Source organism: Alnus glutinosa, chromosome 3, assembly GCF_958979055.1.
Source record: "Alnus glutinosa chromosome 3, dhAlnGlut1.1, whole genome shotgun sequence".
Classification (NCBI taxonomy): Eukaryota; Viridiplantae; Streptophyta; class Magnoliopsida; order Fagales; family Betulaceae; genus Alnus; species Alnus glutinosa.
This window is the reverse complement of record NC_084888.1, coordinates 7,021,632-7,142,353: the sequence shown is the minus strand read 5'-3', so window position 1 is coordinate 7,142,353 and position 120,722 is coordinate 7,021,632. Positions and strand designations below refer to the sequence as shown.

Sequence of the window (120,722 nt, the reverse complement as noted above, 5' to 3'; positions counted from 1 at the left end):
AAATGCATAATACACAACCTCTAATGTAACATTACAGGTTTCAAGAACCTTAACCTTGGAATGTTCAAATACTTTAAAAAATTAAAATTTATGGTGCTTGATATCACGACATATAGTGTGTTTTAGCTTATTAAACTCAATATATTGATATTTGAAGGGTTGAGTTGAGTTTCTGCCATTAGTGATCATTCTCTAAATGCTCTAATCCTATATCCTTTGAGGATTTCCACACCAAGTCCCTTGCAAGTCATTTAACCAATGAAAATCATATAAATTTTGAATAGATATTACAAAATCATTTATAATTACTCCATTAGTGAGTAATTCCCTAACATAATTATGCCTTAAACCAATGTGGTTTGACTTTCCATTGTAAATGTGGCTATAAGATCGTGAGAATGTTGCCTGACTATCACATTGTAAAGGTACAAGAGCCATAGGTTTATGCCAAATAGGAATTTCCAATAATAAATTATTTAACCATTTTGCTTTTTTGCTATAATTAGCCAATGCTACAAACTTAGTTGCCATGGTAGAGTCTGCAACAACGGGTTGCGTTTTAGAATCCCAGGAGATAGCTCATCTATCAAAGGTGAATATCCTTCTATTGGTTGATTTATGATCATTATTTTTTGTGATCCAACTACCATCTGTGTATCCTCTCAAGATTGTAGGTTATCCGTTGTACTGTATATCGTAATTATAATTTTCTTTAAATATTTTAGAATTATGTGTATAACATTCCAATGATATGACTAAGATTACTAGTATATCTATTAGTTTTAACTAACTACAAAAACAATATCAGGTCTTGTGCATATCATTACATACATTAAATAAGCAATAACTCAAGCATATTCTAATTGATCGAGCATCAAAAGGTAGTTTACGTTTACAATTAAAATGATTAAACATTTTAAGAACCTTTTCAACATAATGCGACTGAGTAGTAAAAATTAAGCCTTCATTATTTATAATAATTATAATACAAAGAATCACATCAGCAACACTTAGGAATGTACAAGCGGTTACGGTTAGTAGTTACTGTCTCTAACCATTATCTGCACTGCCTCAGGTGGTTAGCGGTTATTGACGCCCAAACCTCACTGCGTGACCAGCTTTCAAAATTGGTCTTTGGAGCATATTTTGTTGTATTTGGCATTTTTTGTGCCTCTTTTTAAGGCCTATTTTAGATATATAGTTTTTGGCCTATTTTTAGATTATTATTATTTTTTTTTCCTTTGTTTTGTTTTTTAAGCATCAGTGTTGTAGATGAAAAAAAAAATCAATTAATAAATTTGTATTGGAGCACGACCATTATTTTCTATACAATTCTGCATATTTTGCAAGCTAGATATAAGCTGCATGCAAATTCTATAAGTACATTAGAAAATCACATTTCTATACAAAATCTACAAGCTGGCTAGAACAACACAATTGTAACCATATTGGCCCCGTTTAATAACCCTTTCCCCTCTCTCTTCCCTTATTTTTACGTATCCCAAAAAAATATCAACTCAAAACATTCTTAACCTTTTTTACTTTTTATATCACATTAACAATTTTTTATTATCATTTAAATAAAAAAATTCACTACAATACAAAATTTTTCTACTTTTTCATATAAATTCTTTTTACTTTATATCACATCAATCATCTTTTACTCACACTTCAAAAAAAATTCTTTCATAAGAGAAGGGGAGGGGAGGGGAAGGGGGTTACTAAACAGGGCCATAATCTACCATTTTGTCTTGGAAAGTTAGTCAATAACACACCAAATGTAACATAAATTAAAGTAATAAATTAAGTAGCTAGCTAGTGAAACATATTATCTACCGTTTTGGTATATACATATATAGTTAGTTAGGCGGTTAGTGGTTATTAACCGCATCTGCCTACATTAAAATCATTAACCGCACCGCTCTAAGCAGTTACCGGTTTTTGCCAACCACCCACCAGAACGATTATGCGGTTTGCGTTTAGCAATTTTTATTTGGATGCGAGCTCATCAAAAGAATTTGGAGGGATGCGTTGAGAAAATGTTAAATTAACGATCCAATACAGAATGGGAGGAAGTGTAGGAATGGGGCATAACAGAGTTGTAAACTATCATTAGGGACGGTTGTGTATTATATTTGGAAGCAAATGTGTTAGGACAGTTTTCAGATTGGTAGCGTACGCCTTTTGGTAATTCTTCATCTGATTGCTACAAGACAAAGAAATCAAACAAAGGAGCTTGCCGATTGTGCCAATGGGGTCTCACTTCGATGTCTAAGTCAATTTTTTTAGACAATTTGTATGGAGCAGAAAAAACACATTAATCAGAGTGCTTTCATACATGGGATGTGAGCTTATTTATAGGCATGGAGTATTGTTAAGCAATAAGTCATGTTCAAGCTGGAGTCCTACTCAACTTGGAGTGTTTCCAATTCGATTTGGGATAGGGCTTTTATCTCGGATCGTGTGGGATAAAAGCCCTAAGAATCCGAGAATGAGACATTATCTCAAATTGTGTGGGATAAGAGTCAATTCCGAAGAATTCGAGATTGAGACTTCACAACAACCTTCCCTAGGATCTTGGGGTGGATTCTTCCCGTGAATCCTTCCTAGCATATCGGGTCAAAGACATTGCATATCTTCTGGCCCGGTCTCTTCTGATAGTCCAGGGAAGCATCTATCTCGGGACCAATCTGAACCAAGCTATATTGAACTAGTTCTTTCCGTTGTCCAGAGACGTTGTTATCCCGAGACTGACTCGTGACATACTTATCGCTCATGGTAGCCCAGGGTGTACCTGCCTCTGGAGTGTCCCGGTACGAGTATTCTTCATGACGTTATCGGAATATGCTTTATCTGAGACTAGTGAGTACTAAGCTAAAGACGTATGTAGATCAACCGTATCTTTTTGAGCTTCTGGTGATAAAAGAGCCTTTGTAGGTTTGTGCAAACCTTTCAAGCCCATAACTTCAACATAAACAGTTCTCGGTATGATTATTTCCCAACAAAATGAATGATATTAAGCAATGGGAATATATTGGGAAGAAGTCGAGTGATGGCAATTGGCTTTGGGGAGATTCAAAAAATTAGAGGAAACCAAGGTGAAACACTCCGGTCTCATATTGAGAAAAAAATGAATAGCTCATATAAAGTGAGTGGTTTATAAAGATACTCATGGGTGCTAAGTCCCACATTTCCTAGTTCTTAGGTGAAATTAGACTTTATAAGGGATGATAAGAAAGTTCCAAATTGACTTGTCCTTTTAGGATGATAGTGCAGATGTGACTAACGCTTTTCTTTGGTTCATTACACAAGGTGTCATGCTTTTGATGGGGAAAACCAGATAGGATTCTATGTTAAATAGAAAGTTGTAGTTGGCTGCATGTAGATTGTTGTTTTCGAAAGGTAGTATTTGTATCTCTGTCATTGTTGTCTATGTTTAGCTGTTTTGCTAGTTGAAAGCAGCTGCTGTGTATTTTTTTTCTTCATTTAGTAATTAGTAGCTGTTGTTGTGTTCCAGACTTGGCTTGGAGTGTATGGGTTGTAAAGTGTTCTTTTGGTAGTAAAAATTTGCTTATTCATTTAAAAAAAAATAATAATAATAAAAAAATCCTTGAAATCCAAGAGAGTACAAGCCAACCAACAAACAATGGAATGGACAGGCGGAGCCACCTTGAGTCTTGGGGGCCCTTCCTTGGATTTTAAGAAAGTTTTTTTTTAATTTTTTTTTTTTTTGCCCTCCCAAGGCCCAAGATTTTTTTTAAAAAAAAAATTTAAAATTAAATTTTATCCCTTTTTTTTTTTTTTTTTTTTTTAGTTTTATTCCTCCAATTTTGTTTATGAATTTAACTCCCCAAATTGCAAATACCGGCTCCGCCCCTAGAAAGTGGACTAGCTTTTGCATGTGCCAGCAGGGAAGCAGGAGCCGGATGGTCTCGACCGTGGTGATTGTTGAAGAGGCATGAATATTCCTTGAGATGTGGCGGTTTGAGGTGTCTACTGTTAGCTGTTAGGGTAGTTAGTTAGAAAATAAATAAATTGATCAAGATTGAAAATACTTAATATTTTTCAGAGATTGCGATAGGACTGTTTATATATATATTTTGAAATGTACGATGGAACTTGATTGAATGCTATTTAAAAAGAAAGAGATTAATTGATTTGATTTTGAGGATTTTCACTCTTTGTTCGTTGCAGGTGCAGCTAAATTACCGATTATCTTAAGGGCTTAAATTGATAAAAAAAAATTATGAATTTAATCATTTAATTAGTATCTTAACATTCTTCATCTCTCTCAAGAAGTAAATGTAATCGTTTAATTAATATATTAATATTTTTCTTCATCGTGTGGATTTAAACTATCCCTCAACAAGTAAGGTCAAATACGTGAAATATTTTATTAAAATAAGAATAAATTGTGCAGTTAAGATTTGAATTCAAGACTTCTATTTTGATACCATGCTAAATTATTAATTATTCTTAAAAAGTTTATTAATACTTTAACACAAATTTTGGAATATAGGAGATGAAAGAAGGGAATTGACTCATAAGGTGAGATAAGATATAATTTAATGTAAAGATTACGTGTTTTATGCCTAAAGTTGGGCGATGTCAAGGAAGAGAAACATAATGAAAATAAAGAGAAATAGAGTTGTGGTATAAACCTTAGAGAGTAATTTATTATTATAAAAAAAGTTTCATATGTTAATTGTGGACACATGAAAAAAAGGGGGGTCAATAACTTTTTCTATAGATTATTAATATTATTTAAAAATTGAAAAGCACTAAAACTTTTTAAAATAAAAACTTAAAAAGAACAAAAAAATATGGGCAGTTCGAGCTACTCTTAGCCACCCCCAATTTTTTTCAAAGGAGCCACCCATATTTTTTTTTTCTTTTGTTTTCTTTTTTACTTTTTTTATAATATTAACAGGGCATATGAGATATGTGTCTGTCAATAATTAGTTTGACGTGATGTGTCGTTAAAATATTAGATGAAATATAAATAAAAATACCATCTCTGTTTATTTGATGTATACATGTACAAATTAAGATATATTTTTGAAAACGGTTCGATATCAAAAGTGCTTGAAAATAAATAAATATAAGGGTGGAAAGCCTACATTTACGGCTGTCAAAAACTTGCACTGGTAAATACGCCAGGAGCCTGAGGCATGGCATAGGCCAGCTTTGACGCAGGGGTTATGACTCTCTAGTCATTGGCTCCTTGGGGGGCATCATTTTGTACGAGTTTGAATCCGCAATCCTCCGCACAAAATTGGCACACGGGAACAGCGCGTTCATACGGAAAAGAAGCCGCATTCATACTCAAAAAACCCTTCTCCACGAGTGTCAATTTCTCTCATAGCACCTAAATATTATTTCAAATTTACTACATGCACCATACTTCTCAATGTTTGGCACAAGTCCGAATTTTGTAGTTGTTGGGGATTATACTTTTTCAAGCTGAAAATGGGTCCACGAAGTAGTTCAGCCCAACGAGGCCTTGTAGGTTGGCTCCATTCACTGATCAGATGTTTCTCGGAAGGTGAAATCTTGCTAGGATAGTGAATCGGCTCATCGAAGAGAAGCTGACACCAAACGATTAGAATTGTTTTAGTGGTCGGAACTCTAAATTATGTCGAGAGCACTTCGGCATAGAACCGCGTAAGAATATATATATATATATCTCATTAACGGTCATGGAGAGTCTGAGATAGAAGATTCTCGCATTTATTAAGATTTTTGAGCATTTATTAGACAAGAGATTAGAATGTCAAATCAGGGCAGGAGACAAGATGGATGACAGTATCATGTGCCGTTCTTTAGGCCGATTCATCATGTTATTTATGTCATGTTTGAACTACTGTTTATTCATGCTGAGCGAACAGTAGACTGGAGATTGAGAAAACTCACACGTACAAATTAATAAAAGATGGATGATATAAATATAAGTCATAAATTTGATATCACTCAAGTTATATGATAGCATTTACTCATCTTCTTAAGAAATTTCCATTAACTTTACAAAGAAATTTCCATTAACTTTACCATAGAAGAAGGCGTTGCCGCCCAACTTCTTGCAAGTTTTTATTGTTTTGCAAGTCATAACAAACAAAGCTTAGAAGCTCTGCTCAAACACCCGACCAGACAAAGACCATTCGTAAGTTAACATGTCAACTTTTGAAAACTGTGGCAACAATAACAAGTTAGTTTGTTCTGTGACCTTTCAATTGCTCCTAGTTTAACAAAAAATATTCCCAAGTTGAAAGGCAAACTATCTGACAAATTTCAAAGAAATAAAAAATTAAAAGAATTGTTCTACGTGGATTCAACTCCGCTGACAAGACCTTATTGCCACATTAGCAGGAAGCCCTCCAATGGGAGCAAGCTTTTATTTCTTTTTTAATTGATTAACCTAATAAAACTACAAAGCTGTTCGTGCCCCTTAATTACCATGACCTCAAAGCGTATATTCATAGTTTAAGGGCACAGTAATCTTGTCCTTAACTGAAATGAAAGGAATGGAGGCAAGCAGGAAATGAAAGGGCTTGCAAGGCAATTTAAGAAAGTGCAGGGCAAATCAAGTAATTTCGTCAAATGGTGGCACCTCTCTTTCCGACGAGGAGAGCACTCCATGTCCCATGTCTGACGCACCTTGTTTTGACTCGAACATCCCGCGATCTCCAATCCTGACCGTCCGTTCCGATGCTGAATCTCAGAACACTTTAACGAGTCACCTCAAAGAAGGCCCACGTGTACGTACAGAGCTCACCGGCCAAATTTTTTTAAAAAATATAAAAATACCCTCAGATAAAACGGTGGGACCCAACTCTGACCTCAACGTGCTCTCCGTGGGTATGATTGTTTGAATCGGACGGACAGCAATAAGCCACGCCACCTTGGAATGAGGGAGTGGTTCTGCCAACGAGGCCTGCCTTGGCACCAAAAGGAGCATCTAAAACACGTGTGGTCCCCACTAGCTTTCGCGTATGTCGGTGTCGCGTGGTCCGGACACTGACGTGTTCCACGCAGGTGGACTCAGAACCACGTGGGCCCCGCAGGCAAGCAGAGGTTGCGTAGCCAGCTCATATATCACGTCCCCGAGACTCTCTAGATATCTTAAAACTGGCCCACGTTTCACCACCGAATCTCCACGTGGGAGGATCCACGTGGTATTTGATTATTGGAAGATACCGTCATATTGCTCCGTCTTAGCAAATAAATTATGCAAAATGATGCTGCAACCTACTTTTCATAGAAATAGTTAAACAGTAATGCTAAAAGCAATTTTAAAAACAGTGGATCCGAACAAATGACAAATTAATAAATGTTATTTTTTTAAAATAAATAAATAAATGGTTTAATTGAAATATTATACAATGATTTTTTATAAAAAAAAGTGATATATATATATATATCTCTTTTGGAAAAAGATATATATTCTAATCATCAATCATTTTAAACAATATGATGGAGTAATAAACATTTAACTGGGTGTTTCCAAGAGGTGAATAGACATATTTTTTAGTAAATGACATTATGAGAGTTATATCACATTTATTATTTTTAACTTTTTATATGACTATAAAACCGGTAAATGTTAAATTTGTTTTTTTGTTTCTTGTTTTAAAGTGAGAAACAAGTTGGAGGGTACATTTAAGGTTTATGATTTTAAAAAGTCTAATTTAAAAATATGGGATTTAAAAATGTGATTTTTAAAAACGTTATTAAGCGTTTGTCAAAATTGCAGTTTGGCTTTTGGCATCGTAATTTAACCTTTAAAATTGTACGTTTTGTTTTGTTTTCCATTGCATGTGATTTGAAAATACTTTTTTTACGTTATCGAATTGCAAATTTTTAAAAACGTAATTTTAAACAATTTATTTTCTATGATTTGATTTAAAACCACAGTTTTTATTTACAAAATCGCAATGTCAAAATGCACCCGGAATCTCCTTATCTAAACTTCGCAACTCAAAATTATGTGATTTTAGGCACCCAAAAAAAAAAAAAAAAAAAAACCTTTTCGTCGATTGTTTATTTCTTTTAGCGCTAAAGTAATAAAACTATTAAATTTTCACTCTTAAAGTAATATGAAAATGTTTTTGTAGCTACTATTCATCTTAGTATATCAGTTGATTTTTAAGTTTAGGCTAATTGCTTTTCAAACTAATTGATTGATAACTTAAACTGTAATTAATCACATTAACAAATTGAACAATATTATTTGTCCCTCAGTTTTCTTTCCTTTTCATTAACTTGCGGTTTCCCTATTCAAAAAATTTCTCAACATAATTACTTATGGAATTTTTTTTTTTGTAATATTCGCATTAAGCTAGTAATTTAATGGGAATCCAGTGAAGAAATTTTCTATTTAATATCTCTCTTGAATCTTGATGTAGCAAATGCAAATCATTTTTTTTTTTTAGCAAATGCAAATGCAAATTGTAATAAGAAAGAAGGAAAGAAAAATAAGTAAGCGTGCAAAATCAAGTGGTTGGAGATATAAAAAGCACGCCCGTGAGTGGACCTAATGGGGTGTGACGCCAGAGTCAGAAAGGCCACGTCTGCGGGAATCTCGGGCCGTTGATTAGTTGGCGAGATTAACGGTGATGCGCCTTATGCGGTGGTCTGAGATAGCGACATCATGTGATTGGAGGGGTCTGACGTGGTGGCCGCTTCTGGATAATTCTTTTTTTAAATGGTGGGGGTGAATCAGGACGAGGCATCGTTACCGACAACGTGACGTGTCTCGCAGGCACATGGGTTATACGCAACACTGGTGAGGTGGGGGACCAGTTGACGTGGACCGGAAGCAAAATTTGAGATCGGATCTGATTTTGCTTAATCTCTTTCTTCTTTTTTTTTACCTGAAATAGCCATTGGATAGTCTCAAAATTAACGACGTGCCCCCTCCCGCCGTTTTCTTTGAACTTTGATCGTCGTACAAAATCTTTGTTCACATTGAGCTATTAGACTATTACCAAATTACCAATGGGCCATTAGCGGCTATGGAGAGAAGAACGTTCTTCTACACATTGAACTTTTCATGGGAAGAAGAACGTTAGCTAAGGGCTTACCTAAGTGATTTTGATCCATATGATATTTTCAGAGCATTAAACAGCTGAATTTCACCGTAAGGTAAGGTATTAATTATGTTTTCACAAACTGGGTTGTAAAAAAAAAAAATTCAATTTAATTTATAAAAGTGTCATATATCATTTAATATGAAAAAAAAAATACATTTTTTTAATAGCATGTTAATAAAAAGAAGATGTGTTTTTTACATATTCAAAATTCAAACAATATATGACATTTTTAAAGACCAAATTAAAAGAAATCGGACATTCCAATTAGGAAGAATTTTATATCTAAAGAGGAATCTAAGGAGATAAATCGTAATCTATATAACTCGTCAAACCTTCTAGTGCTATTCTCGGGAGGAAATGCATGTTAGTTAGAAGAATAATGATTCAATGCCACCTAAATATACAACTTTTCACCACCTTGTCTATATGGCAAGGTGGTCCCCCACTACTTTTTGAGTTTTTTTTTTTTTTTTTTTAAAAATAAATTAAAGTAGGGGACCACCTTGCCACATAGATAAGGTGGTGAAAAGTTGTATATTTAGGTGGTAGTGAATCATTACTCTAGTTAGAATGGTGTGTAATGGAGTATAATGTTTTGTTTGGGCGTAAAATAATTTTTGTATTTTTTTGGTGCAGCTTAAAATAATGGTTAATATAAATTATTTTCAATTTGATTGAATTTTTTTTTTAATTTTTTAAAAATGATTTACGGATTTAAAATTGTAAATCGTCTTTTAAATTTAAACTCTTCATTTTTTAACACACATTTCTAGTAGTCTGTCACCCTCAAGCATTGGAGTTTGTTGATAGCACGAATCTGCCGTCGAAGGTCTCCGGATTTTGAGATCTGGTCGCGGGAATCCGGCTACCGTGGTTGGATTCCGACGAACTGGAGAGGATTCGGCATTTCCGACCGAATTCCTTCCACTGGTTGGAAATCTGGTCAGTGCCGCTGGATTCCGATAAAAATGGCATGAACCCAACACAATTTCTAGATTCCGATGTAACTGGCCGGAATCCTGTAGGCTGTGGTGGATTTCAGCCACCATCGCTAGAATCTTGTTGCCGATCATTTTATTGTTGTTGGTGATTTTTTTTCGTGCGAGTTAAATGCCGAAAAATAATTTCAAATAAATAGTTTTTTTTTTTAAATAATTTTTCAAAAAATATTTTACGTTGAAACAAACAAATGGAGCATAAAATGTAGAATAATCAAAACTACAATTATGCCTAATAAGGACAATGTATTTGTTGCTTAAACTTCGGCCCACAGATACCTAAAGAAGTAGCCCAACCCGTATGCCCACAAGTCTCAAGTTTACCCTTTTCAGTCCCAGTGAAATTCTCCTTGTTTTTCATCACTGGACCGGCAATGACTCATTCTTCTCTTTTTATGGTGGGCTTATGGGTGTTGGAACTGAGAATTTTTCATTATCCCCTTAAACCTTTCTATAATAATAATAATAATAATAATATTAAGGAGGAGGAGGAGGAGGCTAATCTTGATCTCTTAAAGAAAATATGAATGGAAGGATTTATTCGTTAGGGTGAAAATTCAAGAGGAAAACAAGGAGAAGATGGGCAGAACAAAAATGTGTTATACATATGTTATAAAATGTCCTTAAAAATGTAAATTATAATTGTATGATAAAGGCGTTTTAGAAAATTTGATTACAATATGATTTTATTACCAGAGTATTGCACTGTACCAAAGAAATAAATATATATTCAGTGTCTATTCTAGTGAACTAAACTAATAAATATGAATATTTATTATATTCTAATATCTTCAATTCTTAGTAATATTTATTCATTTTCTTAATGAAATAGTCATTTCGCGTGCCAAACACGTTCTTAATGTTGCTGATTAATTCATTAAACTAACCCTATCATTCGAGATAAAACCTTAAAATTAAATTATTCATTTTAAGAATATAAAAAGAAAATAAAGCACATAGAAAGATGAATAAGAAGGTGAAAATAAAAGACAAAATAGGAAATTCCCAAAACTGATAGAAAAGGATGGGCCACATTTTTGGAACGGGCTGGCCCATTCTTTCAGTTTCTGCCCAAGATTTTTTTGTTTTTTAAATGAAAAAAAAAAAAAAAAAAAAAACCCCACGTGTCAGTTGCTCGCCACCAACAGTATATGACCAGGATTTACACACTACTTCCGGTCTTCCATAGTTCCATTTCACAGCACCACGAAAACATGCTGCTGAAATGGCATGCGTCTTGACTTTCTATGTGTAGAACCATAATGAGGCTCTGGTTACCAAAATGTTTGGTCATATTTCGGGAATACGTGGTTGTTGGGGTGGTGATGGTGGCAATGTTCGGTTGCTTAAGCCGTTCGAAATGCGATTTCGAGGCAATTTTCAACTTTGGCGACTCGAATTCAGACACAGGCGGGTTTTGGGCAGCTTTTCCGGCACAGTCTGGGCCCTTCGGCATGACCTATTTCAAGAGACCGGCTGGCCGGGCTTCCGACGGAAGGCTCATTATTGATTTCTTAGGTAATCTTCACTAACTTTTAATTTCTCATGTTAATGCTTTTGAGTCATGATCTATATTCTATATATTGCCCTAGCCTTCAAATTTCAAAAAATATGACTTGCAAAATTCAAGATTAAGCTCACTGTTCTTCCCATTTTCATTCATGGTAAGGTGCAGTTGGGCCAATAATAAAAGACCGGTTAAGAATTTCTTTTTCTTCTCGTAAAGAAAAGAAAAGAAAAAAAACAGCTTTTGTTTGCTTGCTTTATTATTATTATTTTTTCCACTCCTTAAAGATATGGTAGGCCCAAAGTTTGGGTAGATAATGAGCCACTTTTCCACGTGTAGACAAAAAAGGCCAGGCTGGGTCGGACAATCTTGTCATAGAGGATAGACACAAGTTTTTGACGGTGCTGGATAAAGAAAAATAAAATTATGCTGTAATTTTTTTGATGACCTAAGTTTAATTTAATTTTTATTAAAAATTAAATCTGAATTATTTTAACACTTTCTGTCAGGATTAGACAACACATAAAATATTTTTTGAAATATTTTTCTTGGAAGTTAACAATAATTAGGATTCAAATTCATGACCTTTATTCTAATATCATATTAAATTACTATTTAATCTCAAAAATTTAAGCTAATAAAAATAGATAACTTTAATAATTTAATTAATATTTTGATGCGCTTAAACTTTCTTACTATTACCATTTGTATTGATCTTGTTAGGTTATAAGGGGTACGTGGACAATCTTTGTAGAAAAATGTGAAAGGCCTGTTGTGACTCTAAATGGAATCCAACGAAAGATGGTCCTCTGAATCATAAATTTTGTGGTCATCATGAACTGTTGATAATGTAAACTAAATTTTTGTTCCTTTAAAAAAAACATACAATTTCTTTTTATTGAAGAAAATAAACCAAAATGTTGATACTTATCTACCCATTAAATAGACTAAAATAGAGTGAATTGATCCTACTTCATGTGTGCATGGTTTTGCAATTTGGCAGCTGAAGCTCTAGGATTGCCGTTTATAAGCCCATATTTGCAATCAATTGGATCAGATTATAGACATGGGGCCAACTATGCAACATTGGCCTCAACAGTGCTCCTCCCAAACACTTCGTTATTTGTTACGGGAATCAGCCCCTTTTCTCTGGCCATTCAGCTCAACCAAATGAAGGAATTCAAGATCAAAGTTGATGAACTTCATGGCTCCTCAGACAAAACTGGTAAACCATGATGACTTCAGTTTTCAGCTAGCTGTTTTGCTTCATTCTTTTTCCTTATTAATTAGTACTCCTCAAATGCTTGAATGTTGTTTCTTAGGATCGACAAAACTTCCTTCACCGGCCATTTTCGGGAAATCGCTCTACACATTTTATATTGGTCAAAATGATTTCACTTCCAACTTAGCAGCTATTGGAATAGGTGGTGTCAAGCAGTATCTCCCTCAAGTGGTATCCCAAATCGCTGGCACCATCAAGGTCAGTACTTCCATAACATGTTCGGACTGGCAACCATGATGACCCAAACCCAACTCTAATTGGGTTGGGCCTCGGGCTCACTACCCGACTATGTAACCTTGGTCCGGCCCCATCCCACTTCCATTATTTTGTTTGATAGAAAGGAAGACCATTATTTTCAGTTTCAAGTAAAATGCAGAAAGAGGGTCTATATCATAGTCAATGTAAAAGTAGATTTTGCACGGTCGGACTCGTCGACAGGCTACCTACAAGACAAGAAAACGGCCACCGGAGTGGCGCCAATATAATAGAGAGATTTTAGGGTGAAAATGACTCTTATCTTATTTGGGAATGGTCCATTTCGTTTATGTTGAGTTCTTATTTAACCACGACCTGGTGGGCTTGTGATTGTGAAGGCTCTTAGGCTTTTTAGCCTTTCTAATGAGTAGGCCTTTGGGTATCCATTGGGTTTAAGTCTTTGGCCTCTAGCTTATTTATGGTACTACCAATTGTCCCTCATTCCCATGGTCGACTAATATAATTGGTCGAACATTGGAAATTTTGTTGTTTTTAACTTGCTCCCATTTTTTAGTGATTCCGCTGACCTTTTTTGGGTTGCCCCCCTATTGTTGTAGGGAGTAAGTTATTTTATTGTTGCGTTTCTTTGTAGTATTTTAGCCCCAACTCCTAATCTCATGTCTCTTATCTTTGGGGTGGCTTAAGTGGGACAATATTAAAAAACTTCTTTTTAATAATTGATTAGTTGAAGGTGTTAACCTTATTGTAGGCCTTGAAGTTGTCTCCTAATGTCTTTTCCCTAGGGTCATTGTTGGTCTTCGGTCTTCATATGGAAGTTAGTCGCTGCAGGGTCTTATCAGTCCAAATTTTATTTTGTTCAATCTAACGGTGTACATGGTGTTATGTTATTTAAAATTTTTAAAGGACGTGCTAAACATATGAAACATAAAAGAAATGTGGAGATGATAATTGCATTATGCATTTGCTAGCATTTATGACAATTTTTGTTCCTCGTCAAAATTTGAAGGAGCTATATGGCTTAGGAGGGCGTGCATTTCTGGTGCTCAATCTTGCACCTGTGGGTTGTTATCCGTCATTCTTGGCGGAGATTTCTCGTAGCAGTTCGGACCTTGACGCGTTTGGATGCATGGTCCCTTACAACAATGCAGTGGAGGAGTACAACAACATGTTAAAGGAGACACTAGGACAAACTAGGGAAGCTCTCCCAGACGCTTCCCTCGTATATGTGGACACTCATTCTGTGTTGCTAAAGCTCTTCCGCCATCCCACATCTCACGGTACGATTAAGACCCAAGGTTTAATATTCTTATTTGCATTTCATGAGAAATCTGTCGAAAAATTATGTGAAAAAGAAAAAGAATAAAAAATAAACATTGAAATTGTTAGGAAAATATTATGTGAGAAAGAACAAAAGAATCTCAAACAAAAAGATAACTTTGAGGCTCGTTGAATTGATATCTTTAAGATGTTGAAGGGGCATGTGTGAAAAGGGGCATGTAAGGCGCCACTCTTTCATCCATCATATGCTAGTTTGAGCCCCAACAACTGCACTTATACAACCGAGTGCACACCAAGGCCCAATTTGTGGGCTCGTAGAGTGCCCAAGAAATAGAAATGGGCAAGTGTGGGTAAGGGGTTTCGAACCCCTTCTCCTTGTTTCAATAAAAGGTGTAAACCGCTTAACCGTACTTTTAATATTACAATCTACAAAATAGATAACAAAATTCGTAAGTTCAATCACATCATATGTTACATTTGCTTTGCAAAATGATTTTAATAGATTTGCTTTATTTTGTATTGGGGCAGGGCTCCAATATGGTACAAAAGCATGTTGTGGGCATGGTGGCGGCGCCTACAATTTTGACCCAAGACTGTACTGTGGAAACAGCAAAGTGATCAATGGGAACACTGTGACAGCAGCAGCTTGTAATGACCCTAGCAACTATGTTAGCTGGGATGGAATCCATGCTACAGAAGCAGCAAACAAGATTGTTACCTGGGCCATTCTCAATGGCTCTTATTTTGATCCCCCTTTTCCACTGCACCAACTCTGTGACCTCCACCCAATAGCTTGATCCAATCCTTCTCATTAAGTCACATTTCAAGCCAATAAATTGTCAAATAATCTCACTCAAAAAGAGACATCTTGCTCAGCATAAAACCAGGACTATTCTGCCTCCACACTTTGTCCAAAGATTGTTGGAGAGCGGATTTGGCCAAAGAATGATTTGCTTCCCTTCCAATTTGCCCTATAAACCATGATTGGAAGCCATTTAACAAATTTCTAATATCTTCCATCAGTTGGTCATATATACCGACTCCAACGAAACTCTATGAACTAATTAAATTAAGCGCCGCAAATTGGATGCTGAACTTTTGGCGCGTCGATAGGAGCATTATAGAAGCATTTTTATTATACACAAATACATTAGCGAATGTGGATTATTAGGCTCAATTCAAAAGATGAACCAGTCATATTAAGAGGAACTAGCAAATTTTATAAATGTAAAAGGCTTGTGGATGGACATCTCGTCAATACCCATTAAACATCGTGGATTCTTAGTTTTGAATGGTGCATAAGTTAATTAATTATTTATGGAGGCAGACTAAAAAAAGAGTATTTATTGCTTGCTTATACGCAAGAATAGAATAAGTTAAATTTGAAAATAGTAATCAAATTGCTCGTAGGGTCTAAAACATTTAATAATTAAACTTGAAAGGCTGTTCATATTCTTCTACATCCTTACATTTGTCTTGTACATTTTAATATTTTATACCCGAAGAATGTTTCAGGCACAAGAGCCAAGTTGCCGCTCTTCACTACCTTTAACTCCAGCTAAGTAAATATACTCCAACTAGATAAGACACAAATTTTAGGAACCATTGATCTCTGGTCAAATTCATCATCAGAATAGATTTCCTTGTAGCAAAAGAGAAAGCGAATAAGCAACGGACCCTGTTAGGAGTACCAGCTAAAATAACTTCGATGCTAAAGTCAGCAAAATATTCAAGAAAGTAAGTGATAAATTAATTATGTAGAGAGTTTTGAACATAGACCAAAAGTCTCATACTTTTTATAATTACTTGTTTGCAATTGCTTCCCAGTTTATGTAACACAATCCATCTTAATTAAAGCACAGCTTACCCTTGAAGTTTGGAGTACATGGTTTAATTATAAATCGAAACCCAGGTGGCAGCGATGCCATCGATGTGATTATATAGTATGATAATGGTTTGGGAATTGATTTCTTGTTACACATCCCCAAGGCCTAATACTCTCGGATTAATGGGTTGACATTTGAATTAGATGGGCTTGATATCTGGATCACGTAGACTTGTCCGCCCATAACCCAACACTCATTGTATTAAAATACTAATTAAAAATGATTAAATCAACAATTTTTTATAAGCTTTAAGTTTTTGATACAATTGGTGATTTAATATTGTATACTAACAAGTAGCAAATTGCTTTTCATTTTCAGTTTATAACTCAGAAAAGGTACAACGGTATCTTCACTTCCAAAAAGTGGAAATAAATTTTTGAAAAAGAAAAAAGCTAGAAAATGTTCAAAGAAACAAAATTGTGAGTCAAGGAACATAACGATTTTCGAGGGCTGGCTGAGTTCTAACCATTGATGCGGAAGGGATTTTACTTCCTCCAACCCAAAATGTATCAAAAGCCACCCCTCTTTCAGCTTGCTCCTCCATTTTTCTCATCTTCTTCTTCCTTCTCAAAAGTATGGCAATGGCCGCCATAACCAAAAGCAGCAAAACCAGCCCAACAAATCCGAACGCCCAAAATTTCTCAAGCCCATCTTGTTTATCTGGAACAACAACAGAAAAACGACCTTCACCTTGTGTGATACAAACGTAAGACTCGTTCATGTCCTGTAATTTAAATGACCCATCAGCACCAAATTTGACACACTGTGGCGTCACGTCATTTTCCCCTTCTGCAGGCACATTACTATGCAAAAAATGAACTGAAATGGGATCCCCCATGATGCTGAAATCGACCGTTCGATTACCTACGGTGCTTGAGTTGGAAGAATCGTAAGCCATGAAACCAACAACAGGCGCAACCAATCTGTAACCTGGCACATTGTAGTAATAAGAAGACCAATTGCCCAGGTTTTGATATAGTATGGATAGTCTTCTCACAGGAGGCATTGGTTGAATCCTTGGCGGGATATGGAAGAAGGAAAAATTCGCTCCTTTAGCCCAAAATTCCCCAGTTCTGAGCCGAACAACGGAAACTTCCATGCCGGAGAAGTTAGCAGGGAGGGAAATATTGTACAGAGTGCCTGTACGTGGCTTTAACAGTGCTTTATCTGCGTGATCATGAATGAAAGCATTCAAAGACTCAATGTCATAGTCATTGGAGCCTCGAGCAAATGATGGTAACGAGAAAGCAAACATCACCCATACGATCGTGTACCAGCTGTTGTAGAAGCCCATCAATCTTTCATGTCGAATTCTTGAATTGCTGTCGCTACAAATAGGAAAAGTATATTGAGGCTTTGTTCGAGAAGGTACACCAAAAACACCTCAAGAAACAAATGGGTTTTTCAAAATGAGTAGATCAAAACATTGAATTCTTCAAATCTTTTAATTGTTGATTTGTCGGATGTTCTTGGAATTGGCTGGGAAGAGAAGTGGGTTGTGTTGATGGGAAATGGGATTATGGGACAGGGGAGGGATCTGGTGGTTGTATTCTATGAGTACGAAAAGCCATGTTAGACTGGCATGCACCCAAAAAAGATGGGGGTTACTGGGTACTCTTCGTTGTCTATTTATATTTTAGTATACTTTTTCTGCTTGGGTTAGTTGGTCAGAGGAGGGAAAGAGAGTTGGGTATGACAGGTGGGACTGTCCCATTGGACAGGACGGAAGCTCTGCCTCTCCAGAAACAAGCGCTTGTTTTTAGGCAAGTGATTTGCAAGCCCCATGGTTAACAAAAAAGCAACCAAATAAAATAATAATAATAAAAATCCGCGTGATAATTTTATTGGATCAATCCTCTTAATTTATTTAGTCGAATTATCTCTTATTCGAACAGGTAATTGTGATAAATTATTTATGGAACTTACGTAGCCAAACAAAAATTAGGCTGACTAACCACTTATTCGGTTAGGTATGTCTCATAAGTGGTTTCTTATAATCACCTATCTAAATTCTCTTAAATTTAGACATAATTTAAGAGGATCATAAACTAATTTTATAGGGCACTAACTTGATTACACGTTGCAAAATCCATGTAAAGGTGGTAATTGGTGTTTTTAGTATAACTAAAGATTATTATCCTTTACAATTATTTACTTAAATTTGAGACGAATCATGATTTTTTATAATTATTTGTTTGAATTTGAAAGAATTCGGGTAGGTGATTATGAGAGACTACTTATAGGGCTTACCTGACCAAATAAAAATTGGACTGCTTAACCACTTATCCGGTCAAGTGAATCTCATAACTAATTTCTCATAATCACGTGCCTAAATTCTTTTAAATTCGAATAAATAATTATAGAAAACCTTCCTTCGACAACTAGTGTCGTATATTGTGCCTTTTTAATAATGCGTTAAAAAATGTCCATAATTAATGAATTTTTGGAGAGTCCAAATTTCCTATTCATTTTCTCTCCCAAATATCAACAGTCGGGTAGTATGTCATTATCTGGCCGGCTTTCATAGACGTCATGGCGTTGTACTGGGTCAAGTTAGCATTATTAGTTTACTAGGGATAGAACCTCGGACCCAGATAAAAGTTTTAGGCCAAGATCATTTTGTTGGTCCAGTGGAGTAAAACCCACAACACTGTCCTGCCCAGTATGGGCTGAAAAGCTCCAACTCGAAGCTGAACTTAGCTTTAAAAAAAAAAAATGCCCTTATTCCATATCAATTTAGCATGGCTCGTGTTGGGACAAAGATTTATGTCAAACTCGCATTTTTATAGATTAATTTGGAAGAACTTCTTTTAACTAAGTTCTTCCAATTTATTGAATTTAGCTCGGAGGAGAACTCTTTCCCTCTTGCAGCAGGTAGCTTAATAAGCTTTAAATACGGTTGTACACCGACTCTATTAGAGTTGAAAACAACTCTTTCGAATTCAGCTACCTTAAAGTTAAAAAAAAGGGAAAGGAAAATCATTAACTCTACCTTCGATGGAGGAGATTTTAGGTTTGACTCCGTCTTCGAAATGTTTGATTCCGGCCCAAAAGGAAACCACCTCTCATATCAGTTTATTTCTTCTTTTGTTTCCTTGCCACACCATTAAAGCTTTGCATTTTTGGTGATACAACTTGTTAGCCACCGGATAAATTTCTGTTAACAAATTGTGTTTAATCTGATGCCTTTTGATCTTTATTTTATCATATTGAGTTGTTATGCACTTGGTTATTGTTATTTTATTTAATTAGTATTGTTTTATATATTAATTTGCTAAAATCACAATATAGTCATAAATATTATCAAAATTAGGCTTCATAACAAAATTGATGATAAGTTTCAGATTGATTCTTTGTTGTTATATATAGAAAGAAAAATTGCTGCAAAATTTTGAACAAATTCAATCATGAACGATTTTTGGGATCTAAAAGAACGCCGGATTCTATTTTGAAAGATAATTGAGTTGAAAATTGAAATATATCTAGAAACAATTATTTTGTGTCTTTTCTTTTATTTATATATTTTTAACATAGAATAAACTCTAGTTTATTTTTATATATTAATTTAACCAGATGACAAGTTTTCTGTTAAAAGCTGGATGAATTATATGATTAAAAAATGTATGTAGTACAAGGTCAAAACTCAAATTTTTAGTTATCAAAATTAGAAATTTAGGTTTTTACGCAAAACTTAATAATTTTTGGGACAATCTCCCAAATATTTAATTATATCTAGTCATATGTGACATGGCAATTAATTAACCTTTAATTTTAATTTTATTTTTTAATGTATGGCTTTTATCTACTTAAAAATAAGGTAAAACTGTAAGCTTTAAACCGGAGGGAAGCCACTCCTTTTTGAGCGCCAGTGGCCCAGTAACAGTGGAGAGGAATGTGAACAGGTACAGACCAACAGCCAACCGAAAAAAAGAGAAATAAAACAGAAAAGGAAAAGAAGAAGAAGAAGAAAAGAGAGAGAGAGAGGAACCACAAGCGTGGATATCAGATAGGGAAGCAGCCAATCAGAAACCAGTGTTTCTCCACGTGTCGCATTCGGGAATCAGGATCCGAAACTATCACCAAGGATAACCAAACGAATACCGAACATAAAAAAGATTAAAAAAACAAGAAAAAAAAACCTCGAGCAACAAAGACCCAGCAATCAAAGTCAGCACCGCACTGTCAAATAACCCAACATTTGAGATAAACATATCGTTTGGCTGTCCAATCATCATCCATGGCAGCAGCGGCGGCATATGCGACGCCCTATCCCAGCACGGCCGTCTTAGTCCCACGCCTCCCCACCGCTCGCTTCTCTGCCTTGCCTTTCCTTCCACCTCGCTTGTCTTCCACATCTTTTCGAGCTTCTACTGCTAAGCTTTCAGGTATTTCTTTCTTATTTTCTTTGAGGCATTTGGTCGAGCATATACCTAGAATTCAATGACTGAAGTGATTATTATTATTATTATTATTATTTTGTATATTTAATATGTGTGATATGGGTTTTTTCATGTGTCACTCAAGGTAAATTATGAGCTAACTGGGTGTGATAAGTGATAACAATTAGTTGGCTCTGCTGAAGTTCTTCTAAAAATTTTGGGAAGCAAAATAATGTGGAAAGGATTTGAAAGAAATATGGAAGTTTGTTTTGCATTTCATGAACAAAAAGTAGTGCAAGTCATATAAGCTATGGAGAACTATATATTGACTCATGAAGCACTTTACAGTTTTTTTAACTTCATGATTTGCTACTTGGAAGTAGCCTGGTGGTTTGTGTAGATATATATGTGTTTTTACTTTACTGATAGCCAAAATGTTTGTTGAAGTTAGTTGTTTGAAGGAAATGTGGTGGGATCATTTATTGATGCAATACGCATCAGCGAGTTACGATAAGGAACAGAGCTAAAACACCAATTCAAGTTAACATACTTCTAATTGCAAAGGATAATGGAACCTAATGTTCAGACTGAGGCCAACCTACTTAGTTTCTGGTACATTGATAGTAGGTGATGAGGGATTGGAACCTAAGTGCCCGAGTTGTAAATTGTAATCAAAGGTGGGGAGGTGGGGAATTGAATGAGAGCATTGAAATTCTAAATGTGTCTTTTATGACTTACTCCACCTTTGGAGCGTGGGTACGAAATTATGTGCAATACATGTGCAGCCAGTGCAGCCAAACAATGTTGTTGATGTGTTTTAGAGGGTGACTTTGCATATGGGTCAAAACTGATTTTTGCTGCACCAGCTAGTAATAGCGATGTTGCTTTTGCCCTTGTCATGTCTAGCTTTTAAACAAGAGTAATGGGTATTTTTTCTTTTCTTTTTTCTGTAACTGTTTCTCACTATTTATTGGTTTGTGATTAAGCTGAGTTTTCATTTCTCTAGTTGTTTCTATTTGTAAAGCTTCTTGAAAGTGCACTTATCAAATGATGACAAGAAGGAAAAAAAGAAAAAGAAAAAAAGATCCATTGAAAATGCCTAAATGTATACTGAAGTTTCTTGTTTCAAACAGAAACCCGCAGGTCTTCTCTGCTTCATATCAGAGCCTCATCTTCAGAAGAGACATCCACTTCTATTGACACTAGTGAGCTTTTTTCAGACTTGAAGGAGAAGGTGAGAAGGAAAGCTTGCTTAATAATATTGAAGAAATTTTACCATTTTTCTCCAGCTTGTGTCTTTTAAATTTCCTGACTTTTGTTCTGACCCTTTGCCGCTTACGAATAGTACTTTTTTGATTGAGTAAAAAATTCTGTGGTTTTCAATGGTTTCCTTCTTTTGTAATAATTAGTGGGATGCAGTTGAAAACAAGTCCACAGTACTTCTCTATGGAGGTGGGGCAGTAGTTGCTGTTTGGCTTTCTTCAATTCTAGTTGGTGCTGTCAACTCAGTCCCTTTGGTAGGTGATTTCTTTTAAAATAAAACATGCTTCTATCTAGTTAAAGTGGATTATATCAAGGAATGTATGCTATTCAGGTCCTTAGTTGGCTGATTAATTTTCTGCAAATAAGAAATGCTTTTACTTTCTCTCTCTCTCTCTCCCAAAATTTTCTTTCTCCTTTTAAATCTTTATTCAAGAAACCTGACATGATTTTCTCCTTTTACCAGCTTCCAAAGATTCTGGAGTTGGTAGGGCTAGGATATACAGGATGGTTTGTCTACCGTTATCTTCTCTTCAAGGTAAATCTGCGACACTACTATTTTTTTTCTTGCTTTAAAATTATAATTACAATATTTTATGAGTACGGATTGTTCTTGTATAGAATTGGGTCTCAGGGAAATTAGATAGTTTTTGTTGCATTTCATTTTCTCATTCCATCTGCAACCCCCAAATTAATTTGGTGGCCCATTTTCTATCGCTCATAATTTGTTTTCCCTTTGAAAATTAGATTTTTAGTCTTTTTATTGTTAGTTTGGAAAGCTTTGGAATTTCCTTCGCCACCCCCAAATTGGTGTGAATTAGATCTCATTGTTAAGTCTTAACTTCTAATTCTCTGAAAAGGGGGAAAAAAAAATCCAGTGACTGTCAAACCTGACAGAGGGACAGATGTTTGCAACCTCATTATCTTCACATCTTATGTATTCCATATCTAAGATAAGCCAGTGATTATCATGATCTTGGTGGACCACATGTATTTTTCATTTGCAAATAAATCACCTCTTGCTAACGAATGATATGGTTCCTTTTCTTCAGTCAAGCAGAAAAGAACTAGCTACAGATATTGAAGCATTGAAGAAGAAGATTGCTGGAACTGAATAAGTTCATATGATTTGGCGTCAAGTGTAGCTTTATATATTCGTCTGCAATCATCATGTTGTCTTGGTTCTCTGTATTTCCTGTATAAGAGGCATTTGTATCCTGTGATGTAGAATAGGTTTTGAATCAATTGTCATTACTCTTGTATTTTCTCATTTGGTTCTTCAAGTAAGACTTGGGCGGCTTTCTGTTTACACCTCTAAATCGATGCAGTTATTAATTATACTCCTGTGATTGTGATTATGAAGCAGCTCTTATAAGCTCTTGTTGCTCCATGCATATGGTCTAAATCTGGGGCTGATAAGCCCTACGTGGATTCTACATTTTGTTGGTGGTTTGAAGTTCCATTTGAAGACGCGGACCAACATAACCTTTTGAATGTGATATAACACCTGTGATACATAGGAAAAATAAGGTGGAATTATCAATTATGTCTGATTGCAGCAGCGAAAAAATGTATGATCTTTTGTCTGAAGGCCTAAGAAGGACCTTTCATGACAATAAAATGAGGAAGCATTCAAGCTGTTAAGCTTCAGAGGATTCTATTTAGAATCCATGGTCATAAGATCAATGATTCTTAACATGAAACCTCTGGTGGTGATGAAAGGAAAACGCTCTGTAACTGAGAAGACAAATGCTTCCATGGCTAAAAGAACTGATATAAAAGCTAGAAAGTAAAATACTCAATGGGAGTGTTTTTTATTTGAGGGAACAAACAAAAGGCCTGAACACTTTGTAATTTGTCGTCCTTATAATTTAAAACGACACAACAAAACGGGTCGTTTTTATCTAAAACCCATTGAAGCCCTTGAAGCCCCAAAACCCTCCCTCGTCCGGGTTCAGCGGCATTTGTCGTCCAGAAAATGCTCCTCCGAATCGCAAAGCTAAAGCCCCTGGCGTCGTCGGTGGAGTCCTCCTGGAGCCACCAATTCCTCCAGCAACGGCCGGTTAGCGGAACCGCCAAGGGCAAGGCCAAAATCAAAGCAGGCCAAACCATAAAGCGGTCCAAAATGAACACCAAAAAAGGCCAGCCTGAATCCAAGAGCAGCGGAGTGGGAGCCAAAAAACCGTTCGAGCGAGAAGACAGGCTCGAGAATCTGTGCCTAAATGCTCCCACGCCCGTCCGATACCTGACCCCTAGAGAAAGAGCACGCGAAGCCAAGAGAGAGAAGCTCGGCCTCCTCAGCAAAGACCGGCAGCGAGAGCTGGAGATGATGAAGAAGAAGGACTACAAGGAGAAGATGGGACTCTCGGAGGAGCCGGTGATTATTGGGACCCCGGGCTTGGATCTGATATCTCTGGGACTCGTCGACGCCGACAAGATCCCCAAGTACGAGCTCACGGTGGAGGATGGGCGCCGATTGGCGAAGGAGCACAGTAGGGTTCTGATGCGGCGGCACCGTGCAAGGCAGGCCGCGGAGTCGACGTTCTTGAGGCTGAAGAAGGAGGCCATCGAGGCGCTGCCGGAGGATTTGAGAGCGGCGGCTTTGGTGCCGGATTTGACTCCTTTCCCAGCGAACCGGTTCATGGCGACTTTGACTCCGCCGATTGAGGGTTACATTGATAAGGTCAAGGAAGCGGCGAAGAAGAGCAGTGGGAGGGAGAAGCTCAGATGATCCAAGCAGAGGTTAAAGTTTGTGTTTTTTATCTTTTGAGTGCTTAATTTGTTTGTGTTCCTGCTGAATTTGGTCATGGGTAGTGGTATAGAAATTGGGTATAGCTGAATTCAACGATTGCCTATTCTTTAGTGGAAATTGGCCATTGATATGCACCAGTGTGATTCACCTGCTTAACTTAGCCTCTAAGGGGCGCCTTACGCTTTCAATAAATCTATTTACTTATCAAAAAAAACGTAGCCTCTAAAGAAATCTGTCTTTTTAAATGATATATGAATTTTTATTCATCGAGTGCTTTCTCTTATGAACTAACTACTTGGCTATGCGATTTCCGAGCTTTGGATTAGCAAATATAGGGATCACTCTTCCTATTTAGATTAGAAGGTTGGGAATTGTGAATATCATAGCTTTGGTGCTTCTCTTAACTCTGTAGGGTTTTACATAATACCAGCAGGTTTGTACAGTCTGACTTGTTATGAATTTCTATATAGAGTGAACAATGCCACTGAATGACTGAAATGTCAGAAAAGGCATAGGATCTTCTCCCCATTGCTGCTCTGCAAGACCTTGTAGAGAATCGTAAGAGCATTCACAGTAGGTTATGTAAAACCCACTTTTTGCTAGAATAGATAGCAAAAGCATGAAAACGCTCCTCCAACAGATTATCCAAAGCAATGCTAGAATACGTTTTCACTGGATTTGTGAACAGTGTCACGCCTCATGTGGTGTGACACTGTTCACAAACGTATTGTTATTTTATTAATTTTTCTCTTCTTCTCTCTTATTCGATCTCTCACTCTCTCGAAACTTCCGGCTTTCCCTTCTCTGCCTTTCTCCTGCCTTTTCTCTCTTCTCTCGCAGACTTTCCCAAACAAACCTCCTCCCTACCTATCCACCTTCCTCTTCTCCCTAGTTGGCAGAACCAGTTTCCATTTTTGAAGGAGAAGGGGGAACAGAGAGAGAGAGAGACGGAAGTTGAGAGAGATGGAGAAGTCGAGATAAGAGAGAGGGCGAAACCGAAACAGAGAGAGGAGAGATTCTGATTGGAGGGAGAGGAAGATTGGATCCATGGTCGCTGGTGAGACCTGGAGCTGATTTCCAGTGGGTATCGTCCGGCAGTGTGTTTGATAGTGAAACTGCGGTTTGACTCTTCGAAGTTTACTGAAACTGCTTGCCATATGCTGCTATGATAGTGCATCTATTAATCCATCACATTGCTATTCTTTTCCAACTCGTGATCTGATTTCTTGAGTGGAACAATATTTATCATGAGACAAATATATGATGATCAGCCTGGGAAATCTCTTTAGAAATTTATTTACGTTGAATCGTTCAGTGAACCTACATGCCATCGGCCGTGTAGAGGCTGACTTCTGGTGGACTAGAAGATGATTCCGGCAGCCCAGAAGCAGAGGTGGGGCGGTTCCCAGCATTGAAGGACGCCAAGCTCCTTATTGTTGAACCAGCAAGGAATGTGAGCGAAGCTGAACGAGTGGAAGTCTGTCTCCCTTCTCCACATGAAACCCAAGGTGACGACGACGATAACACTGTCAGCAAGCCATTCTTCAATTCTCTCTTTCTGTTTGTTTGGAGATGAGATCGCCTTATTGAGTACCCGTACAACCCGGTTGAGTTTCTGCAATATGAAGAGTCTGGAAAACTCAAGAAGAACTGAAATGAAAAAGTGAAAAGTCAGAATTTTCTAGTAGAGGTCACATGTCAATAAAAAAGAATAAAGAAAGAATATAGAGATAAGAATAGATATTTGGATGTATGGTGTCTTTTAAAACTAATTAACTAAACTAGATAAAGTGGGTTTTAGTTAGCTATTTTAGATTGAAATTTACACGATTCGCTGTGAATGCTCCAAGGGATTCAAGCTTATGCTGAAGCAAAAATGTTTGAAATGACTAGTCGGATTTACACAGTCAGTGACTAGACGTTAGATCATGCTCCAAGAGTGGGTGACTTGTTGATTGCTATCGAGTGAGATTTTTAAGAATGTCTCTCTTCTCAGAATTGAATGTAAAGGATAGCTGAAGATAAACCATAATGGCCATGTTGGAATGTTTTGTTAAAATTGTCAGACCAGTGGGAGATTAAGTATGAAATATTCTCTTGTGAAAATTAACATTGACATCGAATGAGCTGCAAAATTCACATTGCCTTGACTTCATTTGTATATCAAAGAGAAGTTCGCTAGTAGAACCTTAGTTATAACGACAATGGAGCACGTCAGTAGTTATCTGTTCTGTACCATAATATATTTTTGTATAGTATCCAAATAATTTAGTGATCAGTTAGGGATAATTTCAGCTGAGGGCAGACTCATGATGTGATTACTAGTTAGTTTTTTGTAATACAATTGCCTTTGTTTCTGGTGACATGTTGTAAGAAAAAGGTTTTTGTTTCTTTTTTTGGAGCCTCATTTGTGTATTTTCTAAACAGTTCTTGTGGTTTAGTTGTTGATATGCTGTTCAACTGAGATGGTCCCATGTTAGTTGAAAAGCAAAAAGTTTCGTGTAATTGTGATTCTGTGGTATTTAAGAATATTCAAGAGTCTTGCTCTTGACAGAATGAATACCCGTGTCATCGGGCATGTCATGTTGCCTGTAAAACTATTCCCTTTTACCAAAGAAAAACAGAAAAAGAATATTTATGTGAGAATGCATGCATATATTTTATTGAGTAATGCTATATGTAAGACTCCTATCCCCCAAGTGTTACATGACTTTTAAAATCATCATTGAATATAGGATGAAACAATATTGAATTTTGATCGAATGGTAATTATAAAAGTCAAGTCACGTTTGGGGAGTAGGAGTCTTACATATATCGTTACTCTATTTTATTTGGCGTATCATAATCTTAAGTCATTTGGTATGGTTTTATATGCTATCCTTTATCCGGCAGATGGAGCTATGTTTGCAAGCCTGAAAAACTTGAGTCGTTTCACAATTGGGAACTACCACTCATAAAGCTGTGTTTATGGATTCGGGCGGCAGCAAAGCACCGGTGAACAGATGCAATAATCTTGATGAATTTAGGATTACATCTTTGGTAATGAGAACTTGTTTGTTTGTCTTGCTTTTGGCAGTCAATTCTTTTGTATGGTTTTTGGTAGTGATTATCTTGTTTAACTGAGATATTTTTACTAAATCCATCATGCATGTTAACTCAATCCAGCAGCATTAGTGAAAAGTGGTACCTTCGTAAACTAGATGTCTATGGTTTTTAATGTTCTTGTAACTGCTGTAATTGCAGACATTTTTGTTAAACCATTCTCCTTCCCGCTTTGGTTTTATGTTTTTCAAAGCGAAAACTTAACCAAACAACTTAAAACACAATTCTTGCAAAATATTCAAAAATGTTTTATCTTTGTCACCTAAGAACATTTTTTTTCAAACAAAAAGCATTAACAAATGCAGCTTATACTTTTGCTGAGCATATTATAAGTCACAGGTCCTCTGGAAGGTGTTGCGCTCTGCTAATCCCCTTTGTAAATGGCCACTAATCCAACTACACTGGCACATTATTTCTAGGTCTTTAAACTTAGCCTTTTCGCATATGGTTTCGAGACGTGAGTTTCATCGGTTGTAATTAGGGTTGGTAATTTTTAACTAGACCTACGAACTTGACATGAAATTGGCTGGATGTGATTGAGGGTTTGAGTTGATTCATATAATTTTATATTTGTGTCTAACACAACTCGAACTCAATATCCAACGTGCGAATAAAATCACTGCCCCTAATTGCATTGTAAAATAAGAAAGCAGAATTCCAAAATAATTGTATTTTATACATATTGTTCTCAAAACTCAATACAATTATTTGCATCATAAACCAAAACAACGAATTAAGACCCTTCTAAAGAGAAACTGTTAAAATATATCGAACGCAAGCCGCTCAATATTAATAGAAAACAGAAAATCAAAGCAAAAAACCAGACCCCATCTATCTTTGTTTCTCTTAAATCTTGTCAATATCCTCGTCCTCAAACACAACATAATTACTCCCAACTCCTTCATCCTCCTCGACCAACCCAGCAGCAATCCCCTCGTTCAACCTGGTGGTCTCCGGCAACTCCCCGTAGGCCTTCAAGAGCCTGGCCTCGTCGGGCATGTACTTGAGGATGACGTCGGCCTTGTCGTCCTGGTAGTCCCTGAGGCCAACGAGTACAATGTCCCCTGCGGCGATCCACACCTTCTTGTGCATCTTGCCGCGGATGTGGCAGAGCCGCTTGGTGCCGTCGACGCACGTGGCCTCGCACCGACCGTTCCCCAGCATTCGGCTCACCTGGGCGTACTCTTGCCCGTCTTCTTTGAACAACAGCTCGCGTTTCTCGTCGTCCGCCTCGTTCTTTCCTCGCTTCCGGTTCTTCCCTCCCTTTCCCTTGTTCTTCGGCATCTTGCTTTTTGTCTAACCTCGATCGATCACTCTCCGCCAACCCTTGGAATTTGGATTGCTTGCTTGCTTTGTGAAAAACCGTTTATGGATCAACGGATTCTCGCTGTGTGTGTGACTGTGAGAGAGCTATCTATTTTTATATATATATATATATATATGATTCGCTTTGTTCTAGCGTCGGTGCTAAGCAGAGCTTTCGTGTGCGGAACTGGATTATGCTGCGTGGAGTTGCGGTTGGCTACGATGCTTTTATTTATTTCTTTTTCGTTTCCTGTACTAATTAGAAATTTGGAAGTTCACTTGCGGGATGGAATCCTACTCCTTTTCAGACTATGACTCTTTATTCTTTTTCTTTTGTAAATTTCTTTAACTTAAAAGGGGATTAGTTTTTGCCTACAAATAAAAACACATGTTAATAAGCTTTATTTTATTTATATACACAGCTTATCTAAAGAATCATGAGCCTTTGGGTCAGTACCGACCTAAGGAGAAGACTACTTAGTCAACCATAGGCCCGGGACAAGTATGTTCCAAGAACTCGGGTATCATTCATTCCAAGAAATCCGAAAAATCACTCTACTCCAAGTTAAATTGAAGTAGGAGTCATAATTCGAGTCCAAATCTAATCCAATTAGATCTTGTGTCTTCTAAGAGATCAGAATCCAAGTAGAACTCTGACAGCACTCTTAAATCAAGAAGAAACAGAAAACCTAATTCAAGTTGACCTATAACTCTTTGCCTATAAATAGACCCATACCCAAGTATAAATTCAGATTAAATTCATGTATATTGAGCATAATTTTCTCTTTTAGTTGTTTTGCAGGTAGTTTGAAATTTCATTAGAAGTCGGAGCATTATATTTTTCTTCTTCAATACTAACAAGGAAGAATCATCGGCAACCTAACCGAAACACGGTAACGACTCTGTTTTTCAATGTGTTTTGGGCAGTGTTTTTTGCATTTTGTTTGAAAAGCCCTTATTCTCCTTCATCAAATGAAATCCATCATTCTTCTATCAACTGTATTGAAATGAAATCCATCATTCTTCTATCAACTGTATTGACTATGTACCTCAACAATCGACAATCAACAATCAAGAAACAACATGGATGGACGAATACACGATGCAATGATCCGATGATATATTGCTAAATGAAGCTAACTGTTGGAGCACCAGAAAGATTTCATGAGCTCAACCAACATACAAAGTGGTAATTTCAATGAAACTATCACGCTATCTCATACAGTTGTACAACAAAAACTAGCCAAACCCATTTACATTTTCCCCTGTTCCTTGTGAACGAACACAACTAGGCCCAGTACAAGAAATATTTGAAAGCATCACTCAACCTGCTACCGAAAAGTATATCTAAGTGCATAACAGTGGTTATTACAAGTTTTGTCTTCATAAAGTTAGGGCCACCAACTAAATTAGGGGCAAAATCAGCTAAAGCTTTGAGAAACGGGATGGGGGGAGATGAGTCAGTGCCTGATGGTAAGCTCAGCTCTAAGATGGAGGACGCCATTTATGAAGTAGAGACTATCCTCAGCCATGAAGGAAGTCCATGGTATGGCAAATAAGTTTCGGTACCCAACTGCCTTGCCCCCAGTGAATGTGTAGTTGCCTTTGTATTTGCTAACAAACTCCTCTGTTGGCTTCGATCTTGCTGCAAATTCATAGTCTACCGCAAAAGTCACTGACCCCTTTTCCTGCATCCCTAGAAACAGCCCAAAACAGTGGAAAGAGCTCTGCTGATCCATGTTGCAGTGGGCTGACAGGAAGAACCCCTGCCCACCCAAATGGAATGCCTGAGAATACACTCGTCCAGAAGGGAACAAAGTTGCACACTCCTCCCGCTTTAGGTCCAGGAATACCACGCACTGCTGACGTGGAAGTTCAAATTCTACCACCTTTACAGGGCGATACTTGTACGCCCGCTCTACAGTGTGACGATTCGAAGTGGCAGCCTCTTCTGAAGCTAGAATCCGTTGGCGGTGTGGGGCCTCAGCCTTAAAAAATAGGGCCTCTAACACAAGCTTGGATGCAACCTCGTGATCAAAGTCATTACAGATTAAGATCTTCCTAAGCTTCCGGGGGGTCAAGTAAGGGAAGCGAATGAAGCGTGAAAGACGCATACCCAGGACTTCTCGCCGCTCCTCCAGTTTTGGATACTGAGCCCTAGCCCACTTCAACACAAAGTCATATACAGCATCCTCTGATGGAACCTGGAGATCATCACTGGACAATATTGCCTCCATTCCAGCAAGGGGCAAAGCCATCACCTCTTCTTGGAACCTGGTCAAAGGTACCCATACATGAGCTCTACCTCCCAGAAGGCAAATCGCAGACGAAGAAAACGACAACAGGAACAATAATAGCAAATGCAGTAATTAATAAAGAATTAGCAAGAAATTGCTTTGAGAACAATTGTGCTTTGCTAATGATGGTGTTACTTGCACCATGCTGATGGTTGTGCTTATAAACTTTGCTATAATGCCATATAAACCGCTTTTCATGTTAGATGGACAACTGATGAGAAGAATGTTTAAAACCTCCTTGACAGGTATCGCTAACATGACTCTTCCTTTGAAAAGCCAGTCCAACAATCCACCATAATCATAATTCATATGATTCAATTTTGAATAAAGAAGGTTAAGCAGAAAAGACCATGTAAGTTGTGGTCTAGTTTAATTCTTCATGTTAAACCCCAACCCCCCCCACCCACATACACACACCAAGGAAGGGCAGTTAATGTTCAGAACTTACTTGGTCATGTCCTTATAGCGGGCAGCAAGATACTGCTTTGCAGTGTCTGTCAAAGGCTGGACTGCCTCACCCATTAAAACACTAGAAGGAAGCTCCAGGTAAAGCAAAGCAGACTCGGGCGTCATGGGCATATTCCGCAATAGTCGACTGCAGTACCTCATGCAAGAAGCAACCTCAAATTTGTCGGCAGCCATAAGAACATCCAGCAAAGCGGGTGCTGTAGTTACGGATAAGGTATTACTGTACATAAAATTCAGGAGCTCCATGAGAGCAGCTTCCTCTGTACCACGGGAAAAGTACATGAATTTTAAGTTGAACTTGCCAAGGAAAAAACCAATATAAAGGATTATAGGAGGGAAAAAAAAATAAAAATAAAGTTTTGATATTTGTTTATACCAGAGGCATTGATCCGAAGGGTTACATGTCGCTGCTCCGACTCCCTCATCCCATTTGAGAATAACTACAATAAAACCAAAAAAATAAAAAGACCATCTGGAGACTATCTTCAGTAAACTATGTAAAACCACCTTACGGTAATATGTCACTTATACCTTATAGAAGAATGGGCTTTTGGCAGCCAAAATAGGAGAGCTGATATGTAATGTTTTAACTCTTACAACCGTAGAAAAATCCATACTCCAGCTTGAATCATTGCTATTTCCAGCTTCATCACCTACCAGGAACAATAAGCATGTTTAAAATACATACACAAGTTAAACAGTCTTAAAAGAACAATTTTCTTTAGCTGCTAGAAGAACAAGAACATTTTATACATGTCTAAGTTCTTTGCCTCTCCCTTTTAGGTTATTTTTTGGATGTTATTGTACTCCCTGAAGTTCTAAGTAGATAGGTATCACTAATTTTGAAAGACTGATCAAGCAATTTTTTCTTTTGACAAAATCAGATCAAACATATTCTTATTCTAGAAAACAAGATTAAAAGGGAACAATACTATCTAAGATTGCTTCATACCTGAGGGTGATTCTTCACTCATTGCAACTACTTCCTCATCAGGGTTTTCACAGACTACACAATCATCCATATCAGGCTGGTTACAGTTCAAAATTTGCTCCTCCGGGCATGCAGTGAGATCTAGAACTGAAAACAAAAGGTAAACATTAATTAACATGGCTAGGGCAAGACAGCACGCCATATCCACAAACATAGACCTTAATTCTAATGCAATAAACCATTTATAAACGAAAGGATAATCATGCATGCTAACAGACAATCCCACCAATTAATACATCACAATGCTTAACTACCAAAGATTAAAAGCTATTTATAAGCAGCATTTATTTTTTATTATTATTATTATTATAAGTAATCAAAATATCATTAAAAGTGTATGGCACCCCAAGTACACAGAAAGTATACAAGAGAAGCCATCTAACTATGAAGGACAAAAAGAACAAGAAAATCATGATAACTAATCACCAAAAGAGAAACAAAAACAACTGTCCAAAGATACAGTGTTGAAAAATAGACTTAAATCTCCTTCAAAGTCTTCTCACGGTCCTCAAAATTTCTATCATTCATTTCCTTCTATAGATAGTACAAAAGGCACAAATGCATCATCTTCCACACAACAACACTTCAAATATCCACCAACAAACATAAAAATCAACTACTCGTCTAGGCATGACCAAAGACGACCCCAATTGACTGAAGAAACATTCTAAATGGCGCAAACAACCTCATAGTGAAGCAGAAAATGGTCTACAGTCTCCTCATTCCTTTTAAATAAACACCACCAATCAACCACAATGACATGTCGTAAAAACTTTCCTAGTAGCCTTACCAAATTTTACTAGCCAAAATAGCTAAAAACTATTTTTCTCTATTCTAATGAGCCACTTTTTTAATGCACCCCCAACAACATCATCATTTTAACTATTCGCTATCACTATTCCATTTAAATTATATTTTTTCAGATTTCTTTATTCTTTCTCTATTTAATCTTTTTTGAATGTTTGTCTTTTCCTAACGGTCATATTTTTGAATATTTGTCTTATTTTAATGGTCATATTTTTAAAAATTTGTATTATATTATATTATACTTTACTATATTTAAAATTGCAAATACCGATAATTATAATTATTTTTTAATTATGTTTAGATAGTTTAGAGAACCCGAGACAAAATTGAAAAACGTTTGATAAAATTTGAGTAGAATTTGAATTTAAAAAACCTACCCAAACATGTTTTTAAAAAATAATCAAAAATAAAATGCTACCAAACATGCCCCTTCAATTCTACAAAACTTGTTGGAATATGTGAACAATAAATTTGTACGGCACTGGATGTCTAAAGTGTGGAAATATTGTAGTTTAAGAGAAAAAAAAATTACACTTTTAGCCTAAAACATTGCAGAAAGAAACAGAGTTGTACGTGAGAAAGAAAGAAAAGAAAAGAAAAGGAAAAAAAAAGAAGAGAAAAGAACCAAATTTAGAGAAATGACCAAAGAACCAACTCATTATTGTTGGTGAGTACTGTTCACTAACCAAATTTTTTTTTTTTTGTTATAGTAGTGAGTCTGTTGGGAGTGGTTTTTATGTGTTTTCACCAAATTGTCTCACCAAAATAGCTAAAAGGCTGCTAGGAATGCTCTAAAGATCTTTTCTAGGGCCGCCGACCAACTAAAAAATGCCACCCTCAACGAAACCTTAGTTTGCCAAATACTTTTCCAAGGAAAAGGGTCACAATCATGACAACCCAATACACTGTAGAAAGATTTAACACCAAACAAACCCTTTTAGGAAGGGACCCACCACAGCTTGTCCTCCCATTCCCGTCTCACTCTTGCTAAATACAGCACCCTGAAAATGAAGGCAAAGACTTTCACCTCCCAATCATAAGCCTCTCCAGTAAAGCTCACGTTTCACTAAATGGCACTTACAGAAAATTCCACAAGAGTCGCAATAGAAGCATCATTTATGCTATTATTACAAAATTAAATAATCATGTGCCACTCTAGGATTTTGAAACCCACACACTACAATAAAATCTCACCACCAAGGCAATCAAATACTTTCCTGTCTATTTTCCCAACCAACTTGAGGAATGTCAAGAAACGACATGAGATGTCACCATACATTGGGAATGAGAATCAAAACTCTAGAAATGAATAAGACAACTTACCATCAGCATGTAGACTTTGCTTATCATATTTCCCAAATCAAATAAACACAATCAAATAATCCATTATTCAAGTTCAAGCAGAACCATTTTTTGTTTATAAGTTCTAGCACAACAATATCAAAATACATATGGCACTAAAACAAAAATGAAGCAACAACAATGACAAAGTGGATGATATGAAAAGAATATAATAGTAAAAAGCCATCTCTCCCATACGGCTCAGAAAGTGAGGCTCAAACGAGTCAACTTTATTATTTTCTCAGTTGTCCTGAAACAAATCTCTATATGTTTTTGTCATGGCTGCAAAACTCTGAACAGCTAGGCTTGGTAGTCGCTTTTACCCATTTACTCAAGTTTTGATTTCAATCAGTAAACTACGAGTGGTTGTGTTGAAAGTGATGGAAACGAAAATCATTAATTTTTCTTTGGTTTCGTATTATCTTTAGCGTTATAAGACTTCTAGGTCGGCCAGTTGACTTGAGTTTTTGTTCATCTCTACCCAAACACGGTTTTCATTTTCAAAAACCAAAACAGCATTACCTAAAAGATTTTTTAAAACCTCAATAGCTTTTCTTGTGCTCAAGTTTTTCGCAAAGCCAGATACCTAGCAAATCAAATGGAAAAATTGGTTTTATAACATTATCTAAGCTTTAAAACCATATATTACCTTCGTTTCTTTTATTTTCCTTGATTTTCTCGTAAAGAAAGCATAGGCCGAGAAAAGCAAATGAAAAATTTGAACTTCGTGACAACTAAGACTATTTTTTTTTTTTTTCGCATAAACGAAACAATAATCCTGGAAAATAGAACCAAAATCCTTTATAGCTTAGTAACAATGTCCAAATTTTCAATTATTTACCCCACTTCCTCAGAAACCAAACAGAACCCTAGAAAATCAAATGGAAATGAGATGAAAATCTTTAAGCTCACTAGCGTCTAGGACTTCAGTTTCTAATCTTTTCCTAACCCAACCAGATACATAGGAAATCAGCAACTTTGAAACCAAACACAGTTTCATAGAAGCAACTAAACTAAGTTTCCAATTTCCCCTCATAAAAACAAGGATAAAACTCAAAAACGCAGTTTTCCTCGAATATTCCCAAATTTTATCAGCAACCAAGCAGAACCACAGAAACAAAAACCATAATATCTTACCGTTTTCTTTCTTGATATCCTCTCGCCTCCGCTTCCGGTGCCGAGCCCAATCGGCAATACTGATGCACGCCTCCGAATCGGGCATGTTCTCGGGAGGGTCGCCCAGGATCTCGATCCGGAGCATCCGGTCCGAGAAGTTGCTGTCGTTGAAAGCGAAGGCGAAATCGGCGTCCGCAGCCGATACACCACTCGAGAAATCCGACTCCATCACCGTCCTCGGGTCGAACAGATCCGTACTCGTATTCAAAGTCCTCATTTCTCCAAAATCCCCCCCAACCCAGAAATCACGAAGACGGCGTGGGCTGGGCGTCTGAGGTGGCGAAATTCCAGCAACGCAGTTTAGAGTTCGCGTGATATGCTTGGTGGCTACGATTACCGCAATAAATATATAAGGAAAGAGGAAGGTCTATCTTATTAATTCCGATGGTTTTCAATTTGGTTCTTTTTTTCTTTTTCTTTTTTTGTTATTATTATTATTAGGGCCTAGGGGGTTGGTATATCTGATTCGGATCATGCGTCTGATTTTAATCCACACCGTTGGTCAATAGTCGTGGCCTTGATAGTTGGATGGGGTCAATTTTCTTTCCAATTTTATGATTTGGAATTTTTTTTTTTTTTTGTATTTGAAAGATTCTTGTAATTTTGTTAAGGGAAAAAGTAGATATACCTCTTCAAATTATCATTTAATTATTAAGGTCTTTCAAACTTTCAATTATATTAACATTTTTCTTCAAACTAATAAAAAATGCAATGTCTCCTTTAAGATCAACATAAGACCAACAAAAAGATAAAAATGATCGTAATTTTTTTTAATAAGCAAAAAAAAAAATAGAAAAAACAAACGATTTTTTTATTTTTTATTTTTTTGTATAATTTTTTGTTATTTTTTTCATATATATTTTTTTTTAAATTTAATAATTTTATGAATCGTATTTTTGTCATTAGGGGGAGTATGTATAGTTTTTGATAGTTTGAGGGGAGACATTGACACAATTGGTAGTTTGATAATTGAATGGTAATTTGAGGAGATATGTGTATTTTTTCCTTTTTTTTTTTTTTTTTTTAACGATAAAAATTACATTAATAAGGGGATTGGATTTTTTGGAATTTTTTTTGGAGGGACAGGATCGACTCTATTTACTAAAATTTTCTTCTTTTTAAAATAAAAAGATTGACAGATGATTCAAAATACAAATTACTTACAAAATATTTAACATTTTTCCAAACCAAACCACGTCAACAAACAAAATACACTTACTTTAATAAGGGAATTGGATTGATTAAAAAAAAAAAAAAGGAATTGGATTTTCTTAGAATATTTTTTGGTTGGGAGGGATCATAGTCTCGTAGTTTTGTTATTTACTTGAATAAGGGAATTGGAATTTCTAAAAACGTCAGTAAAGTTAAACAAGGAAAAAAAAAATGTTAAAAACTGAAATAAATGTGGCAGGATAAGGTAACTTTAAATAGTAAAACAAATAAGCTAAAGAAGAAAAGATAATTCTCTCAGTAACTATAGATGTCATTATTCAGTTTCAACTGAAGTGGATAATAATAGTCCGATTTATGTGGGGTTTTATTTTATATGTAAAATCTTAACCCAGGAAAAAAAAAATATTACTTTCTGTTTTTCTTTTCTTTTTTCTTTTTTTCATTTTTGTAAAAAAAATTAAACGTTTTTTTTTGTGGGATTAGATCATTTACAATTTCAAAGAAAGTTAAAGATTCTCAACTTGTGAATTCAAGCCTTTTTTTTTTTTTTTATATTGAATGACGTAAAAAATTAAACATCTTTTTGTGAGATTAGATCATTTACAATTTCAAAAAAAGTTAAGATTCTCAACTTGTGAATTCAAGCCTTTTTTATATCGAATGACGTGAAAAATGTTACATATTAAATATATGACATGTTATTGAGACCCAAAAAAAAAAAAAAACCTTTCAAAATACTTTTTTTTTTTTTTTCACTTTTGGAGATACGTTTCTTTTTTACTAAATAAAAAGACAATTTATTTTTTATATCGAATGACGTGAAAAATGCTACATATTAAAATTATGGCATGTTTTTAAGATAAAAAAAAAACATTTTAAAATGTTTTTTTTTTTTTTACTTTGGAGATACGCTTCTTTTTTACTAAATAAAAAGACAATTTTTTACTCAAAATTTTTATACAACATAAAGTGTAAGAACTTGATAAAAATGTATTCAATTTTCATTATTAACCTGTTATATTTTTAATATGTAATATTTTTTTTATAACATTCGATACATAAAATAACTTAAATTCACGTAATTTAAAAATTTTAATTTTTTTTTGAAATTGTAAATATCCTCAACCCTTTTTGTGGGGCGTACTGGTATTGCTATTGGCCTAAGGTCAACCGGGCTAGGCTGAAGTCACTGAAGTCGTGCTTGACCCAGCCTTTAAGGATATAACCCATATAGTTGCGCCCGTAGACGTACACGTTGGGGAACAACCTTGGACCCACCCGAACGAACAAAAAAAAAATGAAAAAGAAACTTCGTATTTTGGAGAAAAATGCTTTGGGTTTGTTTAATTTGGTTATTTAGATTATTAAAAAAAAAAATCATTTTTAAATATTCTTTATACTTTCTGAGAGCTCAAACCAAGAGAAAACATCAAGCATTAGCATCTGCTTTAATTAAATAGTTAAAATTGGTACTAGTTCCTGCATTTACTTTTTCAAGTGTAAACGTGAATCTAGGGTTTCTAGATAGATCACACGGTTTTGATTTTGACTTGGCATTGGATGAATAACGGATGGCATTCTTCTCAAAATAATTTTTTTTAAAAAAATATATAAATAATCCTTTTTAAGAAAAAAAAAAGCAAAACTCAAGACTGCATTGAGTTTTCCCATACGCTAGCCAATTTTAATTAGTTAATTAAGACTGGCTTAAACCCATACCAGTCCATCACAATCAGTGAATCATTGTCACAGCCACGCACATATATATATATATATATATATATATAAAATCGATTTAAAATAAATAAATATATTCTAAGAGTAGTAATTATTTTTTTTTTTTCATGTAATAATTATTCCCTTTATTTTCTTGTTAGTCGTTATTTCCAAATTAAGTAGTATAAGTCAATTTTAATCATATTAAATATGTCATATTATGTTTGCATTTCTATAAGAGTCATTTGATTGACGACTCCACTCTAATTTTCCTTAGTGACATTATAATAGTTTTTCTATTTAAAGGTTGCTCTGTAATGAATAAAGGAATAGAATAATTAATCAAAATGAGAAATGCTACATCTCTTTTTAGTGTTCTTAATTATGAACTCCTTCTGGATGACATAAATTTTATAAAAAAAATTATCTTAAAATATTACCTACGAAATGCATTTTTTTAAACAAAAAAAATTAAATCCACATAATTCAAAAAAACACCGATAAAACACTAAAAAAAAACTTTAGCATTTCTCAACAAAAAATCAGAACTTTTACCGATGAAGACAACCCATGAGAAGAAGCTTTCTTAATCCTCTTCCCCACACTTATCTAATTGTCCTGTTATTCTTTGTTAGGCGGATTTAATGTGGACTACATAAATTCATAATTAGGTTGCGGTACACCAAACATCCTCAACCACAATTACACCAAAATTTATATGAAACCGACATCATTCTACCACTAATTTGGATATATTGAAAATAAACACGTGGATTGGCGTGTGCCCCCACATGCTGATATGGAGGCGCGTAAGCCACATGTGCTAGATGCCGGGGGGACGGGGGAGGGACGGAGGGTTAATTGCATACTTCACGTGGATATGGAACTTCATTTCTTGGGCTGCGAGGCCCTCGAGTACATACAAAAGTATAGGCGCGTGCAATGCGCCAAAGCCCATAAATGAAATAGGGCAAGGGATACAGCCAAGACTCTGAACGGCATGAAAAGGAACGCGAATATAAAACAGCCAATGGAATTGCATCCCAACTTTTATTTCTATATATAAAAAGAAGGAAACTTAAAGGCACAATTTTTCGTCACTTTGTCGCAAATTGTCTTTACCTTAATTTATTTTTTAAAAATAAAAAAATTTAAAAAATAGTGGGAGACCACTTTGCTACATTGACAAGGTGATAAAAAATTATGTTTTTAAGGTGATGTTCAATCATTACTCTAAAAAGAATTTAAAATGTCACGGATTGGGCGACCAAATCATGGGCCGGAATTGACAATATCGAATTAGTAAAATTCAAAACGGCTACAAAATATGAATATTCTACTAGAACTGTAAATTCTAATAATGGGGTCAAATTAAAAAAAAAAAAAACGAAACGAATATCTTTAAATCGAAACACTTAAGAAATATTGCCAAGCTTATAGCTTTCGGTTAAGGGGGAGATTTAATGCATTAATCACTCCGTTGCCAAAAGAGAAACTAAGTTAGTTGATGCCAGAAGAGAGACCAAGGCCTTGTTTGAAATTCCCATTCCCCTTCCCTTCACTTCTCCCAAAAAATATCAATTTCAAAATATTCTTACTTTTTTTACTTTTTATATCACATCAACACTTTTTTTATTACTTTTTAAATAAAAAACTCACTACAATACAAATTTTTCTCACTTTTTCATATAAATTATTTCAACTTTATATCACATCAATCATATTTTTTAATCATTAAAAAAAAATTCCAAAGGAAAGGGAAAGGGAAAGGGGATTTCAAACGGGGTCCAAGTAGCGTTTTATGGATTTGGGCCCCATTTGAAATTCCCTTTCCCTTTCCCTTTCATTTGGAATTTTTTTTTAATGATTAAAAAATATGATTGATGTGATATAAAGTTGAAATAATTTATATGAAAAAGTGAGAAAAATTTGTATTGTAGTGAGTTTTTTATTTAAAAAGTAATAAAAAAAGTGTTGATGTGATATAAAAAGTGAAAAAAGTAAGAATATTTTGAAATTGATATTTTTTGGGAGAAGTGAAGGGAAGGGGAATGGGGATTTCAAAGAAGGGCCCCGTTTACTAACTCCCTCCCCTTCCCCTTCCCCTTCCCTTCCCTCCCCTTACTTTTACCTTTCCCAAAAAACATCAAATTCAAAACATTCTTTTCTTTTTTACTTTTTATATCACATCAATAATTTTTTATTATTATTTAATTAAAAAAATCCACTACAATATAAATTTTTTCCACTTTTCCATATAAATTCTTTCTACTTTATATCACATCAATCACTTTCTAGTTTTACACAACAAAAATATTCTCACAAAGGGAATGAGAGGGGAAGGGGAGGGGATTACTAAACGGGGCCCTTGGCCTTGGTATAGATTTGGTAGCAAAGATATGCGCAACCATTGATGTTGTCGCTACAAGCTTAATTGGGCCTAAAACAAAACCTATTATATGTATAATATATGATATCCAACCCATTAATTGCTAGCATTTATCCAAACGTACAAAATGCAAAAGAAGAAGATAGTTGTACGTAGATCCTGTATAAAGCTGAAATACAAAAAGAAAAAAAAAAAAAACGATGATTAGTTTCCTTTGTTTTGCAGAGCGAAAAAGGCCTCCATGGTCCTGGATCGCGTGATGTGGCAAGCTCTGATTTGCAGACAATCAGCCCGACAGAAAGTTTGCTGAGTTGGAAGCTGGAACTGTTGGCTTCCTCTACCACGAAAGTAGTTTCTAGGGCTTCAACTTTCGAAACCCAATATCATAACCTATGCAAAAATAAGTAAACATGAGAATATTCATGATTAGGGTGTTCAAATTATTCACGTATACAAGTATGCATGCACATACAAAGTTCACGGACCAAATTAAACATCAAAGAGAGAGAGAGAGAGAGAGAGCAATGGAGCTCCCTTCAATCCAAGAAAGGAAAGGAGAAGGAAAAAACGTCTCCTGGTTCATGCAGACCCTTAAGCTGCGCACCCTATTTCTTATTCAGCGCAATCCAGAGGTATCCATGAACCAGCAGCCGGCTACACCCTCTCTCCTTCCTGGTATTGGACCAAAGGGAGCTCCCCTCCACCTCACTAACCCTATACCCACCACCAGCAAATTACCCACTACCGGTTTTCCTTGCACACTCCAAGCCTACAAAACCAGTACTTTGGGAGCACTAAGATTTAAAAATGACCTAATTCATAATAATAAAAAACATATATGGTTTTATCCACACAGCACCAGCGCCATAAGAGATCAGACTAGCTGTGACAAGTGAAGGCGGCCATAAGTGGGATTTATAGTGAAGGGAGAGGGGTTAAACCCTAGTAGGTAGGTGAAGCAGGACCATCGAATACGACGGATAGGAATGGGAAATAAATAAACACATTAATGGGACAGTAAGGAAATCCGTGGGATAGATTTGCTCTTTCAACGGGAGAGAGAGAGAGAGATAGAGAGAGACTTATCTCTGGCAGGCATGGGAGAGAGATGATGGGTGTTGGGTTTGGGAAACAGAGACCGATGATGGCGGGCAGGGGCATCTTTAGTCAATCTCTACTATTGAGAAAGGGAATCTAAGAAAGAGACAAGGTAGGTTATTTTAAAAATAAAGCTGACCTATTGATTATATGTAAGTGACGCTGCAACGGTCAGATTTTGATTTTTATCGAGATTCGTGTAGTGTTTTTTTACATCGAGTTTTGTTGGGGAGGAAGGAAACTGAGGGCTCGGCGGCTCGCCCGGGGTCAGGATTAAAGGCCTAGGGCCCAGCCGAGGGCTAGTAAGTCCTAAGCCTAAGGCCCGATCAGCTCACCAACCAGCATACGCACATCGATACATTCAAATTATCCTCCTTGCATTCGCTCCAAATGATAACAAATCTTATAAGGAATGGCACGTTAATTGGCACCACCTATCTATTGCATGACTTACATATCTAAGATTTGCACGATAAGGTTAAGGAGTCGTTGGTGATAGGGATGCTTAGGTGGTTGATTAAACGTTCTACATCTTTTATTTGCCCATCCATATTGGTAATAGGCGGATTTTCAGCCACTAATTCTAGTGCTGCAGACAATATTTATATATATTGAGACTTTATTTCGGTGTGCTTCATGCATTTAGTGTTGGCTAATTTAGTTTGAAATGTGACTAAAACAATAAATTGACAGTGTCTATTATCCAGTTATGAACATAATTTCAAGGCAATTAATTAAAATCAATTCATTTGTTTTTTTTTTTGTTCCAGAAAATATATATAATTCAATTCAATATTGTTTTGTAGTTTATTTATTTTTTAATTTTTTTCAATATACTTGCATTGTCCATAGTTTATTAATAGATCTATTTTTTCATATTAGAATTCAATTTAGAAATATTTGTATTGCTCAATGTTTACAATTCAATTTGTATTTTCATAATATTTACACGTATATGTAGTTCAAAAATTGGATCAAACATTTTTAAGCCCATATAATAATAATAATTTAAAAAAAAAAAAAAAAAAAAGACCCTCATAAAAAGCTTTTTTTTCTTAAAAAAAAAAATGCTCATATAAATTAAGCCCATATTTTAAAAAAAAACCCAAAAAAGAAAAAGAAGAGAGCCCAAATACAAATTAAAGCGAATGTGACGGGCGGTTAGTACAAAAAAATTGTCAGCCCATGTGTGGTTATGGCCCTATGGGCGGATTCTATAGATGGGTGAGCGATTATTTAAATCCAGACCATATGAAAAAATGCCGGATATAAATGTAAGAATAAAAATATTATTCGCCCATGTAGTGTAGGTTACACCCCTAATTGATGGTACTCCTTCAAAGTAAAGCAAGTTTTGAGCTTTAAATGCCCTGCCATTTTGAACCCAGTCAATAAAGGAGAAGAGCCATAGGAGTTGGGAGCCAAAAAGAAATAAAATCTTGAGGATGCATGCACCACATTTCATATGGGTGAGTCCCTTTGACCTTCAATACTTGTCGACTAATGACGAAAAGCCTCTATAAAAGGTGAAGCAGTGTATATATATAAAAACAGGAGTGGATATAATGTTGTTGGACGGGGAAAATCCATAGAAATGGTTCTAATAATTAAAATAAATCATAGCAACGTTAGACAGATAAGGAAGGGGTCAGAAGCAGTTTCTCCTATCCACAATTTCCACATGACATTTGAGCTATAGGAAATAGTCAATCCCAAGTCTTTTCTAACCCAGAGGATGCTCTATCTCGGCGAGCTTGTTGAAAATTATTTCATAAAATTAGTTTATTTTTAATTTGAATATATGAAAATTTAAGTTTATCTTAAATTTGAATATTTAAACTTTTCTCTAATTTTTTTTATTACTCTTTGTCCCACATTGAAAAGCTGTGTATTTTTTGTGCTTTATAAGCATTTATCAAACTCTTATATTAGATAAGATTTTGCGAAGCACTGATCGTCGCACAAACGCACGCGTGTCGCTTTGATGCTTTAGACGCACTTAGCACTTTCGCACACGAGATTATTAATTACGTGTGTATTTCTTCTAATGTGTACAACTACAATAATATTTACTATATTTTCTAATTGCTTTTTCAACCGTCAGAAACTGTGTTTTTAATAGTTAGAAACTGTATTAAAATTTCTGTAAACTGATTCTGAGTTTTAGATAAAAACTATATTTTTTCAGCATATTTTCTATATCTTTTTTCTTTTTTTCTTTTTCATCTTTTTTGCTGTTACAAAATTTTTGAATTCAGAATTTGCGATCTACACACTACATTCGGGCAATATTGTATCCTGAAAACAAAATTGTTGTATTCCCTTTTGCAAAACTTATTTTTTAAGTGGGAGAAAATATTTGTATAAAAAACAGATTTACATTCACCTTAATGTTCAATGTTCTTTCTAATACGGTTCTATTTTTCTGCTTTCTTCAATTTTCTGTAATTTCCCAACTTTATATTTCCAACCGGGCTAGCGCGCGGCTTTCCATAAAACTTTTACTATATCATCGGCCAAAACACTTGAAACGTACTGGAGAAGATCTGTCCATTTCAAGAGATTGAAATGAATATACAAGAGCCATTCGAAATCTAATATTTTATTTTATCGTATATATAATATTGCATCATTTAAATTTTTTAAAATGATATGACAATATAAATCTTCATCCACATGACATGCATTACATGATTTTTATTATAAAAATCACATGGTGAATATACTATCGTGATCATTTCATAGGAGTTCATAGAACAAAACTCATCTATTATTAATGTAGCATATCCCTAGCTGTATTAGTTATCAAAATATTTCTGTGTTTGAAATTTTCCTTTTTTCGCCCATAGATTCGGGTCCCATCTGTATATCATTTTTTCATCTATAAACCTTGAGTGATTTTTAAATAAAATGGACATGTGGTCAAACTTTTCTTCTTCTTTTTTTGGTCGGGTTTTTTATAAAGAAAAGAAAAGCTGCTTGCATATATGATATATATCAAAGTGAAACCTAAAACAACAAAGGAACGAGGCTTTTCCATTTTGTCCTCTCTTTCACACTACGTCATGCCACACGTTCCAAAAAATAAAAAATATTGATCATCTGATTCATCTTAGACCTATTATTAACAAAATATTGCACGTTCTTTTTTAATTTCTTTCTCTTCTACAAACATTGTCCTTTCTTACAAACTTATTCTCAAAGCATCTTCTTTTTTTATATAGATCATTCTCAAAGCATCTTCAATAAAACAGGCAAATTGCTCATAATAGCTGAATATAATTTTTTTTTTTAGTGTGAAAAGTAAATAAGTAAAATAGCATATTCACTATTTACACTATAAATAATTTTTATTGTTTTCTCTCTCTTCTTTTCATTCTTTCACTCTCTCTCTTTCATATAAAATAATATTTACAAAAAATAAGGAGTAGAATAAAAAATAGATTGAAGAGAGTTTAGAAAAAATAATAATTAAAATAAAGAGTTGTTTAATATCTACTTTAATTATTATTGCAAAGATATATGCTCTTACATCCTATAAAAAAGAATCATTACAAAGCACCAGCAAGTACACATTGCCAGCTTAATTGGAGACACCTTTAAGTGGAATTAAACTCAAACTATTTTTATATTGATTGGATATAGATTGACGGAGAAGCATCTAGTTACAGTCTTACAAAGGACCGGTAAAGAAAAACTAGCAATTTTCACTTTTTTTAAAAAAAAATCAACTATTAAATGTGTCGATTAACCGACAAGAATACAAAAAGGGCGAATCCAGAGATGCTTTTGATGATTAATCACAATGAACTCGTAGTTTTCACAAGCAGAGGAGCACAACCGGCGGATATCAGAGCCTGAAACCATGAAAGAATACCATTAATCAACAACTCTGAAGTATTTTCTGGATAACTTGAGAATAGAGGGAAAAACAATTCATTGAGAATATATATGTTCATATCATGCTCGTACGTACGTAGTTGCAATATTTCAAAGGCTTCAATCAAGACGCTAGCCGCAGTTCTACAAGGAAACCATGCATGCAATATATATAAAGCCTAATAATACCAAGAATAAAAACAAAAACAAAAGAAAAGACAAAATAAGTTAATGATTATAGTAACTAGAAACAATGACATTCTCTTAGATCTAAACCCTTAAGAACAACAAGGCATTTTGATTCAAAAAAAAACAACAACAAGGCATTTGGTCGAGGACAAGAAGTGTTACAGGGACAGAGCTCCCTTCACTCCAATACCAAAAAGATCAAGGTAACCTCGTCTCCAAGCTCATGCAAACCCTTAGACTGCGCATGGGAAATTATCAGATGCCGTCCTGCGCACCCAGGGGTACTCATGAACTAGCAGCCGTGCCTACCGTCATCTCCTTTCAGAGATGGAGTAAAGAGAGCTCCGTTCGGCCCCACTCTAAACCCTAAAACCACTAGCTAAATATATATATTATATATATGTGAGTAATAGTAATACTCTTAAGGGAAAGAAGAGATCGAGGTTGTGGCCTGTCTGTGGGAAAACTTGGGGTTCTTTATATAGGCTAAGACAACGGTACGGGATGTAATCTGGGCCGTTGAATTGGAGAGATTGTAATATTTGTATAAAATCTGGAGGATCATTATTAGCGAAATTGGAGCTGATTGAGCATCTTTTCCTTGTAGCTTTTTATAAATGGGATATTATTGGTTGCTCTATTATACAAACATATATAGATATAATGGTAGTATCTCTTTAAGATCACGGGCGTAGAATTTCCGGGTCCCATTTTAATTAAAGAGATACTATAAAGGATGCTTGTGTATGTGGCCCTTCACCGTTTGATTGGTACGTTCATTAATTTTCTGTGGTCAAAAAATCAATTTAATGTGCCAATTAGTGGAATTGTTGATGTCATATATATTGTCCGCATCATATTTTCCAATCAACGAGAAAGTTCCTTAATTTACAACTATTGGTTGCTGAAGATTTGAGATTACCCTTGATTTTTACTTCTTCTTTTTTACCGTGTACAAACCAAGGTTGGTCAAGATTTGAAGGTTTAATGTTAATTTTATACGCATTTATTGGCTGAGAATTTGTTTGCATTTTCCATTTCTTTCCTTCTCTGTTATATATATATATATATATATATATATATATATATATATATATATATATATATATTTTAAACGTTCTCTAATTTCAAATAAGATCAGTTCACGATGTTGGAGATCATCAGAACCATATATAGCGTGTTTGAGATCGATTTTCCATGAAAGGCGAAGGATAAATATTTCTTTGTTTCACATTTAATTTGCATTAATGTCCGTCACTCTCTCCATTAATTCATGAAAATAAAATATAAAGAAGACTACTGTTTTCACCAGCACCTTTACGCACACGGCAGAACATGCATGAACTGATGCATACAACCTAGAAAATGACAGTTTTAAGCGACTTTATGACCACCATTAAGGGCGAAAGAACTTAAATGTTTATAGATTAATTTATTCTTATGCTACTTGCTTTTCATAGTGGTCCACTACGTACCTACATATATTAATTTATATATACCCCTCTAACTGATCATAAACGTCTCCTAAAATGTTGTCACCTTAATACCTAACCTGTTCTTCAATCTTCATATATATTGCAAAAATAAAATAAAATAAAATAAAAAAAATAAAAAATAAAAACATTTTGGAAGACAACTATTAAGTAATATGTCTCATTCTTGCCTACGTACGTGAGCCAGTAATCTGCGACAAAAAAGAAGAAAAAGGAGTCCTGTCATAGACACTACTATCAAGTATCAAGATCGAATGGATGGCAAAAGATAAGGGTTAAGACTCACAAGTAGAAAAAAATCTGTGTTGATTAAACACTTTTTTCCAACCTTATTTGCTGATGGTGGGTGGTGGGACATTTGCCACATGAAGTCTGAATTAAATATAATGTGATTCTACTTCTTTGAATAAAAATGTTTTCATTATCTAATGAATAAGCAACGTCCAAAGTTCAAATTCTTGTCTGCTTTTGAATTTTCTATTAGCGGAAGTACAGTTTACGAGTCAAATTACATTTCTTTACATCGTCAAAAGCTATTGAACATCGATCCACATAAATCGTTTTCCTCGAATGCTGTTTAATTGGAATCAGAATATGTTCAGAAGTATACCAAGTCAGGCCCTGTCGCGCATTTGTTATTCACAGCTAACATGCTATCCGCTATCCGCTATCTACCATCTATATATATATATATATGAGATTTTTATATGCGGATGCATGTTGTTATTAATTTATTTGTATTTTCTTCGTATATTATATATATTTAATTAAATTCATTAAAACGACGTTGTTTTAAATTTGGTAAGTTTATGGCATTTAGGTTATGTTATAATTTTTTCACTATTATCTCAAAACTATAACTCACAACATTTAGGGGTAATTACCTTTTCTCCCCATGAACTATCAACTTTTACACAAACTCCCATGAACTACCAACTTGACCAAAATAGAGCATCTAACTACCAAAGTTACATGTTTTTCCCCCTTCCGTCAGTGAGAAGGGTTAAATCTAACGGTCAACCTATCACGTGACTGTCACATGCGTTTTTATTATTTTTTCTTCCTATTTTGCCCTCACGTATATAGTCTATCATTTTTTATTTTATATATTTCTTCATGTACTTTGAATCGTGGACCCCATCTCCAACCCCTTTTACCTTTTTGACTCCCATTGTCAGATTCGTCAACCACTCATCCCCACCGTCCAACCTGCGTAAATGCATGGATATAAATGGTAGAGCAGCTCAAAGTACCAGCTCCACTCTTCGCCACCTTCATTTTCTTAATCCTTCACCTACACAAATGGCAGAGAAGCTCAAAGTCACTTTGGCCTCTTGTTTTCACGGTGCTCTTCCCATTGCTCTCATTACTCTCCATTTTTTTTTTTTTGCAAAACCGACGTCGATTCACAATCTCTTTTACCATGTCGTTTTTAATTATTAGGTGGACGGAAGAAAACTTGAGACGAAAGCTCTCTATATACGTATGAACAAAAGGTGGCCGGCCATCTAGCTAGACCAGAGCCTTGTGTTATTTCTCTTGTCTATTACACAAAGTAGTTATCCATCAACAAATTAAGACACTTTTTGAAGCTAAGCTACTGGTTGAGATCAAGATTTTGACGGTGCTGATTTTTCAAATGGACTAGGTGGTTAGCCCCATGGATTTTTCGCATGTCTATTTGTTTGATTGCATGCGGGTAAGAAGGGAGAAGATCAGAGTTTATGACACCACTTAGAGTTGGCTCAAGAGAATCCTCAACAGCCATCTCAGACATGCCACATGGCCATGGGCCATGGCCACCATCAACCGTGTAGCTTTAAATTAAGAGGGAGAATCGCCAGGTGGCTTGTTGTTGTGTAAATGGCTGTAGCTTGTTGCTGTAGCTGGACAAGTGTCATCTGTTGAATAATACTTTGACTGCATTGATATCTATAAACAGTCGATCTTTGATCATCCTTTGCTTAAAAATCATAGCATTCACGTAAAACCTCATATATATAAAACATCAAAAAATTTATCAGTTGTTAATAAAGATTAAGGAAAATACAATATTAACATTCTCGTTCGGAGCCAATTGATGCTAAAATAGCAGTGTTTTCAGGTTGCTCTGTTTGCCCCTGTTTTGGTATTCAGTTCGTCCAGTTGCTATTTTCTTGTTTAGTGTCTGTCGTATGTATCCCAATCTGGTGATTTTCGGTGGATAAACCACAACTTGGCTGAAAAACTGGGTTATTCTCCTTGTTGATTAAAAAAATGAATTGTTAAGCTCTGCTCAAACCAAGTTCTGGCACTCAAAGAGCAAAATTCCATGACTATGCTCATTGTTTCATTTATTAAATAGAGGGACTGACATATTGTTTGATGAGAGAAGTCAATTGATTCTTGTTTTTTAATATCTTGTTTCTCTCTGCAAGTCTGTGATTTCGGTTTGTCATGCACGAAGCACCGCACTTTTCTGTCTTCTAAGTCTACTACTGGAACGGTAATTCTTGTTAACCGTGGAAATTTTCTATGATGTCCCTCCTGTAGCACTTTCTTTCATAGTTTTTCCTCAAACAGTGCTGCGGTTGTAAGTTTGAATGAATGATTATTGCAATCTTAAACCAATATGTATCCCGAAACTACACTTAAAGCTTCATTCAGGTCATTCTGGGTCGGCGGAGATCGAACACGGTTGGTTCGCCGAAAACGTTGAAGATGGGTCCGAACCAGCTCACCCTCTCATCGATGAAGGGTTTAGGATTCTCAGTCTTGTAAGTGGAAATGAGTTGCAGAGACTAAACGTTTGATGGAGAAGCTTTACGTGTAAGCAGAAATGAGTTGCAGAAACTAAACGTTTGATGGAGAAGCTTTACGTGTGCTTGTGGAAATGAGTTTTCCATAATATTTTTTCTGAGGTTGTTTGTTGTCAAGTGTTTAAATCTGATTATCTTTTAAAATTTTGTAGGGATTTTCTTCGAATTCTTCTTCTTCTTTGGCGAAAAATCTGATGAGAGAGAAAGAGAGAGAGAGAGAGAGAGAGAGAGAGCGCACAGACGAAGAAACAAAGAGAGTGAGAGGACCGAGGAAGATGAGGGCAAAAGAGGAAAAAATTATAATAAAAACGCATGTGATGGTCACGTGATAGGTTGACTGTTGGATTTAACCCCTTTGACTGACGGAAGGGGGGAAACCGTGTAACTTTGGTAGTTGAATGCTCTATTTTGGTCAAGTTAGTAGTTCATGAGAGATTTGTGCAAAAGTTAGTAGTTCATGGGGGAAAAAGGTAATTACCTCCAACATTTATTTTTTTTCTTTTCTGTGAGTAATCCAAATCTTGATTACTCCATAAGACAATCATGACTCTCTATGATTGATATTTGATAACGTGTAAATTGTGTAACAAGTGAAATCTTAATTTATTTAAGGTTTCAAATAGTAATAAACGCATTATTTAATATTTTTGCATATAAATTTAGACAGTAATACAAAACGTTCATTATTTCATATGCGGATAACGGATAATACTCGCAATAACCGTGCAGATACGGATAGTAATTATATTATGCAAATACTTAAAAATGATAACCATATAATGCGGATGCAGGTATTGCTAATAACCACATTCATATTTTCACCCTTAGATTTAGATAGTAACCCAAAACGCTCATTACCTCATATGCGGATAGTGGATAATACTCGCAATAACCATGGGGAAATTGATAGTAATTATATGATACAGATACTTAAAAATGATAACCACATTATATGTATGTATGTATATGGGTTTCATAGTTCATATCGATCATGACAATTGACAAAGATAATTAGAGAGCTATGAATAATTTGGGAATTGAATGGACAAAAGCACGATAAATTAATTCATTCTCAAGTTAAACAAAAAACAATCAAAGCCAAGTATGAAATGAGCTAAGTTCTTTCTAATATTGTCCGACTCAGACAGCTTACTTTTAGAATAATTTTTTCGCACCAAGAAATAAAAGGAAGCAAAATATTTGCCATATTATTTATAGATGAGGTGTATTGATGAGCCACCTTAATACTTGCACCTGGTTCCCCAGTGAATCCCCACGCGAACAAGCATCATCTCTATTTATTTGAAGTCACTACAAAAAATCAGGAGAGTCGCCAAGTGGCTACGGTAGCTGTTACTATAGCCACGTGGCCAGATAGTCAAGTGTCTTCATGACCACACGGCGAGATATAGCAGAAAAGACGACATAGCTATCTGGCCATGTGTAACTAGTATACGTGGCAATATGGCCGTGTGTAATGGAGCCGTGCCAGGTTGCAACGTGAATTAATTACATGCGGCCACATGGCAACGTGGATTAATACATGTTGCGACATGGCCATGTGGATTAATTAATGCATGTGGCCATGTGGCCACATGTAAATATGGGACGCGACCATGTGGTCGCATGTCTAAAAGCCACGTGGATTAGGACACGTGGCCACATGGCCACTTGATTTAGTGCACGTGGCCGCATGGCCATGTGGAATTTGGACACATGACCATATGGACACGTGTAATTGTCCACATGGCAGACTCACCACGTTTACTGGTACAATGTGGGCAGTCCGCCACGTGGCCCACTGTTGGTTTTTTTAACTTTTATATACTACATACATTAACAATTTAGTATTACTTTATTTCAACTCTCCTCATTTAGTCAAACCTCGTATAAGTCCTTGTATATATATATATATATATAAGTGTTAATGGTGTATTTTATTTATTGATCCTTAACCCTAATTATGGTTTAGTTTTGTATGCTATGCATATAAATCCTTGTATTACAAAAAATAAAAAATTTTAAATTTTTTTTAAAAAAACTTATAATTAATACTATATACATGCATATTGCACTTAAGCGGTTTAGAAACTATATACATGCATAATGACTCATATATATCCTAACCTTAGATTTGTACTATATATATATATATATATCACCAAATTAAGGTTTAGTTTTGTACACTATGCATATAAATCCTTGTATTAAAAAAAAAAAATTATAATTTATACTATATACATGCATAATGCACGTAAGTGGTTTAGAAACTATATACATGCATAATGACTCGTATATACTATAACCTTAGATTTGTAATATATATATATATATATATATATATATATATATATATATAGTTAAGATTTATGGCTATATATAGTATATACAATTAGGGTTAGTTTTTAAGATTCAGTGCTATATATAAATAGTATACTTAAAGTTTAAGGGTTTAATGCCTTATATAGTATACTTATAAGTAAACCCTAACCCTAATTAGGAATGGGGTTTACATTTGTGGACGTACTATAAATAAATTTTTTTATTTTATATTTTAACAATTTAGTACTACGTTATTTCAGCTCTCCTCATTTAGTCAAATCTCGTATAAGTCATTGTATATTATATATATATACAAGTGTCAACGGTATATTTTATTTATTGAACCCTAACCCTAGTTTAGTGCTATATATATATAGTACCAAATTAAGGTTTAGTTTTGTAAACTATGCATATAAATCCTTGTATTATATATATATTTAAGGTTTATGGCTATATATAGTATATACACTTAGGGTTAGGTTTTAGGGTTCAGTGCTATATATAAATAGTATACTTAGGGTTTAAGGGTTTAGTGTCTTATATAGTATACTTAGAAGTAAATCCTAACCCTAATTAGGGTTAGGGTTTATATTTATGGATATACTATAATAAATTTTTATATTTTATACTTTAACAATACGTTATTTTAAATCTCCTCATTTACTCAAATCCTGTATAAGTCATTGTATATTATATATGTATACACAAGTGTTAACGGTATATTTTATTTATTGAACTCTAACTATAGTTTAGTGCTATATATATAGCACCAAATTAGGGTTTAGTTTTGTACACTATGCATATAAATCCTTGTATTAAAAAAAAAAAAAATCTTATAACTAATACTATATACATGCATAATGACTCGTATATACCCTAACTTTAGATTTGTGCTATATATATATATATATATATATATATATATATATATATATATATATATATATATAATTAGTTAGGGTTTATGGCTATATATAGTATATACACTTAGGTTTAGTATTTAGGGTTCAGTGCTATATATAAATAGTATACTTAGGGTTTAAAGGTTTAGTACCTTATATAGTATACTTATAAGTAAACCCTATAAATAAATTTTTATATTTTATACTTTAACAATTTAGTACTACGTTATTTCAACTCTTCTCATTTAGTCAAATTTCATATAAGTCCTTGTATATTATATGTGTACATAATATATATATATAGACACACACACACACACAAGTGTTAACGGTATATTTATTTATTGAACCATAACCCTAGTTTAATGTTATATATATATAGAGTACCAAATTAGGGTTTAGTTTTGTACACTATGCATATAAGTCCTTATATATATATATATATATATATATATATATACTTAGGGTTTATGGCTATATATAATATATACACTTAGGGTTTAAGGGTTTAGTGTCTTATATAGTATATTTATAAGTAAATCCTAAACCTAATTAGGGTTAGGGTATACATTTATGGACATACTATAAATAAATTTTTATATTTCATACTTTAACAATTTAGCACTACGTTATTTTAACTCTCCTCATTTAGTCAAATCCTTTATAAGTCATTGTATATTATATATGTATACACAAGTGTTAACAACATATTTTATTTATTGAACTCTAACCATAGTTTAATGCTATATATATAACATCAAATTAGGGTTTAGTTTTGTACACTATGCATATAAATCCTTGTATTAAAAAAAAAAAAAACTTATAATTAATACTATATACATGCATAATGACTCGTATATACCATAACCTTAGATTTGTGCTATATATATATAGTTAGTTAGGGTTTATGACTATATATAGTATATACACTTAGGGTTAGTATTTAGGGTTCAGTACTATATATAAATAGTATACTTAGGGTTTAAAGGTTTAGTACCTTATATAGTATACTTATAAGTAAACCCTATAAAGAAATTTTTATATTTTATACTTTAACAATTTAGTACTATGTTATTTCAACTCTTCTCATTTAGTCAAATTTCATATAAGTCCTTGTATATTATATGTGTACATAATATATATATATATATATATATATATATATATATATATATATATATATATATATATATATATATATATAGACACACACACACACACACACACACACAAGTGTTAACGGCATATTTATTTATTGAACCATAACTCTAGTTTAATGTTATATATATATAGAGTACTAAATTGGGGTTTAGTTTTGTACACTATACATATAAGTCCTTGTATTAAAATAAAATAAAATAAAATAAACTTATAATTAATACTATATACATGCATAATGACTCGTATATACCTTAACTTTAGATTTATGCTATATATATATATATATAGTTTATGGCTATATATAGTATATATGTGAAGACCCATTTATTTTTTTATTTTTTTTTAAACATACATAAATGGATCTTCACAATGGCATGACTGCGTGTCGCTCAGCCGACATATATACATGCTCCATATCATATACCTAATATTCAGAGTAATATCTAACAGCAGAATAATCATAATACTACAACTCATAACGGGAAGCACATCTAAAAATACATGTGGTCTATACAAAAGAGCCAGATATCTGTCTAACTGTTTAAGGCTTACAATTACCCACTAATACAAAAGAATGGCTACACAAAAGAATATGTGACACCTACGTCACTAGTTATTTACAAAATACCCCAAAAGAGTGAACTCCGTTGTCCAACTCAATATGACTGTCGCAGAGTGCTTCAATCGTAGTATCCTAAATACATAGCTACGGGGTCCTCCTCTAAGTTAGGTGTACCTGCAGTTAAAGAGACATCATCTATACGATTGTGAGGGTTTGCCACATCCGTATAGGTGAAATGATGAGTTCACCGCCTCAGTAAATGATACCGAGACCTCAGTGATATTAAATTAACTGAGTTTTCGCAAAGAACCAACTTTTTACTTTTTAGTCTCGCGTACACTATAACAGCTACCAATTTATAAAATTTTGTTTAAAAAACCCCATAGCTAATATAGCAAACACCGACTATCAGAAAACATTTAAAATATACTATGTAGTTGGACTCATACGTAGAAGTTCCAATGGCTTGGAAGCAACTACGTATACGCCCACCTACAATAATACTTTTATGTTGGTAGCTTAAATGCACAAAGAGCTAACGTTACTAACTGTGATATCACCGTGCCTCAGGGCATTACAACTTCATGTTTATGGCACATAATTGTCCATGCGGTTACTAGAGTAAAACTCTGATATCCAAGCACTTCTGACTGATGTACCACGACAATCTCTCTACCTACTCCCAAGTCACACTGATATCATAACCAATAGCGTCACAACCAAGTACACTAAGCTTAAAACATGTCATCTTGCTCTTTAGTACTAGCTTATTATCATTTTCCGAATATGGTTAACACCGAATCTTAAGGCATTACAACTTCATGCTTATGACAATCCATCTACCGACTCCCAGGATACTGTATTACTCATACTGAACAATGACAATACTCTTGTACGTCCAAGCTCAATGTTCTTGAATCATGCAACTAGACAATAGTAATATACATAAGCTCTTTGCCATTAAAACTCTTAGGCATATTAATACGTCTAGCATAAAAACTACAATATTCTATATTATGAAAACATCACACAATTTAAATCATGCTATATATGCTATGCATGCTGATATGCTGCTATTAAACTGCTAAATTGAATTGTTACTAGGCTGCTACTGGGTTACTGTATGCTTTATGCTCTATGCTACATGTTCTATGCTCTGTGCTTGACTAGTAAATATTGTTTTACTGTATCATGCTGATAAATCATATTCTTCTAAACATTTCAATACTTCATCCAAATCATGCAACACACAATACTAGATTCTGAAACTATTGTTGATATATTTGAACATACTCTAAAATACTCAAATCAACCAAAATAGATATATTCAACATATAGTTGGTTCGGATTTATAAAACAACATATATATTTTGCAATTCTATAATATATAAAAATAACAGTTTCTCAGTGAGTAAAATATCATATTTCTGCTTGCACACCAACACTAACAAGTCTTAGGCTCAATCCACAAAGTGCCGCTGTACATAACATATTGCATTCATTTAGTTTCCATCCAATAATTACACTAATTTTCACTTTGAATTGCCCAATGACTATTTTATCCATCAATTGCTTAAACTCATACTTAACAATATTCCTAGGTTTATAAATAAAACTCTCAATTTATTCGAATTACCAACATTAAAACCTAACCCCACAAATATTTATTTTTACAATACCCATGATTAATTTGGGGTTAATCTTTACTATCACCACCATTAGCCCACAACTTAACAATCTAATTTTGAATAATTAAAAACCTCAAATTAATTTAATCCATCAAATTAGGGTTTCCCCAAACTTAACTCCAATAACAATATTATTAACTCAATGGCATTTGCTAAGGGTTAATCTTATAAAATCCCACAAAAATCAAATACCCAAAAATTAAGGCTTGAGGAAAAGCTTACCCAAATTCACCAAACTTCAACTCAAAGCTTGGGTAGCCTCAAGTAAGCTCCAACAAGCCCAAATACCTAAAGAATATAGAGGATTAAACTCATATTTAGGGATTTATTCAAAAATCAAAAAATCATGAGTTTAGTGTTTTACCTAAAAACAATCGGTAAGAACGTAGATCCTAGTGCAAGGATCACGTTTCCGAAGACGGATTGAAGATCCAACCATTGGATCTTTGTAGATCATTGGATCTTTGTAGATCGCAATTTTTCTATGAAGATCCTTGAGAGAACTCTCCTTCCCTATTTTCTTTTTCTCGTCACTGTCCAAAAGGAATGAGGCACGCTGCCTCATTCTTGTTTCCCTTTAAGTGAGGCGCATGTGAACCTCACTTTATTCTCTTTTTTTATTATTATTATTATTATTGTTATTATTATTATCAAAAGAGGCGCTGCCTCTTTGGTTGAAGGGTCGTATGGCCCTTCAATGTTTAAAATGGTGAGGCACACTGTGTGCCTCATCATTTTATTTATTTTTCTTTTTTTATTTCTTTTGTAATTCCTAATTCTTTTTAGACTTTAAAAATGTTCTCTTACATTTTATTTTCTTGGCTACAATTTACAAGTCTATAAGATCAAAATATTTTACCACACCAAGTAGACCTATTTTTATTTTTATCCTAATAAACCCATTAAATATTTTCTAAAACATTACATCCTCCTCTCCTTATAAAAATTTCGTCTTCGAAATTTGGTTATTAGGCCGCTATATGATCATGCAAACATGCACCTCTATAGAGAACCTAACACTCAATCGATATGAATCGAAGAATCATACCTGGGTTTACTCAAACAAGTGGGGATATTTATCCCGCATCTGTTGTTTAAGTTCCCATGAAGCTTCCTTAACTCTGTGATTCCGCCATAACACTTTCATGAGCAGGATTGTCTTGGTCCTCAACTGTTGTTCCTTGCAATCTAAAATTTGTACGGGCAACTCCTCATATGTACCACCCCGGTCCCATATTGGGAAGAGATGAATAGTTCACAGAGTGAGTAGTTTATAAAGATACTCATGGGTGTTAAGTCCCACATTGCCTAGTTACTAGATGAAACTGAGCTTTATAATGGATTCTTGGAAAAGCTTCAAATTGACTAGTCCTTTTGAAGTGATAGCGCAGATGTGGCTAGCGCTTTTCCTTGGGTCGTTACAAATGGTATCAGAGCCACCTAGCAACGCCAAGTCATGTGGTACTGGAGCACCGCATGACATGATCCCTGACGGGGACATCAGGGGTTTAAGGAGGGGAGTTTGTAACACCCCGGTCCCATATTGGGAAGAGATGAATAGTTCACAGAGTGAGTAGTTTATAAAGATACTCATGGGTGTTAAGTCCCACATTGCCTAGTTACTACGTGAAACTGGGCTTTATAATGGATTCTTGGAAAAGCTTCAAATTGACTAGTCCTTTTGAAGTGATAGCGCAGATGTGGCTAGCGCTTTTCCTTGGGTCATTACATCATATGTCAAGTTAGGCTGAATATCAAGAAGCTCACGATTTATCACCTAAGATGGATCGTGAATGCACTTCAGCAGCTGAGAGACGTGAAAAACATCGTGAATGCCCACCAAATTAGGGGGCATTTCGATCTTTTATGCCGAGGAACTTATTTGTTTCGACACCTTGAATGGTCTAACATACCTTGGACTAAGTTTGCCCTTATTGCCAAAACGGAATCCATTCCACATTGGTGACACCTTGAGATACACAAGGTCACCAACTGCAAATTTTAACTCACGACATCACTTATCCGCATAGCTTTTCTATCGACTTTGCGCGGTAAGCATGCGCTTCTGGATCAGTGCTATCTTTTCTTTCATCACTTGCACTAATTCTGGCCCCAATAACTATCTCTCACCACATCATCCCAATATAGAGGCGATCGACATTTGCGCCCATACAACGCCTCATAAGGTGCCATGCCAATAGTTGCCTAAAAAATATTATTATAGGCAAATTCAACTAAAGGCAAATGACGTATCCAACTCTCCTTGAAATCCAACACGCACAACCTAAGCATATCCCCAAAAGTTTGAATGGGTCTCTCCGATTGGCCGTCAGTTTGCGGATGGTAAGCCGTGCTAAAGTTCAACTTTTTCCCATAGCACTCTGTAATTTTTCCCGAAACCTTGATATGAACCATGAGTCACGATCCGACACAATGGAGATAGGTACTCCATGTAGCCTCACAATCTCCCGCACATATAAATCTGCTAACCTTTCCATCGAGTTAGTGATCTTGATGAGAAGGAAATGGACACTCTTTGTCAACCTATCAACAATAACCCATATAGCATCTTGTCCACTTGGTGCTCATAGAAGACCCACTACAAAATCCATAGAGATCTGATCCCACTTCCACATAGGCACTTCAAGTAGCCCTGCTAGCTTCTAATGTTCAGCTTTAACAAGCTGGCAAGAATGACACTGTTCAACATACTCTGCAATATCCTTCTTCATGCCACGCCACCAAAATCTCTTCTTCTAGTCTTGATACATCTTGTTATTGCCTAGGTGGACAGTGTAGCGTGTCTGGTGCACTTCATCAAGGATATCTCTCCTCAACTCAGTATCACAAGGGATGACTGTTTTCCCACTGCTGGTCTTCAAAGTTCCGTTTTCAGTGAGATAGAATCCATTTACCTCTCCTTGCCTGGCCCTAACCCTGAAATCTTGCAACTCAAGGTCACTTTCCTGTACCATTCTGATTCTTTCAATACTCATACGCTCTACCACAAGTGCTGCCATAATAGGAGGTCCACCTGTCATCACTTCATTAATCTGCACAAAGACGAACTGCTGAGATAGCTCTCCCATAATTTTTTCTGGATCAATCTCTTCTTCTTGATACTTCCTACTCAATGCATCAGCTACTACATTACCTTTAGTTAGATGGTAAAACACCTTGCTATCATATTTAAGTCTCTCTGTGTGAAAAAGTATTTGAGACTTTGGTGATCGATGTGAATTTCTCACTTCTCTCCATAGAGATAATGTCTCCATATTTTTAATGCGTAGACCACTGACAAAATTTCTTGTCGTTCTTCAAATATTTAGACCTTGTCGAATGCATACAGTAAAGACATGCATTCACACCCCTGTTAGGCTAACCGGATAAATCTGCATACGCCGACAAGTCGTTTATTGTCCAAATCAACTGAGCTCGCATATTAAAATTTTTCATCTTTGAAGTATCAAATGTCTGTACCCCTACATTCCACAGTTCCAGTAACTCATCAATCAATGGCTAAAGGTAGACATCGATATCCATACCAAGTGAGCTTGGTCCAGGGATAACCAGTGATAAGATGAACGACGTTTGTTTCATGCATATCCAATGAGGCAAATTGTACGGTACAATCAATACGGGCCATGTGCTGTGGGATGTACTCATGTTTCCAAAAGGATTAAATCCATCAGATGTCAAACCAAGCCGCCCGTTTTTACTGTTTGCCATAAAATCAAGATGTAAAATGTCGAATGATCTCTATGCTTCACCGTCGGCCGAATGCCTCAATACGCCATCCCTGGTACGGCCTTTTGCATGCCACCTCATATAGGGCGCAGTATGCTCCGACATGAAAAGTCTCTGTAGCCAAGGGATGAGTAGAAACCACCTCAACACTTTCATTGGACATTTTTTGCTCGATGATATGGGCTCACCATCCTCGTCTACATGTGTATTAGCCGTCCACTTAGATTCTCCACATACGATACATGAATCTAAGTCCTTGTTGTCTTTCCAGAATAACATACAATCATTACGGCACGCCAGAATCTTCTCATACTCGAGACCCATGTCACTAAGGAACTTCTTCGCCTCATATGTATTAACTGGCAAGGTCTCATCACAATGAGGGAACAACTTATTTATAATATCGAGAATATCATAGAAAATTTTGTTACTAATACCTCCAACGCACTTCAAGTTGTACATGTGTACAGTAGCGCTCAATTTACTTTGTTTGGTACCAAGGTGAAGTGGCTTATCGGCATTCTTTAGCAACTCGTAGTACTTCAATGCGTCCCCTTCAGAGGTTCCTTCATTAATTGCATGCGGCTGGCTACTGACGGCTTCCCTAACATTGTGCATGCAGAAGGCGTCATGTCGCCACCCTGTTCTGTGCCTCCACCCAATTTTGTGCTACCGACGGCCGGATCTATGGCCACCCGACTCGAACACCGACCAGGAACAAATTTGTTGATGGTGGTCTCACCGTGCATGTACCACAAATTGTATCCCGAGGTCATGCCCCTACCCCCTGTCAGGTGGGCAAAAACGTAATCTGGAGAGTGGCGCAGGTTATTTCGACAGTACCTACACAAGCAATAAATTTAACCATCGACGACCGTACAATTACTAACAACAAATGCTACAAACACTCTAGACTCGTCATTATACTGTGTCGTATCCCTACGGGCTGACATCCAAGACTTGTCCATTTCTCTTTGTACGGGAATTAACATACCGAAACAAATTAACAACTTTAACTTGAGCAATTAAAGTGCTAAAATTTATTAGAGTAAAAACTTATAAAAGAAAAACGTGGTCGTTGCTCTTGTTTTAATTTCAAATCTGTTGTAAATTGTTGATTCCGCATATTGTTTTAAATTTTTGGAATCTTCTCACATCAACAACCAAATTTTGGTTTTTTTTCGAAGACAGTAAAATTCATCAATATTCATAGCCACATTTTATTTATTTATTTTTTATAACCTTCTAACATCAACAATTAAACTTAAATTAAAACAAATAAACATAACTTAAAAAAAATAAAAATTAAAGAACGTGGCCGATTAAAATGTTTGAATTTGGCGTTTGTTTTAAACTGTGGATCCCGTATATCCTGTGTGTGACGCGCTGATGGTATGTTTATGAAAGATGTTTCAATACACATTGGCATTGAAATTAATTAATTAATTTATTTTTACAAACTTAGGGTTATGTTTTTGTTGAACTTATAAAATTAATGTTTAAATTACATGTGTAGGGGGAGTTTTTTTTCTCCCCGTATCTATAGATGAGCGCAAGGCACAACACGAAGCGTGGCTGATATTGGACGTAAGCATCGTTCGTGGAAGCACAAATTTAAAAAAGAGCTACATATTCAAGATAGTGACACGCCCAAAAGTAAACGTGCAAGAGTGCTGGACAAAGTTTTTGAGAAATATGACAAAAACAGATGTGGAGCACCTGCTGAGGGATTGGTGTACAGAGCGAAAAAAGAGTATGTAGGTCTTTCATTGTAGTACTATTATGTGTATTTCAATAACTGTTCAATTAATTTTATTACTACTTTAAGTGTCTCAATGTTTAAATATTATGAAATATTCACTGCCTAGGCGAACTGTGAACGGATGAGGCGGATGCGGGAGCAGAACGACCTCCCCCATTGCTTGGGATCCAAAAGCTTTGCCAGATTTAATCACGATTAGGTATGAACATATATATGTAGATGTTATAATATTTGGGGATAATTGCACTGTTGATCCCTGTGGTATGCCATAATTATTTTTCACTCCCTATGGTTTAAAAGGTTCATAAGAGATCCATGTGGTATGCAATAATTACAAATCGATCCCTGGCGACAAGTTCTGTTAAAATTTTTAATAGATTCCATCAAATGCCACGTCAGCACCACGTGTCGTCATCTTATTGGTGACAAGTGGCGCTGACATGTCCAATCTTAATAAAATAATATAAATTTATTAAAAATAAATAAAAATACTTATTTTAAAAAAACAAAAAAAAAAACAAAACAAAAATAGGGGCAAAATGGCCTGGGGGTGGCAGCGCGCTACCACAGGAGGCCGGTGGTAGCACGCGGCCACCCTAAGCCTGCCCTTTTTTCTTTTCTTTTTTTTTGTTTTTTTTTTTTTTAAAAAAAAAAAGTTTATTTAATTATTTTATTAAGATGGACACGTGTCCCCAATAAGATGGAGACACGTGTCGCTGACGTGTAGGGATAACAGATTCTGTCAAAATTATGGACGAAAAATTGACTCAGGGAGTAAAACGTAATTATTGCATACCACAGGGATCTCTCATGAACTTTTTAAACCATAGGGAGTGAAAAATAATTATGGCATACCACAGGGATCAACGGTGCAATTATCCCTAATATTTGTATCTAATTGTTTTTTAAAAAATTAATATTACTGTTTGTTATTTATTTCAATTGGATGGCGACAGGCAACTACTTATGGCACAGCCCTAACTCGAGCGGAGTCGTTTGTGAAAACGCACACTAGGAAGGATGGCACTCACCTGAACGAACGTACACGGGTCCTATGCGTATGCTACTGATCTATTTTACTAATATTTCTAAGTTATGGGTATGATAAAGTATATATTGACTACAAGTGTATTTTATGTTGACGACGTACAGGAGAAGATGACACAGAGTTTATCCAGTGATCCTGCCACTACTCAGAGCATGTTAGAAGACACAGTGCATTGGGCACCGAACAACGCGTACAAACAGGCGTTGGGGAGGCCTGAATACGCGAGGAGAGTTCGGCAGGTTGGGCCGAACGTTACTCTCGTACGTGGGACGTGTTTCTCATACCGGACTCACTCACAAGGAGAACCATCACAGTGTACTTCTCGGGGCTGCTCCATACATGAGAGCAGGATTGCGACAATGGAGACATTGTTACAGGCAAAGATCGAGAGAAATAACGCATTGGAGCAACACATGCGACACCTCGAGGCTGTGCTCACCTCCATAGGAGTATCACATACGAGCCCTAGTGCTTAGCAGTCTCCACCTACAAACGGAGGTAGTACGTCATCTGTTAGTAGTGCATCTGCATGTATGATTAATATTGTGTAAACTGCTTATTTTTAATCAATGTTATGGACTTAATATGTATATACTCAAATTTTTGGGGTAATTACCTTTTCCCCCTATGAACTACCAACTTTTGCGCAAAGCCCCCACAAACTATCAACTCGACCAAAATAGAGCATTAAACTACCAAAGACAACCCTTGTCCCTCCTTCCGTCAGTCAAAGGGGTTAAAACAAACAGTCAACGGGTCACGTGACCGTCACATGCTGTTTTACCCTCATTTTCTTCCTATTTTCCCCCATGAACTACCACCATCTTCCAACATGCCCAAATGAACTACCACCATCTTCCAACATGCCCCCATGTAAAACGGCACGTGACGATCACGTGACCCGTTGACCGTTTGTTTTAACCCTCTAACTAACGGAAGGGGGGAAAATGGTTATGTTTGGTAGTTGAATGCTCTATTTTGGTCGAGCTGGTAGTTTGTGGGGGCTTTGCGCAAAAGTTGGTAGTTAATGGGGAAAAAAGGTAATTACCCCCAAATTTTTTAATGTTTTCATTACTTGCAGTTAATGTGACAACGATTGGTCCGTTGTCGCCTATTTGACGACAACTGAGCCAGCATTCCCCCGTCAGGACACCATCGCCTGCTACACCGTCCCTTGTGCAGCAATCGCTTGTTGGTGAGTACACGCCTGGTATGAGAACTCATGATCCACAGGAACGACGGCCTTCAGATTTGTACATATTTTGTGTAACTTTGTTTTGTTAATAACAATAATGTTTATTAGTACATAATCTATTGTTGTGTTGGATTTATAATTATTGATGTGCGTAATTTGATTTTGTGTTTATGGTAAATTTCAAATGTTGTCCTAATATTTTTGTGATATTTTTGGGTAAAAAGATGGAGATATATATATATATATATTGTGGTTTTTAATTTTTTTTTTTTTTGGAAAAAAAAAAAAATTGCATTTTGCCACGTGGCAGATGCCACAATCCACAGTCGGCCACTTGGATCACAATCCATGCAGCTGATTGTGGCCACGTGGACCATAATCCATGTGGCCAATGTGCCACGTGGAGTCAGACCAAGTGGCTAAAACGTTAGCCACGTGGTCATTACACGTGGCTGACGTGTCGCAGCATGGTCAGGATGCCACGTGGCACAATGGTGACATGGACACGTTGCAAATTGCACATTTCGCAACAACCAGATCTACTACGCTGCCCACACGTCGCTAATTACATGTGGCAAACTATTAGCCACGTGTATGAGCCCCATACATGTAGCAACTTGCAAATTTTTTTGTAGTGAGTGGATAGCATTAATTTTATGGTCAAAATTTAAAATTTGTGAATCTAACGGTGTACATGATGCCATATTTGACATTATTAATTAAATTTTTTAAAAGATATGTCAACGTTGACATCATGTATACTCTTAATTACACAAACTTTAAATTTTAACTATGAAATGAATATTATCCATTTCATTTGTAATGAAAATGATCTTATCCTGCCCTACAAGGGGGACAAAGATTCTCTCAATTTTACTTGAAATAGAGATCATTCATTTCAAAGTTAGGATTTAATGTTATTTCATCAAACGAAATAATTGATGGCACATCATTTCAATTTTTTGAATGGCTATAGTGAATGGCGCAACCATCCACGAATGACGGTCACACCCTGTGGCATCATTAGTTGTATGGATCACATATGGTTGGACACAGTCAGTCAACTAGTGGTAGCTAGCTATTGTACCTCATCGAAGCACCGATGTTATTCTTGAAGTCCCACGGGATGTGGCAACCTCATTGTAAGAGAGTTATAGGTACATATAGGCTTGGAGGATAGATATAACTTGAGATACATGTGTTACGACTTGAGCCAACAAATGGCGTGGGGGTGGCTCCGAGGCCACCCCAATCCTTAAAGGGGAAGTAAGGCCACCCCTTGTCATTAGGATTGAGATTTTTTTATACGACTCACGAACTCAACATAAAATTAGTAAGTTAAGGATGGGTATAATAAGATTCGTATCTGTTGGGGAAAATACCGGCCTTCTCGGCTAGCCAGGCCCATTGGGTCCACCCAACCAGGTCCAAGCATTAAAGAGAAAATAGTCCACCCGAGCCCGTTAATACCACTTGGGCCCAATCTGTTCAACTAGCCTGAATTGCAGACCCGAATATTAGTTGATGTCCGCGTCCGCGTATACCTCGGCAGTACCCGGAATCTAAGGGACACGACGCACGACACGCAACTTGATTGTGCGCCCGGGGTAGGCGGAACCCAAAATATTCGTACACCCAGGGCCACGTCTCCTTCAATCGCTGTTCCTAGCATGAGTTGAGAAGCTAACTGAACTGCTCCTCAATCTCTATAAAATACTAGAATCTTCTCAGATGTTAAGGTATATGCTAATCAATCTTTTTTGCATTATTCTGTGCATTTACTCTCAGAACAATACACTCATTTATGCATCGGAGCAGGGCTGTCGGGATCTCCCGACGCAGCCTTCTTTTGCAGGTGAAGCAGGAGCATACAAGACGAATATCTGATCGACACGTCACCTACCGGAAACTGTTCCAACAGTATCAATTCGGATTGACCCGAATTAACCTATTTAATATACAGGTCAATCCCGGGTCAGCCCGCTTAACCAATGGGTGACCTGTTTGACCCATATAATTATAAAATCATATTTGTAAAATAAAAAACAAAACACTAACGGGTTATTCACTTATTTGAATTAGTTTTTAAATAATGGGTCAAATGGGTATTATTTGAGTCAACCCAACATGACCTGTTGATTTAGCGGATTGTATTATGTCATCCGCTTGTTTAAGTGGCATGAGTTATGTTAGAATTGAGGGGTTTAACCCATTTAATTAAATGAGTCGTGTAAGGATTGACCCTTAACATGTTAGTGGGTCAAACATATTGATTCGAACCCAACACGTAAACCAAAATTGCCAGCCCAAGGTACCCCGCCCCACTGCTAGCGACCCCAAGGGGTTCCCCCCCCCCCCCCCCCCCTCTTTTTTTTTTAAAAAAGTAGTAGTAAAAAATAAAAATTATTACTTTGAAATGTGACGTGGCAATAACAGACTCTGCAAGTTTGCCAAATAACTTATGCAATGAAACTCGAAGAAAAAAAAAAAAAAATGACGAAGAAATTTGGAAAGGCGCTTTGATAGAAGGATTTATCTTTGATTTTCCCTTTTATAAATTTTATTGGAGTATAATGGATATTTTATATGTTAGCTGTCTAAGTTAATGGGGAAAAAAAAAAAAAAAAAAATCAAACGGTAGGGGTCAATGAAAGGTTCTAACAGATTAGAACCCGACATTGCAAACTTCTAAATTTTTTGAAAAACGTTTCAAATCGCTTGGTTGTTTAGGGGATAAATGAAGTTTCTTCTTGAAAGTAAAGGATTATAGACATCCAGATAAGGTAAAGAAAAATAACATCAGCAAAGAAGAGAAATTCAGGTATGGTTTAGGTATGGTAACACTTAAAGCTAATATTCATCCGTTTAGGAAGGAAAATGAAAGACGATCTTTGGTACAATCTCCCGTAATTTGGAACCCATCCCTCTACACTCAACACGCTCGGCACTCTATGCTTATTTCTGTGGTTGATTTACGTAAACAAGAATTCAGTCTTGTTAAAGGAACCTCTTGGGTTACGTGGGTGGGATATTATTCATTGTCTTCCTTAAACCTCCTGTGTAATTCAACATTCTGCAATAAAAGCCCTCACTGAACTTTTGACTAAGACGGGTTTTGGGAATGATGGAAGGTGGTGATTGAGGTATGAAGAATATTCAAGATGGTCCTGTAGATTATGGTTGTGAGAGACAGAGCTCAGGATCATCTTCCAAAAACGTCACTCTGACAGGTTTCTCAAACAGCAAGACAAGTTGGTAGAGAAAATCCATAGCTTCTGATCTGTGAACCAAGAAAAAAAGTATGCCGGCTTTTTTTTTTTTTTTTTCCCAATACATTGCACCACTAACAGTCATTTTAGAAAGAGGATCTTGGCACGATCTAAGCAGCCACTGTGAACTAGAAGCTTCTTTCTCCAGGCAAATTCCACCATTCTGTTGAATTTAAAAGGAACCTTTGCAAGCTTTTGACCGAGAGTGCTGTCCCTCTAACCTCGCTTCAAGTAGTTTTGCCATCAATGTATTTTCCTTCAAGCCCGGCGGCAGTCTCAAGGAAGATATAGATTTTTCAAAATCTGAGTTTGTCAATTTTGACATCCACCGTTGAACTGGGCTTGCATTACCTGTTAATACAGATCGATCACAAGAATCTTCTCTGCAATTACTCTGGGGATGAATCTTATCAACCTCCAATGACGAGGATTGATTTCTAATCAGGTTATCGAGCACATGATTTGACTTCGGTCCACCGATCCCGACCCGTTTACTGTCTCTTTCTTGTAGACCTTCCCGGGTGGCGTCAAACGTTCCAGATGTCTCAGGATAGTTCATTCCATCTTGCCTCTCTGAAAACTGGCTCCTGTTTCCATTAAATGGTGTGGCATTTGCCATATGCTCTTCAAACTGACCCTGCAAACTGGATGGTTTACAGATGTCATCGGTTTCCCATAATCCAACCTTTGTTCTCATGGAATTTGATTTCACTATCTCTTTGTGAAGGCTTTCTGCAGCATTTTTGCCCTTTTGTTGAGAGCTGCCTTTGCTTTGTTTTCCACCAGAACTCTTGTTTTGTTCAAAGCAATTATAATCACTGGCTGATAAGACTTCTTCATCAGCAGCATTTTGAGGTGCACTAACAGCCCCATTCAAAGGAAGGGACTCTATCGAATGTCGACATGAGCAATTTTTGTTTAGCTCCCGTGGGGACAAGTTCTCAGTTTTTCTTGAGTCAATAGATCGTTTAGCTTGAAGAAAGTTTTCTATATCAAAACCTAACTTGTCCACAATTGTATTCTTTTCTGCAATATCATTTCGAGCTTCTGCTAGCTTCATTTGCATCCGCTCATCAAGCCACGCTTCTGAAATATGGAGAACTAGCCTGTCAGGGTTTCCCTTATCAACCCTATCCTTCTCATTCTTGTGCTTCAAGGACCGCACTTCTTGTTCATAATCTCTTATACCTTTAGCAAACTCATCACACAAGTTTTCCAACAGAATCCGTGCTTTTCTCTCTCTTTCAAGCTCTCTCCAAGCATTAGAAAAAGAAGATTTCAATTCAGAAAGCTCTCGAGCTAGCTTCCGGTGCAGGCTTTCTGAAAGCTTTCTTAGCTTCCTCTCATCTTCTAGCTCATCCCTGATTGACTCTACCACAGCTTTAATTCGATCTTGCTCCTTATTCTTCCTAACAAGTTTATCCTCTGTAACTAGCTTCATCAAGCCATCCAATTCGTGCCTATCCAATTGCTTCTCTTCTAGCAATTCTTTAATTCTAGCTTTAGAATGATATAGTTCCATTTTCAGTGCTTTCACCATTGATATATTTGATGCGTGTTGTTCTTCTAGACTCCAAATCCGATTGAGTACCTTGACTAACTCCGTGGATGTTTTAAGGCTATAGCTTGATCCACCCATTCTACCCTTCAAGTCCAAAGAACTTGTCGGAGTAACAGGAGGGTTATAAGGTGCCACCTGTGAAAAGAAGAGGTATCAGAATTCATAGGGTCAAATAGCAGTTAAATTGATGGACTGTTTAGAGGAGAAGGTTATAAGCAGAAGATTAATAACAGTGGAGTTAATGAATCTAATCATTACAGTTAAATTAGGGTATATGGCCTTCTTATGGCAGAAACTGCAATTCCACAAGGAAGTTAACAAATCATCAACTAATACAACTGCATCTCTCGTCACCATTTCATGATTAATTAATCAAGTATATGCGAGTCATGCTGCTCATCGGCAAGTGTTTGACATACTGAAGTCATGAAAATGGGGTCTTTGGCATATTTCTCAAGCATTAGAGGAAATGAATAATACAAGTATTGATGGAATTAGAAGAGATATTGCAAGTAAGCCTATTCTGCAATTATAATTCATAAGTTCTAAAAACTGAGATATTATGTAACTTTATCTAGGAAATTGTTTATAAGGCCTCCCTTTTAAACAATATAATGACCGAGTATTGTGAGAAAAACTTTAGCAAAGGTGGTAAAATGCCTAGATTTCGAGCTTAGTGAGCAAACCAACATGTTCAATCACACAAAACCTGAAAGGTATGTGGCAAATGCTGCTTGTAGGTTCTTCACTTGTTTAGTAACAACATTCTTTAACCATACAAAATCTTGTTCTAATAGTCCTTATACAACATTGTTTCTATCTCAAGGGTACTTGTATCAGGAAATCCTGTGCTTACAAGTTGTAGTATGAATATTAACTTTTCAAAATCCAGCTACTACATCCGTAAAATCTGTAACTTTGAAATAATAGTTGGCAAATGTGTGATATAATCACCAACATGTGAATTCAATACACACACATGTATATATGTATGTATTTACATGTATCTATATATATAAAGAAATGTTTGGTTTCATTCTCTTGCATATCTCTTGTCCATCTCCGTACAAGATATGTGTAAATTCACCATTAAATCTATGGGACTACATGAGAGTTCCACAGATTCAATGGTAAATTTGTAAAAGAGATGTACAAGAAAATAATATCAAACACATCTCATATATATATATACCAAACGCAGAACATTAAGGCACAGTTTACGAACCAACTTCTCTCCTATATTGCGTTAGCAAATTGTTGATCTTACACTATTACAACTTTACAGGCTTTCTTGTTTCCATTTCTTTAATCATTAGAAAAAAAGAAAGAAAAAGAAAGAGAGAGAATAGAAAAGAGAATTGTGGATGGTTTATGCAGGATAAATCATACCTCCAATGAGCTACCATAACTTGCAGGAGATACAGGCTGCAATGCACAGTGATTTCTTTGAACTGATCGATGGTGTTGTACAAGTGATGCTGAAACATACCTCCCCAAGCTACTTGCAGTTGCTGGCTGCAATGAGAGAGAGGGTAAAAATCAATTTTGGATTTAAAATAAAAAATAAAAAAGAGGTAGAAAAACATGGAAACAGCCCGAGGGTTTTGAGCTATAAAAATCAGAGCTTTCTATTCCTAGTAACCAAGTCAAATTTTCACATGCTTTTTCCCCCAGGTATAAGTAATTTCATGTTTCCATTAAAAAAGCACTGGTATAATAAGCCCAGGAAGCAAGATCAACTGATCAACGAATGCAATTGCTGAAAAATGCTCAGTGAATGATGCAAGATAGGAACACAATAAAGAAATTTTCTACAAAGAAAAAATATATATATATGGACAGAAAAGGTTATGATGAGATTGCCTCCATTCTCATTGGAAAATGTCCCTTGGAGGGAGCAAGAAACAGAGCTTGTAGGAAGGCTTGGGGGACTTAACAAAAAGAGAGGGGAATTGACAACTACCAAAAATGTAATAAAGTCCGTGTTTCTCAAGAGAATTCATATACAAAGAGGCCCAATGAATGCATGCTTCGTAAAAATGCAAAAGACATTAACCCAAAGAAGCAACCTTTCAGCTGAAATTGTATTCGATCTCCAATGTACATGAGAAATTATTACGGATGTACCCATGGACTAAATACCCCACGGAAAACCAAAAAAAAAACCACAGAACAACGAGAACACAGGACAAGCAGGTAAACACAACCAGAAAACCAGTAATCAAACAAAACAACCCCAGAAAGAAATTCACAAAGAAATCCAAAAAAAAAACAATTAACATTTAAGCAACCAACAAAGGAAAGAAGAAAAGTAAGGTAGGTAAGGTAAAGTTATACCGTGTGGGGGGGATTCTGAGGGTCAACCGCGTGTTTGGAAACCTCAAAGCCTTTGCCCCTGCGGTGGTGGCGATGAAGCCTAGGCCTAGCACCACCCTTTCTCATTTTACCAAGTGGGACAAGGACGCGTTGGTGGGGCTGAATCTCCCAGAGGTTGGCGCAGAGCTTTCTAGCAGAGATTGATGTGGTGGCGGTGTTGGGAAAGGTGAGGAATTCATGAGTGTCAGTAGTGGTGTTATCATTCTTGTGAGATGAAAACTCAAGCCATGTAGGTGGTGGAGTACATGGGCCTCCTCTTTTCCCTACCAACATACCGCGTTTCAACTTTTTCACCATTACACTCTGCTTTTTGGCTTCTCTGTCCACGCCTTTTTCTTTGCTTTCCATCTTTGTTTTTCTTTCCCCAGAAGTCCAGAACCCTCTCTCTCTCTCTCTCTCTCTCTCTCTCTCTCTCTCTCTTTCTCGTCAAATTTCAAACTACGAGTGCTTCACTGTTTCGCCCATGTATCGTTTTTTCTCTTCCAAATATTGTTGACTGCAATGCTTCTCTGTCTCTCTCTCTTCACAGTTCAGTTCAGACGGTTCTGCTTCACAGCTTCTCAGTGTTTGGACTTTTTCTTTCTTCCTCTTTCCTCTAGAACTCAGGGTAGATCGATTTCACCCCAATCACCCCTACAACTCTAGCCACATCAGCCTAGAGTGAGCTGGGCACCCACACAATTGGGCCCCACTTATTATAGCAGCCGGTGAAAAAAGGGTGAAAAAATGTTGATGATTTGCATGCATCTAAATTTGCTTACTCTTTATTTAAGATATTTCTGAAAGATTTTACACTGACTACTGACTAGACAAAAGTTTTTGAATTGAAAAAGGAATGCTCACGGGAGTTATATAGTAAGATTCTAATTTCAAAACTCTCCCTCATTCCCTTCTCATATAAGTCAAATTTGAGAGGCCAATAACAAAGTTCTAAGGCAGAGTTAAAGAACAAACAGTTTAGACTGGAATCAAATCAAACGACCTATGGTACAATTGCTCAATCAATAATGATCACAGACTATATATATATTTATCTTTACAATACAATTAATGTTTCATGTTAAGTTTTTTATTGATATATATTCAATGAGTTTTGATTCTTTTAAATATCTGATCGATTTCACTCTTAATGATGGAAGCTATGTGAGACTAATTAGGTCATGGCTCCTAAAATCCTCAAAATTAATTTTACATCTTAAAATCTAGTAGTATTCAAAAATCCTTTAAAGAATTAGTCCACTAGTACAAAGGAAAAGTTTTACATTAACCACTTTTTTCTAGTGTTTTATGTTAATCACTTAACTCATCACGCAGGTAAAATTAGACAATTGATGAGTAGGTATAATGTTATATGTTAGAACAATTTTCCTCGGGTTGAACACTAGCTGATCATCACTTGCAAAAGAGAAAAGTATAAGCCATGGAGCTTGTCGAAAGGTGCCGGTAAAAGATAACTTCAATGCTTAAGTCAACAAAGTATTTGGCAAATAAAAAAAATAAAAACAAAATTATTTAAGAATTGAGTTTTAAGCAAGGACTCAAAAGTCCCTTTTACCTAACTGTGAATCACCTTAATTTTATAGTGGCTTGTATGTAATTATTTGTCGTCGGTTTCTACACCATGATCCATATTTCACGTGTGACCCTTACCGCATTTGCCTAGACTGAAGCACATATTGCCCAAATAACTAAGGGCGTATCAAAGATTGTGGCCAATTCAGCATTTGATTCCCTATTACACATGTAGGATGCACTTGAGTTAATTACTTAATTTTAGGCTTAAGGTGTGGACGACGTGGGCTTACCAGCCTATTACCCAACAATTATCTCCAATTCCTTTGTCCAATGTGGCAAGTTGCACAAAGAGGAACAAAGAATAATTGGTTTGTTAATTTGCTAGCTATATGTCACAATATCTTTGCCCTTAACACGTCTTGATCACTTGTTTTCTTGTCAATATTGAACCGAAAGATGTACAATCTATTGTCCGTGGAGAAAACCTCAATTTTTTCATACTAATCCCACATCTGCTCCATTACTTTTTTGACAAGAAAGAATGACAACGGCTTGTCTAGAAACTACGTACCCTACCAAGTTCGGATTCCACCTAGGTATACCAACTTCCACTCCTTCAACAGGAGGTTTCACCACTGTTTTGTCATTGACCTTGGCTGGCTCGAAGTATTGAAGCCTTCCCTGCACCTTCTCTTTCTAGAACAAACTCCTCCGGTCTAGCTTGCTTGACAACTCATCCTTCACTCCCTACTTCAGCTCTTCTCGTCATAACGGAGGGGTGAAATTTAAAAAATTAATATTTTTTAAAGCTTAAAGTATAATTATAAAAGTGATGAAAAATTAGGGATAGTAAGTAAAGTTTTTATCGATATCATGATAATGCATTATAGTTATAGCATCTGATATTTAAAGTGGACATATCATAGTTCAATGCCATATGGTCTATCTAAGCTCTTAACCGTACCCTTTCTTGGTAGGGTTAGCGTTATCCCAAAGGACTGTAAAATGACATCGGTGAAGCACGCACATCACTAACGATGTCATCTTTGTGACCGTGAATCAAACCTGGTTGTACCGATCACCTATAAAACTATTGGATGCAAGGCTAAAGAACATAAATATATTGGTCATATATAAGAGATAACTCGTATAATAGTAGCCTATGATCTTCATCCGTACATGAAGCACCATATATATGATACGATGAATTTAATCATTTCCTTTTACATTCATGCATTTACAAACTTACTTATCATTACATTGTTTGTCACAAATTTTCACAATAATTCACAGGAGATCTGTTTTTGTTTTTTTCTACACCATGCAAGGCAGATTCCTTATAGAGAATCTATTGGAGATGACCTAAATCAATTAAACTTTTTACAATTAGTTGTAATGCATTAAATCCTCAAAACTGATTGACATCATTGAGAATTGGATCTTTTATAATAGGTAAGGTAAGATATATAAGATCGAGTAGACCTGCCTTCACAGGTAACACACAAATTATAGACAGTAAAGATATGCATATAGACACCCTTTTTGCATTCTTTCATGCTAGGCTAGCTATCTCTTACCGTGCATCCTTCAAGATATAGGGTAGATAGTAATCGTAATTATGGCAAAATATTTATCTTAATTCTTATGGGGAAGGTTAAAAGGGGGTTTAAGCTTTAACCATGCACCCAAACCGACGGTACGGAGTCAAGGCTAGCTAGGGTCGAGGAAGACAACCTGGTTGTTTCAGCCATCGACCAAGTTTAATTTGCAGTATTACTGCAGGTGAGGTGGTCCATCAAAGACCTGTCAGATCGAACTCGGAAGCAGACGTGGTCCATTAGGGTACCCACGTGGGCGTGGGCTTATTATCCTAGGACACCCCATGCATTTGTGTATTTCCAGGCCGTTGTAATTTAGATGATTCTCGACCATTAATCGATGCCCAACTAACCTTCGTAGCGAGAGTCACAACTGGACCACTTTACACTTGTGTGGTTCGACTTTTTTCTGATCATATGGATACAGAATGTGGTCCAGGGGGCCTTGCTTTCGACAATTATATCTCTTCTCCAAACACAATCATTAGGGGCGGGCTTTAACGTCTAGCTACTGGCCACCGGTGTAGCACTGCAACCGGCCTGATGCATGTTTAAATTCATGGTGGCTCTGGCTCAGCACAGGAGTCAGGATATTTGCCCTCAATTTCGCATGCCTGCCCTGTACGTACGTTCTGCTCAGCCTTCTACACACGATAATCTTCGCTCCTCATAAAAGGTCGTTACTCCTGGGAGGCTGGGAATGCTGACTGAAGAGACACGATAATCCATTTCGTGCCCATAATGCCCATGGCATGCATGCTTAATTTCTACACCCGCGCATAAAGATACCGGTGTTGTTTGGCAAGAAGATGAACGAACGGAATAGCGCCTTCTATTGTTTATGTACCTCTTTCTCTTTTTTTTTCTTTTTCTTTTTCTTTTTTTTTTTTTTTTTTTTTTCTCACTTTTTTATATTTTCTAATAACAATTAACATAAAAACATTTTCACTTTTTATATCATATCAATAATTTTTTATTACTATTTAAATAAAAAATTCACTACAATACAAAACTTTTTTACTTTTCTATACAAATTCTTTTTACTTTATATCATCACATCATCACTTTTTACTAATTCCAAAATTAACATTAACACACTACTCTGTTCTATACATGTCTTTGTCAAACAAGACCGCTACTACATGGACCACAACGGCTCCTTCTATGATAGGAGCCCTTCGAGGTTTCCCTCACACTGATGTAACGACGTGAAGATAGAGGATAAAAATAATTGAAAGAAAAATGCTATATACAATATTTTTTTATTATTATTATTTTAGGGTTGAATGACTAGCAAATTTGAAATGAATTTGACATGGCATCAAAAGACTAGGGATTAACATAAATGAGTTCAAATCATAAACGAGTCGACTCGTTTAATAAACGGATCAATCACCAGTTAACATGGTTCACCCGTTTGTGAAATTATATATATATATATAAGTTGAAACAGGTCAAATAGGTTGTGTTTAAGTCGAAACATGTCGAGTCAAATCAAACAGAATAAACATATCATTTTAGGTCTAAACCAGTCAAACAATCGATCTGTTTGTAGCCCTTTTATTAAACGGGTCATGCGAATCACGTTGGATCACTTGTGAGTTGTGTTCTGGTTAAAAAGTGTGACCAATTTAACTAAACGGACCGTATTTAGATTGATCCTTTACAAATTGACGGATCAAGCGAAATAACCTGAATTGTCGATCCTACTTTTTTAAAAGAGGTGAATAATTATTTTCACTGCACACGTTTGTACCTAGAATACCTATCAATAATGAAACGTCATGAGGTTTTCAATAAGCTTGAGTTGGGCCGTGGGCTTGGTGTCGTGAAGCGTGCAACAAGCAGATACCAGCATTTTTGTAAAATATTGGAATTCAAAACATGGCCCAATAATAAATACTGGCTCAATATGTCATAAAAGATGCCACAAAAAGAAGAAGAAAAAAAAGAATGTATATTCATATGGAGGCACATGCATCGACACTAAATCATTCCTCTATATGCTTCATGGCCGGCATCTAATAGAGGTCATGAAATCCAAGCTTTAGTGCAGAATTATCAACAAAAAGAAAGGAATGGAGGAGTCTCGAAATATGATAAAAAGAAAGATCAAAGTAATTGAAGTCACAAACTATGTAACAAAAATCAAGGAAGTGTGTACGTACGTACGAGAAGCAATTATTTAAAATTGAAATCCTTGAATAGATTCAACAACTGCACCATAATTAAATACAAACTCGATCAGCTCGAATGAAAAGCTACTGGACCACTTGAATTCGGAGTGGTGATTAAATAAATGTGTAAACATGATTATGTCACACAAACCATGGCAAAAAGAAGGTTTGATAATGGCAAATTTATATAGGATGCTTTGCGCATGCAGTTAGGGGAAGAGCAATCAGCAGTGATTACATTAACAGCATACCAGGATTTGAGTATTTCCCGACGTTAGATCACCGCTTAATTATTTCAGAGAAAACTTTATTTATGATTCATGATTTTTTTACCACTTTTACAATTAAGCATTCAAAAATTAAAAAGTGTCAATTTAGAGTATTCATCTCTTAATTTTTTTTAATTTCAAAAATTTTTTAGAATTTTCCGTTAAATTTTGTCAAAATTAATCTCAAACTACCCTTCCTTTAATTTCTTTTTAGGAAAAAAAAAAAATTGCAAGAATTTAGGTGTTGATTAGAATTTAATGGAATTTATAAAAATACTCATGCTTGAATCTTTGAAAATTTTATAAATTTTTTCTATTAAATAAAATGGATAATTGCACCATTGGTCCCTAGGGTTGGCATAAATTACAAATTACTCCATGTGGTACAAAAAGTTTATGGAAAGCCCCTGTGGTAAACTACAATTACGAATCACTCCCTGAACCCATTTTCTGTCCACAAAATTAATAGATTCTGTTAGTTTGTCACGTCATATCCAATAAGAAATCGACAAGTGTCCATTACAATAATATATATATATATATATATATATATTATTGAATTTAAAAAAAAAAATAGAAAATAGCAAATGGGTGGCTACCGGGGGTGGCCCGGCCACACCTGGGGTTAGCGCACTGCCTCCCCTAGGCCTGGAGTGGACAAGTGTCGATTTCCTATTAGGTATGACGTGGTAAACTAACGAAATCTGTTAACTTTGTAGACAGAAAACGGGTTCAAAGAGTGATTCGTAATTATAGTTTACCACATGAACCCTTCATGAATTTTTTATACTATAGGAAGTGATTTGTAATTTAGGTCAACCCCAATGACCAGTGGTGCAATTGTCCCCAAAAAAATATGGGTATTTTGATAATTTTGATAGGATTTAAATGAAAATTCTAATAGATAGTTGAAACTGAAAAAAAAAAATATATATATATATATATATATATATATATGAAGAAGAAAATAGATAGATAGATAACCTAAATTACCATTTTTTAAAGTTTGAGTACTTAATTGCAAAAGTTATGAAAGATCAAGAGTTAAAAATGAAGTTTTTCCATTATTTCAAAAGTTTAAGCTGATAAGAAATGATGACTTAAATTAATTGATTAATATTCTAACACTCTTATATGTTCCCACTAATGAAGAAAAATGCAATTTTTTTTTTATTAAACACAAAAATAGACTCTTTACCCGATTCAGAAAAAATGCAAGTATCATAAAACCTTTTCTTTTCTGCATTTAGTTCAGGATTATAACATATCTATGAATCTTTGTGGGAGTAATTCACAAGTGCTAAAGTGATGGAGAAACAAATTAAAATTGAAACCTCGAACTAAGAGAGATCGAGGTTGTAATGATTTAAAGTTGGTGACATATTTGAGAAATTGAATGATATAATTATTTATGGGATAATTTATATAAAGAAAACAAAACCACATGCACAACTTTATTAAATCATTAAATTCAACTTGTTTGGTAGTAGTGTTTGATTTTCATGCTTTTTGTTAATCATGGTTCAAAATTTGAGTGGAAAAAGGTTCTGCCTAGTGTGACTAATGTATATTTAAGGCTAAGTTCAGCGTTCAACCTAGCTCCCCGAGAGCACGTGGACTCGATGGCGAGGATTACGCGCGCCGGCGAAGTGGTTGCTATCACTGCAGAGGAAGCAGCGGTACTTTCCGATGAGGGGGATGGCGCCTCTGACGACTCCGGCAATGAGTTTGGATATTCGTTCAATTTAATGTACTTGAAGGTCAAAACTGAGTGTGTTACGTTCTCTGTTCCGGCCAGTAGGATTATGAAATTTGTTTCATAATTTTCATGACTTGGAACTGGAAGCAATGGAATTATCTCTATATTGAATGGAATTGGAGGTTTATGCATGGTAACCAGTAGCCACAGGCCCACAAGGGAATGATCAATCATAACCTGAGCCTAGCCCTTTCAAAAGAGCTACTAGCTACTTAATTCTTTCGATGGGTCACTCACAGATTCACCGATTGTAAGAACTCCATGAGTAAATGGTCCAATATAAATCCATTCCTGTCAACTTTGAATGAAAATTGTTAGTTGCTGGTAAAATATTGTAAAAATGTTAAAAACTTGGCTAATGAAAAAAAAAAAAGAAAAATTTTCATGAGATGAGTTTCATGGAATTGAGGAAGATCGAGGCCAATTTTAAATGGTTTATATGTCAAATTGATTGTATTTGATTAAGAGATCCAATTTGCAAATGTTTTTCATTCATGATTCATATCTCATTTTTAGTGTATACCAAAACAATAGAAATTATTTTTCAGGTTGACAGTTGAACATTTAAAAAAAAAAAAAAAAATCCTGAAAAGAAATGAAAGAAATATATTATTTAATAAGCATTAATGGACTTTTATTTCTTTACTGGATATGTTTTTTTTTTTTTTTTTTTACATGTCCACACAAGAAGAAATGGGAGACTCGAACTAGTGACCTTCGCTTCATGAGACACGATTCTCAACCGATTGAGCTACCCCTTAGAAACCCTTTACTAGGATATATGCCACCATGCAGATGGATCACAACCCTAACTTACCAATTTTAGATGCGAACAGATGAACCACATTTCTAGCTTACCAATTTTAGATGTGAAGAGATGATCTTGATCCGAGTATTGGTGAAGGCACATAATACCACATTCCTAGCTTACCAATTTTAGATGTGAATAGATGATCCTAATCCGAGTATGGGTAAAGGCGCATAAATAGTTGATGCTGATGTGTTGCAGGAGCATTTATTCATATTATATATGTATATATATTATGAGTAAACGCACGTGTATATAAATAGTAAACGGACCCGGGTCATAAACGTGTCGAGTTCGGGTTGGCATGTCAAACGGGTCAATTGAAACTCGACACGTCAACCTATTTTGTCGGGCCTAATTTTCTGTCAGGGTAGGAGGCCCCTCTTTTTGTTCCCTATAATTTTCCTTGCATCCTTCTTTTCAGTCAGAGAAATGTAGAGAAATGCTGAAAGACATTAATTTGGATCACGGTGAGTAACTTGATTTCATTACATAAATGTCATGCGACAACACCCAAGAACACTGAAATTCGAAAACTCTGATTTTCTATCAAAAGCTTTTTTCTTTTCTTTTTTTTATTAAATATAAGTTACGACTTTTAAAGTATTAAGGTCTTCTATAATTTTATTTTATTTTTAAAAAAGAAGAAGAAGAAGAAGAAGAAATGGGTCTTTCTTCTCAAAAGAAAAAAGAAATGGGCTTTGGTAATCTTTTGGGTCCATATCTGGCAATAGGTAAGGATAGGCATCAGGGAGCCCAAATTTAGTATTGGGCTTAAAGTAATGCAAAGGCCCAGTTCTGTCCAAGGATAAACCGTCGTACTAACACCATAAATATCTCTTTGAATTATAATTAGGACATGGGCAAGGATAATCTGCCTTGCCATTATTCCTTTTTTTTTTTTTTTAATCTTTTCTTTTTCCATTTTGTTTTCTCTCAATAGAAAATAACGCAATTCCCCTCAAATTATTGCATTGTAACTGTAATTTGCATTTATACGATGCTTTTGAAAAACAGATTTCCTCCTCCTCGTCCTTTGTTTTTATTTTTTTTATAGACTGGAAATTGTGGTCAAACCAAAAAATATTTCGGTTGAATATAAAAACTTTCTTTAATTTTTGTAAAAATATTTACATTTTTAAAAAAAATCATAAACCATTTTTTAAGTTTGAACTTCTTTTTATCAAACTGTCGAACCATCGTAGAAAGCCATCGAACCTCAACCGGAAAATTCTGGACCACCGACAGAGTTTGCAAGACCACTGTCAAAAGCTGCCACGCCTCCGAGTCTCCGACGGGGTTCGCTGGACCACTGTCAGATTTCACCAAACAAACCTCTACAGGACGATGCAAGAAGTTGCCGACCATTTTCCACCGTAGCTTATATTTTGTATGAGCCCAATGCCGAATTTTTTTCCTAGGAAAACCATTTCGTTAAAAATATGAAACACATTTTATGTCGTAATAAACGGAAGATAAATATGAATATTGACTGTTAAAAGTAAATCCAATGCTTTTTTCAACTTTCGTGAATAACCAAGAAAATAACCAAGAAAACAGCTTGAGCTTCTTCTTGATTCGGATCAGGAACATAATTTAATCAAGCATGGAGCATAAGATGCCTCTTTTTGTTAATGTATGTTCTTTTGTCTTTAATTCGAAGAAGTATTTTTTTTCTTTTTTTTTAAGCAGTATTTTGAAGAAAAAACAAAAGACATTAAACAATTGTTTTAACAAACCGAGCCATAGTTTTCGGCAGAATATAAGTCAGTATAGAAATGTTCTTGTCCTTAATTGTCAAATCAAGATTATTTTTTAGAGGATTTATAGAAAAATGAGTTCAACATAAGATTTTTTTTTTGTCAATTTTTTCATGCCTAAAGATGTTCAAAGCTCAGATTTATTATTATTAGGAGAAAAGTGTTCATGAAGGAAACATGATGATATTCCTTGATCAGAATATTTGTTGATATTCCTTAATAAGAGAAGGAAACATGTGACTCCGTGAGACACTAAAAAAAAGAAAAGGAAAAAGAAAAAGAAAAAGATAAAGATAAAGATAGACACGATAAGGACCGCCCAATGCCTATCACTGTATGCATGGCTGGGAATACGGGGTAGCCCCACTAGCCTGCGGCAGGAAGCAGCACAGAGCACCACGTGATTGATTGACGGGGAATCGATCAAAAACTTTTTTTATAAAAAAGTAATCCAGACAACCAATCGGAGAACGACGTACGGCCTTGGCAAATGGGTGCATATTCAGAGGAGAGGAATTAGGATCGATACGTACCTGACGCAACGGCTCTGGAGTCTGGACTTGCCCGTCTCTGATTTCAATCTCCGGATTTTGTGCCGACTCTACTACACAATAGTCTGCATTGCAACCCTGAACCCCCGGCGTACGATGTACCACGTGATGTAATTGCAGAAGCCTCCCCATCTCTGATTTTTTGTCACGACAACGATGATGACAGCTTACGTGGATCATCAGAACAAGCCCCATCGCCTCTTGATCACAAATTAAAGGCTGTACGTGTTTTCCGATTCATCTACAAAAAGTGTAAGACTAACTTATTATTATTATTTGTTTTTTAAAAAAAAAGTTGTACTATTAACTTTTAGGTTAACTTAAATTATAAATCACTTTTTATAGTATAAAAAATAAAGTAATGATTGAATATCACCAAAAGATACAATTTTTCACCACCTTACCTATGTGGCAAGGTGGTCCCCACTACCTTAATTTATTTTTAAAAAATAAAAAAATTTAAAAAGTAATGAGGGACCACATTGCCACATAGACAAAGTGGTAAAAAGTTGTATCTTTGAGTGGTATTCAATCATTACTCTAAAAAATAATTGTAAGATCCTTGTTAGGCAAAATATATAAATTACTTTCTAAACTCATTTTCCGCCCACAAACTTAACAGAAACCTTTAGATTATCACGTTAAAAACCCAAAAATGGCTAGCAGCCTAACGTGGCCAACTCCTTACTCTGAGGTGGCCCACAAGCCACCCCACATGGAATTGGGAGTGGCCGTAGCCACCTATGACCCATGGGAGTGGTGGCAAGCCACCCCAAAGGTGGCGCCACCTTCCCTAATGGGAGTGGCCCCAAACCCCCTTTATTCATTTAAAAAATAAATAAATTTAAGTTCTTAATTTTTAATATATTAATATATTTTTTATTAAAAATGACACATGTCGCTTTTTATTGTACTGACATGGCAAACTGACAATTTCTCTTAAGTTTGTGGACGATAAACGACTTTAGGGAGTAATTTGTAATTTTCACCTATTACAAGAACCTTACAATTATTTTTTATGTTCCAGTAAGTGATTTATAATTTAAATTAACTCCCGAATCAGTGATAAAATTTTATTTTTTTAAAAAAATAATTATTATTATATAATAATATTTAAATAAAGAAATTTAGTCATGTGACCACCTTGGCTTCAACAATGAAGAAAGGTGGCCGTGCAGGCACCTTTATCCTGATTAAACTTAGCTTTGCCGTCATCACAAAAGGCCAAAGTGATTGCTCCATCGCCTTGCTCTTTTATTGAAGGTGGCCGTATGACCACTTTTTTTTTTTTTTTTCTTTTTTTTTTTTTAATTTATTTTTTTAAGTAAAAGGTCACTCTACATTTACTTGTGTTTACTTAAAAGAAGTAGGTGTACTACAAAATTTTTTATTAGGGGTAATTACATTTTCTCCTCATGAACTACAAAAAAATGCGCGATGTCCCTATGAATTACCAACTCGACCAAAATAGAGCATTCAACTACTAAAGACAACCATTTTCCCCCTTTCGTCAGTCAAAGGGGTTAAAACAAACGGTCAACGGGTCACGTGACAGTCACACGCCGTTTTACCGTCATTTTCTTCCTCTTTTCTCCCCATGAACTACCACCATCTTTCTCTTTCCCCCCATGAATTACCACTATCTTCCAACATGCCCCCATGTAAAACGGCACATGACCCGTTGACTGTTTCTTTTAACCCCTTTAACTGACAGAAGAGGGAATAATGGTTGTCTTTGGTAGTTGAATGCTCTATTTTGGTTGAGTTGGTAGTTCATTGGGGCATCGCGCATTTTTTGATAGTTCATGGAGAGAAAAGGTAATTACCCCTTTTTATTATTATTTTTGGTTTTTTTCAAATGTGAACATTTCTAATAAACATTTCTCACCTTTATATCATATCAAAATACTTTCTTCAAATAAAATACAAAAAATGCATACTAAAAAACACTAATAAACATAGCAAAAATCTTTTACTTTATCTTTTTGTTTTTAAATATTAGGCCTCCAAAACATTGTTCGAATTTGAATATTTTGGTATAAAACATTACGAGTATTAGTTAAATATTCAATTATATAATATTGAAAATGCTATTTATTTATATAAGTGAAGTGATTATTTGAATTTTAATAAGAAATTCATTTTTAATGATCGATCGGTCCGTAGGAACGATTGAATAGTCCACGAAACGATCAATTGTTCTGGGCATAAAGTACATGATTAGGATTTCACATGTATGATTAAGGTTTTGCTTAGTGTCTTGACTAATATTAGAGAATAACAATATATATATATATATATTGTGCATTTTGATACTGTGACTTTCATAAATTATGTTGCGAGTGCAACGCCTTATGAATGATGATTCTACAATTGCATTTCTATACGCTATTTATTCATAAAGTAATTAATAGCCTTAATTGAACTATATATTTTGTTGTGTATTGTACCATGTACGGATGGTAGATATGCATGTATGTAGACTTGACCCTATGGTCCAAAGATTGTAGATTTAGGATGCCTTGAATCCATTTTTCAGAGTGACCTGTCATCATATGTTGATGACGGTTACAATCTAGGGCATTACTAGTAGTGTAAATCACTTGGGGTCAAATTCAGTTGAGCTATTAGTGGTGGTTGACTATTATACCTCATTGGAAAACCAGTGTTGCACTAGAGATTCTACTGAACGCACAAACTTTAGTGTAAGAAGGTTAATGGTACATATATGGCATACAATGATGGTTATGGATTGTAAATAATTATAATTGTTATATTGTACACATATCAACATGATTTTTTGAATTAAAATACTATGTGGCATTGCGCGAATGAACACAGAGAAAGGAGATAATGTATAGAAGAACTGTATATGTGCTACATGAAGCTATAAAGGGGGAAGGTGAGCAAAGCCGATGCATGTCAAGGTGGCGTGTGGTGGAAGGGAGTTAGGGGTGGAGTCAGTGACGGAGGGAGGGGGGGCTGGCAGGGCCATAGCTCCCCCCCATTTCTTAAAAAAAATAATTTATCAAGTTGGAAAAAAAAATTGTAAAAAAATAAAAAATATAAGATAAAAAAATAAAAATTTAACTTATTGACTCCTAAAATTTTTTTTTAGCCGTTAGCCACTGACCATAAAAACTTTTAACTTCGTCCTTGGGTGGAGTGAAAGCCAACGATGATAGTGGGATGGTGTGCAAGCTCGAAGGTGTGGAGCCTGATTATGGGCCTCTAATAATTATAGGGTCATTTTCATGAACGTCTCATTTCACCAAAACTGAATTAATCGACTATTATATGCATTAAAAGCGATTTGGTTGATCTCTATCTTTCTAATTGCCAATAATATGATATATTTCAATTATCAAGCTTTTGTCCCGACTAATGAGCTCATAAATTTGTATTCTTCAAACTTCCAAATAATGCAAATCACGCACGCAGCTCAAATTTCTATGGCAATTCACCTCCTTCGTTTTGGACGGATCTATATATATTATCGTAATGCTTATAATGGAGCTGTAACGCGAACTTGTAACCAACTACTTGTACATTTCACCAACCTAATAATTAGCAAAATATATACGAAAATCCATTCTCTCGGTAGAGGTTGGCATTTGGTGATCATTCAAAGCATAGACTGGAAAGGAAATGGAGGGTAATCTCTACAGGAGATCGAGCAACCAAATCTAATCATTTTTTTTGGCCCCAATTGATAAGAGTCAATTTATTTATTTTGTGATTGGTACAAAAACCATTGGACAGTGCAAAATTTTATATACATATATATATATCTACCACTTCTTTTAACTTATGGCTTGACTCTCTGATAGCATGATAAATTGCTAATTATATCAAGAATCCAAAGAGATGAAAATATTAAATTTAATCAGTTAAATATTAATCTAACCGTGACATATTTGCTTAAAAAATATATAAAAAAAACTCCTATTCTTTTAATATATGACAAACATCTTAAAAAAAATGAAGTTTATTGAGAATAAATTTCACTCAGCCTGGTCCAAGGAGGAGACAATAGAACTCTCGGAAAGTCCAATCTCGGAAGATAGACATTTAGCAGTTATTCCCAATAAATTAGGTATCATTTATCTTAATAGATATAATTTAGGACTCTACTCCAAGGTGAATTGAAGTAAAAGTCATAATCCGATTATCATTCCTATCCCGGTAGAATCGGGATAGGACTCTTAGTCTAAGTATAGTTTGATCAATAGTCCTATTCCTTGTGGAATTATGATAGGACTCATGGTCCAATCAGATCAAATGTCTAATAAGAGAACAGATTAGAAGTCTAATAAATGATTAAAATCTAATTAGAACCCTGACAGCAGTTATAGATTAACAAGGAGCAAGAATCTTAATTCAGGTTTGACTCTACCTATTTGTCTAGAAATAGGCTCATACCCAAGTATAAACGAATAATCAAAATTTTATGCATTAAGCAAATTTTTTCCCCATAAGCTAATTCAGGCATCGGAGTAGAACATTAGAAGAACGTCCACATTCACACCGTACTGAAAACTTTACCAACAAAGTTTTTGGATGGATTAAAGACATTTTTGGAGGAAAAAGTGTAAATTGACTATTAATTCTTAAAAATCGAGAAGAAAAAAAAAGAAGGTTGGGACACATTAAAAAAGCAATGTAACAAACACACGTCAGATTAAAAAGCTATTGGTTATAGTATGAAAAGAAGAAGAAGAAGATTGAAGAAGATATAATTAGAGAAAAGACATACATGTTTATTGAAGACCCCACAAATTGCAACCACCAATTGCATGGCACTGAGGTTTTGGAGCATCTGCTTTGACGTCCGGACAAATCATGATGACATGAACAGATTTCTTCCACATTCCGGATTGAATTCCCCTCCCATCCACAATTTCTCACAAGACTAGGAGCATTTTGAGGTACTTTGGTTTGACATTTTTTTAGGAGTTTCACTCATTGTCCTCGGCCCATTTGCATGACCAATGAAAAAAGCAGCAATAATTCTATTTTGGATATATTGAAGCATGTGTTGTCCCTTTTCCCTCTTCCATCACCAGCTCCACTAACTCCCCTATAGATCGATTGTGCCTTTTTCTATCATGCATTAGGTATGGAAAGCTTTGTTCTCAGTAGGGTCAACTTTGTAACCCAATTACTCTAGAGAAAGATGTTTGGTTTCCATATTTTACCTATTTTTTGTCTGTTTTCGTATAAGAGATATGTGTAGATCGATCTATCATTGAATCTGTGAGATCTATATAATGAATTTGCAAAAAAAATAAACAAAAAATGTGTAAGAAATAGATCAGAAAGAGCTCTTTTATATATATATATATATATATGAAATTGTTTTGTAAGACTTGTGTGCCTCATGTAACAAATTTTCTAATAAATTAAATACGGCCCAAATGCTATATATGATTGAATGTGATTTAATTAAATACAAATTAAGAGTTTATTTGTGAAATATCTTTTGGAGTGATTTCCCTTGATAGGAGGGATAATTAAGGTGGCATTTTAATTAAGAATTCCTTACCTAATTTATAAATAAGGAGTCTGTGTATTTCATATTGGGTATAGGTTAGAAAAAAACATCTCACTTATTAATTTTTTAATTTTTTTTTTAGGGTTTTCCCTTTCAAATCAAAAGTAAGTTTGATTTGCTTATCATTATTATTATTATTATTATTAACAACGGGAACATATAATTAATAGTTTAATTTGCTTTGAAACATCACTTTCAGATTCTGGTTACAATATCTCTTTCATCGATCCCATGTCTCGATGTTTTGAAATGTATTTGGTTGCTTTTCCTCCACGGATTCTATACCTATCAAGACAAAATCATGCACATTAAGAAATTGTTTGGGAAAGAAGGTGAATAAACTATTTGAAGTGAGGCATGACTTAATGAGCAGAAGGTGGGTTGGCTGGAAAGAGCAGTTTATGGTGGCCTTGCCACTATATATATATATATATATACCCACATCAACTTTTTTCCCTTCTTGTTTTTTTCTCATCTTTTTTACTACAAGCAGTGTCTGATTGAATGTTTGAAGGTCAATGCATGCCCACAATACACCCACATATATATATATATATATATATATATATATATATATATGCCTCGTGATTCTTTGGGTTGCCTATGGAGCCAGCCGCCGGCTGAATTTTCTTATAATTTCTTTTTATTTGTGGGGGGGGGGGGGGGGGGGGGGGGAACTCAGAAGAGACAATGAATCTGCTGATGAGGCTCCGCGTATGCATGCGCATTAGCGATAAATTACAAATGATTTACAGCTATATATATACACAGTAATCCCCATTTTTGTTTTTGTTGTGGAATATTGATAGTACGTGTTGGGGAAAATATCAACATTCCATCGTGTTTGTACTGCTGTTTTTTTGGAATGCCTGAACTCTATCTCGGAGAACGCGTATCTTTATGTAGTGCTTCTTCTATTCCTTCAGTGGCCATGGCTTCTTATGGAGAAAAAGAGAGAGAGAGAGAGAAGAAACAAACCTCTTCAAAGTTAATGTTTAATTATATACTAGAATTAGTTAGATGGTTAATTGGCGGCTTATGATTAAGAGCATTTTTATCCGGCTAGCCAAATGTATGTGATGTTAAAATTAAAGCAAAATGAAATACATTTGGCTCAATAATTTGAAAAAAAATAAAAAATAAAAAATTGGTGAACTCGCCAACCAAATGTTAAAATAATAATAATAATAAATTATTTTCTAATCTCTAGCATTCTTTCCTCTTAATAAAGAAATTCTTCAGAAAATAATTTAAATAGAATAGTAAACGTGGATAGTCAAAATAGAGAGTGAGATATAAAATAACGATTTCAAAATGTGCGATTTGAAAAAAAATGATTTTTAAAATTCTGCGTTTAAAAAAAAATATTATTTTACCTGCGATTTGAAAAAACATATTTTCTGTATTTTCAAATCGTAGTTTTTAAAAACTCAGTTCTCAAACGATTTATATTCTGCAATTTGATTTAAAATTGTATTTATTATCTATGAAATCCCAATCACAAACCCACCCATAAGTGTTTTGAAAAGTTAAATAGATAAAATAGAAAAATGTGATTTGTTTAACTAAAATAGAGAGGAAATTTGTTGATCCGGAAGTGAATGCTCTAAGAATAGACATGTTAGATTGTCTTGTTAGTTCAACTTTTTGCATAATTATGGGCGAAATCATGCATATGAGTATATGACCTAATTAAATCATCCTTATAAGGTTATTATCTATGTTAATTAATAGGATTCAGTGCTAAGCAACCATGCCTTTTTTTGTTTCATTATTATTTTATTTTGAAGATTCTATTAATTAGTTATGCAAGATCTCATGGGGGAACCAACCTAAGCCACCATATATGCTAGCTACAAGCTTTGAGCAAGTTTTGGAAGATCTTGCGTGTAAAGAAAGGTGACACTAGAGAATGAAATCTTTAATCAATGATGGTTATATCCATAATTATTGTATTAATAAATAATTGAATGCATAGGACAATCTAAGCCTATATGGAAAGGTAAGAATAATAGAATATAAGGCTATTTTTACCAATGGTTGAGACTAATAGACTATTTGGGAGTCTATTGGGAAATAGTATTTTTATTTATAGAAAAATCTTTATTTTTTTTAACTTCTCCCAAAGTATTGGGCTTTTTTTTTTTTTTTTTCAGAGAAAAATGTCAAAAATTACTTTTAAAGTTATTTCACCAAATGAAACTAATTTTTATCGGCACCGCTTTTTATATATTAAAAGCATTTTTAAACTTGTTAACCCAATAACAAATAGGAAATTGTGTTGAAAAATAGAATTTTTAAAGATAAAAATAGCTTTTTAAAAAAAGCTTAATAAAAAGTGTGTCATGACTATCTTTAGAGCAAAATGAATTTTTTACCAAATAGGCCAACTTCTTATCTATTTAAATATAGAGATATGATTCTCCATCACCTAAATATACAACTCTTCACCATCTTGTTTATGTGGCAAGGTGGTCCTCTACTAACTTTAGAATTTTTTTATTTTTAAAAAATAAAATAGACAAGGTGGCGAAGAATCATTTCTTTTAAATATATTTTTTAAGCACTTTAACGCAATATACACTCTAAAAATGGTGTACGTTTTAGTTAGGTAAAGCAGGCCCAAAGCCACAGTGCCTGTCTGACCAGCCGAAAGGAAAGTGGGAAACCCAGGCCCAGGGATTTCTTTTACTATTCAAAAGCAAATGGGAGAAGAAAAGGAGCATGACCCATGTGGGCATGTGTGGGCAACGATGGGTAAAGTATATCCCTTGATTTGAGAAAGTGAAATGCAAAATGAATATGTCCAAAACAAATCGAAAAAAAAAATCAAAAGAAAGGTCAGGAATTGGTGCACAATATGGAAATAAAAAAAGAAATAAGGAGAGAGAGAAAAAAAAAGAAAAAAAGAAAAGGGAAAATAAATAAATAAATGGGGGAGTGGTGAGGAAGACGGCATTATTATCTTTTATTTTTGGTTGGTGGCAAAAATTCCCATGACTTATTTCTGCTCTCATTAAAACCCCATCAATTGCCTAAATAACCCCTCAACCCTTCAACCAAACACTCGGTTACACGCGTCTCTCTGTCTCTGTGAAAAGTAAAGGCCACACAACTTCTGTAGGAAAACCGCCCTCCTCACTTCACTCTCTGCCCGTCGTTTTTGTTATAACAAAAAAGATGCAAAAAAACTAAGGGAACGACACATACACGCACATATACACACACACGCACTCACACTCTCGCATACGCAGTCTCTCTCTCTCTCTCTCTCTATATTGGGGCTGCTTAAGGCGTGTTTATCAGCCAAATCTGAGCACCCATTTCTCATTTCTCTGTCATTTGAAGGGGAATTTCCTTTATAGTATGTTTCCTTTCCTATATGTTCTTGAATGCTTTGTGGAAGTAGTGGGCTACTCCTACTCCGTGTGAAATATGAAGAAATTTTCTTTTCCTTGATTTATTATTCACGGGCGTTAAATCTGGAGGCTTTGGCCAAATCTAGGGAGACCCTTTTGGTCAGTGACAGTCGAGGGGGTCTCAAACGAGGTGTGTTCACGATGGCTTTTATTCTGGATTTTATTTTATTTTATTTATTATTATTTTTTTCTGTTCTTGCCTTTTGAAATTGTTTTCTGTGTTTTCGCTGATCTCTCTGTCTTTTAGCTGTGTTATTGGCTTGGTTATTGATGTTGGCGCTTTTCAGTTATGTGGGGTTTTGATGTTTGATTGACAGCGCTCCGTGGTCCAATCTTTGTCCACCTGAAAGTATTTTTTAATTTTAAATCGAAAATCTCTCTTAGGGTTTGAGGTTAAGAGTACTGTGAAAGTTGGTTTCTGAGAAAAACCCACTGCTGGTTCTAGGACTGGAGACCCATTGTGGTGAGAAGTTTCCCTTTTATATCATTCTGTTGCTTTGCCTTTTAATGCTTTTCCTTCAGCGATTTGCATTTTCTGTTGTTGTTCCTGGAGGACTTAAATGTGGTTTTTAGCTAGCAGACATATGTCTTGCTTAATTTCCTTTATAATGATATTTTCTCCTCCTTGACTATGTATATGATCTCATTTGTGGCTGCCTGTTGTTTCAATTTGTTATTATTTATTTAGTTTTCTTTTCTGTGTATGGATGTAATCTCCTATTTCTGAATATGATATTAATTCCTTTTGGTCATGGCTATTACCTCTGTATATATGAAAAATATGTTCTGTAATGTTTGAATTCTCTATTGTTTCACAATATTAGAAACATGGGGTTTTTTTTTTTTTTTTTTTTTTTTAATAAGTAAGAATTCATTAAAAAGCGCATAGGGGCGCAACCATAGTACACAGGAAGTATATAAAGGAGCCCTAATTAGAGGACCGAAACGAACAAGAAAGTAAAAAATTAGCGTACGGCATACTACCCGAGCTATACGCGGTCACCCAAAGATATAACATATTAAGCACATTTCTACGAAGAGCCCCAACCTGAACCTCCACATCTTCAAAAAGCCTAGAATTTCTCTCACGCCACAAGCCCCACAAAACACAAAGAAGAACATGTTTCCAAATACGGTGAACAGGACCACGACCCAGCAAAGTGCTCCAAGCACTCAATAAATCCAAGACACTACTAAGCATAACCCACTCCACCCCGTGGGGGGTTTTTATTCATCTAATTCGTTTTATCTGTTTACTTGGTTTGTTATAAATGAAGTTTACAATTTATTATCATTTTTTCTTCACGTGGAAAGTATGGAGGTAATTTAAGTTTGTTAACGGCATGGAGACAGGTCTAGATTATCTCATATACAAGGGGAATCCATAGCTCACATAGCGTAAATACAAATCCCTTGGCATGGGAGACCCTGTAATCCCCAAAAGAGGGAAGGTGGATAGAATTTGGTTACAAATCCTATTGCTTTCAGTTTTAAAGTTTTGATATTTTTGTTGGGTGGTATAATTGTTTCTTTCTTGACAATTTAGTCTGAAGGGTGATTACTCTTTTTATTAATGAGCTCATCTATGAATTCATACTCTTTCCTATTCTTTTTTTTTTTTTTTTTTTTTTTTTTTTTTTTTTTTTTTTTGAATTTTGTCATCTAAACAGGAAAGAGGGAAACTAGGTTGTGGATTTCTTAATCTGATATGAAATATTTGCTTGATTGGCTTTTTGTTACCATATTGAATCTGTGATTTATTTATTTATGGTTTTATCTCTGTTCCCATTTTGTGACTTCTGAATTTGATTTCCCATGCCTTTTTAATCACTATAATTTTGATATATTGTTGGATGCTCTGTTTATGTTGGCCCAGGGCTCAAGGCCTAGGGTTTTATTTTTTTGTGATCTAATGTAAAGGTGATAGTAATCTAGTGATTTGTTTCTTGTTTAGCTTCAAGAGTTTGTGATCTCTTTTCCTGGGTAACATAATTTTATTTTAACTTTGATATCCTCAGGTTATTGGCTTTAACTCCTCTTGGTCATGGAGGGAGAATCATCATGGATCAACCATTGCCTTGATGACACGAAAAGAGAGATTGGAGAGTTTGATTCATTCTCAGAGCTTAATGATGACGGCAATCAAGAAGCTACTGCAGTTTCTCTGGAGTTGATGCTGCCTGATGACCTGTTGGAACGGATCCTAGCCTGTCTCCCCATCGCAAGCATTTTCAGAGCAGGTTGTGTGTGTAAAAGGTGGCATGAGATTGTTAGTTCAAGTAGGTTTTTATGGAACTTTTCGCATGTCCTGTCACAAAAACCATGGTATTTTATGTTTACAAGCTCTGAGGAACCAATTGGTTATGCTTATGATCCCATCCTTCGGAAGTGGTATGGTATTGAACTCCCCCAAATCAGGGCACCCAATTGGTGCATTGCGTCATCATGTGGATTGATTGGCTTCATGGACAATGACAGTAGAAGCGAGCTATATGTCTGCAACCCTATTACCAAATACTTGAAGAAGCTTGCGGAGCCCCCAGGTTTGAAATGTCCTGATTACAGTGCGCTTGCTATCTCAGTGAACAGGATATCACATGGTTATAAAGTCACAGTAGTGAAATCTAAGCAAGTCCCTGGAATTTTTTTTGAATGGGATATCTCAATTGAAATTTATGATTCAGAAACAATCATTTGGACAACCTCTTTGACAGAGGTTTTAACAGGGTGGAGAGGTGGTGATGAAAGTGTGATCTGTGATGGGGTTTTGTACTTTCTGATTTATTCAACTGGGAGTGGACCGGAAAATCGTCATGGTCTAATTGCATATAATCTCTCCAGCCGTTCTTCCCATGGATTGTTGAAAAGGAGTTTTATTCCAGTACCTTGCCCGCTTACATGTGGCCGTCTAATGAACCTAAAGGGGAAGCTGGTGATGGTTGGAGGAATTGGGAAACATGATAGGGCTGACATAATTAAGGGGATTGGCATCTGGATTCTAAATGGGAGGGAGTGGCAAGACATTGCACGTATGCCTCATAAGTTTTTCCAAGGATTTGGGGAATTTGATGATGTTTTTGCTAGCAGTGGTACTGATGATCTCATATACATCCAGAGCTATGGAGCTCCTGCACTTCTTATCTATGACATGAACCAGAAGCAATGGAAATGGTCACAAAAGTGCCCTGTGACAAAGAGGTTCCCACTTCAGCTCTTTACTGGTTTTTGCTTTGAACCCAGGCTTGAAATTGCTCCCTAATTTGCTTCACTCTAGATTTATGTGGTGTTTATATATGAATGTGTCTTAGATTCCCATGGTTTTCTTTTGTTTTCATTTGCCTTTATATTCAGTTGTTATGAAATTTGTATTCGGAAAAGTTTATACACAATGTAAATGCTGATAAAGCTACTCATTGATGATTATGGGGAATATCATTCTTTGCATTCAGAAACACCGCATGAATTAATACGAATTTAGAGCTTTAACAAGAAGTTAAGAACCATTGCTACCACTTTCTCCTTCAGGGTTCCCTTTCTGCTTAAAGCTTTAGCAAATGTACAGTGCTGAACTTGACGTTTGATTGTTCAACAAAAGGATTTACCCCTCGTTCAGTTGCATGTCAAGGTCCAAGTGTTTGTCTTTTTACATATCCCATAGGGGCACTTCTGATATTCCCAGGGCTGGGGGATCTCCTTCCATCCAAGGGAAAATTTTGGGGATGAGGGTTCTCTTGTTCTTTTTCAGATTTGGTAATTCTTCCATCCCCAGGTCAAATCTTGAGATTGGAACCTTTTTTTTTCCTCTTCCCCAGACAGGGGCTTTCCTGCAATCCCAAGTTACAAATTTTGAGATGGGCTTCCATGCAAAGTGACTTCATAACTATTTTTCAATTTGGCATTCTCGAATTGGGTCATGATGGGATTAGTCTAGCACTGGTTACCAAGTTAGGAATATTCCCGGCAAAAACCCTACATAGTTTGTACTTGTTAGCTGTCTAAACAGTGAGATCACCAAATGGCATATGCCCATTGTTCTAAGAATCCCTTTTTTTTTTTCTTTTTTTCTTTTTTTAAGTTCTGTAACAAAGCTAGATCATCAAATATATATTTACACGTAATTAAGGATGTCAATTCTGTGTTATATTGAATCGTGTTGAGACATAGGTTATAAGACTATATAAATTAATGTTAATCCAATCCATTTAATTAAAAGGGTTATACTCTTTGATTTTAACTTATTAATTTCGTGTCGAGGTCACGAATCGTGTAAAAAATTATCAAATAATATCTATAATTCTATAGCGAATTAGACTGAGATTTTATCCATCTCATGACTAGGGCAAGACAAGCAAATTTGTTCACCAATTCTAAAGATTATAAAGCTGTGTGAGTTGGTGGAGAAGTGATGAGGTCCACAAAGGTGGATTTCCCTTAGAAGGTTAAAATATTGAATATTCCATTTTTACTTGGCATCTTAAAGTTGAATTGGCGTGTTGTGCAACTAGAAAGGGCTCCAAACAAAAAAAAAAAAAGAAAAAAAAAAAAGGAGGGTCTAAAATGGCAGGCCTCATGCCCCTATTTGTAGCTTCCAAGACACGGGTAAAGTTAGGGTTGCAGGAGGTTTTTACTTTTCTAGACAAATGTATGATTGTCTTAATTGACAGTGGCTATTCGTTACTCATTAATTGTTCTGTGTTTATTTATTTATTTGCATGTTTTTATCTTCTCAAACATTGAAAGTACAAGTCTAGAATCGTATCTCCAAGAAAGTGACTTCTTTTAGGAACCAAAACAATATAAAAATAAATAAACGAAGAAGAAAAATAGGCAATTATGAAGCGGCTTTGACAATCTTTGCATTACTCTCTCTTGCAAAAAGAAGAGAAAAAATTAGTTAATAATAATGTATATTCGGAAAAAGATATAAATGAAAGAAAAATATTTGGGGTATTATAACTTGTAAGACAATTTTTTTAAAATAATTCACGTGGTGCCATGTGGGTACAAAAATTAAGTTTGACATATAAATTTAATTATTTAATCAATGATGTGGTAAATGCAGCGTGAAGTGTTACGTCAGTTTGTGTTAAAGTATTTAATTAAATGATTAAATTTACTCATTCCTATCGGCTTAAACTATTGATATAAGTAGTGATTTAGCGTTGTATTAGAACAAAAGTTTTGAATTCGATCTGTATTTTTGAGTCCACACACTAGATAAAGTTTTTCTCCTACCCAAATATTTTTTTTAAAAAAAAGAAAAAGAAATTCCATTACCTCAAAAGGAAATGAGAAATAACAATTGTTTTCTGCCCCTATTAGCAAGCATCCGCATGCCAAGTGGCCTGCGTACAAAATCCACCACTATTTTTTATTTAATAAACCCACAAATTATAGACTTTGGGAATACGACCATGGACGGCTGTTGGATTATCATAACATTCTAATTAGTACAAAAAAGATATTGCTTGCCACATTATGCGACAATACGCATGAAATTTTGGTAATATATTAATTGAAGGATCGTGCTATGGGGGTTGATTGATATATATATATATATATATATATTCCATTATTCCTGTTTAAAATAGTTAATTAAAAGTTACTTAATTTATTTTATTTAATGCCTTTTCAAATTACTCGTTCTCTATATTCCTATTTAAAATAAAGTTGGTTTTTTTGAAGATTTGTTCACCATTTTCCATACCAATCCGAAATACATAACCCATTAGGAATAAAGCAAAACTAGAAATTTCCAAGTCCAAAATTTCTAATTGCCTCTTGGCAATCTGTGGGAACAATCCAGAAAAGTAATCAAAGTTAATGAAATTATATTAATATAAGAGTACTTGAATTAAAAAGAAAAAACTGGTGCCTTAAGGTTTCTTAGCGCTTCATCATCCCTGACTAATTAATATTAATGTTTAAATTTGTAGAGAAGGATGAATTGACCACAACAGCAAACTACAATGAGCAATGCTACGGAGAAGGAAAAAATCCGGATTTCATCCGGAAATTTGGCTTATAGTGGCATTCTTGTAATTTTAAATAATTACAAAAATGCCACTGTACAGCCAAATTTCCAGATGAAATCCGAAAATTTTCCTTCTCCCCAGTATTACCCAACTACAATAACTACAACAGCAAACTGAAACAATATAAGAAAATTACATATAATCAAAATAAAGATTAAAAAAAAAAAAATACTCTAAAGCAATTCATTCTACAATTATGAGGAGATCCTGAAGATAGAAAAAGCAAGTGGAAAAGTTGCCAAATAATGCTGATTGTAGCGGTCCATGATTTATAGGCATTTTCACAATATAAAATATTTGTTTTGACCCATTAGATGTCCAAGAGTGAAGCTAACGACCCAGCAGTATGGGCACTTGAATTTTACAGGAAATTGGTTGAAATCTCGGTCGAACCTGTCAATTATGAGCGGAAAGACAGTTATCCTATTTTAATAATCGTATCTATCACGCCTTAGGTTATTAGTGGTTATTTAAAGTTATAACCCCACATTAGAATTTAGGCATTTTATGCTTATTTTTAAGTGTAGGGTCTTTATCATATCTCTTTTTCTTTGGCTTATTTTAGATTTTTTTTTTTGGCTTTTTTTGGCCAAATGTGTGGCGTTAAATCACTAATCGCCCCGTCTTAGGCGGTTGGTATTTTTTTCCAACCACCTACAAAAGCGGTTAGGTGATTAGCAGTTTAGGATGGTTATTAACCGCCTACTTTTTCTCGTGTCAATTCTGTCGAAATAGTCAATGGCCGTGTAAATCATAGCTTGTGAATGCCCATAGCATCACAATTTTATTTTTTTATTTTTTTTTGAACGGAAGCATTTCATTCATTGCATAAATACTCGAAGGCAAATACAACGTCCGAAGGCAAAAACACTGTCTCAAATCTACAACAAAAGCCCAAAGGCTGAAGATAGTGAGTAGAGATGAAGAATCCCTAAACACTAAGCCAGGAACAAACCTAACTTAAAGCAGTTATTAAAGTAACAGGCTAAAATTACAAGAACAAACATTTGACCCTTTCTAAACAATGAAAAACAACCCACCTCAAGTGAAAGGGTCTGGTCTAGTTAACATGCCACCTAAATGCCCAAGCAAAAATTAGCCCACTACAATAGTAAACTATGAAAGAAAACAAGAATATACAGAAAAAAAAACGCAGAAACAAAATGCTAAGCCGGAAGGAGGAACCACCCACACTAGCGTGTGTAAGACCACGCGCCGCACCCGGGCCTCCCATGCCGCAACCGATTAGCCAACCATCCCGAAAACACTACCCAGACGGCAGAAAAAGTGGCACTTTGTTTGCCTTGACTAGTAGGAACTACACTGCATCCCAATGTCCGACTAAGTTCTCTCGCCTGAAAATGAACCACCGAGAAATTTATCTTGTCTTATTTATGGTTTCTTTTCCTCTTCTCTTTGAGTCTCTTTTCATTCTAATTATAAAAGTCCTGACTTAGTATCACATATTTTGTCACTAATGTCTCTTGTTTTAGATGAAGCTCACATTCACTAATTCCCCCCCCCCCCCCAAACGGACATTTTTATGTTCCAAAATCACATGTTGAATAATTGGCTTGATGCAAAGTGGTGTCATTATAAATGTGTCATATTGAAGATTTGCTATTTTCTATCCAATAAAAAGTACTCAATTTTCCATTCAATCATCAGGAGATTTGTTGCCATTGGTAAAGGCCAAGAGTTCAAATTATATCATTGTGGGGTTTAAATCCTATAATTTTAAAATCAAAACATTAGATTGGCAAAATTAAACAAAGCTTTGGGTTTCGAATTATCAGCCTGGTTGATTACGCAAAATTATATTTGGCCCCTTAGTGCAATAGTTCATTCTTGGATTGAACTGGGCGTATGCATATTACTTTTAGCCCAATACTAAATTTGGGCTCTCTGATGCCCCCCTCCTATCCTATTGCCTGAATTGGACCCCAATAATTATGGAGGACCTTAATACTTCAAAACGGTAACTCGTGTATATATAATAAAAAACGCGAAATTATGCAGTTTTTTAATTTTAGTTTTACTAAGGGTATGTTTGAGATTGCAATTTTTTAGATAATAAGTGTAATTTTAAACTAAATTCCTGAACATAAATCGTTTAAAAATTACGTTTTTAAAAATTGCGATTTGAAAACGCAAAAAATTTGACTTTTCAAATCGCATGTAAGAGGGTAATTTTTTAAAAATGTATAATTGTAAAAGCTAATTTGTTATTTTAAAAGCTAAACTGCTATTTTACCAAACGTTTAACTGTTATTTTGTCAGAAGCTTAATTGTGTTTTTAAAAATTATTTTTTCGAATCGTATATTTAATATCATTATTTTAAATCGAACTTTTTAAAATTGCAAATCCGAATTAACTTTAGGACATGACTCATGAGAATCATATAATATGAAAGAAATATAACGACAATCGCGCAAGGATTACGAATTTTTTCCACTGAAAATCTGAACCATGTTTAACAAAGAAAAGGTTTAGTATGGAACCACATCAAAATGAAATGTACACTTAATGCCCGTACGGTTCCTAAGCATGCTCGCAGATTCACAAGATGATCTTCACCGTTCATCAGCAAATGCGAATCAAAACGAATCATGACCGTCGCTTACCTTTCCATGTCCTGGGACCCACCCAAAACACCCTGGTTCATCGGACGGATTGAAAGAGATATTCCTCTTAATCAACAAGCCGCACAGCAATCCAGCACCGTTTGATGCACTCAAACCCTTCGTTCCCGCCAATTCTTGAATCCCATTCCAGTCCTTCAGCACATTCGATGCCGACGACGAGGACGACGTGGTAGACTCGCCACCGTCAGAAATATCCTCCGACTCTGCACAAGAATTCTCGCAAGACGCGACTGAAAGTCCATCTCCGTAGGCCCAAGACTCTCTCCGGCGCCGGCGCCGCTCGTTCTCCCCCACTTGCTCGCGGTATCCGATGGCGGACCTTCCCTCCAGTGCCGGGAAATCGGAACCGACGATCACCGCGGCTCCGATGTTCAAGACGCCTTGGAATCTTCCGGAGGGACGGCGGATCTGGACCGCGGTGAAGGCGGGGACCCCCCAGCCGGATCGGACGGCGAGCGGAAAGTTGCCGGTGAGGAATCGCACGGTACCGATCAGATGGTGGCGGAGGTAACCTACGGCGTAGATCTCTATGGAGACGGCTGAGGTCTCACTGGAGAGGAACTCCGGGCTGACTTTGAAGAAGAATCTGTCGTTCCAGGTCGGGTTCTCGCCGCCGACACGGTCGGTTCGGGTCTTGACCTTGTGGCTTGGGTCGACCCAGACGTGTGCGTAGGTTTGCAATCGGCGTAGATTGGCTGAGGGGGGTTTGAGATTCTGCGCTGAGATCAAGTTGATCTCCAAGGCATGCATGGGCTCTCTCTCTCGCCCCGAAACCCTATCTTCTCTCCTCATTGTTCCGGCGGAATCCACAGGTGTGATTCGATAAAGAAAGACTAGAGATAGTCCAGATCCGATCAAGAAAGAAGAACCAACCGGTTCTTGATGGGATTCAAGAAAGGAAGTCACGGTGTGACATAACCGCGGAGATCGAGAGAGAGAGAGAAAGATAGAGTTCCCAAAAAAGAGTGGGCGCTCAGGAGGTTTCAAGCAGGAGAGTGGGTCACGCTCACGCAGTGGCGAGTGGACTGTGAATTAATCACTTCCCCTTAAACATATGGCTTCTAGAGTTTTTTTTATTATTATTATTACTTTTTTTTTTAATTATTATTATTATTTTTTTTTCTGAGAGGGCTTCTGGAGTTGATAATCGATGGTAACTATTTTTTTTTTTTCTTCTTTTTCTTCGGAAACTAAATTAAACTTACTTCACTTATACCTCGATTCTTACGTCTCCAAATTTTAAAAAATTGTAATTGACCATTCATATTATTAGCTTCTTTCATGCTGGTTAGGTTATAGGGTTGTACACGTGAATGCGGACACGATTATTGTTAATACTCGCATCCGAATAATCTTATTATTACTTTTAGGTAATTAATTGCATTTGCATTATGCGATTGCTACTCACATGATTATTATAGTTATTAACCGCTACTTAAATATCAATAATGGTTATTTTAGGTAGGCTTGACAATTTTGATGCGACCCACAAATTCGATACGAATACGACACGAATATATAGGGTTTGGGTTTAGGCTATAACTCGTTTACGACCCATCAACCCGTTAATGACTTTTTATGACCCACCAACCTGTTTATGACACGTTTATGACCCATCAACCCGTTTATAACATATTTATGACGCAATAATTACACATTTTTTATCAAATTAGTTAAATGGGTTGACACGCTAACCCGATGAGTTGACACGCCAACCAAATGGGTTGACACGACAACCCAAATTGCCAAGCCTAATTTTAGGCAAATTTTAGTATTTTATGCCTTCTTTTGGTATCTATTTTAGACATGTTTTAATGGATTTTGAAAATAGTTTTTTTTTTTTTTTTTTTTTTTTTTTTTTTTTTTTTTTTTTTTTTTTTAAGACCATATCGTTGTGAGGGAAAGATTGTAATGTTCGAGACATTTCTCTATGTCTAAAATGTAAAATTAAGTAAATAAAATTATTATGATTAATTAAATCACGCGGCACCACGTGCGCGAGCGTCGGACGTTCACTTATCCCGTCCGGATGATATCCGCGATTAATGCGAGAATGAGTCTTTTTGGACTCATTATCGCCAGATCTCTCTCACTCTCTCACAATTTTCTCTTAGTTTTTCACACAAAAACACTGATCTACGAAAATCTAGCTGTTCAATCTCAAATCGGACTTCTGAAACGTTATCTATAAAGCCCGATCTATGTTTCTACTGTTTGATTTGAAATATTTTCGTAAACTCTTGTCTTTTAAGTTTTTTTTATTTTTTTTTATTTTTTTTATTTTTTTAGTTTGATATTTGTTATTCTTTAGGATTTGCTAGTTTTTGAGCTTCCTAAACACTCTCCAAGTGTTGGGTTACATTTGGAAGAATTTTGGTAAGTATTTCAAAACCTTAGTTTTTGGGTTATGTATTTAAGTTGTGATTTTATTGTATCCTAAGTAAATCTTATAGGTTAATGTTTATTATGTTGGATTAGTATTGTATGTTAACAGGTAGTTGATCAGAACCCTATAAAATCTATAGGTATTCCATGAGAGTAGCTCTTAAGCGATTCAAGTACTATTTGAGTTATTTAGAGTCCAAATTGCTAAGTGTCATGCACTGTGTAATTTATAAGTCTATCCCATGAACCAGTTTGTAATCTCTGCCCCACGACTTTTGGTGATTCTACGCGTTCACATTGAAAAGATTTTGTTTCAGAAGAGAAAAAAATATGTATCCGGCGGCTTCTTGGGTTTGCCAACGATGATCAATGCTTGAAGAAATTGAAGATGAAGGCGGTATAATTGGGTTGAACGTTGAGATTCTTGATAGTGGTGAATGCGAAGTGTTAGAAATGGAACATGTGTATGGAGGTTTAGGGGTGGCTGACCACCGCCTGGGTGGTTTTAGAACCACCCAAATTTTTTATTTTTTAATTTTACAATTTTAAATTTGGCCTACGAAATGGCGAGTCAAAAAAGTACTCCAAGGGCATAATTTATAAGAACAAAATCAGTACTGTCAAGAATTTTGTTAGTGCATTTTGAATAACTTTTATATAACAATTGTACAACAATCCTCACGTGGAAGAGAGAGATAAGTGATGCACTATGCTTCATTTTGAAAAAAAAAAAAAAGAAAATATTTTACACATCAACATTGTTGTGCAAATAAAATATCTCATTTTGAGTCAGTAGCGCTTAAAGATATTTAAGAACCTAATGCTCCGTTTGTTTTGACGTAAAATTATTTTCAGAAAACGATTTTTCCAGCGTTTAGCGGAAGCAAAAATCACAGTCAACCGTAAAATGATTTCCGATTGACCAAAAATGCTTAGTAAATTTCGGAAAATGGTTTACGCTTTTTAAAAGTGTAAACCATTTTCCCCCGATGACAGAAATGTTCAACCATTTTTTAAACGACGCAGTTTACCTTCATGAATTACTCTCAAGTAGTCAATTATCATCGGAAACTTGCTGGTGCCGAAATTTGCTCGTTGGAATTCTGCCGATACCGAAGTCCGGTCACCGTCGTCAAATTCTAATGACCAGATTCCAACCAAATCTGTTATGTGTTTTTTTAAGTTACGCATGTTAAGTGTTTTTTATTTTAGGTGGAATAGAACTATTCCATTATCCTTTATTTGAAATCTTAAAATTTTTTTAAAGCTTTCGATATTTGACGTGCTTTCTTTTCCTTCTCTTGGCAAATTTGTCATTCGGACCTTTCTTTGTTTTGGTTAATTTGGTTGGTCATATGTAATATGCCTTTGATGATTTGCTATTGTGCTCTCTGGTTTAGGGAGGTAAAGTACGAACATTTTGCCTATTCAATGGCCAAACCGCATAATAATCAAATGTAGAAATATGTTGATTTTTGACTTTGCATGGTAGAATTCAGATTTTGTAATGGAAAATGATTGGGATATCAGATTTTTTAGGAAATATACAAAGATATTACTAGCAATCATAAACTCGCATGGCGCTTAAACCTTTCAATTATTTCGAAGTGTTTTTTCTGGCCTTTGCAAGACTCCTGTAAAATTAGTATTTTCTCTCTATTTCATAACTCTCAATCTCATGTGCACTACGGAACTCTAAAGCAGGAGATAAGTGTGTTCCCCCCATTTTTTAAGTAACTAAACTAAGATAACATTAACAAATATACATAGATACAAAGAAGGGAGATAATCACCTCAATACAATAGTACATTAAAAAAAAAAAAGTGGGAAAGAATTGACTCGGTCCAAAATACTCATTGGCTCACACACCAAGAAATGAAGGTACCAAATTAGTTTTTCAGTTAGCGCCCGAAACCGATTATAATCGATCCGAAATTACACCCTTAATTAAATAAACCTTAATCTTAGAATGCTTGAGTATATTTTGAGATTTTGCTTAGAGCATCAGTATCGAACTCGGCAGTTTAAAAGTTTCACCAAATTTTGGTGAAACTTCTCAAAAGCTCCTCCGCATCAAGTTGGCTATCGTTTCACCAAAATGACTCTTGTCAGATTCCTTGTCCATATTTATCGCGGATCAACCTCACGCTATTTCATTTTTTATTATTATTTTTCATTCTCGCGCCTTTCTTCATTTTCCTCCGTCACTTTCCTCCCGCAAGATCTCTATGCCAAGGGAAATCAGCTGCAAGTCTTCAACTCCCAACGGACCCCTCCAGCGCAAACCCAAAGCCCTAGACCCCTTTGATTCAAAGCCCTACCATTGCCACTCCTCCACCAATGGTATCCTTTTTCCCCTTTCTCATTCTTTCTTCTTTCTCTTCTTTCTTTTCTTTCTTTTCTGTTTTTCTTTCTTCTCTCTTTTCTGAGAGACACCGAGAGACCCGAGAAGAGAGAGAAGCCAACTGAGAGAGAGAGAGATTGTGAGAGGGAGAGACCGGATCTGAGAGTGAAACCGGGAGAAGACCACCGGAGGTCCGATTTCCAGTGGTCGTTGCTCGAGAAACCGACGGAGGAGAGGACCCAGAACCGGAACCCGTCAGCAGAAACCCAACCCTCCAACGACCCAGACCCGGTTTCCAGAGAGCAGAGGCGCCGCTTCCGGTGGATCGTAGGCCGGAGCTGATTTCCAGCGATTCTGGCCGGAAATCCGGCGACTTCCAGAGGCGATTTCAGGTGAGCAAGGAGTGCGATTTTCCGGTGATTTTTCCCTAGCTTTGAACAAAAATTCGCTAGGTAATTTCTGATGAATTCTTGTTCAAATTGTTATAGGTTTATTTTGATTTATGATTTGTTGGAATTATCTTTGATGTTGGTTGATTTTCCGGTTGAATGGCATTCGGTGGGTTATGGGTATTTGTTGAATTTTTCCCCTGCTTCGGTGATGATGGTTCTGATAAATGATTGGGTGTTTTTGGATGTGAAATTATTTGGTAAAATTCACTGATTGACCGAACCCTCTTTGAAACTGATTTTCTGTTTGTTCTTTCTTTCTTCCGATTACACACAAAAAAGGGATTTTGCTTTTTTCCCCCTACCGATTTTCTGATGTACATTTTGGGATTTTGCTTACGGATTACACACAAAAAAGGAAAAAGTAGGGGGAAAAAAGAGAAGGTTAGTTTAGTAAAATAACATCAACTAGCGTTAGGTTTCATATACGTTCATTCTTTACCTATAAAATGCCCCCTCCCCTCTCTCTTAGGCTAGCAGATATCGCTGCAAATCTTCGTGCCGCCGTGTAGAGAGAGAGAGAGAGAGAGAGATGGTTAAGGTGGTGAAGAGGAAGAAGAAGGAAAAGAGGGGACAGACGCCTCTTTCAGATTTCGGAAATCCCCCTCTTGAAGAAAAACAACAACGAAAGCGAACTCGCCCTACCTTGGGTCCTTATCCTCTACGGCTATCCAGCTACCTGATTGGTACTCTACGGCTGCTGAACCCTAATCAGGGCAGTGATGATGGTCTGAGTGGCTGCCATGCAATTACCGCCGATGAATGCAAACGCTACACGGAACAACTCGTGAGGACTGATGTAAGTAAAATTAATTCCCTTCGTCTACTACTCCTCTAGCTATATATGCCTGTGCCTGCAGCTTTATAACTCGTTCGTTGTTATAGGGCTTTGAGATGGACCGAAGGCCTCGCATCTTCGGTTTTGGTTTAATTAGACCATGCAATATTCGCGATCCGGATCAATCTCGCAGGTGCATACTATATTCGAAGCATGCAATCAAGGCATACAACAAATGGATCTGCACTTGGAATGTTGGTGTTTCTTTCTTCCTTTCCTCTTTTTTATTTTTGTTTTTGCTTTAAAAAAATTATTTATGAATATTTGTTAAGAGGGAAGTTTTCTATTCCGATCCATATGCTGAAATAAGTCTTCTTTTTCTGTGACTGATATTATTTGTTCATGGTGACTTTTGGGTGTAGATTTCAACTCCCCGACTGAAGTTTGGGAGGGTTTTGAAAGCTATGCGTCAGTATTGTGATCTGCTCAGGTATTATATTACCTTTGAGGCCGAGGAGCTTGCTGATGGAGGCCAGACTAAGACATATCAAGCTGTGGTGCGTAGCTTGCTACCGATAGATGTTAATATCTCCGTGCTGTCTTTCAGGGAATGTGAGCGAGTGAAAGGTAAAGGAATTACATTGAAAGGAGATCAATTTGTTTCGTTCTTCACAACGTTGTTTGTTTTTTCTGGTGCGTTAATTGATTCACTGCGGCTTATCTTATACATGCGTTAAGTCCGTCTCTCGTGAAGAACCTGATTTATCTGTCAATTGTACTTTATCCATTCTTATGAATCAAATCTAAGACAATATTGACTGCTATTTTTTCATTTTTATTTGTTTGAACATGGAGAAATTGGTGTAATTTAAGTGAAGTTTTACTGATTTATGATGTTCAGCTTTCATTTTTTGTTTTAAGTAGGTTCAGGCTATCATGGGAAAGAATGGGCTTGGAAAGATCACATTCACAGAGGTTAGTATCTTTATATCATGACCATGAAAGTATGGGTTGATTTTTCTTGAGTAATAATAACATTTGGTTATTGTGAGGCGAAGTAATCATATATTTCTTTGATTATTGCTTGTTATCATTATTGTTGTAATGATGCACAACACTCTGAAGCCTTTTTTTTTTTTAGCAAGTAAAATTAGCTTTATTGAAAACGACACTCTAAAGCCATAAGGAGGGATTAGCGAAATATGGGAGGTCAATATAGATTCCAAGCCCTATACTTGCGACCCCATGGAATTCTCGCAACTTTGATGGAATGATATAACCAGACAGTTCCAAGTGAAGATAAAGTGATACTTCTAAACCATTGGTAGGCAAAGCACACTCAAAGCAATATAATTCAATTTAGTGCAGAAGATGGTTCTCTCCGCTCCTTTGGAACCAAACTTATTTTTATTTTGACTGCAAGTGACTTTATGTCTAAATAAGCTGCCAGATACATATTTTTCTCTTCTGAAACAGAATCTTTCCGATGTGAACGCGTAGAATCACCAAAAGTCGTGGGGCAGAGGTTACAAACTGGTTCGATAGACTAATAAATTACACATTGCACAACACTTGGCAATTTGGAATCTAAATAACTCAAATAGTACTTCAATCGCTCAAGAGCTACTCTCATGCTACGCACCATAGCTTGATATGTCTTGCTAACTCAAATAATACTGATAGATGGGTCTCTGACGGCATTTTAACATTGATCTATTGGTGGATTGTTGTTTATATGCAGGCGAAGGGGTCACATGTACGTAATGCATGCACACGTAATGAATGCACGTGCGACAAGGACTGAAGACAGTAGATGGCATGCTCGTGGATTGAAGCAGTTACATAGTTTAGTAGTTAGTTTGTATAGTTTATTTAGTGCAGTTGTGCAGTTGGTTGCAAGTTGTTAGTTGGTTCTATGTAAGGCTTTATAAGCAGAGGCCCGAGAGTCGCTTTTGGGGAAAGGGGAACTTGATTTAAAAGACTGAATGGTAACACATGAGCGGGATTTTGATAATTGAATTTCAATTCTTTTGAATGCAAGGGCATTTCCTAATCTGTCCTTTTTTTTTTGTCAAAGCCATGCATGTTAAGTTAGTAATTACCGTGCTTAGAAAACACTCATATTTTTGCTGATAAATTAATGCTATGATTGTGACCGTAAGTATTTAACATGCTTCCTGTTTGTCACCTTCCCCAATCTCTCTTTCATCACCCTCAATCTCAGGCTTGGTTTTTTTTTTTTTTTAAAAAAAACTAGTTTTCATGTAGTGAATGTTGGGTGAACCGGACTCCGAGCCATCTCAAGCTAGCTGTGCTCTCTCTCAGCCCAGAACGTCGAAGCTAGTGCCTCCCTGTATAACATCGAACCCCTTGGTGTTGCCGCCCCTTGCTTTTTCGGTGGTTTTCCCTTTGGCGCGCCTTGAGCACCTCTCCCCCCTCCCCCTTGGAGGTGCTGATGGCCGTGTCTCTCAGGCTTCAGCTCAGGTCACCACCCTTGGTCAGGGATTCTCCTCACCTTTGATGGCTCTCCCCCTCCCCTTTGGGTCCCCCGGTACCGCTACTCCTTTACCCAACCCTGACCCTCACTCTCTTGCCCCAATCCCTGTGGAGGTTGCCCCCCCCCCCCCTCTCTCTCTCTCTCTCTCTCTCTCTCTCTCTCTGTGGCTGATGGCTGGTGGCTTAGAGTTGGATTTCTCCGCTGTGATCAATCCCATCCCAATAGCTTACTGCCCTCCTTCCAAGTCCAAGTGGAAGACTGGGAAGAGCTCTCCGGATTGGCTTATGCTGATGTTAGAGGAGTCCTGGTTCTTTGTGGGTTTCTCTTGCGATGATTCTGTTCATAATCCTTTGCCCCTGTTTTCTGATATGCTGTCTAAGCATGAAGACCAAGGGAAGTGCTCTAGTCCGAAGGTGCGTAAAAAAGGCGTTAGAGAAGTTAATGGTCTCTTTTGCTCTGTCAACTATGATGCTCGTTGCGACAGTATCTCTCGCGGTACGAACAAGAAGAGGGCTCTCAGTGGTTCCTCATGAATCCGAGATTGATCTCTTGGAATGTTAAAGGGTTGAATCAAAGAAGCAAGCAGTTGAAAATCAAGAACCTCGTCAGGCAGTGGAAGGCTAACATAATTTGTTTGCAAGAAACCAAATTAGAACTAATCTCTAACAATATCGTGAAAAACTTGTGGGGCTGTCAGTTTGCGAATCGGTGCTTTCTTTTCCTTCTCTTGGCAAATTTGTCATTCGGACCTTTCTTTGTTTTGGTTAATTTGGTTGGTCATATGTAATATGCCTTTGATGATTTGCTATTGTGCTCTCTGGTTTAGGGAGGTATAGTACGAACATTTTGCCTATTCCATGGCCAAACCGCATAATAATCAAATGTAGAAATATGTTGATTTTTTAATTTGTATGGTAGAATTCAGATTTTGTAATGGAAAATGATTGGAATATTAAATTTTTTAGGAAATATACGAAGATATTACTAGCAATCATAAAGTTGCATGGCGCTTAAACCTTTCAATTATTTCGAAGTGTTTTTTCTGGCCTTTACAAGACGCCCGCAAAATTAGAATTTTCTCTCTATTTCGTAACCCTGAATCTCATGTGGCTTAGCTTGGTCTGTTCCCACCAAAAAAAAAAAAAAACTAGTTTTCATGTACCAAATGTTGTGGGGATCGGATTACGCCAATTAGGATTATTTATTAAGCTCTTTTTTCATTCTCTATTATAATTTATTTTAGATTTGTAGTCTACATTTAGAGAAACAATCTTCCTGTTAGGGAAATTATCATCCCCTAGGCAAATGGGCCTATACCCAAACCAGGGGCCAGTTGATATTGCTAGCCCAACTTGACTCGCTCAGTCACTAGGGCTTAACAGAGTCCTATAACACTTTGAAGTCTATATTTGGAACACATGATATAATTAAATACATTATTCCATGAGGAATAAGTGTCCCACTCTTCCATTCAACCTCTATCTCATCCCACTATGGGTCCCACTTAGCCATGACATGAAGGTGGAACAATGCGGTTGAGAACTATGTGCCTATAAATAGGCTGCTACCCCAAGTACAAAATACACTCTGATTATATACTGAAAATATACAAAACTTTCGACACTCAATATTCTCCAAAATGGTCCACTGACTTAGGCATCGGAGAGGGGACGTCGGGAGACCCCCCTCTGACACATCGTTTGTTCTTCCTTGCAGATTACGAAGAATAAGGCGAATCAAAGATCTACACGTCACTAGACTGAAAACTGTTCTAACACTTCCTCTTTACCTCATTTGTACTCCATATTCATTTCTTCACTCTCTCTCATAAAACTGGAATAAAAATTATATTCAAATAGAATATAGTGAGATTTAGAGAGTTTATTGTGTTGCACTTTTATAAAGTTGCTAGCTAAACTTAAAAATGTGATTTTTTTTAGTCAATTAATTTTAGCTAAAGATTCAAGAGTTCACTACGGATACTCTAAGGTCAGGAGATAAGTGTATTTCCCCTTTTTTTAAGTAACTAAACTAAGATAACATTAAACAAATAAACATAGATACAAAGAAGGGAGATAATCACCTCAATACATTAGTACATTAAAAAAAATGTGCGAAAGAATTGACTCGGTCCAAAATACTTATTGGCTCGCACACCAAGAAATGAAGGTACCAAATCGATTTTTCGGTTAGTGCCCGAAGCCAATTTCCTGGCCGGTCCGAAATTACACCCCTACAATAAACCTTAATCTTGGAATGTTTGAATGTATTTTGGGATTTTGCTTACGGGTTAGTCATAAACCTTAGTCATATCTAATGTACATTTTGGGATTTTGCTTTCGGATTACACACAAGAAAGGAAAAAGTAGGGTGAAAAAGAGAAGGTTAGTTTAGTAAAATAACATCTGTAAGAAATTACATAAATGTCCCTTATGTCATATTTAATTTGATGTAACGGTTACGGCTTTTAATTACTGTAACGGTAATTATAATAAATGTATTCAATATGATTTAAACGGTTTTTTATATTCCACATTATGGTTCATGAAAATAACGGTTTTTATATTTATAATTCTGATTTAATTCCTTGATGGGAGGAATAAAATCAGCTAACCATTAAAGATGAGGGTCCCTGGCCTACCTATATAAAGAGCCCTATGTATCCATCTATTGGCACCTGTAGGCATAGGTCAGAAGATCTTCAATCTAATTCTATTTTGCAGAATTTCTGTTTATCAATAAGGCTTCTTCATATGTTTGAGCAAAAATGGCCGGAGGTATTTATATTCAATTCCGCTGCTTATTTTTATTAGCATTTTATCTATATATTATGCTTACATGTGGTATCAGAGCCTGCCTCTGTGCTATTTTGCTTAGCATTAAAGTTTGTTGAATCAATAATATTTGTGAATATAAGTTGTTGTTCACGTATATTTGAAAAGGCATATGGTTATTATTTTAAATATGTTATTTGTTCTAAGTGAAACAAAGTTTGCCTAAAAGTTGTATGGAAATAGCAGTAGAGCAAAATTTTTGTTCTTTTCACATATTCTGGAAAGTGACCCAACACTTGAAAAATATGAAATTTACCGGAGTGCCCTTGTGAGCCCTTCTGAATGATCAACAATCCACTGTTTTCACCATCAAACCACTGCCGTGAAACTGGAAACCCACCATCTTCGTCGAAGGCCGATCACTCTTCACTATTCAGCACTGGTATGGGCCATCAGAACTCCCGAAGGTGCCGGCCCTCTTTGTGGCCGGCGTCGTTCCGTGTAAGGAGAGGCCAAGCGGCCTCTCCCCGTCACCAGGACTGGCGGCCTTTACGGGCCGCCTGGTTCTGTGCCAATGGCAACCCAGAGGGGTCACCAGCGGCCTACCAAGGCCGCTGCATACAGTGGCAGCGAGGCCGGGGCCATTTCCGTTTGAGGAGAGACCGCTTCCAACGGTTTCTTCCCAACGCCGATACTGGCAGCCCGCGGATCTTGGACAAACGGCGACGTGGGTCGCCGCCCTTCCGTGGTTGCTGCATGAGGTGGCAGTGTTGAGGTTGGCCGGTGCTGAGAAGAAGAAGGAAAATGGCCGGCGTTCATGGTGTAAAAAAAAAAAAAAAAAACGGCGCAGATGCAAAGTTTTGCGGGTCAAAATCCGGGTTTTCGGGTTTATGAACCGGGTAGGGTTTTAAATGCATTTGGGTATTAATATTAAAGTGCGGGTCGGGTTTTCGGGTATGGGCTGACCCGAATTGGTCAGCCCAATGAGGTTATTAACCCAAGCTCGAACCAGTTTAAAAAAAAATAAAAAAAAAAAATTGGGTCATTAAGTGGGCCGACCCAAAAGCCCAAGTGACCCATCAGAATTTTACTATCCAGTAGCCCAATCTCTTAAGTAGCCCATCCAGATTAAAAAAAAAAAAAAAAAAAAAGGGCTCTTTTGGTGTGGGGTTTAGATCTTGGGCTCTCTAAAGGTTTTAAGACTACTAAAACCATTGGGTCATAAGTTTTATTATGTCTTCATATTGCAATTTTATTTGTCTTATAATTTTTTCATTATTCAATATTAAAATTATTGTTTCTTTAATACTTGAACTTATGGATATATTCAACTGTTTAATTTATATTGTTTAAATATAAAATTGCTTGATGCCTAGACCCAAGAATAATTAGCAATACCATACATGCTGGTGTGTTTACAGTAATATCCAAGAATGCAATGTCTAGAAAAGTTCTGGCTAAGGAAAGTCTTGGGATTTAAGTGTGTCCGTTGTGACCCCCCTCACTTTCCTGGGAACTCACCTGGTTGCACATTGGAAAATGCTGTTTACCCCATTTAGGTATTGGTTTGTTATATTCTTGGGGCCATTTGTGGGTATCTATAAAGTTGATTAGATGTTAATGAAGTCGCAATTATTATGATAATTTTGGGAGAGCCAAAGCATTCCAATTTTTGAATAATAATTGCATCAAGATTACACACACGTAATTATCATAATAATTTTGGGAGAGCCACAGCATCCCATTTTTATTGATAATTACATCAGGATTACACGTATGAACATCGTAAAGAATTTTATTAGATGTTCATGAATTGCAGCGTAATTATTATAATTTTGGGAAAGCCATAGCATCCTAATTTTATAATAATTACATAAAGTTCGTGCACAATTGAACTTCATATAGAAAAATTAACATCATGTTGTAATTAATTCATAAATTTAATTGCTTATCCCCACAGGGACGTTTTTATTTTTATGACTTAATTAGAGTAAGATAACAAATTTAGCATTAAAAGTAAAGTTTCTCTTAGGCCCACAGGTACGGAGAATTTTATTTATTAAAGTTTAAATTTATTAGTCTTATTAATAAAGGGTAAATTTCATGCGTGATGCAACCTTTGCCCACAGGTAGGTTGAAATTTACTATTTACTATTAAATTGGCATTGGCTAATTTAAAATAAAGTTACTTCATAGCATTACAGTATTCCTTTGTTTATTTTTTGGTTCTTGCAGTTATTCCTATCACTTTACTTTTAGTAGTTGTATGTTCCAATACTTTATGCTAATAATTTTTCTGACTGGAAAAATGCTTTTATAGTCTCAAAAGTGTTTCTAATCCCATTATGGGAATGAAGGATATGATAGGTTAGCTTAATTCTCTAAAGATTGAGATTTTAAGTCATTCTTGGTATATTTCATTTTGAATTTTTTCTTCTGATTATTTTATCTTGTAGCACACATAAAGATCATTGGTTAATTAAAGGAACTTCTAACCATGTGTGTTCAAGAAGATGAGAGAATCCATAAAGTCTTCACATGATTACTCATGTTAAAGAAAATACCAATAAAGGCAATTATGTCCAACATTTAAAGCATGAGAATAAGGTGCCAATAAAGTATTTTGGTAATCAAGGTACTTATTTCTCTTGCAATAAAGAAAACATAAGGGCATATAAAGAAAAATTGCATGAAGTAAGAGAAATGACTTGAAATTAATAAAATCTCATTTAAATAGTGTATAGTGAATCTCCTTTATTGACTCCTTTAAATATGTTATGGATTGATTCTGGTTAACAATCCATGTTGTCAACACAATGCAAAATTTTCTTAAAATGAATAACACGTGTTTACAATTGAAGGTTATTGGGATTTATAGATTAATTTTAAAAATTCAGTTATTTTTACCTCAATAATGTTTTAAATATTCCAAATTTTTTCAAGAAAAATTTAATTTATATTTTAGTTTGTTAAATAAAATTTCAATTTTTAACTTGAAATTTTTTATTTAGGGTGGAATATTAATTGATGGTTTATTAAAATTTATCTGTATCCCAAGTTTGAAGCAAATTTATTGTTTATCTTTGCATAATGATGTTGACGTATAGTGGAGTATTATGAATGAAAAATGCTCTTATCATGGCATTGGAGATTGAAATATATCTCCATAAAGAAAATAAAAGTCGATAAATAATAATTTATTGATTTTGGTACTTGTGTGGACTGCATAAGGGAAAGTATACCAACAAGACCACTAAAGATGCCAAAGAGAGCCTTTTGAAATTCTTGAGATAATGTACATTAATAGGTGTTGACCTTTTCATACTCATTGTCTAAATGGTCAGAGATATTTTTATCTCATTTAGTGATGGTCATATAAGGTTTATGTATCTCTATCTTCTAAAAATAATAAGGCTAAGGTATTGAATGCTTTCAATACCTATAAGGTAGAAGAAGAGAAACAACATGAAGATCATAAGATCTAAAATATAGGCAAAAGAGTATTATGGTAGGTACACACAAAAGGGGAATTGATTAGTAATACTAATCTTCTATTACCCTTATCGAGTAAAGTCTTAAAGACCGTTGTGTATATATTAAATAGGATTCCATCTAAGGTTGTCTTAAAGACACCTTTTAAAGTATGAAATAGATGGAAGACTAGTTTAAATTATTTACACATATGGGGTTGCCTTGCTAAAGAGGGGATTTATAATCCTCGTCTAAGGAAATTAGATTCAAGGACAACTAACAAATCTTTTATAGACTATCTAGTAAACTTTAAGGGGTTTTTGTTTTATTATCCTTCATATAATCATAAAGTTGTTGATTGTAAAATTTCTAGAGGATGTTGAACCTAGTGGGAGTGTTTATCCTCAAAGATTTTACTTAGAGGAAATACAAGAGTTGACTAAGGCTCCTTCATATGAAGGATGTTTGATTGTACTTATGGAAAATCAAAGTGATTACCTTACTACAATCAGTTTTGGAATTGTCAACTCATGAAGAATAGGTTCAGTTTGAATCTACTTAAACTTTGCAAAATACAGAGGAAGTAGAATTAATAAAATCTTATAGAATAAAGAGATCAACAATCTCTAGTGATTATGTTGTGTACCTCATGAGTCTGATTTTGAAGTCAGACCTAAAGATGATCCAAAATTGCTTTCACAAGCCATGAGTGGAGATAATTCCACATTGTGATACAGTAGTTCATTTTGATCTAGAGTTACATCAAATGGATGTGAAAACAACTTTCCTGAATGAGGATCTTAAAGATGAGGTTTACATGGCACAATCTAAAGGTTTTATAAATAACAGTCAGAATGCTTGCAAATTAAGGAATTCTATTTATAGGCTGTGACAGATCTCTCATTGGTGATATACTTTTTATAAGGTTATTGCTTCATTGTTTATTGAAAACCTTATTAATTAGTATACACACCTTATGGTCAGTGGGAGTACAGTAATCTTTCAAGTCCTATATGTAGATATTATTTTGTAAATAGTGATTTAAGTTTGCTACATGAAGTTTCTTTCTCAAAGCTTTGAAATGAAGGATTTGGGTGAAACTTCTTATGTCTTTGACATAGAGATTCACAAGAGACATAAAACACATTGACATTGTCTCGGAAGGCCTACATTGAATAAGTTTTGAGAAGATTTAGAATGAAGGATTTGCACCTTCAGTAGCAGCAAAGAGGGATAAATTTAATACATATTAAATGTCCCAAAATGTATTGGAACAAAGGGTAGATGAAAGGTCTTTTGTAAGTATCTGCATTATGCAACCTAATGTAAGCATAGACTTGCACTAGACTTAACTATTTGACTGACAATAAGATTACTGGGTCAATAAAGTACTGCAAATAAAGTCTTGCGGTGTACGCAAGGAACCAATAAGTACAGCTTAACCTAAAAGATACACTTTCCATTTGGAGGTGGTTGGTTATTTATATTTTGAATTTTATTGATTGTGTAGATAGTAGAAAGTCTACTTTATGGTATATATTTTCTTATTGAGAGATATATCCTAAAGATGCAGAAAACAAGCTATAATAGCTACGTCTACCAAGAAAGTTAAAATTCTTACATGCTATGAATTTGGTACATAGGCATGATGGATGAGACATTTTGTTGAAAGTCTCAATATTGTCGATTTATAGTTAGACCATAAAGATATTATGCGGTACTATAGTTTTCTTTTATAAGAATAAAGAGTAGAAGCATAATTAAATCGACATCAAGTATCTCAGTACGAGAGATAACATTAAGAGACATAAAGGGTCTATTGAGCATATAAGTGATGAATTAATGATTGCGGATCCCATGACTAAAAGTTTACCGGTAAAGAAAGTATAAAGTCATGCGGAATATATGAAATTCATTCATTCATTTTTTTGCTTAGTTTCTCTCTATTTGGTCTATAGACATCAAGTTATTGTTAATAAATTTTTGTGCACATTTGTTATATTATCCATGGGGATAAAATTAAAGTTGGACCCGAATAACTTATAAGAAGTTCATTCATAAAGTATGATTGCCCATATAGTGCTCATTTAGGGAATATTTTATATGTAATACATGGAAGGGACAACTTATTATATAAAGTTTTACCGCCATGATTCATGTGTAGTATTCCTTATGTGAGTGGGAGGATTTCATGAATTGTTGGAATAAATAAAGTAATTGTCATATTGAAGAACCGAACATCGTAAGGAATTATATGTATCATAAGGGCCAAGTGGGAGAATGTAAGAAATTACATAAATGTCCCTTATGTCATATTTAATTTGATGTAACGGTTACGGCTTTTAATTACTGTAACGGTAATTATAATAAATGTATTCAATATGATTTAAACGGTTTTTTATATTCCACATTATGGTTCATGAAAATAACGGTTTTTATATTTATAATTCTGATTTAATTCCTTGATGGGAGGAATAAAATCAGCTAACCATTAAAGATGAGGGTCCCTGGCCTACCTATATAAAGAGCCCTATGTATCAATCTATTGGCACCTGTAGGCATAGGTCAGAAGATCTTCAATCTAATTCTATTTTGCAGAATTTCTGTTTATCAATAAGGCTTCTTCATATGTTTGAGCAAAAATGGCCGGAGGTATTTATATTCAATTCCGCTGCTTATTTTTATTAGCATTTTATCTATATATTATGCTTACAACATCAGCTAGCGTTTTAGACCTCATTTGGTTCGCGGATTGGGTATTCCATTAGGAAAATGAATAGTTATTATTGGGAATGAGAAAGAGTGGAATAAAATAATTATTATAATTCCTTAGTTTGGTAACAACTCATATAACACAATCAGAATTGACCCAAAATTACCAAAAAAAACCCCACATAATTTATTATTCTTAAAAAAAAAAAAAAATCTTAAAAAAATAAATAAATATTGGACCTTAGATTTGTGGGTGGCCGGCCAACCACAGATCTAAATTCTTTGTTTGTTTTTTTTTTAAAAAAAAAATTTTAAATTTTAATTATTTTTTAAAATTTTTTTAATTTGGAAAAATTGAAGAAAAAGATGGTTTTTTTTTTTTTTTTTTTTTTAAAAAAAAAAAAAAGTTGTCTATTTCTTTGAAAATAGCTATTCTTCTTCGTAAGGGAATAGTTATTCCTAATAATAGGTCATTACCAAATGAATAGTTATTCTGAATAGTCATAATATTATAAGGAAATAGACCAAACGAGATCTTAGGGTTTCATATACGTTCATTCTTAACCTATAAAATGCCCCCTTCCCTCTCTCTTAGGGTAGCAGATAATATCGCTGCAGATCTTCACACCACCGTGTAGAGAGAGAGAGAAGAGAGAGAGAGAGATGGTTAAGGTGGTGGAGAGGAAGAAGAAGGAAAAGAGGGGACAGCGGCCTCTCGAAGAAAAACAACGACGAAAGCGAACTCGCCCTGCCTCGGGATCCAGGCGCCTGAACCCTAATCGGGGCCGCCATGGATTTATGGACGATTCCGACGATGAACATTACAAGCGCTACGAGGAACAACTTTTGAGGAGTGATGTAAGTAAAATTAATTCCCTTCGTCTACTACTCCTCTATATTTGCCTGTGCCTGCAGCTTTAACACTCGTTCGTTGTTACAGGGCTTTGAGATAGACCATCTGCCTCGCTCTCGCATCATCGGTTTTGGTGGCACTGGAATTATTAATTAGACCATGCAATATTCGCGATCCGGATGAATCCCGCAGGTGCATACTATATTCGAAGCATGCAATCAAGGCATACAACGAATGGATCTGCACCAGGAATGTTGGTGTTTCTTTCTTCTTTTCCTCTTTCTTTTTTTTTTTTTTTTTTTTTTTTTTTTTGTTTTTGCTTTAAAAAAATTATTTATGAATATTTGTTTAGAGGGAAGTCTTCTATTTCGATCCATATGCTGAAATAATAGTCTTCTTTTTCTGTGACTGATTATTTGTTCATGGTGACTTTTGCGTGTAGCTTTCAACTCTCCGACTGAAGTTTGGGAGGGTTTTGAAAGCTATGCGTCAGTTTAGTGATCTGCTCAGGTATTATATTACCTTTGAGGCCGAGGAGCTTGCTGATGGAGGCCAGACTAAGACATATCAAGCTGTGGTGCATTCCAGGATACCGATAGATGTTAATATCTCCGTGCTGTCTTTCAGGGAATGTGAGCGAGTGAAAGGTAAAGGAATTACATTTAAAGGAGATCAAATTGTTTCATTCTTCACAACTTTCTTTGTTTCTGGTGCGTTAATTGATTCACTGGGGCTTATCTTATACATGTGTTAAGTCCATCTCTCGTGAAGAAACTTATTTATCTGTCAATTGTACTTTATCCAGTCTTATGAATCAAGTCTAAGACAATATTGACAGCTATTTTTTCATTTTTATTTGTTTGAACATGGAGAAATTGGTAATTTAAGTGAAGTTTTATTGATTTATGACGTTCAGCTTCCATTTTTTGTTTTAAGTAGGTTCAGGCTATCAGGGGAAAGAATGGGCTTGGGAAGGTCACAATCAACATTAACTAGGTTAGTATCTTTATATCATGACCATGAACGTATGGGTTGACTTTTCTTAACGAGGCATTTTAACATTGATCTATTGGTGGATTGCTGTTTATATGCAGGCCTAGGCGAAGGGGTCGCACGTAATGAATGCATGCACGTGCCACATGGACTGAAGACAGTAGATGGCATGCGCGTGGATTGAAGCAGTTACATAGTTTAGTAGTCAGTTTGTATGGTTTAGTTAGTGCGCAGTTGGTACGTTGCAAGTTGTTAGTTAATTGGTTCGATGTAAGGCTTTATCAGCAAGCCGAAAGTCTCTCTTCTGGGGAAAGGGGAACTTGATTGAAAAGACCGAATGGTAACACATGAGCGGGATTTTGATATTTGAATTTCAATTCTTTTGAATATTGCAAGAGGCATTTCCAAACGAATTTGTCCTTTTTCTTTTTCTTTTTTTTTTTTCAAAGTTACGCATGTTAAGTTAGTAATTACCATCACTACAAAAAAAAAAGGTCAATTATAGACGGTTTTTTTTAAACGGTTTCTAAAACCGTTTAGAATTAAAATTTTACAAACGATTTTTAAAAAACCGTCTCTAAATAAATAAATATGGACAGTTTGAGTAAATCGTCCATAAATTTATAGACGATTTGAAAAAAATCGTCTAAAAATTTACATTTCCAAACGGTTTTAATAAAACCATCGATAAATTTATAGACGGTTTGGAGAAAACCGTTTGGAAATTTAAATTTCCGGACGGTTTTTCTCAAACCGTCTGGAATTATTGATATTTAAAAAAAAAAATGGTGACAAAAATCGCTTGATTAAAAAAAAAAAAAAAATTATGGACGGTTTGAAAAAAACAGTCTAGAAATGTAAATTTTCAGACGATTTAGAACAAACCGTCTAAAAATTCATAAGTATTCAAAA

General features: G+C 35.6%; 10 protein-coding genes and 3 long non-coding RNA genes across 16 annotated transcripts; 5 read left to right on the top strand and 8 right to left on the bottom strand.

The window, feature by feature from the left end:
* The first annotated feature begins 11,252 nt into the window (after positions 1-11,252).
* Positions 11,253-15,421, top strand: LOC133862353 (GDSL esterase/lipase At4g01130). Its single transcript, XM_062298138.1, has 5 exons — positions 11,253-11,605; positions 12,598-12,819; positions 12,917-13,074; positions 14,099-14,369; positions 14,899-15,421. Exons 1-5 carry the CDS (start codon positions 11,335-11,337, stop codon positions 15,165-15,167), a joined length of 1,191 nt encoding a protein of 396 aa, XP_062154122.1. The 5' UTR covers positions 11,253-11,334; the 3' UTR covers positions 15,168-15,421.
* Positions 15,422-16,548: 1,127 nt separating this feature from the next.
* Positions 16,549-17,847, bottom strand: LOC133863492 (uncharacterized). Its single transcript, XM_062299446.1, has one exon. It carries the CDS (start codon positions 17,548-17,550, stop codon positions 16,681-16,683), a length of 870 nt encoding a protein of 289 aa, XP_062155430.1. The 5' UTR covers positions 17,551-17,847; the 3' UTR covers positions 16,549-16,680.
* A 2,527-nt stretch (positions 17,848-20,374) lies between these two features.
* LOC133863494 (protein CURVATURE THYLAKOID 1A, chloroplastic) lies at positions 20,375-23,204 on the top strand. The gene is made up of 5 exons (XM_062299448.1): positions 20,375-20,641; positions 21,769-21,869; positions 22,045-22,152; positions 22,362-22,433; positions 22,948-23,204. The coding sequence occupies exons 1-5, from the start codon at positions 20,494-20,496 to the stop codon at positions 23,011-23,013; spliced, it is 495 nt and encodes a 164-aa protein (XP_062155432.1). The 5' UTR covers positions 20,375-20,493; the 3' UTR covers positions 23,014-23,204.
* Positions 23,205-23,781: 577 nt separating this feature from the next.
* Positions 23,782-27,807, top strand: LOC133863493 (uncharacterized). The gene is made up of 2 exons (XM_062299447.1): positions 23,782-24,637; positions 27,540-27,807. The coding sequence occupies exon 1, from the start codon at positions 23,874-23,876 to the stop codon at positions 24,624-24,626; it is 753 nt and encodes a 250-aa protein (XP_062155431.1). The 5' UTR covers positions 23,782-23,873; the 3' UTR covers positions 24,627-24,637; positions 27,540-27,807.
* Positions 27,808-28,404: 597 nt separating this feature from the next.
* LOC133864151 (eukaryotic translation initiation factor 1A-like) lies at positions 28,405-29,247 on the bottom strand. Its single transcript, XM_062300400.1, has one exon. It carries the CDS (start codon positions 29,031-29,033, stop codon positions 28,596-28,598), a length of 438 nt encoding a protein of 145 aa, XP_062156384.1. The 5' UTR covers positions 29,034-29,247; the 3' UTR covers positions 28,405-28,595.
* Positions 29,248-30,150: 903 nt separating this feature from the next.
* Positions 30,151-36,488, bottom strand: LOC133863491 (BTB/POZ domain-containing protein POB1-like). The gene is made up of 6 exons (XM_062299444.1): positions 36,096-36,488; positions 32,772-32,897; positions 32,351-32,472; positions 32,196-32,259; positions 31,800-32,079; positions 30,151-31,328 (listed from the first exon to the last, which is right to left on the bottom strand). Exons 1-6 carry the CDS (start codon positions 36,349-36,351, stop codon positions 30,515-30,517), a joined length of 1,662 nt encoding a protein of 553 aa, XP_062155428.1. The 5' UTR covers positions 36,352-36,488; the 3' UTR covers positions 30,151-30,514.
* Positions 36,489-41,375: 4,887 nt separating this feature from the next.
* Positions 41,376-42,642, bottom strand: LOC133864640 (uncharacterized). The gene is made up of 2 exons (XR_009899533.1): positions 41,885-42,642; positions 41,376-41,802 (listed from the first exon to the last, which is right to left on the bottom strand). It is a non-coding gene; the product is annotated as an uncharacterized LOC133864640 (long non-coding RNA).
* A 3,474-nt stretch (positions 42,643-46,116) lies between these two features.
* LOC133864714 (uncharacterized) lies at positions 46,117-47,023 on the bottom strand. Its single transcript, XR_009899558.1, has 2 exons — positions 46,487-47,023; positions 46,117-46,367 (listed from the first exon to the last, which is right to left on the bottom strand). It is a non-coding gene; the product is annotated as an uncharacterized LOC133864714 (long non-coding RNA).
* Positions 47,024-68,083: 21,060 nt separating this feature from the next.
* Positions 68,084-73,137, bottom strand: LOC133864900 (uncharacterized protein At5g41620-like). The gene is made up of 3 exons (XM_062301341.1): positions 72,424-73,137; positions 71,476-71,601; positions 68,084-70,221 (listed from the first exon to the last, which is right to left on the bottom strand). The coding sequence occupies exons 1-3, from the start codon at positions 72,808-72,810 to the stop codon at positions 68,698-68,700; spliced, it is 2,037 nt and encodes a 678-aa protein (XP_062157325.1). The 5' UTR covers positions 72,811-73,137; the 3' UTR covers positions 68,084-68,697.
* An 8,489-nt stretch (positions 73,138-81,626) lies between these two features.
* Positions 81,627-87,938, bottom strand: LOC133862605 (uncharacterized). Its single transcript, XR_009899255.1, has 3 exons — positions 87,656-87,938; positions 82,882-83,140; positions 81,627-82,005 (listed from the first exon to the last, which is right to left on the bottom strand). It is a non-coding gene; the product is annotated as an uncharacterized LOC133862605 (long non-coding RNA).
* Positions 87,939-91,521: 3,583 nt separating this feature from the next.
* On the top strand, positions 91,522-95,326 carry LOC133863766 (F-box/kelch-repeat protein At3g61590). 4 transcript variants are annotated; one of them, XM_062299851.1, is made up of 3 exons: positions 91,522-92,002; positions 92,190-92,335; positions 93,891-95,326. In XM_062299851.1, the coding sequence occupies exon 3, from the start codon at positions 93,917-93,919 to the stop codon at positions 95,129-95,131; it is 1,215 nt and encodes a 404-aa protein (XP_062155835.1). In that variant the 5' UTR covers positions 91,522-92,002; positions 92,190-92,335; positions 93,891-93,916; the 3' UTR covers positions 95,132-95,326. The 4 variants fall into 4 exon arrangements, with proteins under 4 accessions (XP_062155835.1, XP_062155836.1, XP_062155834.1 ...); XM_062299852.1 differs by having other exon boundaries at positions 92,160-92,335; XM_062299850.1 differs by having other exon boundaries at positions 92,120-92,335.
* Positions 95,327-100,326: 5,000 nt separating this feature from the next.
* LOC133864082 (uncharacterized) lies at positions 100,327-101,578 on the bottom strand. Its single transcript, XM_062300286.1, has one exon. The coding sequence runs from the start codon at positions 101,343-101,345 to the stop codon at positions 100,506-100,508; it is 840 nt and encodes a 279-aa protein (XP_062156270.1). The 5' UTR covers positions 101,346-101,578; the 3' UTR covers positions 100,327-100,505.
* Positions 101,579-105,118: 3,540 nt separating this feature from the next.
* On the top strand, positions 105,119-108,563 carry LOC133863991 (uncharacterized). The gene is made up of 6 exons (XM_062300171.1): positions 105,119-105,675; positions 106,205-106,531; positions 106,618-106,764; positions 106,933-107,137; positions 107,435-107,485; positions 108,252-108,563. Exons 2-6 carry the CDS (start codon positions 106,265-106,267, stop codon positions 108,272-108,274), a joined length of 693 nt encoding a protein of 230 aa, XP_062156155.1. The 5' UTR covers positions 105,119-105,675; positions 106,205-106,264; the 3' UTR covers positions 108,275-108,563.
* The last annotated feature ends 12,159 nt before the right edge of the window (positions 108,564-120,722 follow it).

Excerpts from the sequence above, each read along its gene's own strand:
- LOC133864151 (XM_062300400.1), bottom strand. The coding sequence starts at position 29,033 with ATGCCGAAGAACAAGGGAAAGGGAGGGAAGAACCGGAAGCGAGGAAAG.
- LOC133862353 (XM_062298138.1), top strand. The coding sequence starts at position 11,335 with ATGTGTAGAACCATAATGAGGCTCTGGTTACCAAAATGTTTGGTCATA. Across the intron at positions 11,606-12,597 it reads GCTCATTATTGATTTCTTAG|CTGAAGCTCTAGGATTGCCG; the intron begins GTAATCTTCACT and ends GCAATTTGGCAG. Across the intron at positions 12,820-12,916 it reads TGGCTCCTCAGACAAAACTG|GATCGACAAAACTTCCTTCA; the intron begins GTAAACCATGAT and ends GTTGTTTCTTAG.
- LOC133863991 (XM_062300171.1), top strand. The coding sequence starts at position 106,265 with ATGGTTAAGGTGGTGAAGAGGAAGAAGAAGGAAAAGAGGGGACAGACG. Across the intron at positions 106,532-106,617 it reads AACAACTCGTGAGGACTGAT|GGCTTTGAGATGGACCGAAG; the intron begins GTAAGTAAAATT and ends TCGTTGTTATAG. Across the intron at positions 107,138-107,434 it reads GGAATGTGAGCGAGTGAAAG|GTTCAGGCTATCATGGGAAA; the intron begins GTAAAGGAATTA and ends TGTTTTAAGTAG.
- LOC133863491 (XM_062299444.1), bottom strand. The coding sequence starts at position 36,351 with ATGAGGACTTTGAATACGAGTACGGATCTGTTCGACCCGAGGACGGTG. Across the intron at positions 32,080-32,195 it reads CCTTCGGATCAATGCCTCTG|AGGAAGCTGCTCTCATGGAG; the intron begins GTATAAACAAAT and ends CCCGTGGTACAG. Across the intron at positions 31,329-31,799 it reads CGCTATAAGGACATGACCAA|GTTCCAAGAAGAGGTGATGG; the intron begins GTAAGTTCTGAA and ends ACCTTTGACCAG.
- LOC133863494 (XM_062299448.1), top strand. The coding sequence starts at position 20,494 with ATGGCAGCAGCGGCGGCATATGCGACGCCCTATCCCAGCACGGCCGTC. Across the intron at positions 21,870-22,044 it reads TTTCAGACTTGAAGGAGAAG|TGGGATGCAGTTGAAAACAA; the intron begins GTGAGAAGGAAA and ends TGTAATAATTAG. Across the intron at positions 22,153-22,361 it reads CTGTCAACTCAGTCCCTTTG|CTTCCAAAGATTCTGGAGTT; the intron begins GTAGGTGATTTC and ends TCCTTTTACCAG.
- LOC133863766 (XM_062299851.1), top strand. The coding sequence starts at position 93,917 with ATGGAGGGAGAATCATCATGGATCAACCATTGCCTTGATGACACGAAA.
- LOC133863492 (XM_062299446.1), bottom strand. The coding sequence starts at position 17,550 with ATGGGCTTCTACAACAGCTGGTACACGATCGTATGGGTGATGTTTGCT.
- LOC133864082 (XM_062300286.1), bottom strand. The coding sequence starts at position 101,345 with ATGAGGAGAGAAGATAGGGTTTCGGGGCGAGAGAGAGAGCCCATGCAT.
- LOC133864900 (XM_062301341.1), bottom strand. The coding sequence starts at position 72,810 with ATGGAAAGCAAAGAAAAAGGCGTGGACAGAGAAGCCAAAAAGCAGAGT. Across the intron at positions 71,602-72,423 it reads CTCAGAATCCCCCCCACACG|CCAGCAACTGCAAGTAGCTT; the intron begins GTATAACTTTAC and ends CTCTCATTGCAG. Across the intron at positions 70,222-71,475 it reads GTTATGGTAGCTCATTGGAG|GTGGCACCTTATAACCCTCC; the intron begins GTATGATTTATC and ends TTCTTTTCACAG.
- LOC133863493 (XM_062299447.1), top strand. The coding sequence starts at position 23,874 with ATGCTCCTCCGAATCGCAAAGCTAAAGCCCCTGGCGTCGTCGGTGGAG.